This window comes from Homarus americanus, unplaced genomic scaffold (assembly GCF_018991925.1).
Source record: "Homarus americanus isolate GMGI-L3 unplaced genomic scaffold, GMGI_Hamer_2.0 scaffold21021, whole genome shotgun sequence".
NCBI classification, from domain to species: domain Eukaryota; kingdom Metazoa; phylum Arthropoda; class Malacostraca; order Decapoda; family Nephropidae; genus Homarus; species Homarus americanus.
This window is the reverse complement of record NW_024749363.1, coordinates 354-144,532: the sequence shown is the minus strand read 5'-3', so window position 1 is coordinate 144,532 and position 144,179 is coordinate 354. Positions and strand designations below refer to the sequence as shown.

Below are 144,179 nucleotides of genomic sequence, written 5' to 3'. Positions count from 1 at the left end.
CCTTCCTTAAAAGTGCCGCGGCCAAGTAGGAGCAAACCCTCCCCTCCCCCCCCCAACGTCTTGAAGCCACTGAACATTTCACACACACACACACAAACACAAGTGATCACAAAGACGAATAGACCGAAACCGTCTTCGCCCCGAGTTCATGGGAGGTGACTCTTAGGGACCGCAGCAGCTACCACGAGGACTCACAACATCTTATAGCGAGTCAAGGAGGAGATTTCCAGATGATAGAGAGAGAGACAGAGAGAGTAATAATAGTAATAATAATAATTAGCTGTGTGTGTGTGTGTGTGTGTGTGTGTGTGTGTGTGTGGTTATTGTTCAGGTGTTAATAATAATACTTTAAAGATTATCAATAAAGATTTCTCGTAGATGCTATTTAGGGTTTTCTTCGTCTTGTTATTCTTAAACACTTATTTTCTTTCTTTCTTTTTATTTCGTCTTTCGTCTTATTCACAGTCCCCTTTATGTAGCCTCCTTATACAGTCTCCTTATATAGCCCCCCTAAACAACCCCTTATAGCCCATCTAAGCAACCCCTTATACAGCCCCTTTAAATAGCCCCTTAAACAACCTCCCTAAATAGCCCCCTTATATACAGTAGTCCCCTTATATAGGACCCCACTTGAGCCACGACATAGTCTCTCTCTCTCTCTCTCTCTCTCTCTCTCTCTCTCTCTCTCTCTCTCTCTCTCTCTCTCTCTCATTCATCATAGACCTTCGCCGTAGAGGTAATCAGTCCAGGTAGTGGATAGGGGTGGTGCTAATTGTTTACAGGTGAGGCGGGCTGGGTGGTGAATTAATTGTGTGAGGGAGGAGGAGAGGAGGAGGAGGAGGAGGCGGCGGAGGCGGCGGAGGAAGTGAGTTACGAACATAAGAATGGAGGAAACTGCAGCGGGCCTATTGTCCCATAGTGGGCAGTCCCATTTACACCCAACCCCTATTGCTCATATATCCATCCAACCTATGTTTGAAGCTATCTAGCGTATTCGAGTTAGTGATGATATTTGGTAACTTGTTCCATTCATCCACTACTCTATTTCCAAACCAATGTTTATCTATTTCACGCCTAAATCTAAATTTGTCTAATTTAAAACCATTGTTACGAGTTCGCTCCTGGTTGGATAGTTTGAGTACCTTTGTAATGTCCTCTTTGTTTAGCCCTGACTTCCATTTATACACCTCTATCATATCGCCCCTCACTCTACGCCTCTCGTGGGAGTGCAAATTAAGATGCTTTAACTTGTCTCTTTACTCAAGGTTCCTAATGCCCGGGATTAGTCTTGTCATTATCCTCTGAATTCTTTCCAAGGATTCTATATCCATTCTGCAATACGGTGACCATAATTGAACTGCGTAATCCAAGTGAGGTCTCACAAGCGCAAGATATAGTTTTAGGATGACCTCGCTAGTCTTGAAACTAACACTCCTTTGTATGAACCCAAGTACTTTATTAGCCTTGTTTCGAGCAAATGCACATTGTTTACTTGGCTTAAGATTCCTGCTTATCATTACTCCTAAATCTTTTTCGCAGTCGGATTTCTCAATAACATCCTTGTTCATCATTAACTCGAATACGCTGAATAGCTTCAAACATAGGTTGGATGCTTATATGAGCAATACGGGTTGGGTGTAAACGGGACTGCCCAGTATGGGCCAATAGGCCCGCTGCAGTTTCCTCCATTCTTATGTTCTTATGTTTATCTGGTTTCCCTGTTTACATCTCCTATACTGAGTACTTTACATTTGTCCACATTGAATTTCATCTGCCATTTTTCAGACCATTCGATTTTTTGTTTTAGATCTTCCTGTAGTTTTGTGGAGTCCTCGTCAGATTTAATTTCACGCCCTATTTTAGTGTCATCAGCAAATTTACTTATGTTGCTGTCTACGCCGATATCTATGTCGTTTATGTATATAATAAATAATAATATTCCAAGTACTGAGCCTTGGGGAACTCCACTAGTGACGTTGCTCCAATCGTATTTCGTGCCGTTAATACTCAATCGCTGTGTCCTGTCGTGTAACCACGCCCTAATCCATTTTAGAATGACTCCTTTAATGCTATGAGCCTCCACTTTTCTTATTAGTCTTTCGTGGGGGACTGTCGAAGGCTTTGCTAAAGTCGAGATATACCACATCATAATTGTGCCCCTCGTCCACTGATTCGAAAACAGATGAAAAGAATGTTAATAGATTAGTTAGACATGAACGCCCGCTTGTGAAACCATGTTGGGAATCATTGATCAACTTGTGGTTCTCCAGGTGATGTCGAATAGAGTTTGAAATGATTGCTTCCAGTAATTTGCCTACAATTGATGTTAGACTGATTGGACGGTAGTTAGAGGATAGTGATCTATCTCCCTTCTTGAAAATCGGTATTACATTAGCTATCCTCCAGGATTCTGGTACTACACCCGTTTTTAAGGACATGTTAAACAACTTTGCTAAGGGCATACTAAGCTCTTCCTTACATTCCTTTGATACTCTGGCAAATATCTCATCGGGACCTGGTGACTTATTAGGCTTTAGTTTGTCTATTTGCTTACTAACATCGTTACTAGTCACTACTATCTCGCTTAATTTATTTTCTTCACTATCTCTGTATAGAGTCGGTGCCTCGGGTATCATGTTTACATTTTCGGTGGTGAAAACTGTTGAAAAATATTTATTCAGATTATTGCTCATTTCTCAGTTAGCTCGCCGGTATCTGACTGTATTGGTCCAATCTTTTCTCGTGTTTTAGTTTGATACATTTGATAGAATCCCTTGGGGTTTGATTTCGCCTCCATTGGTACCTCCAGTTCATTATTCCTCTTTGCCTTTCTTATGTTGGTCTTAACCCTACCGGCCAATACCTTATAATAATCTCGGAGGTAAACTTGACCACGATTTATTCTCCTACCTATAGCTTTCCTTTGTCCAATAATATTCTTTAAATAATTATTTATCTATTTAGGGTCATTGTAGTTTGATCTGAGTTTTTTGTATGGTATGTTCTGCCTTTGCATTAAGTAACTCATTATTTTGTAATAAACCAGTGTATTCACTCCCAGTAAATACTACTACTTGCACTGTCACTATGTTGAAATGCCCTGTAGTTTGAGCTTTTCCCCATCTAGTTATTATATATCTTATTTGTATCACTTATGTTACTTGTATATTATTTGTAATTCGAAACCCATTCCCCAAATATGTAACTGTATATTTTCAGCCTTCTGGCTGCCAAGCTCTTTCAATAAACCGTTAATTATTATTATTATTATTATTATTATTATTATTATTATTATTAATATTATTTAAATTGTTGTGGAACTTGTCAACCTCAGCTTTCGTTATCAGGTCATCCTCAACCGTCAGGTCTCCAGGTAAGGTGAGGTCGCCCTCTGTGGGTGCATAGTGTGAGATCACCTTATGTGAGGTCATGTAATTCACCCCCAAGCGTGATACCCTTTCTCTCAGCTGCCCTTCTGAAATCTGGGATTTTAGTGGAATTTTCCTTGCGGCTGCCCTGAAATTCTAACTGGAATTTAATTTCTTTGTGATCGCTGTTAGCAAGTTCGTTCCCTACCTCCTCATTACTAATGAAGTTTTCTCTGTTTGACAGAACTAAATCGAGTATATTATTACCCTGGTTGGGTTCTGTTATATGTTGGCTTAAGAAACAGTCCTGGATCGTTTCAAGAAAATCCTCTGATCCTGAGTTACCCGTAAGGTCAATCCAATCTATTTGGCTAAAGTTAAAGTCGCCAACTATACAGACTTTGCTATGTATGGAAGCCCTGCTCATTTCATCCCAAATAAGTCACTTATTAACTCTATCAAGATTAGGAGGTCTATATATTACTCCTGTGATTAATTTTTCCCTACCATCGATTAATTCTATCCAAATTGTTTATGTATTCCGCTCAGTTTTTATTTCCTTATTTATTTCACACTTTAGATTATCCCTGACATAGATTGCTACTCCGCCTCCTTTCCTAATCTGCCTATCGGTATGGAATAATTTGTAACCTGCAATTTGGTAGCGACGGACGTTAAATAACTTCAACCATCACTGCCTTGGGGAACACCTCACCTGAAAGTAAACAGATCTCCTTCTATCCGTTGTAACGTGTGTATGCCACATGGGGTTAGGTTAGGTTAGGTTAGGATTAGTTTGGTTTGGTTAGGATTGATTTGGTTTAGTTTAGGTTAGGTTAATTTAGGATTGGTTTGGTTAGGTAAGGTTAATTTAGGATTGGTTTGGTTAGGTTAGGGAGTTGTTTTGGGCTGTGAGGAGGTGAGGTTAATCAGTCACCCAATCACTGTTGCATTCCTTCAAAGGATTCGCCTTGTAATGATTGAGGATTTACCTCTACCTCATCCTTTCTTTCTTTCCTTCCTTCCTTTCTTTCTTTCCTTCCTTTCTTTCTTTCTTTCTTTCTTTCTTTCTTTCTTTCTTTCTTTCCTTTCATTCATTTTTCCTTTCATTCATTTTTCCTTCCTTCCAGGCACCTTCCAGCTGGTGGTCGCCTCAAGGACTATTCCACCATTAATCATATATAATGTGTTGGGGAGGGGGGGCGTCACCACCTGTAGCAGTGATATAGGAGACCTTACCTCCCTCCCTCACCTCCCTTCCTCCCTTACCTCCCTCCCTCCCTTACCTCTGTCCTCCCTCCAAATTGTCTCCCGTTATCTACTTCTCCTAATTTAATGTTTATTTAATGTGGGTCGGTGGTTTTAGGTGTATGGGCTTGTGCCCGGTTATAGTGAGGTTGTCTGTGGTCCGTTATAGCGAGGTTGGGCTCAGTGAGATTGGACTTGATCTTTTATAGCGAGGTTGGGCCTAGTTATAGCGAGGGTAGGCCGGGTGGGCTTCATAAGTGGCCTATATTTGATGGCCGAGGCCGGACGCTTGCTGCAACACCTCCATTATTTACGGGCGTCACAAACTTGACTCACTCAGACTCAGTCTTTTTGTGGCCTCTCTCTTAAGGGTGTACTGCTCGTTACCGCTCCCGCCCTGTTGCTGCTGCTGTCCGCCCTGTTGCTGCTGCTGCCCCCTGCCTTGTTGCTGCTGCTGTCCGCCCTGTTGCTGCTGCACGCCTTTGTTGTTACTACTGCTGCAGCCTGTTTCTGTTATTGCTGCAGTAACAGGGCCCAACCTGACCGGCGGTGGACTTCCCATTACTGCTGTTACCTTACACCAGTCTACCAGAAGATCCAACACATATCACCTGTACATACCTGAAGATAACGTGGTGTGACGTTATTACCTGTACCTGCCCGAAGATACACGACACATCTCACGTGCACCTTGCTGGAGGAACTGGTGTCTGTTTATTAACAAGAAAAGCTTCATACAACAGGATATATATATATATATATATATATATATATATATATATATATATATATATATATATATATATATATATATATATATATATATATATATATATATATATTACTTTAGTTGCCCCATAAATAAAAACAAACCTGACCTCCACTTTGTGCCACTACCCCTGCAGGTCCATGTATGGCGTGGACGTTAGAAAGAGTCTCACAGGTGTTTGACTGAAGTAGAGGAGGTGTCTTCGTCCTGTTCCTAGCATCTGTTTTCCTAGGTGCAGTGTTCCCATCCTTCCCCTACCGTCTGTTGTTCCAGGAGTAGTGTTTTTGTTCCCTTAGCATCTGTTGTTCCCTGTAGTGGCTGTTGGGGGTGAGGCATGGCGGCCCAGGACCTTCCTCGCCCGCCTTAGGTTAACAAACAGACAAGCTTCCCCTCCCCCTTCTACACCCCTTATCTCCTCCTCCCTCCCTCTTCTTACCCTCTTCCTCTTCCCCCTCCTCCCTCACCCCTCCTCCCTCACCCCTACCTTCTCCCCCTCTCACCTCTCTCTCCCTCTCACCCCTCTCTCCTCTCCTCTCCCTCTCTCTCTCCTCTCTCACCCCTCCCTCTCTCACCCCTCTCCCCCTCCCTCTCTCACCCCTCCCTCTCTCACCCCTCTCTCCTCTCCCTCACTCACTCTTTAAGTTTACCATCTCCCGGAATTTTGTGAGGCTTCTTACGTCCGCTTTCCTGTGTTTTAATAAGAGTTGACTTGCGGTTTGATGCTCTTTTGATGTTAGAGGAAATCAGTTTCAGACTCTGGGCGGATATATTCCTCCAATAGATTTACTTATCCCACTAAAAGGGAGGGGGAAGCTTTCCTTGTCTTTATTGATTATGGAAAGTCGTGAGGAAGCTGATATTCGTTTAAATATTGGGAGAGGTTGAGGTCAGACTGCAGGGTAAGGCAAGCTTGTTCGACTCCACTAGTGCCTGTCTTATGCCCCGTCATCCTGCATTACTGGTGTCAAGGATCGGGTTTCGTTACGTGTCCTGCGGGTACTGTGTTGGTCGTTCAGGAAGGGAGGGTCAGGTCACATCCGCCGCCGTCGTTCAGGAAGGTAAATTGTTTGTTGACCTAAAAATACGAATTGTATGTCAGGATTTGCGGTGTTTATATAATTACTGTCAACAAAAATAGGTCACTGTCTGCTGCCCTCCCTTCCCCTCTGTCCTCCCTCTCCCTCCCCCACCCCCCTCACCCATACCCCCTTCCCCATCCTCCCCTCTCCATCATATTGTTGAAGACACTGATGGATGATGGCGGCAGGTAACAAGATATCGTACTGGTCATTGATGTTTAATTACAAGTTTAAGGTTATAGTCATGGGCTGGAGGTGTGGGCTGGCCTTCATTGCTGTATGGGCTTGTGTGTGTGTGGGGGTTCACCGTAGTCCTCTTAACTAACCCACACTATCAGGGACCCCTTCACCAAGCCGTCGCCCCCCCGCCCACCAGCTTAAGTTCCCAAAATACACAACACGTAGAGATTAGAGTTAGGGATGTCACGTGAGTTTGTCTGTCTGCCTGTCTGTCTGTCTGTCTGTCTGTCTGTCTGTCTGTCTGTCTGTCTTTGTTTGTCTTTGTTCTTGTACCACCACCTGTAAAACACCACCTTTGTTCAACACTGTGATGGACTTGAGAGAAACACAATAGTTTGCCCCCTGATAGTGACCCCTAGAGATAAGGGGGATAGTGATTTATAAATAAGAATAGTGAAAATGTATAATTCCTTTAGTTGGGGAATAAAAGATAGATGGAAGAATTGTGAAGACACTGGTGGGTGGAATAACACGAGGGTGCAGAGAACTTGATAAACTAGACGTAGGAATGAAAGAAATGATTAATGATGATGAGATCGACTAAAGGAACTGTTAGGGTTTTTTTGGGGGGATATTCTGCTCTAGAAATATCATCATCAAATCTCTTCACGGAGTCTTCGTCCCTTTACATGGAGATAGGATCGGTATGCTAAGGAAGGATGTGTATTGCGTCTAAGATTGAAAGGTGTGTGGGGGGGGTTTGTGTGAGGGGGGAGTAATAGGATTGGCATACAGATAATGGAATGGTGATGGAAAAAAGAAATTGAAAAGGTAGATTGTCAGGTAGGAAGTGGATACCTTTAGATTGTATTCTGATCCTGATTGATATTGGTTAACAGGATTGTGTAGAACAACTGAGAGGGAAAGGAGAATAACAATAGGTGGAGATTGTTATTGTTAGAAAGGGTTTAAAGGGGTAGAATTGAGCCCTAGTGTTTTGGGTACATGATTTTTACAGTGATAAAATTGTTAAGCCCCATGAGAGATTAGTTAAAGTAATCCCTCAGATATTGATGTTAGTGTCTAGAGAGAGAGAGAGAGAGAGGAGAGAGAGAGGAGAGAGAGAGAGAGAGAGAGAGAGAGAGAGAGAGAGAGAGAGAGAGAGAGAGAGAGATTATTTATTTGATTTGTGGTCTTAGACATACTGGCCATTGTATGTGATGTTACTTATTGTTCCATTGATGCGTCAGCCTATAAGTGATGTGTTCCAGTGACTCTCCATACCACACAGTACAGTTTATGGTCAGCTAATACCGAAAAATAATCCTGAGTGACCTGATAGTTATATAGGATTTTCATAGGAATTAAAGTTATAGTCAGTGTTGATGATAGTTAAAAAGAAGGTATAATTATTTCAGGGGCTTTTAATAAGTTATAGATGATCAAACTTTATCATAATCAAACTTTATCATAATCAAACTTTATCATAATCAAACTTTATCATGATCAAACTTTATCATAATCAAACTTTATCATAATCAAACTTTATCATAATCAAACTTTATCATAATCAAACTTTATCAACAACAATGAACTCAAGTAGCTTCACTCTTACCCGATATGGTGGTCAGGTTAAGGCTGGGCTACTGATCTTGGACAAATATTTACCTCCCTGTGGTTGGTTGGTTGACTGACTATTGATTCACCCAAGTATTTGAGTTGATAATGGACTGGGCACCGGGGGATGACGGTCGACGGTGTGCTGAGGTGGTGAAGTGTTATCAATGACTTGGTTAGGTTAGGTTAGGTTAGGTTAGGTTAGGTTAGGTTAGGTTAGGTTAGGTAAGGTAAATGTTCACACTGGGGATGATACCGCTTCTGGTTAGCTTATATTCCTCCTCCATCCCCTCTTCTCCTCCTTCTCTTTCTTCTCCATCTCCTCCCTTCCCCCTTCCTCTTCTTCCTTCTCCTCTTCCCCTTCTTTCACCCCTCCTCCTCTTCCCTCCTCTTCCCTTCTTTCTCCTCTTCCTCCTCCTCCCATTCTGCCTTCCCTCCTCCTCCTCCTTATCTCTCCTCCACACGCCTAAAGAAACTCCTCCACGGACTAATCATTTTAGATAAATTAGTTCAAGTAACATGGCGTGTATATTATGTAGTTGTTGTTGAGGGACAAATCTTCGAACAGGTGTGGAAATTAAACGGTTAGTGTGTAAAGAACAGGTATGTCTGGCCTTAATTATCACCTCAAGGTCGCGCGTACTCATTATTATTATTATTATTATTATTATTATTATTATTATTATTATTATTATTATTATTATTATTATTATTATCATTATCATTATCATTATCATTATCATTATTATTATTATTATTATTATTATTATTATTATTGGTAGTAGTAGTAGTAGTAGTAGTAGTAGTAGTAGTAGTATTTTACTCCATCTCCTTCCCTTTATTAATTGATGTTACCTGAATCACCTGTAATTTGCTTATTTTTATTTTCTTGTGTGTAATTATCTTTATTTTTTTACACAGGATTAACTACATTTATATTTAATTTCCCATATAATTTGTGGTGTGTTATTATCTATTACGTTACAAGGCTTAGGGGCCCCTTAACGTTAATTGCCTGATTTAATTAGCAACATTCACCTTTGAGGCGTAAATAATTACATGAAAGTTGCCTTACATGTCAACAGCTATAGGATTACTCGGTGACGTCATGGTAGGAGGGAATTAACCACGGCGGCCTTTGTTGTGTAATTATGTGAGGTATAGTACATGTAATTAACCTCATAGGGGGTTAAAGTTAATCCTGGTATTGAACTGGTAATGGGTTAGCTTGGGTTAGGTTAGCTAGGGTTGGGTTAGGTTGGGTTGGTTTGGGTTAGGTTAGGGCAGGGCAGGTTAGGTTAGGTAAACGTTCTTATATTTTGATTTCTTTTTCTTTTTTCTTATTAATTTTCCTCGGTTATTAGATTCGACTTCTCGCGGCCATCGAGCCATGTAGGAGCTGTAGCCCATATGACCTGAAAGTGTAGTTAGTGAGTGGAAAAGAGAGGTGGTGTGTGGCCAGGTGGTGTGTGGCCAGGTGGTGTGTGGCCAGGTGGAGTGTGGCTAGGTGGTGTGTGGCCAGGTGGAGTGTGGCCAGGTGGGGTGTGGCGAAGTGGAGTGTGGCCAGGTGGTGTGTGGCCAGGTGGTGTGTGGCCAGGTGGGGTGTGGCGAGGCGTCAGGCAGGTGGTGAAGGTGGCCTGTACCAGCTGACTCGCCTTCCTTCGCCACCCACGCTCTTTAATTAATTGTAAATGATGGTTACTGAGAGCATATTATGGCGATCTGGTGTGTGTGTGTGTGTGTGTGTGTGTGCGCGCGCGCGCGCGCTCAACCTCTTGTGTTCTCTTTTATTAATTTGATTTTTTCTTTCTCTTTTCCTTTACCGTTCCATCTTTCCTTTCTCAGTGTGTCCTACCTTCACTCCCTCCTCCCTTCCCTCTTCCCTCCCTTCCCTCTTCCCTCCCTTCCCTCTTCCCTCCCTTCCCTCTTCCCTCCATCCTCTCTCCCTTCCCTCTTCCCTCCATCCTCTCTCCCTTCCCTCTTCCCTCCATCCTCTCTCCCTTCTACTCCCTTACCCCCTTCCCTTGTTCCGTCTTCCCTTCCTCACCACATCCTGTAGGGGAGTTACCGTACAAGGAGGCAACTTAACGTAGATTGGAAACTCATTAATTTTAAACTTTATCTCTGTCGACAATTGGGATGGGGAGGATAAGATGGGGTATGGATGGGTGAGGCGAGAAAGGGAGTGGGGAAGGATTTGATGATGGGGAGGAATATGGTGGGGAAGGATTGGGTTAGGTTAGGTTAGGTTATTCAGGAAAACAGAAAATAAGATTCTTAAAAGTTTGTCGCATCTGTCGGGAAAAAGTTTGTCGTAAAAGTATAATTTTTATAGAATCCGTCTGTATAAAAGTATGGTGAATTTGTTAAGCTAATTAGGTAAAATATTATTAAAAATGGTACCGGTATGGCCGTCAAAATTAATATAATTTTAAAAAGAATATATTTTTTTTCGTGGCAGTCTACGGTAGGAAGTTTCACCCATTTTAGTAACAACATTAAACACTAATAAAAATAATTGTTGGCGAAATGACACAATGAGACAAAAAGTTAAGAAAAAATAAATAAAAAAGCGTAGATTTATCACTTGTTTTCGCCGCCCAGTTTCATTTGACTCGGGACAAAAAATTCTCACGTTTTTTGTCTTTCTGAGTCGTGGCCATATTGTGTTTCACGAAAGTCCGTAAAAAAAAAACACCCAAAAAAATAAAAATCTACGTTGTTTCCGAAAAAGTATTGGAGTAATGGTGTAAAGTTTTCGGATCCACATCTGAGAAAACATGTTTACAGACAGACAGACAAAGGATATCTATTCCTTTTTCCCCCCCAGGATGACAGTGCAAGCCGGAGATAACAATGTGTGTCTCAGCATCTCTTACTATCAACCCTACAGTAATATTGATGACTATAGATAAATGGAACCCAGTCCTAACCCAACCCAACCCAACCCAACCCAACTTTGTGTCCACCATTACTCCTTTACGGTTAAAAAATAATAAACAAAAATAAATCTAACCTTTCTCCAGATCTCCCTCACCATGCTGGTATTTCCGAGTCTTATTATGTTACTCGGGGGCAATTTTCTCTGCTTGTTGCTGTATGATGAAGTCTTATCCGGGTTGGATTAGTTCTGCATGTTTATGATTTTCCACAGGTGTAGCCAAGCCAGGTTGGGATATGTAATAAGCCACATTCAAAGGGGAACATGACACACACACACACACACACATATTAACGTAGCATCAAAAGTATAATTTCATGTCGTTTAGCGGACTTGTGGTGTAACTTTGTCGTTTAGCGGACTTGTGGTGTAACTTTGTCGTGTAGCGGACTTGTGGTATCGCCTCTGTCCTCTTGCAGCCTTGTCGTCTCCTGCTGCAGATTGATTGTCGCTAACGAATGTACTTAATGCTCTCAAAATTCATTCCTCTTACATCAACGTTATATAGTTGTAACAGTCTTTATTATTTTACTGTGATTGTTACGTTCTTATCAAACCATAATTATTGATATTGCCTTCAAATATTTTTCTTGTAATATAAATCTCTGACATTTTTTTTCTCTATGATTCACTTTGGCTTTTGTATTCAGATCAGAATTATTCACGGAACCTCAGGAAGGATTTTTTTTTGACGTCTGACGCGATCAAGAGTTAATAAGCTAATTACCTGATCGAAAGAGAGACAGGTAGAGATTGTTTTCTTGGTATAATTTTTCAATAATACGGTAATGAGGCAGACGGGTGTCACTCACTTTTAATTAACTACCCACCCCACCCCCCAGTTGGGCTCTCTGGCTCACCTCTCTCATTTATCTCTCTGTTTCTCTACCAGGGAAACCTTATGTGCTCAATGGCCTCTTATTTCTTTTTTCTATCTGCTTTTAATATAATCAATGTTGTTCTGAGACTCACTTCATTATATCTGTCATACAGCTTCACATTCACTCACTCGACAACACTGCCTTGTTTTGTTTGGCTCTTACTCTTTCAGTTGTCCAGGACTTTACTCCTCTCACCTGTCCCCAATACACCTCCCCGTAATCCCTCGGCCTCGTTTTGCACTTAGACAACCGAGTCCCTTTCACTCATAAGTTAGTCACTTTTTTATCACTTATTGCTCCCACGTACATGCACACACACTGCTTTTATTTAGAGTTTCTCTGTAGTAATGAAAAGGTGAGATTCTCTTCCCCCCGGACTAGGACTTAGGAATTTTAAGCTCACGCCTCCAGCATATGACCTTCTCCCACGTACAGTTGGAAACCATAATCTCTAGCCCACCTGGGTCGGTGCTGGAGGTTAGTACAGCGTCCTTTCTGGACGGGGGCCCACTCTAACTATCACGAGGCAACACACTCACGAACACACAGTCATAGAACACAGTGTGTTCGTGCATGTGTTGCCTCGTGATAGTTAGAGTGGGCCCCCGTCCAGAAAGGACGCTGTACTAACCTCCAGCACCGACCCAGGTGGGCTAGAGATTATGGTTTCCGAGTGTACGTTATATACAATATATATGTATATTCATATTTACTGATGTCTTTTTTTTCTGAAACTTTTACCCTGAGTGATATTTGTATTAAAAAGAGAAGTGGCGTGGGAAGAATGATGAAGGGTGAGGTAGGAAATGAAAGGTAAAGTATAAAAGGAGAGAGAGAGAGAGAGAGAGAGAGAGAGAGAGAGAGAGAGAGAGAGAGAGAGAGAGAGAGAGAGAGAGAGAGAGAGAATATATTGGAGAGGGGAAAAATGGCGAGGAAGGAGAGAAACTACAGTGCTTTAATATTTATACAATACTGACGATTATATTACAGCAAAGTACAGTAAAGTCGTCTGAGATAACTGTCCACGAATAAAGATTATCTTTAAAGAGTTATTATATAGAGAAACTTATAAAACACACAACTGGTCTCAACATTAATCACTTGTGTTTCTTTTGTTTAATATCTTAATATCTTATTCATAAGTTCTAATAATGTGTTTTCTCTCATTTTTTCAGGTAAACAAACTGGTGGTGGTGTGTGTTGTGTACGGTGAGGGAGACAAAGGTATGCATGACAATTATTCTAATTAAGGAATTGGGTATGTGGGACTAATTGGGTATGTTGGACTATATAAATTGGGTATGTTGGACTATATAAATTGGGTATGTTGGACTATATAAATTGGGTATATATAGGTCTTGATTCTTGCACGTTCTAATTTACTAGTTCGGTCTCCTGAAGCCACTAGAAGCCTCATAACTTACATGAAAGCAGTGGTCTTATAGGTTTAAGTCATTGACGGTTTAGAAACTAACCAGGAAGTCATTGGGAAGTTTGTTTTAGTTATGAAGAAGAAAGTTGAGCAGTGGCGTAAGATCAGAGGTTTGTTGGTGAGAGGCCAGACTGTCGGAGGTTTGTTGTTGGGAGGCCAGACTGTCAGAGGTTTGTTGTGGGGAGGCTACACTGTCAGAGGTTTGTTGTTGAGAGGCCAGACTGTCGGAGGGTTGTTGTTGGGAGGCCAAACTGTTAGGGGTTTGTTTTTGGAAGGCCAGACTGTCGGAGGTTTGTTGTTGGGAGGCCAGACTGTCGGAGGTTTGTTGTTGGGAGGCCAGACTGTCAGAGGTTTGTTGTGGGGAGGCCACACTGTCAGAGGTTTGGTGTGGGGAGGCCAGACTGTTAGGGGTTTGTTGTTGGGAGGCCAGACCGATGCTAAGGAGAACTGTTCCCCACTGAAGACTTTACCGTTTGAGAAAATTGTGAACTCTCCGTATAACGCACTTCTCTTGCCATATAATCCTTTAGATGGAGGTTTCTTATCTAACGGACCATCGATATAACGAATTTTATTTTCCGTATAGTCCCCCCCCCCACTTCCGCTCCCCTTCCACACCTTCCTTCCTTCCGGTCCCCTTCCACACTTTCCCTCCTTCCTCCTCCCACCTCTTCCAAACCTTTCTTCCCTCCCAATCTCCCCCTTCCCACCCCTTCCATTAATTTCTGTCCTTCCCTTCCACACCCTCTCCTACCCCTTCCACACCTCCTCCCCTCCCCCCTTCTCGCCCGCCTACTACACCCTCCTGGAACGCTATCTGTTTTGGCCACTCCTGCTGACGAGTTACCCCCGGGAAAAATGTCTTCTAATCGTATACTAAGAAAAAGATCAAGACGCCAGCCAATCAACAGAACCGCAGAAGGCGATAGAAAAAAAAATCAGGTGAATATTAAAACGTGATGTAATTAGTCCCAGAGAGGCGGCTCCAGTTATCCAGGGGGAGCTCCTCTATCGTGGCCAGGAGGGCGGAGGAGGCTGTGGTGATGCTGCTAGTGAAGGGTGGGTGGGTGGGTGGGTGTGAGGACTGGGGTAGTTTTAGTAGGGCAAAATCAGTGTAGGAGGGGAGGAGCGAGGAGAGGAAATATGCAGGTTTATGAGGAAGGAAGGAAGGAGACAGAGTGAGTGAGGAAGAGGGCGGGGGGACAAAAGGGGGGAAGGGGGGTGGTGTGTAAAAGATGGGATGATGGATGGGAAATAGAGTTACAGGTAGGTGATGAAGATAGGATCGTATAGGGAAGAGGAGAGGGTTGGAGAGAAGAGGAGAGGGTCGGAGGAAATGGTACACAGAGAGTTAAGGAGGATAGAACCATAGGGAAAGGATAGGCAAGGGTGCAAATACGATCCTAGCAAAGAGCTGGAGAGAGAGAGAGAGAGAGAGAGAGAGAGAGAGAGAGAGAGAGAGAGAGAGAGAGGGAGAGGATGCTCCTGGCAGGTGTTTGGTAATTACACGTCTTCCACCTGTCAGCATCGTTGTGTAAGCGAGGCAGGTGTTGACGCTAGTGAGGATGACACCTGTCGGAACTGAAGGAGGAAGGTGAGATGATGATGGTGGTGGGATGTAGGGGACGGGTTAGTGGTGTTGACGGGGCTGACGGAGGGTGAGTTGACGGGGCTGACGGAGGGGTGAAGATTCAGTGGATAGGGGATCGAGGGGCGGTGATGAGGGTGTGATGAACGGCTGGTAACGACTGGAAAATTTCTAAAAGAGATTCTTGGAAAGTAAATAAGGATGTTAAAGTAAGGTTTAGTATTGGGTTAGGATGTGGGTGTGTCGCGTAGGTGAGGAAAAACGAGTAAATCATCACAGCAACAGAGGAGAGTTAGTTGATAGAGGTGTATTGTGTGTTAGAGAATAAAATGGCATTAAGTTATATACAATATGTCATAAGATGCAAGGTGGATATATCAGTGTCAGAGAAAACTGTTTATTTTTCAGGTGAGAGAAATGGGGTTTGTGTCATCACGTATCAAGGAGGTGAATGAGGCAACACCTGGTAATTTTCTTCGCGTGATTGGAGTGTTTCGGGGTACAATTTATGCTGGGTGTAATATATATTTATTTATCTATAACGTCAATAATGATGGCATTCTTGGTTGTTTGGGGCCACGATGTTGTCCTCCCATTTGAGTTACGACATTTCTACTCTGAACATTGTAGGTAGCGACTGAACACTACTGCCGTGATGGTCGAATTGTCTTTTATCATTACATTAGTCTGTGAGGTTCCGAGAAAATCTGAAGAATTTTATCATTATCTAGATTTGTTTTTTCTCCATAGACTAATGTATAATATGTTGTCTCTCTCTTTCTTCCAAGGAAAATTTTGTTTATTTTGAGGAAACACTTGAAGAATTGGGTTCCTGCAGCAGAGTGTTGTCAAGAGTCCTGTGTTGATGGGGAGGTTGTGGTTGTTCTAGCCTGGTGTGGTGTGGTGAGGCTGCAGTTGATCCTCCATTCTTGTATATACTCTACGAGCGCTTTAAATATCCGTAAAGTAAACTCAGTAAGTAAAAAGAAAGCTGTAATTTCCTCTCCAGAACAGTTTTAAAGTTGTTGTGCCAGCGTCTAAGGTTTCTGGAGGGGTCTAAGGTTTCTGGAGGGGGGGGGGGGGTTCCGGGGCATAGACGGTAATATATATTAACAAATATTTCAAGTGAGGTGACAGGATGTACTTGAACTTCGATCCAGAACCGAGTTATTGCGGGAATTGTTGTACGGCCGGAAGAAAAGATTATCTCATTGGTTCAGTTAGTAAAGCCTTGCGTGCATAGAGCTGTATAAATTAATTCTGTTCCCGAAGTAATTTTAATTAATCTAGGAACGCCTCCTTCAGTGTTCATATCGCTCGTATTAATGTAAGTCTTGTGAAGTAGAATTTAGATTGCGTGAAGACTATATTGAACGCGTGAAGTTAGGGAGCGGTGGTAGTACTCGGCAGCTGCCAGATCAGTGACTTCGGGTTAATCACCACCAGCAGTCGAGAAAGTTTCTGTCTTCAACACTATGAATGTTATCACCAGTGGGAACGACCCTCCGGGTGTTCCTGTCGGCGAGGTTATACAGGTTATGGTGAATGGCTTTAAGTTACAACAAGTTTTAGTCACACTTTAAGACTTCTAAAGACTGAAAGATTGGGGCGCCACCGTTCACGTCGCCGCCTCTACGGGTTTTATTGTTATGGCTTTAAGCTGGCCGAGCGAGTTAAGTGTCCTGGAAGAATTGAAATGTGATGGGTACGGTTTTCAGTGTACACCATTATGTTTGTTTGATGGTTGGTTGGTTGGTGCTGTGACTTGTACTGGAGTCATCGTGTGGAGTTGGTTGGTCAGGAGAATCTCTTGATACAACTGTGATTGATGGGTGGCAGCAGGAGGTAGGGAGGAGCGACCACCCCTCGGGGCCTCCAATAATATAGTGGACGCCATAAATTAGGAAATTCCAGAGATGGGCCAGAGATTGCAGTCGGTATATCATTCCCAAATTACTATGTTGACTCCCGGATTGCTTATGGACGTGTGGCAATCTCACTCCTGGCCTGCAACTGGGGATTGGGAATAGGAAGAAGACGTGAAGAAAAAAATTGTCAGATATATATATATATATATATATATATATATATATATATATATATATATATATATATATATATATATATATATATATATATATATATATATATATATATATATATATATATATATATGTGGCGTTGGGGGGGGGGGAGGAAATGGAAAAGGCGTATTGGAGTAAATGAGAAAATTCGACGAACGTGTCTTGTACCTCGATAAATTACATAAGGGATATTCGGGGTGAAGTCTGGAAAATACCTTCAAGAATGACACCTGGACGCATTTTATTAGTGGGAATGAGATATGGACACATGTTACTTCAATGAGATGTTCCTGGTTGAATCGTGACGGGTTGATATTAGAAGATATTTTGAGGACTCTGGGTGGGATTTACAAGTCTTTGAAATTAGCTACAGGCGAAGATATTTGATCCAACATAAATACTGTATGAAGAAGGTTAATAGTTTATGTCTTGGGGGGGGGGATATATATACGATACTAGTTTGGCCGAGGTGTGCCAGAAGTATTCGTGACTAAGACCCCCCAAAGAAAACTCCTTCATGAGATTATTCCGGATAATGTCTGGGAGACCAAGTGAGCTTTAGGGGGTCTAGTGTAATGGAGAGAGAGAGAGAGAGAGAGAGAGAGAGAGAAGAGAGAGAGAGAGAGAGAGAGAGAGAGAGAGAGAGAGAGAGACGCGCAGGCAAGGTGAAGTTAAATCATCCAGGATAAGAAGGCTAAGATATTATTTACTGGATGTCGTTGATGGATCTTGGAGGAGCGCCAAGAGGAACGTTATCTCTCTACGTTATTTAATATATATACCCGTAGTACAGTTATTTTCTACGAAGCCTTTGGCTACCCCTCCTTGCTGCACGGTAGTCCTCCATAGATTGACACATGGGGGGCTTCTGTTGCGGTTGACGTAGGGGGAGAAACCTGTTGTGTGGCAGGTGTGGGTTAGGTGTTGTGTGGCAGGTGTGGTTGTGGGTTAGGTGTTGTGTGGATGTGGGTTAGGTGTTGTGTTGCAGGTGTGGCGGGCGGCGTATTGCACACACACACACACACACACACACACTTACACCAGCCTTCAGAGTGTCATAAGGTGCAGGTAACGTAGAGGAGGTCGTAGAGTAGATGTTGTTGAAGGGAGTTGATCACAGTTGCGTTAATTTTGTCTTTCTGAACCAAACTTAGATGAGTCGTTCAGCAAGTTCAAGAGACGCCTGTACCTTAATGAAGACGTTGGTAGCCATTAAGCCTTAACCCCTTGAAGACGATGACTTAACCCCTTGAAGACGATGACTTATCCCTTGAAGACGATGATTTTAAACCCCTTGAGGACGATGACTTAACCCCTTGAGGACGATGACTTAACCCCTTGAAGACGATGACTTAACCCCTTGAGGACGATGATTTAACCCCTTGAGGACGATGACTTAACCCCTTGAGGACGATGATTTTAAACCCCTTGAGGACGATGATTTAACCCCTTGAGGACGATGACTTAACCCCTTGAAGACGATGACTTAACCCCTTGAAGACGATGACTTAACCCCTTGAAGACGATGACTTAACCCCTTGAGGACGATGACTTAACCCCTTGAGGACGATGACTTAACCCTTTGAGGACGATTACTTAACCCTTTGAGGACGATGACTTAACTCTTTGAAGACGATGACTTAACCCTTTGAGGACGATGACTTAACCCTTTGAGGACGATGACTTACCCCTTTGAAGACGATGACTTAACCCCTTGAAGACGATGACTTAACCCCTTGAAGACGATGACTTAACCCCTTGAGGACGATGACTTAACCCCTTGAAGACGATGACTTAACCCCTTGAGGACGATGACTTAACCCCTTGAAGACGATGACTTAACCCCTTGAAGACGATGATTTAACCCCTTGAGGACGATGTCTTAACCCCTTGAGGACGATGACTTAACCCCTTGAGGACGATGACTTAACCCCTTGAGGACAATGTATATGAGTGAGTGAATGAATGAATGGGTGAGTGAATGTATGAGTGAATAGATGTGAGTGAATGAGTGTATGGGTGAATGGAAGATGAGAGCGCTATATACATACATTAGTTATAGAGAGAGCATATCAGGAGGTGGTTGATGTTATATTAGAGATTATAGAGACGACAGACATAGAAGGTTATAGAGGATAATATATGCACAGATTAAACACAGAATTGCAATTAAACACAGAATTGCAATTGAGTCAGAGTATATGTACCTGTCGAGGATCTTTGTCTTGTGTCTGATGAGTCTACAGGTGTTAACTCGAGGATACTTTTATTACTTTCCAACTTTCTTTTATCGGAAAGTTTGAAGATCAAGGTCATGTCTCATACAATTTAATATCTATTTTTTTTTTATTAACTAGAAAGTTTATTTATTTTCTATTGCGTAATGACAGTCACGTGGGTCTTGGTAGGCAAAAATGTTGTCGTGTTTTTCAATCCAACTTTGGCCAATTCTACTTTATAGGCGCAATAAAAAGACTATTAATTTTGGAGTCATCGAGGTATGAAATGTCTTCCCTATGTGAACTTTTGTCTCCGTTGTCAGAAGTTTGTTTCCAGAGGTTTTGTTTCTCACGGGAAAAAAATTAAGCTCGAAAGTTTTTTATGTAAAGGTTCATGATCACAAACTCCAGCTATTTCCTTTTGTTTGGGGAAAGTTAATAGGAGAAAGTGGCTATTGAGTCTTGTAACAAGATCGCTTTTATTGGGATAATTCAAGCGCGAGGTTATGGCAACGATCTTTTTTTATGGCAACATTTTTTTTATGGCAAAATTTTCTTCGCAACTTCCTTTTTTTAGTAATATATTTTTATGGTAACAATCTATATGGCAACAATCTCTTTATGACAATACCCTCTGACAACAATTTCTATGGCAACACCCTCTGGCAACAGCCTCTTTATGGCAACACCCTCTAACAACAGCCTCTTAATGGCAACTTCCTCTAACAACAGCCTCTTTATGGCAACAACAATATGTATTTCATGACAACCACCCTTTTTTTTATGGCAAAAGGGTCAGGAGACAAAGGTCAAAGTCACTAGCTCTGTGAAAAATTAAAATACCTTCACGGCGTCAAGGTTTGGTCATGTGCCCAGTGTTTAAGCTCACTCTGCCCTTACCTGATGACCAGCCAGACGTGTTTACATTTTCTACAAGGTGTTGGGTGGAGGGGGGGCTCGGGGGTTGTTCAGTGTATCACCTTTAACCCAACCAGAATTTAGACTAATATTTGGTGAGGTGAGGTGAGGTGAGGTTGTAAGTGACTTGAAGCATATGGATGTTACGATACTTTTACCTGTGATGATATTTCTAAAGAAGGAAAATCTTAATCTGGTCAAAAAGAAGCTTCAGTTCTAATAGGCTTCGCTCTAATCTAGTTTAATGGGCCCCTTTGTTAGTGGTTAGGTTAGGTTGAGAGTTTATTGATAAAATTAAAATTACCGTTTGTTTGCGGTTTCAGTCAGTTTTAGAAGTAGTATACTAAAATTTCCAATAAGGGGATGTGTGTGTGTGTGTTCGTGTGTGTGTGTGTGTGTGTGTGTGTGTGTGTGTGTGTGGCGAGCGAGAGGGTGAAAGTAAGAAGATTTGAGAAACGTGTTTTCAAGATGTAAGGCGGAAAATGGTCAAGTTTATTGTAAAAGTTTTAGGTTATATCGGAGAGGAAAGACTCCATTTGAACCATTAATATTTTTGCATTACAATTTCTACAGACAAAAATACATTCAGTTGTGGGTTTTTTTATACGAAAAAAAAAACCACGACGTCAAATTTTGGGAATAAAGACTTTGTTTATATTTGTCTAATCGTGAAATCTATATCATCAACCTTGAATGCTGTTTATATCGTTCACTTACGTTTATTAAGAACCTCAAGAAAAACGCTCAGGATGTAAATGAAATGTGACGTCAGGAGTTAGTATGGTGGCAGCCCTCCTCTCAGTTTTTTCATTTGAAGATTATAAATCGCAGTTTAATCTCCCAAATGGACGGAGGAAGACGCGAGTGAGGGAAACGGCGGAGAAAATTGAAAAGGCGGAGGTCGGAGAAAGGCGGCCCTGGGTAAGTTGGCTGTACGTGTGTGTGTTGATCTTATGTATAACTTAAAAACAGTGTAACGAAGCCCAGCACAGGTGAGGGTAGTCAATTAACTTACCTTTTTCGGCAGGTGTACTGTCCCTCTCAACACCTGCTAACATGTTAATGATTGTTAGCGCTATAACATTAAGTAATAACGATAATACTAAAAGCAATACTACTACTACTACTACTACTACTACTACTAATAATAATAATAATAATAATAATAATAATAATAATGAACCTAATACAGTACGTTAGTTTCTTCTGTAGATGAAGAGTAAAAAATATGAATACTAAAACAGCTTCTTTTAATAGTCTACAGAATGTATTTTTGTGAATTAAACTACAAAAGTCACAAAAGCCATCGAGGTTGTCCACCACTCGTGTATAGATGACAAGGCTACACCCTATTGTCTTGGTGTATCGTGTGTCTTCTGTTGTTTCTTTAGAGAGAGTAACACATAAGAAAGTTGGGTGTAGATTGGAGGTATGGGGTGTGGATTGGAGGTATGGGGTGTAGATTGGACAGGAGCGGGATTGGACGGGAGCGGGTGTAGAGTGGAGGTAGTGAGTGGAGGTAGTGGGTGTGGCGTGGGCAGGGGGGAGTGGGTGTGGAGGAAGGGGTAGGGTGTAGGACGGCGCTTGTTTGAGAGATGAATACTGAGAACAAAGGAGGCTGTAATACCGCTTCCTGTATCAGTGGCGGGACACACAATGTTTTGTTAGGATTTAGAGAAAGGGAGACAGAGAAATACTGACTGACAGAGAAATACTGACTGATAGAGAAATACTGACTGATAGAGAAATACTGACTGATAGAGAAATACTGACTGATAGAGAAATACTGACTGACAGAGAAATACTGACTAACAGAGAGAAATACTGACTGACAGAAATACTGACTGATAGAGAAATACCGACTGACAGAGAGAAATACTGACAGAGAAATACTGACTGACAGAGAGAAATACAGACTGACAGAAATATCGACTGACTGGACTGGGCAGAGAGAGAGAGAGAGAGAGAGAGAGAGAGAGAGAGAGAGAGAGAGAGAGAGAGAGAGAGAGAGAGAGAGAGAGAGAGAGAGAGAGAGAGAGAGAGAGAGAGAGAGAGAGAGAGAGAGAGAGAGAGAGAGAGAGAGAGAGTAGGCAAGAGACGTACGTGTGTGTGTGTGTGTTACAAAGAGGTGATATCTCTCCTCAAATTGGTCATCACAGGAAAACGAACTTCTGGCAGGGTAGTGTACTGGTCTCGGGGGTAACGAGTTCTTGTTCACCGATTACCACAAAGCTTCAATCGGCACATTGGTTTTGGTAGAGGAACGAGTAGGTTTGATTTCACTTCAAAAGGTCAGTCAGTAGTATCGCCGCCGCTGCCAGGTATAGAGAACAGGTTCCTGGGATTGTGTTGAGATATATATTGGCAGTTGTGTCTCCCCAAAGTGTCGTAGGTGGGGGCTTGTGCTTAGGGTGGTCCTGGGGAATGAATTTATTATCACGCCTCCACTTTCTTTCCTTCCCTTCCTTCCTTCCCTTCCTTCCTTCCAGCCCTCTCTCTTTTATATCCTCATCCCCTCTTCTCCCTCCCTCCTCACCTCTTCCTCCTCTTCTTCTTCCCCACCTCCTCCTCCTCCTCCTCCCTCCCTCCTCCATCTCCTCCTCCTCCCTCCCTCCCTCCTCCTCCTCCTTCTTCTCTTCCTCCCTCCTTCTCCTCCCTCCCTCGTCTCCTCCTCCTCCTTCTCCCCTTCCTCCACCGCTAAAGTTGTTAAGTTCTTCTGGGTTCAGTCCCCTATCCGTCTGTCTGTCTTGTCCCACTCCCCGTCCGTCTTCTTCTGCCTGTCTGTCCCTGCCCCCTCCGTCTGTCTGATGTGAGGTGCACGACATATCTAGGATTCTCACTGATGCTTCCTTCTATTCATTACTTCTTCCGAGTTAATCTCAGGTACTCTGAAAGCCTCACCGACAGCGAACCTCGGGGTATAGTCACTCCCTCGGCCTCGGGGTCTTTAAAGAAAAATAAGTGTGTCATATTTTTGGGGGGGTACCTGTAGCTGAGGATGAGTCAATGCACTTAAGCCAAGGTAAAGTTAATGTGTAGTGTGTAATCTCTCTCTCTCTCTCTCTCTCTCTCTCTCTCTCTCTCTCTCTCTCTCTCTTTCTCTTTTATGCGTAACTTAAGTAAGGAAGTTGAATAAAAGTTGTATCATCATTTTGTTGGGAAAGATGAAATTTTAAACACGAACCACTGAGAACCCCGGAAGAACTCTACGGTGTGTGTGTGCCTGATTTGAGTATCTCCTCCCAAGGTCCAGTCCTAATCTGTCATGCCTCCCCTACCTGTCATGCCTCCCCTACCTGTCATGCCTCCCCTACCTGTCATGCTTGCCCTACCTGTCATTCCTCCCCTACCTGTCATGTCTCCCACTACCTGTCATGTCTCCCCCTACCTGTCATGTCTCCCCTACCTGTCATGTCTCCTCTACCTGTCATATCCCCTCTACCTGTCATGCTACCTTTAGCATGCACCCTCACCTGTGACAAACAAAAAATCAATTCGCCTGTAGGGTTGTCCACCCCCCCCCCCTCTGCCACTCCATCTCCGGATATATTATATTTAACGCCCTTCCTCCTCGCTGGGGGACGAGGAAGCGAAACTTTTTACTCCGGGGAAAAAATAATCGCAACTTCGAGACTTGTTGACTCGCCCAGAGAAGATCGTGACTTGGGGTTCGTCGGGGTTCGTAGTCTTACTCGTGTCTTAAGGGGTTCACTATCTCACCTTGTTCTGACCTGACTCATGTCTTTAAGGGGTTCATTGTCTCACTCGTTCTGACCCTAATCGTGTCTTTAAAGGGATTCACTCTCTCACTCACTCAGACCGGACTCGTCTTAAGGGGTTTCACTCTCACTCGTTCTGACAAAACTCTTTATCCCACACTTCATTCTCTCTCTTTATTTATTTCTTCTTTCTTTCTCTCCTCAGGGCTTCTCCCTCAACGACTTTCATTTTATTTCATTTTATTTCATTTTTTTTATTATTCATTACCTCGACTCTCAATATAAATGGAAATCTTTTCACTGAGAGGTTGAGTGAGCTATTTCAAGAGTGATTTTTTTTTTATATGACGAGTGAGGAAGTGAGGAGAAGGAAGAGTAGGAGAAGGAGAAGGAAGAGGAGGAGAAGGAGAAGAAAGAGGAGGAGAAGAAGAGAAGAGAAAATAAGAATAGGAGGAGGGGGAGGAGGAGGAGAAGAAGGAGAAGAAGAAGAAGAAAGAGGAGGAGAAGAAGAGAAGAGGAAAGAAGAATAGGAGGAGGGGGAAGGGAGGAGGAGGGGGAAGGGAGGAGGAGGGGGGAAGGAGGAGGAGGGGAGGGGATGGGAGGAGGAGGAGGAAGAGAAGGTGGAGAGGGAGAAGTAAGTGGAGAGGGAGAAGCAAGAGAAGAAGAAGAAGAAGAAGAAGAGGAGGAGAAGGGAAGAGGAAGAGGAGAAGAAAGGAGGAGAAGAGAAGAAAGAGGAGGAGGAGCGGTAAAAGAAGTCAATTTATGAAAATATGAAACCAATCACTGGAAGACGATATTTTGGAAGAGGTGGTTGATGCTGTGAAGCATGTGACTGATCGAGGGGTGATGGGGGTGATTGAGGGGCGGGGTGACTGAGGGGTGGGGGTGACTAACTGAAGGGGTAGTGATGGGATGACTGATGGAGTGATGGGGTGACTGATGGGGTGACTAACTGTAGGGGGAGTGATTAAGACTGATGAGAGTGATGGGGGTGACTAACTGTAGGGGAGGATAAGTGACTAACTGAAGGGGAGTGATGGGGTGGACTGATGAGTGATGGGGTGACTAACTGAAGGGGGAGGATGGGGGGTGACTAACTGAAAGGGGAGGATGGGGGTGACTGATGAGGAGTGATGGGGTGACTAACTAAAGGGGAGTGATGGAAGGACTGATGGGGGTGATGGGTGATTAGGGTGGGTGATGGGGTGACTGAAGGGGATGTGATGGGGTGGCTGATGGGATGAGAGTCCGGGTGGTTTATTGAGATGCAGGTGAAGGGGCGGTTGACGCTACCTGTCCCTTAACTTGTTCACGCCCTTGTGTGTGTGTGTGTGTGTGTGTGTGTGTGTGTGTGTGTGTGTGTGTGTGTGTGTGTGTCATCACATTCATATAATTGCCCTTCCACGTGAATTAAGGTGAGGGAGAACAGGTCAAGAACAGGTCAAGGTCATGATACGTCCAGCCGCTCCCCCACCTGACGAAGGGACGAACGACGAGTGAGGAGGAGGTGAAGGAGGACCCATTGAATAAGTAATTACCCGGAGAGGAACAGAGGGTGGACGAGATACTTTCAACCCTCGTCAGGAGACAGAAGTTTTAAGTTATGACGGCAATTAAGGCTATTAGTGGGGAGGTCTGCGAGAGTGTAGGTGGGAGTGAGGTGTCCTTTTAAGTAGGGTGTCCTTCTCTGGTAGTGATGGGTGTCCTAATGTGTACTTGGTCTCTATTTCGTATTGATTTTGTACTGTTGATGTCCAGCTGTAAAGGGAAGTGTCCCATTTGTAAGTGGTGTCTGTGTTCTTGTGCTATATAGGATGTCTAAATGTATACTTAGTGGAAAAGGAAGTGTCCTCTTGGAATGTCCATCTCATCGTGGCTTCGTCCTCTAGTCACTAGTGAGTGTCCAGTTATAGGTGTTGGAAAAAGGGGAAAACTTTCTCTTGGTGTCCATTTATTACTGTTTCATTCTGTCAAGGTTGTCCTGATTTACATATTGGCAAAGTAGGTGTCCTATTTGGGTGTGTATATGTGATTGCACCATCATCTCTACAAGGGCTCCACTGTACACGAAGCTCTCCTCCATCGGGACTCGACGGCAGGGAAATTTCCAGCTGAGTGATATGTTATGCAAGGCGAGGGTGGTGGGGGGGGGGGTATCCTCCTCCTGGGGAAAAAAAATCCTTACCCACTAGGGACAAAGGAAGAAACACGTGGTAGGGGAACAGTAGCGAACAAAGGGAACAAGATAGGAATGAGGGTAAATGGTAGAGAAGGGAAAGAAGAAGGAATAATTGATAAGAGGAAGAGAGAAGGGGTGGAGGGGGATGTGCTGGTATTGGTGGGAGGAGACGCCAGTCCTCCCTCCACCGACCAAGAACTACATTTTCATCTTGTGATATTGGAGGGAGGATTCTGGGCATTCCGTGTTCTAAATCTAGCTAAAAAAAGTGGGATTGGTGGCGAGGAGGTGATGGGGCGAGGAGGTGGTGAGGGATGGGGCGAGGAGGTGGTGAGGGACGGGGCGGGGAGGTGATGGGGCGAGTAGGTGGTGAAGGATGGGGCGAGGGATGGGCCGAGGAAGTGGTGAGGGATGTAAGGGGAGGAGGTGGGGAGGGCTGGGCGAGGAGGTGGTGGGTGGGACGGGCGGGGAGGTGATGGGGCGAGTAGGTGGTGAAGGATGGGGCGAGGGATGGGCCGAGGAAGTGGTGAGGGATGGGCCGAGGAAACCACGAGTAACACTACTGACAAACACTTGAAAATATTCTACCAAACAAATCCTGAGTAGATGCACTAAGACGACTGACAACGGACATATCAAGAGCATTATGTACTGGGTTAGGTTAGGTTAATTATGCATCTCATAGTTATATTAGTAATAACTGGTCGAGACTGAGCCAGACTACAACCTTCGTTCCTGTAATAATAAGCGAGATTAATGGATAAAAACTGGTCGAATTTTGCTTTCCATGTTCCAGGATTTATTGCTGCTCGTGGATATTGTGGAGTTTTTATCCTGTGTAGTTTGGCCTGATTGAAATCCTTTAGGCAACACACGTGAAATTTTTCCTCCCAACCATATGTTGAGGTGACCGGACACTGTACTCTATACACACACACACACACACACACACACACACTCACTCACTCACTCACTCACTCTAGGGAGGACCAGAGGGCAGAGTTATCTCAAGTTACTGGGGTTCCTTCCTGCTTCCAATTATACGTTTGAGGGAGACAAAGTTGACCCAACGTTCGCCAGGGTTTTGGTAAAGTCCGGGGTGCTTGGACGTTAAAGCTGGGGCCCCCTAGCGCACTTTGTGTGTGTGTGTGTGTTTTAGTTCTTGGTGCTCCTCCCTCCCTCAGGTAACTTACAATACTCATAGGTTATGGTCTAAACATGTCCAAACACTGCCGGATAAACACTCTTTTCCTGCTACACGGTGTAAAAGGTTCTGCTACTATTACAGACATACACTCACCGCCTCTACTCCATGTTACACTGTCCACATGTCCTTCTCCCTTGATACTCCGTGAGCTAATGGTGGGGAAGGGAAGGGGTGAATAAATGATAATGTTAGATAAAATAGCTTCTTTTCTCACCCCCGCGGTTCACTAGGTTGTAAATATTATTCTTTTAATGTCCGTAAATAGTGAGTGGTTTATATTCTTGGGTCATTTTTTCGTTTTTTTTTTACCTTTTGTTTTTCGTTCGTAGTTTGTGTTTATTGTTTTATGTACGTATTTCGACACACACACACACACACACACACACACACACACACACACACACACACACACACGTAATTACCCTTTCTTTCTCTTTTTAGGTCATCTATCATTTTCTTCTTTTCCTCCTCTTCCTCCCCACCTCTTATCACTTCCTTCCTTCCTCCTTCATGATACCTTCCAGTATTCTCTCCTCCCTCCCCTCTGCTCTCCTCTTACTCCCTTCATACCTCTCCTTACTCCCCTACTCTTCCTTACTCCCCACCAGTCTCACCTTTCTTCTCCACCATTCTCCTCTTTCTTCCCCACCAGTCTCACTCTCCACCATTCTCCTCTTTTTCCCCACCATTCTTCCTCTCTCCTGCTCCCCTCCCCTAATCTCTCCTCACCTCTACCAGACCCCCCTCAACCCTCTTACCCCCTCCCCCCCCTCAACCTCCCTCCCTCCTGTTAGTGTTTACGGTGGGGTTCACTGGCCGTCATAGCGCCTAGCTCAAGTAATGCGAGTTTGATTATGTTCCGGCCATAAAACCTCGGGTGGGGGGTGGGGGCAGGTAACTCCTCCCGCACCATCTCCCTCTCGTAACCTCCGCACTATCACCTTCCCTCATGTCCTCCCGCACCATCTTCCTCCTCGTGTGCTCCAACCTCCTCCTGCCCATCCTCCACCGCGGTTAAGTGAGAGACGACTGGACAAACCATGGACAGACTCAGAAGATGTAAACACCTCCATACCCACCCTCATATCCCCTTACCCTCACACCCCTCACCCCTCCACACCCCTCACCCTCCCACCCCCCTCACCCTCCACACCCCTCACCCTCCACCCCCCTCACCCTCCACCCCCTCACCCTCCACACCCCCTCACCCCTCACCCCCCTCACCCCTCACCCCCCCTCACCCTCACACCCCCCCACCCACCTCACCCACCACCCCCCTCCCCACACCACCCTCACCCCCTCCACCCCCCCTCACCCCCTCACCCCCCTCCCCACCCCACCCCTCCCCACCCCACCCCACCCACCCACAATCTAGTATAAACCCACATACAGTTATATACCATAGGTTTATATACGTGATAGCCAAGTATTATTTTTTTAGTGTAGTTTACAATTATTATTATAACCTATAACCTTTCTGGGTGAGTTTATGAGAGATTATAGAATCGTGCGTGTCATATCCGTGTGTGGCGCCCGTGTCTTCTCCTGTCTAGCGCCGTGTCTTATCCCTGTCCGCCCGTGTCTTCTCCCTGTCTAGCGCCCGTGTCTTCTCCCTGTCTAGCGCCCGTGTCTTCTCCTGTCTAGCGCCCGTGTCTTCTCCCTGTCTAGCGCCCGTGTCTTCTCCCTGTCTAGCGCGTGTCTTCTCTCCTGTCTAGCGCCCGTGTCTTCTCCTGTCTAGCGCCCGTGTCTTCTCCTGTCTAGCGCCCGTGTCTTCTCCCTGTCTAGCGCCCGTGTCTTGTCCTGTCTAGCGCCCGTGTCTTGTCCCTGTCTAGCGCCGTGTCTTGTCCTGTCTAGCGCCGTGTCTTGTCCTGTCCTAGCGCCCGTGTCTTGTCCCTGTCTAGCGCCCGTGTCTTGCCTTCCCTCATGACAGGTGTCCTTGAGGTGACGCCTATATATATATAATCCCCTGCAAGAGCTCCTGAAGGTCTGGTAATGGTGGAGAGCCGAGTAAATTTGTTAGGTTTGTGGTCACTTGTGTCTCAGGGAATTTTCTACAAGACCATTTTAGTTTATCTTCGTGTTTGTCAGTCAACTGTAGCCGTGTTGGGGTGTATCGTGGTGTTGATAATGTAGTGTTATTGTAATGATGATGATGACGCTTATACAACTCCTAAATAAATAATAATGTGTGGTGATAATGGTGGTAGTGAGTGAGGGAGTTTAGTGGTGGTGATGGTGAGAAAGTGTAGTGGTAATAGCGGTGGTGAGGGGATATGGTGGTAGTGTTAGAATCCAAACCGCAGATTAATTATTTTTCCCAACCCAACCCAACCAACCCTCCCCCACAATGTCTTAACCAATTCTCTTAAACAAGATGATAAATGTCCTCTCCTTACAAAAATTCCTGACCCCAAATTCTACCTTCTATGATACCTAAAGCCGTGGTAACTATCATAAACAAACCACTATCACTTACAGTCCCCTTCACTTGTGCGTTTACAGGGGCTCGCCAGGTTTTGTGCGGTCTGTCATCCCTGTGTTTGTTTACAGTCGACAGAAGGAAACTCACAATAGTAAACATACCATGGAATCAAATTAAAACACTATTAAAACATATCTCGGCGATTTGTGGAATGCTTATATGACGAATCCCTGTAAACGCACTAGTGAAGGTGTAATGGGCCCCTGTTTCATCAACAGAACATATTAAATAAATGGGTCAATACATCTGATATTATATTCAGATTCACCACCCTGTAACTTTCCACTGGCTATGAGGTGGCATGTTCAATGCACGTGATAAGGTGTGCCCACGGGAAGCTGCGTCATACTATGCTGAGTAAAGGTATAAGTAGCCGGCTCTCTGGCCACCTGAAGCGAGCAGTAGTTTGATATCCTTGACTAGAGGAAGACGTTATTTGAGAGCCGCAGTGGATGGCTCCGTCTTCCCTCGAGGGGGAACGACGTACCCATACCGTTCTCCCTCGATGGGTCACTACTCATGAGTCGCTCACAGCAACTTGTATCGTAGGGACGTGACCTAACGTTTATATTACATAAACGCCGTCCCTTTCTCATTCACTCAAATACAGTGGAACTTACAGTCGCTCTACACTCAAGAATTATAGATACAATCCTTTTATAATAAAACAAGGAACTACAGTTTGGGTTTCGTTACTTAAACCCAAATAATAAATATATGTGAACGGCCTGGTTAATTGTACAATCCAGCCGATTTAAAGGGGACTGTACCTCTCGAATACTCAATAAGGTTACTCCGTTCCACTGTTTACTTGCTCGTTCTCCCAACCTTGACTCTGCTCCTGGCTGCTTCTCTTGTCTCGGATAATTACCAAACTTTTCATGTGTTGTCACGGTCAGGTTTTCCTTGGTAATTTTTTTTCTTCTTTTTGATATCTTGAATTCTTTTGCTTTTCCTGGATTTTCGCCTTCTTCTTCTTCTACTACTTCTTCTTCTTCTTCTTCTTCTTAAGTGCTTCAAGGTTCAGGTTTTGCTTATTTCCTCTATTTACTCCATCATAATGACCTCTCCTTCCTTCCTTCCTTCCTTCCTTCCTTCCTTCCTTCCTTCCTTCCTTCCTTCCTTCCTTCCTTCCTTCCTTCCTTCCTTTCTTTCTTTCTTTATTTCTTTCTTTCTTTCTTTCTTTCTTTCTTTCTTCCCTACCTCTCACCACTATATTTATGCTTCTACTGACGACAATATTCTAGAATCCTACCACTCCAGCGCCTATGATCAGTCAAAGTCAGCCAACAGATCATTCAAATACTTCAACTACACTGAACTTTAAACCTTGAGTCCACATAACTAACCTAACCTAACCAAATTCTCTCACTCTGTTTCCCTCTCGTAAAAATTATCTCCCACTTAGACAGGTGAGGTCACTGTCTTGAGTAATTAAGTCACACGAGAGGTCAAGTGCCAAGACGGTGAAGGTGGAATGTCACATGAGTCACAATCTTAATAAACCCTAACCTAACCCAACCCAACCCAACCCAACCCAACCCAACCCAACCCAACCCAACCCAACCCAACCTGCCTCATGAATTTGAATATTACCTGTATGTTGGTCAATATAACTCTATCATGATTATTGTCTCTGGTTCTGTAGGTCTAATATTAACATCTCTGCGTGGCCTGGCAGCCCAAATAATGCTCCTCATCTCGGGCCGCCATTACCGTGAAAGGCGTCATCTTGATAAATTTTGTCGGGCGTGTGTCATCAAATTTCAGCTTTACGCCCGACCGGTGTAGCCAGTCGGGGTTTACGAGACATTAAGGGGAGGAGTCTGTGATCATATTGGCTAGTGGCTTCCTGCCCCTCTGCCCTTCCTCCTCTACCTCTGTTCCCTGTTCCTATTCTCCTCCCCTTCTCATAACACAAACTTAATATAAACAGAGTGTGTGTGTGCGCGTGTGACTTACAGTGATAGTCCCAGGTGTTTCATCTAGAAGAGTTATGCTGTAATGTAGCGCCTGGCTGCTTTGTAATGAGAAAGCAGTAAACTGGCCTCAACCTTACCTTACCTTACCTTACCTTACTTAACCAGGTAGCGGGGAGGGTCATTAGCGGACTTCATTGTAAACAAAGGCCAGTGAGTGCACTTACCTCCGTCATTCCCGGGATACGCTTATTACACCGTCCCTGGCAGGCTCCTCATCCCCCGTGTGCCCTCTTGCTATTAGAAAACCTTGGTGGTTGCTGAACCCTCGTCCTACCGCCCTTCCGCTCACCCCTTCGCCCTCCCCTCCGCCTTCCCCTCCTCTCCCCCCCTCCAGCACCTCTCCCGCCCACCTTCTGCCCACCTTCACCTTCACAACCCGCCTCGTAAATGTTACTAGCCTATTCGATTTAGATGCAAATAGTAGTACCGTATAGCCGAAAATTGCCAGCTGTTCCAATGTCGTCTTATGGAACGTTTCAGGAATACTGACCTCTTAAAAACGTCTTCTAGATGTGGTGGGTAGGTAGGTAGGGGGGGTGTTGTGGTGGTAGGGAGGGGGTATTGTGGTGGTAGGGAGGGGGTGTTGTGGTGGTAGTCAATGGTAGGTAGATAGGCAATGGTAAATGGTAAAGTTTTAAGTGGTGTCATGGAGATCAGGAATGTGTTGTAGAGGTTTGTTTATTGGCTCTAAGTAAACACAGACACAACCACTACCTTGGGAAGCACTGTCAAAACACCTGGTATTTATAGTGAGGGTGGGTGGGAGTCCGCGAGTTGGCTGCCTGAGACCCTCTGTGTTTACATCTGCCTCCCGTGATGAGGGAGGCGGGACGCGCCCTTGGGATAAACAGTGTATGTGCAGGGTGAGGAGGACGAGGGGTTGCTTGCTTGAAGTTGCCTCATCCTTCTACCTCATCTGTGCCACACCTGTACCACCTGCAACTTGCCTGTACCACCTGCAACTTGCCTGTACCATCTGTGACTTACCTGTACCATCTGTGACCTACCTGTACCATCTGTGACTTACCTGTACCATCTGTGACCTACCTGTACCATCTGTGACCTACCTGTACCACCTGTGACCTACCTCTACCACCTGTGACCTACCTCTACCACCTGTGACCTACCTCTACCGCCTGTGACCTACCTCTACCGCCTGTGACCTACCTCTACCGCCTGTGACCTACCTCTACCGCCTGTGACCTACCTCTACCGCCTGTGACCTACCTCTACCACCTGTGACCTACCTCTACCACCTGTGATTTACCTCTACCATCTGTGATTTACCTGTACCACCTGTGGCTCTTATTTATCTCGAGGGAGCCATCTGGGGGAGGGAGACCACCGAGTGTTTGACGCACGACACACACACTGTCTGTAAACAAGGCGGGAGTTAAGGTTTCAGCGGGTGTGACCTTACAGTGCAACCGTGAGTGTGGGTCTAATTTCGCGGCACGCACGCCTACACACACACACACACACCTACACACACCTACACACACACACACACACCCTACACACACCTACACACCTACACACACACACACACCTACACACACACACACACACACACACACACACCTCTTAGAAAAAAATATAGTATCGAAGTTACATTTGTCACATAATGCCTCTAGATATCACGTCCTGGGTTGAGTCCTTATTGGATATGAGAAGGGTGGTATAGGGGTGTGCTCCTAATGAAACATGTATCAGGTTTTCTCCGAGTTCCTTCCTATACCGAAACTGTACACGTGGTTGATCAAGGCTCAGTTCATCGGAAACAATAGGGGTTGTATTCTCCCCACTCCTTCTTCACTCCTCATCAGGGCAGTAAACTTCAAGAGGAAAAAAAATGGCCAAATACCATTTCAATTCTAACTTGATTCTTGGGTCCTTAATGTAGGAGTTATGTTGCAGGGGTAAATGCACTATATTGTAGGGTTATGTTGCAGAGGTAAATGCACCATAGGCAAAGATTATGTTGCTGGGGCCAAATGCACTATAATGTAGGGTTATGTTGCGGGGTAAATGCACTATATTGTAGGGTTATGTTGCGGGGTAAATGCACTATATTGTAGGGTTATGTTACGGGGTAAATGCACCATATTGTAGGGTTATGTTGCGGGGTAAATGCACCATATTGTAGGGTTATGTTGCGGGGCAAATGCACTATATTGTAGGGTTATGTTGCGGGGTAAATGCACTATATTGTAGGGTTATGTTACGGGGTAATTACACTATATTGTAGGGCTACGTTACGGGGCAAGTACACTATAATGCACATTACTTGTGTTAATGGTTAGGTTGAGTTACGTTACGTTACGTTGCGTTACGTTGGGATTAGGTTAGGATTGGTTAGGTTAGCTTAGCTTAGGTTAGGTTAGGTTAGGTTAGGTTAGGTTAGGTTAGGTTAGGTTAGGTTAAGTGGTTGTCTTCAATCATAAAGGTCAAGAGATTTTACCTTCAATGGGTTAAGTTTCTTGTATTAGTTGATTATCCTGTTGTTATTTTTGTGGTTATTGTTGTAGTTCTTATAGTTGTATTTCGTGGTTGTTGTGGTCATTGTTATAATTGTTGTAGTTGTAGTTCTTTTTGTTATTGTTATGGTTGTAGTTGTGGTTCTTGTTGTTCTCTTTGGTGTTGTTATTGTTGTTGCAGTTCTTGTTTTTATTGTAGTTGTCGAGGTTGTTGTAGTTGTTTTTGTAGTTGTTCTTGTAGTTGTAGTTCTTGTTTTTATTGTAGTTGTAGAGGTTGTTGTTCTTGTAGTCACTAGTATGATTGGGAGTCTTAGTGAAGTGAATCTATTAAAACGTCAAGACGGTGTTTACAGAAGTTGGAAGAACATACTACAGTACAGGGAGAAAACGGCAGCTGGCTGAGAGAGAGACGTATTAACACTCATCAGCAATCCCTCAACTTCCTTTACCTCTTCTCCTCCTCACTCCTCCTCTCTTCTTCTCCTCTCCTTCTTCCTCCTCTCTTCTTCTTCCTCCCTCCTCCTCCTCCTCCTCCTCCCCTCCTTCTCCTCTCCTCCTCCTCCTCTTCTTCCTCCTCCCTCCTCCTCCTTCTTCTTCCTCCTCTCTTCTTCTTCCTCCTCCTCCCTCCTCCTCCTTCTCCCTCCTCCTCCTCCTCTCCTCCTCCTCTCCTCCTCCTCCTCCTCCTCCTCCTCCTCCCTCCTCCTCCTCCTCCTCCTCCTCTTCCCTCTTCCTCCCCCTCTTCTTCCTCCCTCCTCCTCCCCTCTTTATGTCTCTTCCTCACCCTCTGACTTGTCCTCCTGTTAGCTCTATCAGGAAAGTTGTCCAGCACTAAATACTTTTGTTTTGTCGCTTTTCTTTTTACGCTTCTAGTTTTTGTTCAAGCGATAAAGTTTAATTGCGTAAGGTGGAGAGGCGAGAGAAGAGGGGGAAAGGAGGGGAGGGGAGGGGGGGAAAGGAGGAGAAGAGAGGGGTAAGGAGGGAAGGAGGGGGAATTATATTACTCTGGGATGAAAACTATTTGATGGGGAGGAAGACGAGTGTGAAGGTATGTGGGTAACAATGGAATAGCTTTAATAACACGACTTGGCTTTGGGCTTGGAGTTTGTTTTTTATTTACACGCACACGAATGCACGCAAGCTCTCTCTCTCTCTCTCTCTCTCTCTCTCTCTCTCTCTCTCTCTCTCCAATGTAACAAAACACATATTTTAACTGACTCGGGCACCAAGTACTCTCTCTCTCACTCAGGCTTGACAACACCGGGAACATCAGTGAGTTGCAGTCATATTTGGCATAGTTATGATCCTTTGAACTTGAGATGGGGGAGGGGGGTGGTGACGTGTGTGTGTGTGTGTGTGTTTCCGTCCGTCCGTCCCAAATGAGAGCCCCCAAATATCACCCCAAAATCCAGATTGAAAAAAAAAAATGTGAAAATGATTGGACGTCAAATATTCAACTTTATGGAAGTGAAAATAATAAAACTGTGGGTATTACTGGAGTCTGGGTGTGCTGAGGCGTGAGTCTGATAAGTCCACAGAGAACCGTGACCACGATCCATTGTTTGGGAAATGGATATTGACTGTGTCAGGCAGTAGCCCCCACAGTGCAGGAAACCGACCCAGGGCCCAAGTTTACCAAAGGTGTCTAACTCTTATATTTTTACCATTAACTGGAAATATAAGCAATGTTTCAAGGTATGAGTACATCTGATTGGCTCACTAACTAAAGCAGTGTTTCAAGGTATGAGTACATCTGATTGGCTCACTAACTAAAGCAGTGTTTCAGGGTATGAGTACATCTGATTGGCTCACTAACTAAAGCAGTGTTTCAGGGTATGAGTACATCTGATTGACTCACTAACAAAAGCAGTGTTTCAGGGTATGAGTACATCTGATTGGCTCACTAACTAAAGCAGTGTTTCAGGGTATGAGTACATCTGATTGACTCACTAACTAAAGCAGTGTTTCAAGGTATGAGTACATCTGATTGGCTCACTAACTAAAGCAGTGTTTCAGGGTATGAGTACATCTGATTGGCTCACTAACTAAAGCAGTGTTTCAGGGTATGAGTACATCTGATTGGCTCACTAACTAAAGCAGTGTTTCAAGGTATGAGTACATCTGATTGGCTCACTAACTAAAGCAGTGTTTCAGGGTATGAGTACATCTGATTGGCTCACTAACTAAAGCAGTGTTTCAGGGTATGAGTACATCTGATTGACTCACTAACTAAAGCAGTGTTTCAGCGTATGAGTACATCTGATTGACTCACTAAGAAAGTATTTCGGGGTATATGTGTATAACTGACTGACTCAATGAAATCTGAAGCTCACTGAAGCACTGAATCTGAGAAAAGAACACATCTGACTGACCCACTGAAGCATTAATATGAAGCACAAGAGTTAACATGGGTGACTCACTAAGGCAGGATGACACTGAGACTTCGCACCGGCCAGATACAGTGAAACCTCCATATAACGAACTTCTATCTTCATATAATCCGTTATAAGGAGTTTCACATATAAAGAACCCTTGATATAATGGATTTTCCTCTATATAGCCCGTTAAATAGAGATTGCTCTACGTTCTCTTGCCTCCAGTCAGTGGGAACATTGGACGTGGTGGTGGGGACTAGGAGGTGACTGGAGGAGGGAGTGCCAAGGTGCCAGGAAGTGAGGAATACTGGATGGCACTGAGGCACGACCGAGGCACGGCAGTAGGTTAGAGGGAGTTGACTAGAGCCTTCCCCAGCAGCCAGGTGAAGCCCCTCTGTTCCAGCTCCTCCCCGTACCTGCCTAATGAAGGACCCGTGTGAGAGGGCCACTATGGTCATGTGAGGAGGGTGACATACACACACACACACACACACACACACACACTAGGTTACTTAAGCTAGTCAGTCTCAGGATTAATCTCTCGCTCTCTCTCTCTCTCTCTCTCTCTCTCTCTCTCTCTCTCTCTCTCTCTCAAGCAGCTAATTAGATGAAGCGAGAGTTTTCGTCCCGTCCTGCACATCGGAGACTCTTGTCACAGCGAGCACTATTATCAGGGAAGCTTCACCTGGGCACCAAGACTCCGGGAAACAATTGGACTCCTAATTAGCTCCAAACAATTCTCTCATTGTTTGGCAAAGAGAAGAGACAAGCGTGGAACCTCTCTCACTCTCTCTCTCTCTCTTTTTCACCACCATTTGCAAAAGGTTTACCCAAAAGTATGCAGATTTGAACGAAGTAGTTGGATGAGTTCTCGTTTTTTCATTATTTTTTGTTTATATGTTAGTGACTAGAGGAAAAGTGTGACCCGGGGTGGGGGTAGGTTATTCAAGACGATGAGGAATTACAATCGTTTTCATGTGGTGTGTGCTCTCTCTCTCTCTCTCTCTCTCTCTCTCTCTCTCTCTCTCTCTCTCTCTCTCTCTCTCTCTCCGCTAGTTATGGGTGCACTCTTAATCCCAAGTTTCCTCAGAAGTGGAAACAAAACCTTTTTTTTTTTTGTTATCTTCTCTTTCATCTCTCAAACAAAAGAAATATTTCCTCGCTAAATTTTCCGTTCAAGTTTTCTATGCAGGGGAAAGAGGATATTAAATTTCTGTGAGTGAGATATTTTTAATAGTTTATTGTTAAGGAATTTATACCCTGAGTTTCTTGTCATTTCCTTATTTATTTTTCCAGGAGAGGAACTCTTTATGTATACCAGTAGTCCTATGTATATTATGTATTTATATTGATACTTGCGAAATAGTTGTGATTTTAATTTTTTTGTATTCAAATTGATTTATATGGGGACGATCTTACAGGTAAACATTATATACTTGTAACTATAAATGAATGGCATCACTAACCTCACCTCACCTCACCTAACCTAACCTCACCTCACCTCACCTCACCTCACTTCGAATCCAGGTAAAAAAGTCACAGGAAAAAAGTCACAGGAAAAAAAGTCACAGAAAAAAGTGACCTAACCTAAGCCAACCTAACCTAACTTAGCATAACCTAACTTAGCATAACCTAACTTAGCATAACCTAACTTAACCTAACCTAACTTAACCTAACCTACGTGCATCAATATGTAAAAGTCATGTATTGTCATTTAATAACTGTTTTAAAATAGTTTTAATTTTATTACCTTAAATGTGACTTTTTTCCCCGTGACTTTTTTCCCGTGACTTTTTTCCTGTGACTTTATTACCGTTTACCCTCACTTCACCTCACTACCCCTGACCTCTTGACACGAACGTCACTTTTTTCGTTACTGTATTCTCGAATGTTCTTGGAAATTTCGGAATAAGAACTGGTCAGATATATCGTGTGTTCGACATTACCCGCCGGCAAACATTAAGGGGTGAGGAATGGGAGTTGTATAAATGTGAATGAGAAGGAAAATGATGCCAGTTTAATACGTTTTCTGTATGTATATATGTATGTATGTATGTATGTATGTATGTATGTATGTATGTATGTGTGTATATAATGGGAAATTCCTGTGAACTTTTACATTGCACTAAAGCGGTAAACCAGTGAGGATTATTTCTTGCTTGTGATCAAAGTTGTTTTTGTTGGTTGACGAGTTTTTATTTATTTTTTTTTACACTCCTAAATTACCCGCTGTTATAGGTTGTGTAGTGTAGTGCTGCATTGTGCTGAGCTGTGTAGTGTTGTGTAGTGCTGTATTGTGTTGTGTTGTGCTGTGTTGTGCTGTGCTGTGTTGTGCTGTGATGTGTTGTGTTGTGCTGTGTTGTGTTGTGCTGTGCTGTGTTGTGCTGAGCTGTGTTGTGTTGTGCTGTGCTGTGCTGTGCTGTGTTGTGTTGTGCTGTGTTGTGCTGTGTTGTGTTGTGCTGTGATGTGTTGTGTGTGTGTATACTATTTCTCTCTCTCTACTCAAGGTAAAAGAAATAGTGTATACAAAGAATCAAACTACTAGTGCTTTCGGCCGTGATGAGTACTACTCGGCCGTAATGAACTACTCGGCCGTAATGAGTACTACCCGGCCGTAATGAGTACTACCCGGCCGTAATGAGTACTACCCGGCCGTAATGAGTACTACCCGGCCGCAATGAGTACTACCCGGCCGTAATGAGTACTACCCGGCCGTAGTGAGTACTACCCGGCCGTAATGAGTACTACCCGGCCGTAATGAGTACTACCCGGCCGTAATGAGTACTACCCGGCCGTAATGAGTACTACCCGGCCGTAATGAGTACTACCCGGCCGTAATGAGTACTACCCGGCCGTAATGAGTACTACCCGGCCGTAATGAGTACTACCCGGCCGGAATAAGAACATAAGAAGAACAAAAAAAAATAAGGAGTCTGCAATAGGCCGGTTGGCCTGTGCATGGCAGCTCCTGTCGAGAGTTACTACCACTCTCTATCATCCATGAATCTATCCAGCCTCCTTTTGAAACTTTCCAGAGTTCCCGCACTTACTACAAAGTTGCTAAGCTTGTTCTACTCGTCCACCACCCTATTTGTAAACCAGTTTCTTCCTATCTTCCTCCTAAACCTAAACTTATCCAACATAAATCCGTTGCTCCGAGTCCTATCCTGCTCGTATATTATAAGAACTTTATCTACATCCCCTTTATTGATTCCTTTCACCCACTTGAATACTTCAATCATATCTCCCCGCACTCTTCGTCTTTCTAGGGAATGCAAGTTTAGTTTCTTTAGCCTATCCTGATATGGAAGGTTTCTAAGTCCCGGAATCATTTTCGTCATTCTTCGCTGCACCGACTCTAGTGAATTGATATCCATTCTATAATAGGGGCACCAGAACTGAACCGCACAATCGAGGTGCGGCCTGACTAGCGCAAGATATAGTTGCAATAAGACCTCTGCACTCTTATTACTTACACTTCTAGATATAAAACCCTAATGAGTACTACCCGGCCCTAATGAGTACTTCCCGACCGTACTGAGTACTTCCCGACCGTAATGAGAACTACCCGGCCGTATCGTTATGTGATGAAACAACACAAGAGAAACACACAAGAAACAGTGTATAGTGTTGACAGAGCAGGAGTATAACAGTGGTGTTGTCTTACGTGTTCCTGAGAGTAATTGAGTCGGTTCTCCCTACCATCTTACCGTCTCTCCCTTCCTCCTTCCCTTCTCCCTACCTCTCTCACACTCCTCCCTCCCTCCATCACCCTCGTCTCTCTCCCTATCATCCTCCTCTCTCCCTCCCTCACCCTCAACCCTCCCTCACCCACAACCCTCCCTCACCCATAACGACCTCCTGTAGTCTCCCCGATTTTGCACGTCGTAAACACAGTGTCAGAGGAGAGGGTCAGATTAAATTCCTGCCCGATTTTCCACACCAGATTCTACCTAAGAAGGGGGGGAAAGATAGTGGTGAATATTATAATAAGACTAGATCAGGAGCAAGGATAAGTGAGGTAGTTATGAGGGTGAAAATAATATCTGGGTCACAACACAAATTCTGGGTCATAGCACAAGCACACATATGTCGTTTGAATTTTTACGTCCGATTTATTTAAAGCATCAAATGGAAAGTTTTTTTGGGGGGTGGGGGGGGGGCTAGATAAGTGTTTAGGCACGTGAAATAAATGAGGAGAAATGGTAGTATTGTATGTGGTCTGGTAGAGGCTGCTTGTGGTGGGTGGTGGCGTCTTATTGGTTCCCAGCGCGCCTCTACCTGGCTGGGATGATGACGTTATGCACGTTGATTGGCCGTCGTTTGATGGCCCTGTGATGCCTTTATGCACGCTGATTGGTGGCCGCCTTATGGTCCTGTGATGACACTTTGCACCCTTATTGGTCGTCGTCGTCGATGATGGACCAGAATTGAATTTGGTGATAACGTGGTGATAACACTTTGGTGCAAGAATGGGCGGCGCCTTGCTGGATTTTCCGGTTTTATTTTTCTTGATTGCCAATTTGCTGGTTACTATAACTTGTGGGGATAGTGACTAGACGTGAGGCGCCTCTCCTGGTAATAAACTGACTTCTTTACAAGGCTCCAGCGTGAAAATTTTAAAAAGTTTTGGGGTAGAATATCACGACAGCTTCTAAAAAATGAATTCCAGTTAGTTTGTCCCTTGATGATTCTCTATTGTGAACTATAATTCGGGGTGGGGGAATATATCCCGCTAAAGTTTGCAAAATATGAAGTTGTTGTTCCCAGTGTGTGCGTGTATGTGTGTGTGTGTGTGTGTGTGTGTGTTGGACATGGGGACACGCCTCTCACTCCACCTGGCTGCTACCACTGTTGCCTACTACACACATATCCGTAGTCATCTCCGCCCCCAAAATATTGTTTCTCGTTTCCTCATACAATTGGCAGGTAATGTGCTAAGCTTTTCCTATGCATTTTTCCTTTGATATACTGAATTTTTTTCTTCAATTCGGACAGGTGAAGAGCTTGAGAGAGAGAGGGAGGGAGAGAGAGAGGGAGGGAGAGAGAGAGGGAGAGGGAGAGAGGGAAAGAGAGAGAGAGAGAGAGATACTCATTTTCCGTGCGTCCAATGGCGCATCTGGGAATTATGAATGCAATTACTTCAATCAATGGCCAGAGATTTCATTATTTTCTCTATTTATTGTCCAGATTTTTGTCCGATTTGATCTTGAAATGTAACAGATTTTTACCAAATACAAATAATAATAATAATAATAATAATAATAATAATAATAATAATAATAATAAGAATAACAACAACCACCACCTGTTGGCTCTTACTACTACCACCATCTGTTGGCTCTTACTACCACCATCTGTTGGCTCTTACTACCACCATCTGTTGGCTCTTACTACCACCATCTGTTGGCTCTTACTACCACCATCTGTTGGCTCTTACTACCACCATCTGTTGGCTCCTACCACCATCTGTTGGCCGTATCCTACCACCATCACCCAAAAGGTTCTGGCTTCTGATTGGCTACAGCTCGCCTCAGGTACCAGACTTAGGGTACCATAGTCGGATGTAAACACGGTGTACCTTGATTTACAGTGTGCTACATCCACACCGCCCTAAACGGCCTGCAAGCTTGTAGCACTTTCACTTCCCCCAACACTGAACTACCTTGTTTTGTGACTGTGATCTTGGCTTTATTGTATATATACAGTATATGCAGGTGCTCCAACTACCGCCTGTTGTTCACATCAAGCCGCGATCATCACTAATGTGTTACCTGAGCGGGACAATAGAGGTGTGACAGTCAACCCGTGCAGGTAATTAATGGGGAGGAGTATAACTTGTTGTCTGGGTGGTGCTTGAAGGACAACCTCTCTCTCTCTCTCTCTCTCTCTCTCTCTCTCTCTCTCTCTCTCTCTCTCTCTCTCTCTCTCTCTCTCTCTCTCTCTCTCTCTCTCTGTCTCTCTGTCTCTCTGTCTCTCTCTCTCTCTCTCTCTCTCTCTCTCTCTCTCTCTCTCTCTCTCTCTCTCTCTCTCTCTCTCTCTCTCTCTCTCTCTCTCCACGGCAACGGTCAACACTGAGCGTCAATAGCAGTTGTATAGTGAACTGGGAAGAGTTGAAACATGCGAGTGTTATTCAGCACTTAACAACAGTCGAGTCAAAATAAGTTTTAATGAACTTATTTGTAATCAGACAGGAGTAATGAGGTGATTAAGGTCTTTTGTTTTTATTGAAAGCGCAGAGGTTAAGCCGATTTCAGGTTTATTTTTGATGTGTTGATGGATAGTGACCTTAATGACCTTTGACCCTGTTGATCGATAGTGACCTTAATGACCTTTGACTCTGTTGATGGATAGGGACCTTAATTACCTTTGACCCTGTTGATGGATTGTGACCTTAATGACCTTTGACTGTTTATGGATAAAATCATAGCTCGCCGATAGAACACAGAGTGTCAGCGTAGATGATTTTAAATCTGAGTGAGGCAATGTAACTAGTGGGGTTCCCCAGGGGTCAGTACTGGCGCCACTCTTGTTCATAATCTACATAAACGATCTAGATACTGTGATCAGCAGTGACATAAGCAAGTTTGCGGATGACACCAAAATAGGGCGGCAGATTAATTCAGGGCAGGATGCAAATGCACTACAGGATGATTTAAATAAACTGCAGGAGTGGTCAGAAAAATGGAAAATGAAATTCAACACCAGCAAGTGCAGCGTACTTAATATTGGAAGAACAAATACTGTAAATGTATACAGCCTTAACAACATCAACCTAGAGAAGTCGACTTGTGAAGGAGACTTAGGGGTACTTGTAAGCCCGGACCTACGGCCTAGAAAACAGTGCGTTAATGTTCGAAATAAGGCAAACGGAGTATTGGGTTTTATATCTAGGAGTGTAAGTAATAAGAGTGCGGAGGTCATATTGCAACTATATCTTGCGCTAGTCAGGCCGCACCTCGAATATGCGGTTCAGTTCTGGTGCCCCTATTATAGAATGGATATAAATTCACTGGAGTCGATGCAGCGAAGAATGACGAAAATGATTCCGGGACTTAGAAACCTTCCATATCAAGATAGATTAAAGAAACTAAACTTGCATTCCCTATAAAGACGAAGAATGCGGGGAAATATGATAGAAGTATTTAAGTGGGTGAAAGGAATCAATAACGGAGATATAGATAAAATTCTTAAAATATCCGAGCAGGATAGGACTCGTAGCAACGGATTTAAGTTGGATAAGTTTAGGTTTAGGAGGGAGATAGGAAGGAACTGATTCACAAATAGGGTGGTGGACGAGTGGAACAAGCTTAGCAACTTTGTAGTAAGTGCTGGGACGCTGGAAAGTTTTAAAAGGAGGCTAGATAGATTCATGGACGATAGAGAATAGTTGTAATTCTCGACAGGAGCTGCCATGCACAGACCAACCGGCCTATTCAGACTCCTTATTGTCTTATGGTTAGTGACCTTAATGAGCTTTGACCCTGTTTATTAATGGAACAGTTGGCCTGTTAATTAAAACCTCCACCTGTAAACACTGGTATAGTTATAAGCTTTTGAATTTGTTTTGTTTTTGGAAAAGAGAGAGGTTAATGAGAATACAGTTATGTAATATAGTTTATTTAGCCACGGGATGGTAAGGATGGTGATCAATCTAGGTCAAGGAAAAGTGGATATTGTAATGACCCGCTTAGTAGTTCCAATTACCCGCTAAGTAGTTGTAATTACCCACACCTCCACTACCCCCTCCCACCTCCATTCCCCCCTCACATTTCCATCACCCCTTCCCATATCCATCCACCCCCCTCCTCCCACCACCCCCCTCCTGCCACCCCCCTCCTCCACCTCCATCACCCCCACGTAGTAAGTGCTGGGACGCTGGAAAGTTTTAAAAGGAGGCTAGCTAGATTCATGGACGATAGAGAATAGTTGTAATTCTCGACAGGAGCTGCCATGCACAGACCAACCGGCCTATTCAGACTCCTTATTTTCTTATGGATAGTGACCTTAATGAGCTTTGACCCTGTTTATTAATGGAACAGTTGGCCTGTTAATTAAAACCTCCACCTGTAAACACTGGTATAGCTATAAGCTTTTGAATCTGTTTTGTTGTTGGAAAAGAGAGAGGTTAATGAGACTACAGTTATGTAATATAGTTTATTTAGCCACGGGATGGTAAGGATGGTGATCAATCTAGGTCAAGGAAAAGTGGATATTGTAATGACCCGCTTAGTAGTTCTAATTATCCGCTAAGTAGTTGTAATTACCCACACCTCCACTACCCCCTCCCACCTCCATTCCCCCTCACATTTCCATCACCCCTTCCCATATCCATCCACCCCCCTCCTCCCACCACCCCCCTCCTCCCACCACCTCCATCGCCCCCACACCCTACCACCCATCACCCCCACACCTCTACCACCCATCACCCCCCACACCCTTACCACCCATCACCCCACACTTACCACCCATCACCCCCACACTTACCACCCATCACCCCCACACCCCCACACCACCCATCACCTCCACACCCACATCCCTCACACCCCACCCTTCTACACCCCAACCACACCCCCAACCACACCCCCAACCACACCCCCCAACCACACCCCCCGAACCACACCCCTGACCACACCCCCCCGACCACACCCCCCCAACCACACCCCCCAACCACACCCCCAACCACACCCCCAACCACACCCCCAACCACACCCCCCAACCACACCCCCAACCACACCCCCCCACACCCCCCAACCACACTTCAACACCCCCAACCACACCCCCCCCAACCACACCCCCAACCACACCCCCCAACCACACCCCCCAACCACACCCCCCAACCACACCCCCCCAACCACACCCCCCCAACCACACCCCCCGAACCACACCCCTGAACCACACCCCCACCACACTCTGCACCATACCCCAACCATACCCCAACCATATTCCCCAACCATACCCCCCAACCATACCTCCCCCAACCATACCTCTAACCAGCCCCCAACCACACACCCAACCAAACCCCCAACCAAAAAAAAAAAGATTCGTCAAAATGGAAATATAAAAAAGTGAAGAAAAATCATATTGGGATGCACTTTGGTTGCCGTCATAAAGTTACCACAGACAAATAACACTGTCTGGCCCAAGGCTCTCACTGTTGTTCGCCTTTGTTACGTGTTATGGTCATGTTCTGTTTTGCCTTCACACACACACACGCACACACGCGCACACACACACACACACATGCACGCACTTGCACACGCACACTGAAGGAGGAGGGTTTGACCCGTGAAGATGGTAGGTAAATGGACTGAATACACTCCACTGGGGGATAGGTATTGATCCAGGGAGTAGAGGGGATACCCACTCCATCTTGAGGCCCTGGCAGACAAGCTCAAGTCTTCATCAATCATGCCCTTCCTCCCCCCCCCCTCTCTCCCGTCCTCCCTCACTCACTCACTCACTCACACTCACTCACTCACTCACTTCTTTGCAACAGCAGATTTGCACCTCCACCGACACACACGACACGTCAACACTATCACAACAGGTTAGGTTTAGGTTAGGTTAGGTTAGGTTAGGTTAGGTTAAAACACCAGTGGAGAAAACCTATACATCACTATAACATTTGCACCTGTTATGTTTTCGTCTGTGATTAGCGTTCATATCTTTGGATTTACCTGGATTGACAAACACAGGCAGGTGAGCCGGTGCCGTTATGATCACCTGGGAACACTGTGGGTGATGTTGCTCTATACCTGCCTCGCCCTCTCGTGTTAACTTATGCTCGTGTATGACTTTATTGATTCATTTTTCTGTCATTCGTATTGGAGTCCCGGATGCCACACGTGACTCTGATATTAGTCATGTTGATATTTGATTGTTGACGCCAGAAAGGAACTCCAAAAGTTGTCACGTGTGTTGAATTATGTGGTGGATCCTGTTGTGCGGTGCTGAGTGTGAGAGGAGAAGGAGGAGGAAGGAGGAGGAAGGGGTAGAAAGAGGAGAAGAAATAGGAAGATTAAGAAATAGAAACAGAAACTCATGTAGAGTATAGTGCCGCCTCGTTACCATAGCATAGGGCTTTCTATCCTTACACACACACACACACACACACACACACACACACACACACACACACACACACACACTAAACCCCATATGGATTGATCACCAGACAAATTATTTTAATCCTTGACAAACTTATGCATATCAATAGAACCAATTAATATTACTATACATTAACCACCTATAGAGCCAGGTAGTCAAGGTGAGCAAAAACATAATGACTAATTAATTTCTGACGTCAGGTGAACGATAGGAGCTTCACTAAAAAAAAAAATCGTAAATCAGGACATTCAGGAAATATAAGTTTAGCGTGTGATTATACATTTCGCCTGACTTTACATACTGACCAGCTTGACAAGTGAAGTTAATAGTGTTTATTTACTATACTTGAAAGCCCCCCAAAAAATAATCTATTGGTGAAGTAATCGTAAAAAAAAATCAACCAGGTGGATATTGAAACTGGGGTCAACGGGGGTCAAATAAGAGTTGTAAAGCCAGCCTCAACTAGTGGTACCATACACCCAGCCTCAACTAGTGGTACCGTGTTAGGTTCACCAGGCGTAACGTACCTCATGTTGTGTACACAGTTATTTCATTTCCATATTGTTCGTTGGCTAGTGAGTGATGGGCCGTTGTTCCATTTTGGCAGCTGTTTTTATTGTTCATTGTGCGGTGATCTGTGTAAATGATGGGGACCACTTACTGTAAATGATGACTTCCACTTGATTGCTGTTAATGATGGGGTCCACTTGATTACTGTAAATGGGGTCCACTTGATTACTGTAAATGATGGGGCCCACTTGCTGTAAATGATGGGGCCCACTTACTGTAAATGATGGGGCCCCACTTACTGTAAATGATGGGCCCCACTTGCTGTAAATGATGGGCCCACTTACTGTAAATGATGGGCTCCACTTCCTGTAAATGATGGGGCCGTACATGTCGTAGAGGTCACAAGTGTTCCAGTGTACGTCGTTCTGTGTAAGTGATGGGGCGACGTTCACGACTGTGTAGGTATTCCGATAGTTTATTGTCCGCGGGTTACTGTGAGTGATGGGAACCTGACGAGGCCCTTCATTTACCTCAATTACCTCCTCCTCGCTAACGAACCTCTGTGTCGCCTCCTGTTGTTTACTTCGTCAGGAGACAATATTTCATGTGTGGAGGTGTTTTTGTTATTGATTTATTTGGTGTGTGTGTGTGTGTGTGTGTGTGTGTGTGTGTGTGTGTGTGTGTGTGTGTGTGTGTGTGTGTGTGTGTGTGTGTGTGTGTGTGTGTGTGTGTGTGTGTGTGTGTGTGTGTGTGTGTGTGTGTGTGTGTGTGTGTGTGTGTGTGTGTGTGTGTGTGTGTGTGTGTGTGTGTGTGTGTGTGTGTGTGTGTGTGTGTGTGTGTGTGTGTGTGTGTGTGTGTGTGTGTGTGTGTGTGTGTGTGTGTGTGTGTGTGTGTGTGTGTGTGTGTGTGTGTGTGTGTGTGTGTGTGTGTGTGTGTGTGTGTGTGTGTGTGTGTGTGTGACAATGAATAGATGTCAGTAAAGGAAGGGGGGGTAGGGTATAGGTTACTTCCTGTGTGTTGCTGAAGTGGTGTTACGTAAGGGGGGCTCCTGAAGTGTTCTTGATGAGGTGTTGGAGGGCTCTCCTGAAGATACTGGCGGTGGGGTAAGGGTGTAGAGGCTTGCAGGACGGTCCATCACATAATTGGTGGCGCGGGGCTTAAAAAGGAATATTTCGCATTTTTAATAATTTTTAGCAATGATACAACAACCACTTACTGTAATACTGAGAGAGAGAGAGAGAGAGAGAGAGAGAGAGAGAGAGAGAGAGAGAGAGAGAGAGAGAGAGAGAGAGAGAGAGAGAGAGAGAGAGAGAGAGAGAGTAAAAAAAAATCACCAGTAATTTAACATGAATTGTAACTTGTTATTTTCTCCCCATAAGAATAGTTAAATATCAAATGGCATGAAGCAGAATTTCATAGAAGTTTAATGTGTATTTTTTTCCTACAGGTTTAGAGAGAACTATGTATAGGCCGTATATTGCGTCGAAAGAATATTTATCTTTATTTTTGTATGTAATAATAATTGTGGCGAGTCATTGATGGTATTGTCTTCAGTGTTGATTGGTCAGGTAAAGCCCCCATTCTCCTGTCAGGTAGGTGTGTGTGTGTGTGTGAACTTTGACTAGTTTCCGTGGGCAAACGCCCCCCCAAAAAAAAAAATATCCCTGCTTTCGAATTCTGATCGATGAAGAGCATACATGTTTAGCCTCTTGTCATTTGTATACGTGTGTGGTTTTCTCTGTCCTTGTATCCCATATTGTCCCGTGTTTTGGTGTAACTAAGCATCACTACAGCGTCTAGGTGATTTGATGTTGAGAATAATGGCATTTATTTTCTTCATTATATCATTCTTACATTTGTGTGGGGGAGGTGTAGGGGGGGATATGTAACATCTGTTTTTGTGTTGTGGTCATGTGTACTGTTGTGTTATGTACTGTTTCACTAACCTGGCACTCTTGTCCCCGGCAGAGTGGTCGCGGCCTCAGCCGACTGAGTTCGTCGTGTCCGTCTCTCAACGTGGACGGGGAGGAAGTAGAAGACGACGACTCTCCTTCATGTAAGTCCCCGACTGGGCCTAGTCCCGTCCTCCCAGGAGCCAGCACCAGCAGCCACCACGCCCACGCCCCCGCATACCAGGCCAGACGGGGGTCCGGCCGACTGTCCTCGCGCTCCGACGACGGGGAGACCACCAGCCCTAACACCCCCAACACCCCCAACACGCCCATCACCTCCAGCTCCCTCGACGAGCACCACCTCTGTCCCGACACACCCAAAATACGGGTCAACGACTCCACGCCCACAGGTATACATGTCGTCTGCTAGAGCACGATATGTCTCGTTCGCCCGTCGCACGACGCACACATACACACACACACATACACCCATCCCAGGACATATGTACTTCCGTCCTAGGATATGTGTACCCAATCCTGCGTCACGTTTCCCATCGTCCTTGGACACGCCTACACCAGTCCTTGGACACGCCTACACCAGTCCTTGGACACGCCTACCCCAGTCCTTGGACACGCCTACACTAGTCCTTGGACACGCCTATCCCAGTCCTTGGACACGCCTACCCCAGTCCTTGGACACGCCTACCCCAGTCCTTGGACACGCCTACCCCAGTCCTTGGACACGCCTACCCCAGTCCTTGGACACGCCTACCCTCGTCTTTGGATATACCTAATCCTGCCGTAGGTGATGGCTAACCCTGCAGTAGGATACGTCTAATCCCCCCACCCCCTACCCTAGGACGCGTTAACCCATATACTAAGTGTCGTCTACCCAGGTCCAGCCATCTCCCCCAACACCTCTCCTGTTTGAGCGTCTTATGTCACGTTGTTTAGTGTTGTTGTTGTTGTTGCACCTGCATGACCGTCACGGTACTGTACACCACTAACCTCCTCCCGGTGGCGCTGCTGCTGACTCTGGTACTGCTTCACTGCATTACCTCAATAACACATCACTGCCTCGTCACCTGTGCTCGGTACTAATCAGAGCTCAGGTGCCAGTGTAAAGTTATTCGACTGACTAATAATTATATATATATATATTGTAATGTAATGGTAAAATAGTGAGTGATAGTTTTATTCCACTATTTACATATAAAACTATGGAATGCGTTATCAAGAGTCATTAATACCGGGTTGTTTATCAGTGTTATGCGTGTGTGCTGGAGGAGGAGGAGGTTAGTTCATGAGTAGCGTCAGCCTGTTCCTCTGCCTGCAGGTATGACGGTGTTAGGTTGTATCCCCTGGTTATCGGTGCTACAGTATACAGAGATGTTTTTATTTTTCTGGTGATTAGTGTGACCCGAGGAGAGAGAGAGAGAGAGAGACTCACTTTTATCGCCGTGTGATTACTTCCTTGTTCTCTAGACTGTAAATAGAATAACTGAACTTTGACCTATGACCCCTGATCTATTATCCCTCTGACCCCTTGACCTTTGACCCTATGACCTTCAGTTGTTTTTTTCCACCAAGGTGTCTCTCTCTCTCTCTCTCTCTCTCTCTGTCTCTCTCTGTGGTCAGGCAAGGGTAGTCGGTGTAGGTCGGAGATGGCGATACCTACACTTATACCCCTACCTCATAAGCAGCACAGTTTACCTGGCCTCTAACACCCAAAAGTGGTCTAGTAGGTTAGTCATCATTCATTAGAGTTAGATTCAGCCTCCATGTTCCCACCTCCACCATTCACCTCTCCACCATCCATCTCTCCACCACTCCATTTCTCCATCACCAATCTCTCCACCACCCACCTCCTCCCCATCCACCACTCCATCACATGTGACTTCTGCAGATGGTTGAGGCTCGGGTGGGACTTAAATAGGCCCCAAACTAATGGCTAGGTTGGAATCTCTTAAGACAGGGGCCCCATCTTACAAGTCTCCAATTGACATCTTCAACAAATCTCCAAAAATCCCTCCACGCTGCTTCACCTTTTTAAAAGTCTTATTCAACCTGCACGATATTTTACTGTCGTTTTTTTTAATAATTTTCTTGTGATTTTTATTTTTATACATTTAATGATACTCTCTTTTAGTTTGCTATTTACGAACGATGGATTTTGTCCCACGTTAGTATAGTCGCAGTTGCACGTTTTGTGAGACTAGCATGTGTGAGGTCGTCTTTTGCTGCTGCCCTCTTGCGGTTATTTTAATGTTAACAAACCCACTAATTTCTTCCACCCAGAGTAGATGTTGTTTCAGGTCGTAAAAATGATGATTGTACATTATATTATGATGACTTTTATTATTGTGTTTGGGTTATATTGAGGTGAGTTTGTTTCTCTCTTTCGCATGGTGTTGTACGGAGGGATTCCCACTCCTTGTGTCACCTGTGTCTCGGTGCTACTCGCATTGTGTAGACAGTCGATGAACAATGTCCCATATATTAATTACAGAAGATTGATTATTTGTTCCATTATTTTTCGTTAATGTGAAAATATACTTGTGCTTACCTCCCTTACGTGTGTGTGTGTGGTAATTAACAATGTAGGTATAACGTTACAGATTAGTGAAAGATAGAGTACTGTCAGTTGTCGCGAGAGATCATTTGCCAAGGAGAAATAGCTGGATGGACTTGGATTACGCAGACATGTTTTTTTTTTTTTAGGATTTTTGTAGGCAGAAATAAATGAGGTCTGAAAAGATGTCCCCCTCCTCTTCCTTTCCTCCTTCTCCTCCTCCTCCTCCTCCCTTCCCCTCTCATCTCCTCCCCCTCCTCTCTTTCTTCCCCCTTCCCTCTTTCTTCCCCCTTCCCCCTCCTCTCTTCCTTGCCTCCTTCTCCCCACCTCTCCTCCCCCTTCCCCCTCATCTCCTCCCTCCTCTATTCTTCCCTCCCTCTCTTCCTTTCCCCTCTCTTCCCCCTCCCCTCTCCTGTTCCTCTCCCCTTCTCCTCCCCACCCTCTCCCCATCCTCTTCCTTTCCTGCCATCAATCGCTCAAGAACATTTACAATTATTCGATTATCACATCAACATTTGTCCACCGAAAGGATTATAACCCTTCTAAATAATCGACAGTCCTCACTCGTTAAGACTTCGCTAATCATCTTGTTACCTCAAATTTAATATATTGTTTCCCTGTATAGTGAGTGGCGTATCGTCGGTCGTATACAAGGGTCAAGTTCCCAATGGATATATAGATATGTAGTTTTATGTGTAAGCAGCTCTATACTACATAAGGATACAAGTTTTATCTACAGTTGCATATACCTCATTACCATACAGCTGTGGTTTGATTTAAATGTCATTTTTTCCACGCTTTGAGTCCTGAATCTATTGCAAGCTTTGCCATTGAATCTATTGCAAGCTTCACCATGGTCTCATATTGCTAAAGCTGACTCGATCATAAGCTTATCTGTGGCACTGTATAATAAAGATAGTAGAGAAGGTGGTAAAGCTGGTGATGTACGCACCTTTATCTCATGATGTTAAATCCGGATTAACCTTTCACGAAGGTCAACAGAGTCAGTCTAGGGAAGCTGAGGTTTTTGGTTTAAGTTGTTGTTTACTTTTGAATTAGGATGTTTCGAGGTCTTTTTTACACCACACACGTCATCAACTATGTCTAAAAAATCCCACACGTCATCAACTATGTCTAAAATATCCCACACGTCATCAGCTATGTCTAAAATATCCCACACGTCATCAACTATGTCTAAAATATCCCACACGTCATCAACTATGTCTATAATATCCCACACGTCATCAACTATGTCTAAAATATCCCACACGTCATCAACTATGTCTAAAATATCCCACACGTCATCAGCTATGTCTAAAACACCACACGTCATCAACTATGTCTAAAAATCCCCACGTCATCAACTATGTCTAAAAAATCCCACACGTCATCAACTATGTCTAAAAAATCCCACACGTCATCAACTATGTCTAAAAAATCCCACACGTCATCAACTATGTCTAAAAAATCCGACACGTCATCAACTATGTCTAAAAAATCCCACAAGTCATCAACTATGTCTAAAAAATCCCACACGTCATCAACTATGTCTAAAACACCACACGTCATCAATTATGTCATTTGGTTTAAGTCATTTCGTTTACCAATTGGTCGTTTAACTGTCTTTATAACTTAATTAGATCATTACACTTATTACCTGTGCCCAGAGTCTAATATTACCTTTGTTAATTAGACTTCAAGCTTAATTACATTAGTTGAAGTAAAAAAAAAAGAAGTATATCGAGAAAAAAAAATAATTCTTTGTAAATTAGTTCAAATCCTCATTTGTAATTATTGTAATCTAGTCACCGGGAATTTTTAAACCCTCGTTTGTGATGATGAATATTGAGAGAGAGACATTTTTCTGAGAGACTTATAACTGCCGAGTGATGAGAATAGTGGCCTGTTTGGAGAAGTTAGTCTCTCTCTCTCTCTCACAGCCACCAGAGGGAATCACCCAGGTTATGACCAGCGGCAGTAAGATATAATACTGTAGTCTATATCCAGGTGTGATCTAAATTGGCCCTCGGCTTGAATTAATGTTCGGGCAATAGTTTAATAACGCTGCGCTGAATAAACACGGAGAGTATTTTCAACTTTTAGTGTTTTAATATCTAATTTTATTAGATTTGTTTTTTACTTAACTGTGGTGATGGGAAGAATTTAATATTAATAGTAAAAAAAAAGTTGGTTCCGTATAGCAGCTGTTTATTTTGTGTTGCATCTCATAAAAAATAAAATCCTCGAGTTCTTTACTAAAGTGTGACAAAAGAACGACTAAAATCATCCAGAAAAACAACTTTACGATGTGAAAGTAACTCGGATGTTAGTGTGTAGGATGCTGCTGCAATAGTCCTTACAGACCATCACCCGGGTGGGCCCTTGAAGCGAGTTTAGGACGTATGGGCCATGGACCACGACCCCTGGGGGTTTGGGCCAGGGTGGTTAGGACATTTGGGTCGTGGCACATGTCCCAAACGCCCTAATACCCCTGGCTGCTGACACACACACACACACACACACGATCGCAAAATTTTTAAAATATTTCCCTTCTTCTCTCACAACTTGCTGCCGCCTCCAACCTTTAGAAAGAAGTTAATAAAATAAATCAGCTTTAAAGTTTTAATGAAGATGACCAAAGAATCAAAATCATTTCTGAGTCTTATTTATTTGTGTTGGTCACGAGATTCTATGCTACCAGGAGATCCTACACTAAACTCAGTCCGCTTGAGCAGGTCTCCATGATGAGGCGCCTCGGCTTCAAGATGATATAAGTCGTCTCGCTTTTATGAGGCAGAAAGCAATTGTCGCTCTTCCTTGATGTGGTTTATTACGAGAGGCGTCAGGCAACTCGGCCCAACATTACGAGGCGTCGGTGAGGTGTGTGAGTGATTTAGTTGTGGTGGATTTACCTGTTAATTTGTGCCCACCACTTACCATTCACCATATAACAAAGGCATAATTACAGCTCATTTGTCCTAAGTCTTAATAGACCTAACCTAACCTAACTAGACCTAACCTAACCTGACTTAGCCATACCATTGGAATTGGGACCCATAATGACTTGGGCCTCCCTTTTAATATTTTAGGTTAGGTTATCGGCCTATTAAAACACACACACACACACACACACACACACACACACACACACACAGGAGCAGCAGGAGATATGTGGGAAGGGAGACAGAGTGAGGGGAGAATGGTGGAGGAAATCGGTAGAGGATGTAGGGGGGGCTGGGAAGAGGGGGAGGGGTAGACGAGTTAGGAACTGGGGAATGGGGGGGGGGAGAGTGAGGGAGAGAATGGGTGTAAGGAAGTGGGTGAGGGAGAGAGGGTGTAAGGGAGGTAAAGAAGAGGGGAGAGGATGGTAAGGGGATGGGAGTATTAGAATAGAGAGTAGAGAGGTAGGGATGAGGAGGAGAGTAAGAGAGTAGGGAGGAATGGATGGACTATGTTGGAATCATCTACACGGGTAATATATCGTCTCCTGTTCCTGTGTGTATGACAAGTTACAACCACGTACTAGGAATATATAATTTCACCTTAAGCCCCGAGGGAAGGCAGAGTACGTCTTAGAATCTACACTATATTGTATAACTTGCAGACTTGATACAATAGAGTCTTGTATAACTTTTGTATGAGAGAGTATGTTCTTGTATTCTTATTTTCCTTTATTTTTTCATCAGAGGTTAGGTTGTAGGTGTAGGTTAGGTTAGGTTAGGTTAGGTTAGGTTAGGGGAAGGGGCGGCTTTCAGGGTTGGTGGCTTACCTCGGTGATTTCGTCTACTTTGTATACAGTCTTGAAGCGTGTAACACTTAAACCCCTCCCTACCCCTTTCTCTTTCCCCTTTACCCGCTTCCTCTTACCCCTTACCTCTTACCCCCTACCTCTAACCTCTTACCTCCTTCCTCTTACCCCCTACCTCTTACCCCTTCCTCTTACCCCCTTCCTCTTAACTTCCTCTTAACCCCCCCTCTTTACCCCCTTCCTCTTACCCCTTCCTCTTACCCCCTTCCTCTTACCTTCCTCTTACCCTTCATCTTACCCCTTCCTCCTCTTACCCCCTTCCTCTTACCCCCTTCCTCTTACCCCTTCCTCTTACCCCCTTCCTCTTACCCCCTTCCTCTTACCCCCTTCCTCTTACCCCTTCCTCTTACCCCCTTCCTCTTACCCCTTCCTCTTACCCCTTCCTCTTACCCCTTCCTCTTACCCCTTCCTCTACCCCTTCCTCTTACCCCTTCCCTTACCCCTTCCCATACCACCTTCCTCTTAACCCCCTTTCCCCCACCCCCTACCCCTCTCCTAACCACGCTCCTCCATCTCTTGGTATTTTGTACCCGGCGTCATTATTCCTGTTTATGTTGTGCCATTGTCCCATTTTTGTTTTCTTGGTGCCATTGTTTGTTTACATGGTACCATTATCCCCTCTTGTGCCATAATGATGTTCATATTCTACCTGGTGCAATTACCTTGTTATCTCACCTTTTACTTAGTTCCGTTACCTTAAGTTATGGCCCACAACACAATCACCGTCTCTTCACCCCAGCACCATAAAGTTAACATTGTAGATTTTGCGGTACATTGATAATAATGGTGCAGTGGTGGGCAGACAGTGGTGGTGGCAGTGTGTTGTGTGGCTGTATGAAGATGGTGCATGACAAAAAATAAATACAATTCCTGGTTCTGTTTGAAATATTAAAGTTCTTGGCAACGTCCACAACCCGGAAATACATAAAAGGGGATTTCATTACTTTTGTGTAGTATGCTTTTGTGGGTGTGAAGCTTTTTAAATAATGAAAGGGTGTGGTACAGCCAGGGAAAAAAAGTGTCAGTCACCTCCCATCTATGAACCCTGAGATTCATGAATCTGTGAATCCGAGACATGAGACAGTGTTGGGTTCATAGTCTCGGATTCACAAGTTCATGAATCTCAGGGTTCATGGACTGCACATTTGACGCCTTACCAAAATTAAGGACAAGTTTCCCCAGTTATCATCCACGGTGACGCCTTTTCCCGTCTCAGTGCCACCGGGAAGTGCACTTTATATTCTCCTTCCTTAGAGGGGCAAGTAGCTTCTCAGGGACACACGTAGAGGAACCTAACCCGCGTCAGGCTCGAGGAGGTATGCGTCCTTCCAGAGGTCTTCAAGAGAACTTTTTGGAGGTTTTGCTTTCACGCCGACGATCCTAAGAATGCGCAGGGGGGGGGGGGTGGTGAAGGCTCCATCTCTGGTGATAATTGTCCCAACCTTCACGTCCGGCGGGGGGATTTTTCCGTAAAGCCATGAGTCCTCTTTTACAATTTCAATAATGAACTCTGGTGTAAATTTGCGCGGGAAATTTTTACTCACCGAGGGTATGAGAGGCGAGATATTAACGAGAGAGATAAAGATGGCAACGAGGAGCTCTCGATCTCTCGCTAAACTGTCTCTCTTCATACACTGTCTTGGGTGATATAGCTGTTCCCTGCTGATACACGGAGAGACTTACTTCACTATAGGAATTAATTGATAGTGTATGATATCTCCCTGCCCGTGTTGCCCGAGTGAAGGAGGAGTAATGAAGAGCTGCTAAAGGAAACAAGACTATAGCCTAAAGGTGACGTGAAATATTTAACCAACTCCTGAAAGAGAGTGTAGAGGGAGAGTTGGAAGGGGAGGTATCCAAGATGATGATGAAAGTGATCTAGAAATTGATAGAAGAACTTATCAAGAAAGTGTCGGGGGGTGGAGAGAGTGACGGAGGAGGAGACGTGGTAAGTGTACAGTATGTTTGATGCGGGAAGACCTGAAGGAGGAGAGGGTGTTGACCGCTCCTGCTGGTGGTGTGGGCTTGTGGGTCATGTAAGTACGCTGGTGACTATCTCCTGTTTTGTTTACTGTATTTTATTTTTAAGTTGTATTATTGCATTACATTATTTTATTGTGCTAATTTATTTTGTTGTATTGAGTTAATTTATTTTATTACATTAGATTATTTCATTGTATTAGTTTATTCTATTTATAATTTAGTTTATTGTTGATTTATTTTATTGTATTACTAATTTATTTGTCATGTGTTATAATAATTTGTTTTATCAATCTAATCTATTATATTATTTTCAGTAGAATTATTTATGCATTTTATGTTTTATTTATTTTATTATATCTTTCTTCTCTTACTTTTTATAATATTTATCCCATATTATTATTATTATTATTATTATTATTATTATTATTATTATTATTATTATTATTATTATTATTATTATTATTATTATTATTATTATTATTATTACCTACAACCGGTTTTCAAAAGAACGTATTATCCAAAGGTCAGTTAATAAAGAGAAACACCTGTAATATTATAATTAATTGTTATCATTACCATTATCATTATTACCTTTGTTTAATTCGTCATAACACCCCATCAAGGTTTATGTGCTGAGCCTGCAAAGTCAGTTTTCTCGTATTATTATGTATATATGTATTTAGGCCATAATTAATTGGTTAGCTCAGCAGGTAAATGTCAGGTGTTAGGAGCCGTCATCACCTGGGTAAATATTCCAGTAGCTCTTGTTACCTTGACTTAGCATTATCCTCGCCTCGCCTGGGCTATAATCTGCTCAATAATTCTTCTGAATTGACCTAATTATCGTTCTCTTTAACTCTCTCTCTCTCTCTCTCTCTCTCTCTCTCTCTCTCTAGTATTATTTGAGTCTTTTGCTATTTCCTTTATTTATTTTTTTTTAATTTTTCCTTTTCTGTGCTCCTCCCTCCTTCCTCCTCCCTCCCTCTTCCTCCTCCCTCTTCCTCCCTCCCTCTCCTCTCCTCCCTTTCCTCTTCCTCCCTCTCCCTCCCTCCCTCCCTCCCTCTTCCTCCTCTCCCTCCTCTCCCTCCCCTCCCTCCCCTGACGCTTAGTTCAGGTAAATAGATTGAAGAGGGGAAAAATTATAAGGAACTTTGTGATCTTGATTCCAAACTGATCTTAAGATAAAATATTGTTCAAGATACGACTTTTAAAACAACAATTTAAACAAGGGAGATTAATGAGCACATAAGCATAGTGTCTTAGATTACAAGCATACATACATTGTAGATATATTGAAGATAATACATAGAGTAATTATTATAATAATAATAATAATAAACGGTTTATTAATAGAGTTGCAGCCGGTGGCAGAAAATATAGACTTACATGTGAATTAGACATAATGATATAATATGCGTTGAATACATTTACAGGGCTGTACAGTACATAAATCAGGAGTTGTTTATTATTTTAACAATACATGGGATGGTGCTGTTCTTATATCTGTCGGTGCGGGCTCTTATGGGCTGAATTTTGTTGTAGTGGCGGAATGCGTGAGGTGGGTGGGGGACTGCCGGTGGCAGGAGGTGGCGATGATGAGGGTGGTGCATTAGTTGGCTGCCAAACCTTTCCAGTGCTTGGTGGTGGAGGTCACTGAGGGATGGCATTTCCAGGGTGGAGAGAGCGTTGGTGTAGCCGGAGTAGTCAGCGCCGAGCATGATTCTGCAGGCCCTCTTCTGTACCTTCTCTAGCTGACGTTATTGGGTAGAGTTGAGAGAAGACGACCAGGCTGGTGATGCTGGGCTGGGCTGGGCGAGGCGGGTTTCTTAAGCTTAAAAAGGAGAAACTAATTAACTCGGGGTGTTAAAACTGCCTACACTGTGTGGGGGTTTGTGACGCCCCCCCCCCCCTACACCCCTTCCCATCTCATTCCTAAAACCCCCTTCTTTTTACCTACCCCTTTACCCCCTCTCTCCCCTTCATTCACCCTCCCCCCCCATTACCCTCCTACTCCTCCTCTTTCCCCCTCACCCTCCTCTTCCTCTTTTTCCTCCCCCCTCTTCCCCCTCACCCTCCTTCTCCTCTCTTTCCCCGATCTTTCCCCCCTGACCTCTACCACCGTCTTCCCCCTGTCTTCCCCTTACCCCTTGTCTTCCCCCTTATTTTCGTCTTTTCCATAGTCTCCCCCCCTCCTTTATTTTCAGCCTCCTCCCCTTGATCCTCTTCTTTTCCCTCCCCCTTGTTCTCTCCTCCCCCTTGTCCTCTCCTCCTCTCCCTCCCCCTAAAAACGTATACAGCCAGCGATACAAGTTAATAATATGGTGGTGGTGTGTAAGGGTAGGGGTGGTGTCGGTCTATACAGGTACACAGGTAACAAGGTGTATTCTCAGGTACCGATAACTAACTGGTGTATAGTGTACTTCCCCTCACCGTTAACTAACTGGTGTATAGTGTACTTCCCCTCACCGGTAACTAACTGGTGTATAGTGTACTTCCCCTCACCGGAAACTAACTGGTGTATAGTGTACTTCCCCTCACCGGAAACTAACTGGTGTATAGTGTACTTCCCCTCGCCGGTAACTAACAACACAAAGTGATGTTCTCTTTATTGAACCATTTGATGTTCTCTTTATTGAACCATTTTATTTCCAGTTCGCTTAATCGTCTCGGGAGAATTCAGTCAAATTTTTTTTTTAATAATTCAAGACCTTTAGTTGACTCACGACATCAATAACAAACCTTGGAGTTGGCGTTTGTGATTAATATGTAAAATAGATTCACTCGAGGCGCAAGTTTCCCGACGACGCTACTGCTGCTGCTCTCTCTCTCTCTCTCTCTCTCTCTCTCTCTCTCTCTCTCTCTCTCTCTCTCTCTCTCCACACCTCGTAACAATTTATATATAAACCTGCTAAACTTGGTTCATGCATATGTTAATTACTAAACAGGATAACCATCTTTAATTAAAATCATACTCGTTTAGCTGTCGTCCCGGGGAAAAGAAAACGTTCGTGGGGGAAATACCTGGGGGAAATTTAGGGTAATATGCAGGTAATATATGTTATTTATCCCTCTCCGGCAATTGGTAAGGGAGATCTAAAAAAAATCCGTAAGTATGTTTGTTTAAGAGGTAATGAAAACCGTCTTAATTAGTTTTGCAATTTTCCCCCAAAAGGTTATCACAAACTCTGTACACATGATAGCCAAACTAACTTAAGGTATCTCATTAATCCCAGCCGATTACTAAGTCTTTTCACAAGATATCAGATTTTCCCCACCAATTCTTTCCCCGTCAATTTTTAAGGAGTTTTCACTAGATTAGGTTGAGGATGACACTGGGCTGTGACTTCTGAGGTGTTTGGGTCCCTTCCCCCCTCCCCTCCCCCCTTCCTCCCCTTCCTTCCTCCCCCCCCCTACTCCCTACTCCAAGCTCTCCTCCTAGGGCCTAGGAGGAGAGCTTGGAGGAAGACGAAACACTTGGAAAGTTTACAGAACGTGGGAGGGGTAGGAGGTGGTGATGGAGGGGGAAGGTAGAGGTGGAAGGAAAGGGGAAGGGGGGTGAGGAGGAGGGAAGGAAAGGGGAAGGGGGTGAGGAGGTGAAGGACAACGAAACACTTTGAAGATTTACTGAACGTGGGAGATAGGAACGAGGAGATCTTATCATCCCCGGACTTGAAAAATGAGAGTTGGGAAAGTGGAGAGGACGGTGTAGAGCGAGCATGATAAGACGGTTTTGGTTTCTGGTGATTGTAGAGAGTAGGTGTGGGTGTGTAATGGAGTGTGGGTGGAGTGGAGTGGAGTGGTGTGTGTGGGTGTCTGGGTGTGGGTGGGTGTCTGGGTGTGTGGGTGGGGTGGGTGGAGGTGTGTGTGGGTGGGGTGGGTGGTCTCATCGGTGGTGTGTGTGTGGGTGTCTGGGTGTGTGGGTGGGTGTGTGTGTGGGGTGGTGTGTGTGGGTGGGGTGGGTGGGTGTGTGGGTCCGGTGTGTGTGGGTGTCTGGGTGTGTGGGGTGGGTGTGTGTGTGTGTGTGTGTGTGTGTGTGTGTGTGTGTGTGTGTGTGTGTGTGTGTGTGTGTGTGTGGGTGTGGAGATTAAAGAGAACCAGGAACTAAAGAAGGAAAGTGAATGAGAAGAGAAAGAAGACAGGAAGAAGAGGAGAAAGAAGATGGAACGGGAAAGAAGAAAACGACAGGGAGAAAGTATGAGATTGAGAAAGTTAAATGGATATAAAAGTTTAAGATGAGAATTGAGAAATAAAGAAAGACAAAGATGGAAAATGGAATTAAGTAATGAAAGGATTGGACATGGCTAAAAGATGAATTGGCTTTAGAAAGTGATGAAAGCAACATGAAAGAAGTAAATTGCATTGGGTGGTTTGGTTTCAGTCGAGAGAGAGAGATTTAGTAATGACCTCATAGTCTTTTGTGCCTAAACATAACTTCTCCCAAGACATCAGGTCCAGGTTAGGTTAGGTTTGACTCCATTGGAACTTGGATAACGGGATAACAATGTTGTGTATTATTTAATGTATTGTACATGATAATGGATGTTGTGTTGTGGTACTGTTTTCTTCTCCCCGGTTCCTGCCTTTGTCTTCTTGTTCCTACTTCTTCTCCTCCAGTTCCTGTCTTTGTCTTCCTGTTCTTACTTCTTCTCGTCCAATTCCTGTCTTTGTATTCTCCTGTTCCTACTTCTTCTCCTCCAGTTCCTGCCTTTGTCTTCTCTTGTTCCTACTTCTTCTCCTCCAGTTCCTGCCTTTGTCTTCTCTTGTTCCTACTTCTCTCCTCCAGTTCCTGCCTTTGTCTTCTCTTGTTCCTACTTCTCTCCTCCAGTTCCTGCCTTTGTCTTCTCTTGTTCCTACTTCTCCTCCTCCAGTTCTGCCGTTGTCTTCTTGTTCCTACTTCTTCTCCTCCAATTCCTGCCTTTGTCTTCTCTTGTTCCTACTTCTCTCCTCCAGTTCCTGCCTTTGTCTTCTCTTGTTCCTACTTCTTCTCCTCCAGCTCCTGCCTTTGTCTTCTCTTGTTCCTCCTTTTTCTCATCCAGTTCCCACTTCTCTTCTCCAGTTCTTGCACCTCCCAATCCTCTTATTTTTCCCCATAATTCCTTGTCCATCTTTGTAACATCCGTTTTCTCCCCAGCACCTGATGATAGCCCCCCACACCCCCCCACCTCACACCTCTCAATTTTATTCCCCACCGATTCCTTCAACTCCCTGAAATTTCCCTTCATTTTTCCCTCATTTTCCCCCTCCTGCATCTCTCCCGATCCTCATCATCCCCAGAACTCCAGTATTTCCTCCTCCTCCTCCTCTCTCAACACTCAATTTTCCCTTCACACACACACACACACACGAAATAATTTTGCCAGCCGATAACTTTCACCCCGGCTCCCTCCTCGTCCTCGCCGGCTTCTTCCTCGTCCTCGTCTGCTCCTTCCTCGTCGTCAACACCTTTTAGGGAATTATTTTTTCCCTCTCAACCGCTCTCTCTGCTCTTCTGAAACTCCCAACTTTATTTTTTTCTATAATTCCTTCTCACCCTTCTCTTAATTCCTGCTTCTCTTCTTGGGTTCCTGATTCTTTCTTATTTTTGTTTTTCTGTTCTAATTCCCTGTTCCTGTCTTTAATACTCGTCAAGCGAAGCGCATAACGGTAAGGTGCTCATTGTCTCTCTCTTATCGTATTGTTTCACGAGCCATAACTGGAGCTTTGAGACACCGAGAAGCGTCCCTGAGGAGAGGGAAGTCTTATAGATCTTGGGTTTGGTCTCAAGATTAACGTCATTGTTACCAAGTAGAATTTTGATGTCTAGATCAGAATTCTTTTCAAGTTTCTATATATAAAAAAAAAATCTTTATGGATGGATGCGATAAATTCCAAAATGAACGCTGCAAATCCCCTTGTCTCGGTAGGATTTTCAGAATGCTTCGTCCGTTGTTTCACATTGTCTCGCACAAAATCGTAAATATACTTTTTTGGAGCTTCTGTGCCTTGTCTTTATGGAAATGAAGTTTATCAATAATGGACTCACTAGATCAAACGTCATATGGCTGTTGTATAGCTGATCAAGGGATCCTTTTGTGAGCTTTGCGGCCATTGTTTGCCTCTTGGTCATGTTTACATCTATATAAACATATCTCTGCTGGCTTTGGCTTGAGGGAATATTGATGTTACCTGTCAGTTAATATTTTAGTTTCATCATGAGAACTTTTGTTTTGCTGTGACATATTTCCCAAACTATACTGAGAAGGTGTCAGTGTCATAAGGTCAAGCTCACTGTGACCCGGAAGAAAAAGAGAAGTGTTTCTTTGGTGTCTGTATGTAATTTTTTTTTTACTTTAATCTAGTTTCATTCTGTTTTAATATAGTTTGTCATCCATATTTTGTCATCCATACTTTTTCATCCATATTTTGTCATCCATACTTTGCCATCCAGACTTTCCATTACAGTTTCACATCGTTATATTATTCCTGCCGAGATATTTGGAAGGTTTTTCTTAACTAAATCATCCTTGAACTTTCTCTTGATGTCAGAGATGAAATATTTTTTTCCTTGGGATAAATTTGCATAATTATAATAATTGTTCGGTCTTACAAAGCTCTCCTTCCTTCCTTCCTTCCTTCCTTCATGGCTACGGTGTTTAGGCTTCCAATTTGTCCGTCCATCCCTCCACGCCCCAGTTCACCCGTCCGCCATTCCGCCCATCTGTCCGTTCTTCTACCCGTCTTCTTTTTCTCTATCATTTTATTTATACATTAATCTATTTTTTCTAATTCTTCTTCCTCTTCTGTCTCCATCTCTCCTCCGAAACTTTTTCACCTACATTTAATCTTTTTTTTCCTTCTCCGTTTTTCCTCCTCCTCTCCCCCTTCCCCTCCTCCCTCTCCCCCTCCTTCCCCCTCCTCCTCTTCCCCTTCCCCTCCACCGACGTCCTCTCCCCACCCCTGGTTTTCCATCTTGTTATAAAATGGTCAGAATTCTTGCTGGGTCGGACGGCTGGCTGGCTGGGGTCATGCCTTTCAAGATTTATTTGTTAGCCAAGCAAGATGAAAGCTGCTCCCGCCTCTACACGTTATTATTTACCTGCGCCTTTCCCCCCTAACACCCCCACCCCCCCTGACCCTCCCCTCGCCCCTGCATGGTTAGGTTAGGTCAGGTCAGGTCAGGTCAGGTCAGGTCAGGCCAGGCCAGGCCAGGCCAGGCATGTTGGGGGGCCTGGTCTCCTGTAATGTGATGTTTACAATACAATGATCGTAAGTGAGATTCCGTTTTTAAAGGGAGTGAAGGTAAGGATTCATTCTTAAAGGGAGTGTAGTTGAAATAGATTGGTGGAGTGGATATAGCGCTCGTCTCTTGTTTCTAGGGTCACTGGTTCGATCCTAGGACACTCCCAAGTAACCCAGCTGTAAATGGGTACCTAACTTTACACAAGTTGGGGGAGTGAAGGCGATCGAGTGGTGTCGGTGAGTCTACGGTATTTCCCTGTATACCGAAGGCTTTGTATACACTGTGTTCACTCTGTCCCATATCGACCGTCATGCTTATTCAGGGAAAGTTGTTGGAGCTTCCAATAACTTGCTTAGACATAAACCATTGACTCTTCAGGCTTCTACGCCCTTAACTCATGAGACATAAAGACAAGCATGAACTTAGCATACTTCCCTGTTGGGCTCTAAACGCTTCTGTGCTTCACCTTACACAGGATGTAGGGGGGTGGGGTGCCCAATAAAAAATAAATAAATAAATTACACCAAGACAGGGTCCTAACATAAACATCTAAACAATAATATTATCATTTATATTGCTTTTAGAAATCCGGTTTGTATTTCGTGTTTATTTCACGTGTGTGTGTGTGTGTGTGTGTGTGTGTGTGTGTGTGTGTGTGTGTGTGTGTGTGTGTGTGTGTGTGTGTGTGTGTGTGTGTGTGTGTGTGTGTGTGTGTGTGTGTGTGTGTGTGTGTGTGTGTGTGTGTGTGTGTTATTTTACGGTATGTGGGGGCATAGTGTCACTGTCTATCCCGTCCGCCCGTCCGTCACCTCGCCCGTCCATCCCGCCTCCGACACTGACGTCATCACTCTAGTAAAATCATTCCCGACATTTTTCCAGGATTTTTTTTCAAACTTGACGTAAATAATTCAGAGTTTGAGTATGACTTTTGTTATGTGGATAATTTTGATGGATTATTATTATTATTACTATTATTATTATTATTACAATTATTATTATTATTATTATTATTATTATTATTATTATTATTATTATTATTTGAACCGTTTTGGAACTTACGGGAGCAGATTTTATTTTTTTAATAATATTAAAAAAAATCCGAGTTTAGGGATTACGTTCATGTCTTTTGTCTGTTAATAACATTTCTTCTTCTAATAATATCTTTCCGTATTTCTCAATCCTGGTTTTTTCTTCTCGACATTTTCCACCTCTCCCACCTCTCACATTTGGTTCCTTCCCAATTCATGGAAAAAATTGCATTACCCACCAGCGCCGCCTCCGTCAGTATTTTCCACTTCGATGAGTTCACCTTCTGTTCCATTATCGTGATCTCCTAACTTGGGCGATAGTCGGGGGATGTCACTTTTTTTTCCTCATGTACAATGTGTGAAGTTTATTCTTTCCAACAGTGACATTAAAGTAGAACGATTTAAAATAATATTGAGGAAGGTTTACAGGTTAACTATTAGAGATAGGGCCTACTGGTACAAGGGGGGCTCCATTTGACTAGTTATTACAATGTTTGGCGTGTCATTATGGTGTGGAAATATTCTCCTGAAAGTATTCGGTGTATTTATATACACTGCAGACGGGCAAGACAACCCCAAACAAGCCCTTGAGGGAACACGAGAAGTCAACACCCACCGTATTTGATCTGTTACTAAAAATGTTAAATGTTAGGTTATTGGATGTTGTGGTGCGTCAAGGCGGGGAACGAAATGTGGAACTTAAATTAAAATTGAACCTGCTGTTGCCTCCGTCCATACATGCTGTTGATGTTGACGATTAATACAGAGTTGGACGAAAAAATGATTTGTGAATGTAACCCAACATGAGTCTGTATTTACCTGTTATGTTTTAGGGGAGTTTTGGTCCCGTTTTGCTCTCACCTTTTGTGTATGTCAACAGGTGGGTGTGGGGGGCGCAGGGAAGGGGTGATGGGTGCAGGGGAAGGAATAGGTGGGAGTGGTGATGGGTGCAGGGGGGGTGCAAGGGAGAAGGAATGGGTGCAAATGGGGGGTGCAGGAAGAGGGGTAATGGGTGCAGGGGGGGTGATGGGTGCAGGAAGAGGGGTGATGGGTGCAGGGGAGGGAATGGGTGCAAGTGGGAGGAAACGTCTTGGAACCTTCTGGTCAACCATATATGCCTTAGTCAGGACATCTTTTAACAATCTGGGTGGTGACTCAGTGTACGTTATGTTTTCATTGTTTTTTCGTTCGTCAACACTAACATGCTGAGACCTTAAGCATATGGACCTTGAAAGACAAAAATTAAACGATGGGAACAAAGGCTCTGATACTCCTGCTCTTAGTTTTAATAGGCCCTGACCTAACCTAACCTAACCCTCTCTGTTGGGGCCTATTTGGACTGAGAGCATTTCAACACTCGTCAGGATATATTTTAATTTTCAAACGTCGTCAAGGATGAGCGAAGATCAACCTTTCGCTCTCTCACCACTCCTCCAGGGCAGCACGTAACACCCGAGTCATGTAGTGGAGGTTCTCTCGGGTAGGAACCACAGATCACAGGAACAGTGTCGTTGCTGAGAGAACTAAAGTGAATAAAATATAATTAAAAAAAAAAAGATGAAAGTTATCCCTGCTTTCTTAGGTTGATTTTGGAGTTGGTGATGTGTAAGTATTTAACCATTGTTGTGTATAAACTTCGTATGTGACTATGTATGTATGTATGTAGTTTATACACGTATGGTAAATTACATAGTTTTCATTTTTTATACACAGGTGAGTTAGGTGTGTCAGGTGTACTAATTGGTATTGACGTGTCTGGTGGCAGGTTCTGAGGAGTTCTTGGACGCACGGAAGGGTCGAGGCAGCACCAGCGAGTGTCACCGTCGACGTTCCTGGTCCGGCCTCATTCTGATGAGAAAAGAAGAGAGCGAGACATAGAAGGTGAGGCACATCCCCATCCCCACACTCTCCATCCCCCCACACCTGCTCCATCCCCACACACACCCATCCCCCCACACACACCCATCCCCCACACTCTGCCCCATCCCCCCACACCCCCCCACACACCTTCCATCTTCCCCCACACACCCTCCCTCCATATCTTATTCCTACTCTTAGTTTCAGTTCATAATACAGGTGTGTACTTTACCTGTCATTACCCTAATTATTTTTCAGGTTATTTTTGTTGTTGTTATTCAGTCATTTGCCTCGTGTCTGTGTTCCATAGTTTCAAAAAATTCTTCCTGTTTCATCATTTCGTATTTTTCCATGTTTACGTCTCGTGTTTTTTTCAGTAATTTGTATTTTTTTTTATTCTTGGTTTAATAATATAATTCATTGTTATTTGTTTTGTTTTTATTCCGTATTTTATCGTGTTTGTGTTAAGGTTTACGGATTTATTTTTTTATTATCTCTCTCTCTCTCGTGTCCTAGATCTTTTTGCCTTGCTGGGATGTCCATTTTTGTGAAAGGACACCAGATATATTTATACCATAGTTTTTGTGTTTTTGTGTGTGTGTTTTTGCAGGTGGATAAGAAAATGTTTTAAAAGCGTAGAAATAACTTAATGGGGGATTGTCACTAAACTGGTCCCCTGATGACGTATCCATAAACAACAGGTGTGTACTGGAGAAACGGCAGCGTCTGATTGGTTGATTCGTTTCACCAATGAGAAGAGATGGTAAGCTATCAAAACAAACATGGCGGACGGGAATACGAATCACGTCTCATTGGTTCACGAATCAACCAATCACACGGACCTTCGTTTCAGCTCCGTTAATGGTTACCTGTTGTCTGTGTATATAAACAAGGAACCAATTTAGAGGCATCAGCTGTTTTTTTTGTCGTTTTTCTCGTGTTTTATGCCCTTTAATACAAGTGTTTTTTTGTTTTTTTTTATTATAATCACTGGGTTTTTTTTCAATGATCTTTTTAACCATGGCGTGTTTTTTTATGAGGGTTATATACGTAAAAACTTGACATATTACCCTTTCCTTCATTCTCGTTGTGTTATGTTTAGCTTTTCAGTTTTATAATTAGTGTATTTGATTCACTTCCTTTCTGGGTTATATTAAGGTAAGTGGTGTGGTCACATTCTGGTCTGTACTTGAACATCTTTGTCACTGTGGATGAATGATCAGTTTCCAAGCTAAGGTTTTTGTTTTTCTTTGCTTGTTTTATAAGATTATATTTCTGTCCCTTGTCTGTCTCTCTCTCCTACCTGGTGAGTGTGATGAGTTGTGGTGAGGGTATGAGGGATACACTTACTTAGCGAGAGTGCGTGTGTGTTTGTGTGAGAGAGAGAGAGAGAGAGCCGGTGGTGACATGTTAACACTCACCTGTCCTCCTCACCTGTCCTCCTTATCTGTCCTTCTCACCTATTCTCCTCACCTGTCCTCCTTACCTGTCCTTTTCACCTGTCCTCCTTACCTGTCCTTCTCACCTGTCCTCCTCACCTGTGCTCCTCACCTGTCCTCGCATACAACAAAATAATTTCACACCTGTACCGAGGAACTTTAAAACTAGTTTTCCCGAACCTATAATAATGTACTTACTGGCTAATGAAGTATAATTAATGAGGTATAATTTACAATATGTGGTCACTACTAGTAATTACCTGTAAATTGCACATTTATACAAGGTAACATGAGAGAAGAATGTCAGCAGAGTTATAATGTAAGGTGTAAAGATATAATGATTGAGATGACTCGAGTAGATGCCACACCTGTATGAAGGAACCTAACCTAACCTAAATTATACATATTCCAGGTGTGTAGATATATGGTATTAATGACCCAACCTCTTACCTGTATTACCTGTAATTAAAGAAATATTACCTTTGAATATTTACACCTCTAGTTTTAAGGTATAATTAGTACTTGTATATATTATAGAATTATCATTAGTATAATTGTATAATATATTACATAAGTATAAGGTATATTAGAATTTATATAATAACCCACAGGGGAAATAATGAACCACTGGTGTGAGATAGAACGTCTAGCGGTAAGGTGTGGTAAGGAGCGGTAAGGTGCGGTAAGGTGTGGTATGGAGTGGTAAGGTGTGGTATGGAGTGGTAAGAAGCGGTAAGGTGCGGTAAGGTGCGGTAAGGTGTGGTATGGAGTGGTAAGAAGCGGTAAGGTGCGGTAAGAAGCGGAAAGGAGCGGTAGCCAATTTGGGAAATACTCACTCGGGGACCACAAGAGGATGAGGTAACTTCTTAATAGCGTTAAAACACACTTTAATAGTAGTTGGGGAAAGAGATCTGGTGTCGTGTATAAGAGAAGAGTGTGTTGGATGATGATAGTGATGAAGATGAAGGGGCGGTTGTGTTCTATAATTGTGGGTGTTGTAGTGTTAGTGTTGTAGTGTGAGTGTTGTAGTGTGTGTGCTAGGTGTGTGTGTGTGTGTGTGTGTGTGTTAATTGTAACCTGCACACGAACCACCTGTAATACCCCTCCCCCCCCTCCCCCTCCTCCAAACACCTGTTAAGGACACTAAACCGCACCAGCTGTACACTCTGAACCACCTGCTGACCTAGAACAAACCATCTAATCAAACCAACTGTATCAGGGAGGGGTTAAATCGTCGACCTGGTATCCGAACAGAGCTAATATTCCCAAATTTAATTAAGAGATGACCAGGTATATATATATTTTTTTTTTACATTGTTTTTTTTTTAGAGGTAATTATATTTTAATGATACTCACTTTGAACAGGGAGTGTATCGGTCCATCACACGAGATTACTGGGTTGTGGGTCTGTGGAGTGAGTTACGTGGTGGGGGGAGGGGGTAAGGGGAGGTGTTGGTAGGTAAGGGAAGGGGAGGTGTTGGTTGGTAGGTAAGGGGAGGTGTTGGTAGGTAGGTAAGGGGAGGTGATGGTAGGTAGGTAAGGGGAGGTGATGGTAGGTAGGTAAGGGGAGGTGATGGTAGGTAAGGGAAGGTGTTGATTGGTAGGTAAGGGAAGGTGTTGGTAGGCAGGTAAGGGGAGGTGATGGTAGGTAAGGGGAGGAAGAGGCTGAGACACTTTAGGGAGGCAAGAGGTGAGGCTCTGGGGGTAAATACCTGTACGTATTATTATTATTATTATTATTATTATTATTATTATTATTATTATTATTATTATTAACTGGACAATAACCACAATGAAGATATAAATAATGATTGCTAATAATGACAGCAATAATTATAATAACAATTAAGAACAGGACCAATAGCAGAAGTTTTCTTAATAATCCTAATGATAATTGTTTCTCGGTTTTGAGTTTCTGGGAATATTAATTTGTGGAAAGTTGTTTTTATGTGTTGTAACAAATGATGGGTGGGGGGGGGATGGGGGGGTTCCTTCCCCCTGAGAGTTCAGTCTTAAAAGTTAGTGGCTGGCGTGTTGGATATATGGTTCTCTCATTCATATTTTTTCCTGTATCATGCGTAAAAGCAAATGATGTGTGTGTGTGTCAATATTTATAAGAACAAGGGAGACCGGTCAGACTGTCGCAACTACCGCGGGATCTCGCTGCTGTCTGTAGCTGGCAAGATTATCGCCCGAGTCCTCCTAAACAGACTTCTTCCTGAGGCGGAAAACTTCCTCCCAGAATCTCAAAGTGCATTTAAACCATCACGTGGCACCACTGACATGATCCCTGCTGCCTGCCAGCTACAGGAAAAGTGCAGAGAACAGCGTCGTGACCTGTACATGGCTTTCATTGACCTAACCAAGGCCTTCGACTCGATCAACAGGGAAGCCCTCTGGTGGACCCTCAGCCGTTTTGGCTGCCCACCAAAATTCATCGCCATTGTGAGGCAACTTCACGATGGCCTGAACTGCGGTGTCTTGCACAACGGCACCCAGTCTGAGTTCTTCCCCATCCAAACGGGGGTTAAACAAGGGTGTGTACTGGCGCCAACTCCCTTTTCCATTTTCTTGCCTGCCTTCCTTACTCGTGCCAATTTAGCCGGCGGGGTGGACATCGAGTACCGGATGAAGGGTCTTTTCAACATAAGACGAATCCAGTATGTAGACGACCTTACCCTTGTTGCTCACACTGAACACGACCTACAGGAGATCCTGAACACCTACGCAGATGCGTATGCACACTTCGGCCTTTAGGTTAATGTACGTAAGACTCTGATTCTCTTTCAACCTGCCCCTGGTTCAGACACACCTCCACCATCCATCCAGCTTAACGGTACTACCCTCTCTAATGTTACCCACTTTCGATATCTCGGCTCCCACCTGTCCACCACCGCCACATCGATGAAGAGATTCGGCATCGGATCAGATGTGCATCTCAAGCCTTTGACAGACTGAGACACCGTGTCTTCAGCGTAGGGAGCTGAAATTATCTACAAAGTTGCACGTATATCGAGCACTGGTCCTCCCCACCCTGCTATATGGCAGTGAGACATGGGTCACATACAGGAGGCACCTCAAGGCACTTAAAAACTTTCACCAACGTAGTCTACGTTCCATCCGTGTTCGTTGGGAAGACAAGAGAAAAAAATAACCAGTTTTCTTGCTGACGCCAACTGTAGGAGCATCGAGGCTACCATTATCCATGAACAGCTACGCTGGACTGGCCATGTTACCCTCATGGACGACAGTAGACTGCCAAAGCAGCTACTTTACAGTCACCTAACGAATAGTAAACGTAACGCCGGCGGGCAACTGAAAAGGTATAAGGATAGTCTTAAGACAAACCTGAAAGTGCCAAATCGACCCCCTCACCTGGGAGTCGATTACTCCACATCATAACGCTTAGAGGAGCACCACACGAGAAGGTGTCAATACTTTCGAGTTAGCCCGAGTGCAAACCGAGGCAGACAAGCGCCAACGCCGGAAAGACGCTGCCACCGCCCCTCCCGCACTAGATGTAGCCCTCCACATGTGCAACGAATGTGAACGACTCTGCGTGTCCCGTATCGGTCTCTTTAGTCACCTCAAAACTCGCCAATGAAGATGACATCTCGAATAACTCCTATCATTGTATCATAGCTGGATGATCGTCATACTCGATTCCGAGTGACAGCAAAGTAGTAGTAGTGTGTGTTGAGGGTGAGGGAGGGTAGTGTGGCGTGTTGAAGGGTGAGGGAAGGAAGTGTAGGGGTAATGGGGAGGGTGGAGGGTGGAAAGTGTGGGGTGGGAGATGGTGAGAATGGAGGAGGAGATATACGTATGTAGACGAAATCCTTAATTTCAGTTTTCTCTTAAGTTCGGTTTAGGGTAGGTTAAGATAGGGTAGGTTAAGGTAAGGTAGGGTAGGGTAGGGTAGGTTAAGGTAGGGTAGGTTAAGGTAGGGTAGGTTAAGGTAGGGTAAGGTAGGGTAGGGTAAGGTAGGGTAGGGTAGGTTAAGGTAGGGTAGGTTAAGGTAAGGTAGGGTAGGCTAAGGTAGGGTATGTTAAGGTAGGGTAGGTTAAGTTAGGTTAGATAAACAGCTCTTTACTCTGAATATGTACGACCCATGTGAGAAGACGCCACCACCAGACTACCAGTGGAAAGCTCATCTCCTATTGGCTGCCGCTTAGCACCACATGTTCAGCTGGTGGAAGAGGAGAAAGGGAGGGAGAGGAAGTGGTTGAGGAGGAGGAGGAGAGAGGGGGGAGGGAGGGGGGACCAGGCAGCAAAGGGATCCAATATTGATCTTTCCTCCATCGCATTGACAACACATACAGTACCTTTTCATACTCATATATTCTTACATTTACTTTTTATGGTTATATTTGATTTTTTTATTATTTTGGGTCGTAATGAGGGAAGTTTAAGAAGAAGAGGTGGTAGCCGAGGAAAGGGCCAGAGGAAGAGAAGGTCGCGAAGAGGAGGAAGAAGAGAGAGATGTGATTCAGGTTGTATTGACAGATACTACCGGAGTCGACTTTTTTTTATCTGGTTATTTTAGTTCTTATCTGTGACGCCGCCTGTGTGTGTGTGTGTGTGTGTGTGTGTGTGTGTGTGTGTGTGTGTGTGTGTGTGTGTGTGTGTGTGTGTGTGTGTGTGTGTGTGTGTGTGTGTGTGTGTGTGTGTGTGTGTGTGTGTGTGTGTGTGTGTGTGTGTGTGTGTGTGTGTGTGTGTGTGTGTGTGTGTGTGTGTGTGTGTGTGTGTGTGTGTGTGTGTGTGTGTGTGTGTGTGTGTGTGTGTGTGTGTGTGTGTGTGTGTGTGTGTGTGTGTGTGTGTGTGTGTGTGTGTGTGGAGCTTGTTTCACAGGACACACGCTTAAGGGCTGCTGGGAGGAGGGAACCGAGATAAACAGGTAATTTCCGATGTGTTTCTCGTGAAGGCCACACACCTGTCTACCTCACTGTCTCTTTTACTTTCTCCTGAGATATGAGGGTGTACTTCACTACCTCCTCCTTTTCCTCCCATCTTCCGCCTCCTCCTTATTTTCCTCCCTACCCTTGTCCTCCTCGCCCCCACCCTCCTCCTTATTTTCCTCCCTCTTTCAGGTGTCGTTACAGGCGGATGTGGAAGTATACCCTATCTAGGATGCCAGACAGTGAAGATATCCTACTAAGAATCCCTATCATAGTTTGAATGATTATGCGGTGTACTGCCTTATTACCCACCAGTTCACCTAAGAATGGTCTTCTCAATGGTACCTCATCACTAGAACTTGTCTTGTACTTATTAAAAAAAAATATATATTTCCTCGATGTTAATCACTAGACTACACGAACACTAGACTACACGAGCGCTAGACTACACGAGCGCTAGACTACACGAGCGCTAGACTACACGAACGCTAGACTACACGAACGCTAGACTACACGAACGCTAGACTACACGAACACTAGACTACACAAACACTAGACTACACGAACGCTAGACTACACGAACGCTAGACTACACGAACGCTAGACTACACGAACACTAGACTACACGAACAACAGACTACACGAACACTAGACTACACGAACACTAGACTACACGAACACTAGACTACACGATGTTGTATATCAGTTTATGCCGTGATAGTTAGTTACACTTTCTTTCTCTCGATATAACGGACGTTTCTCTATATATAATCCGTTAGATGTGGTTTTGACATTTAACGGACCCTTGATATAACGAACTTTCATTTTTATAGTTCGTTAAATCGAGGTTCTTACCATATTGCTAAAATTTGTGTGGCAACAATCAGTCCAGATCCACGGTCTTAATATTTTACAAATCCTACCTGGCCTGACCTGACCTGACCTGACCTGACCTGACCTGACCACAAAATTGTGATCATAAGAAGATCGGTCTAATTAGGGCTGGGGGTAGATTCCTGATAAATTGTTCACATCGGAGCTTGTTAGGGTCCATCTTAATAGGCTGTTAGGGTTTGCTCGGGGCCTATTAGGACTTTGCTCTAATAGGCCCGTGGTCCGTGTAACCGGAGGCCCAATACACTCACTCAGACGTTGTCTTCAGGTAAGGCAAAACTTTATATAGCGAAACTTTCTTATAACGGAGTTCTCCTCTCAATATATAATCCGTTAAATGGAGGTTTCACATCTAACGAACCCTCGATATAACGTACTTTCTTCTCTATATAGTTCGTTAGTTTTTTTTTTACTGTATGGGTCAGACCTTGATATGGTTTCCTCCTACGTTCGCCCTTAAGAGACTTTCCTGGTGAGGTGGCTTAAGCCGGTCTCGCTCACCGTGTTATTATGTGGAGTTATTTATCAATGTTCTTGTTATCTTTACGTTATCGTCTTACGGAACATTTGTGGCCAACTTTTAGAACATAACTTTGGGGGTTATTTTAGTGAAGGGATTTTGCTTGTTTATTTTTTTTGGGGGGGGGAAAGAGATTTTTATTTTTATTTTTTGGTCGGGATTTTTTTTTTACTGGGAAGGGATTTTATTTATTTTTTATGGAAAGAAATTTTATTTTGTTGTGGGAAGGGATTTTTTTTTTTTATAGAATTTTTATTGTGTGGCCCCTTCACTCGCCCCTCCACTCGTCCTTCCACTCATAGCTCCTCTTACACACCTTGACCTGCTCCCCCTTTCAGTGGTTGCCCTCCTCCCCTTTGTCCTGGGTTCAGTCTTTAATGGTCGGGACAACACGTGACATAAAAGGCGGTCGGGTCCTTGACAGTGACCGATATTATTCATCATATTGGATCTACCTGCTGAGGCTGATGGACAGGTAGCTGGTGACGGAGGCAGGTAGATAGACAGGGAGGTAAGTAGGTAGAGTGTGAGAGAAGTGAGGAGGTTAGAGGATTAGAGAGATAAGACAGGTAAGCCAGTAGACAGTCGAGCAAGGTAGACACTTTAGACAGGGAGAGAAGACAGGTAAGTGGGCAGACAGGAACAGCAGACGGGGATGGAGAACAGACACAGATTCTGTATCAAGATTAATACCTGTTCCCTTTGCGCCAGAGATGACAGTAGTTAAGAGATACCTTCCACGCTTTTAGATTAAACCCCCCCGTGTGTGTGTGTGTGTGTGTGTGAGTGAACGTTTTAACACACTCGCCCGGGATTTTGTTCGTGCTGTAGGGATTTTACTTGGGTTTGAAGGGGGGGGGGGTGATAGGGACTAGTCATATTGGCCCCCACAGTCCTAACGGGCCCCAAATGAGCCCCAGTCATAAGGGTTTGAGTAGGACTGAGCAGAGACCTCGCCTGACTTGACCGAGGTGTAATGCTGTGACATATATAGGGTTATAAGAGGCAGTCCGTCCGTCCACATCCTGCTGGGGGTGACATTAAGACACATTGGAACCACACCACCGTGCCAGGCTTGTCATCATAACAAGGCCATCCATTGTGAGGTTAAAGTTGAAGGTCACCAGTTGTTTGGAAATGTCTCGTTTCCTTAACTATTTCGCTGTTGAAGGTCAAGACTCATTATATGGTAATTAGGTCAAAAGGTCACAAGGTCACTCTAAAACAACAACGATCTATACAGTAATTTCCTCCCATTGTGAATTACGTTCTGGGTTGTATATAATTACTAGGTGATGTACCGGTGACCTAAATTGGCTCATTAACTGGAAGGTCAAGGTTATTTTCTTGTCCGATACGTGATTTCTCTCTCGTGTATGTATGATGCCTTGGTGTAGCGTGGCAGGTAGTGTGGGGGTGATGATAAGTATTGTTAATTAAATTAGGTCAGGAGGTCAAAGGTTAAAAGTCTTCTCGTCCAATCCATGAGTTGTATTTTGGTGTTGCCGCGACCACTGCCACCAACTATACTATTACTGTCCCTACTACTACCACACCACTACCACACACCAATTTACCACTACTACTACCACCACTACCACCACCACCAATCACCACTACCACTCACTACCACCACCAACCACCACCACCACCACCAACCACCACCACCACCACCAACTCACCACCACCACACTAACACCACCACACTACCACCACCACCAACCAATCAACCACCACCACCACCACTAACACTACCACCACCAATCACCAATCAATCAATCAATCAATTCCACCAACCACCACCACCATCAATCACCAATAATCAATCAACCACCAACCAATCAATCACTACCACCACCACCACCACCACCACCACCACCACCACCACCACCACCACCACCATTCATCACCAATCAATCACCAAACCACCACTATTGACACACTCACTCATTGTCACTCACACCACCACTACCACCACCACTACTACTACCACCACCACCACTACCACTACCACTACTACCACCACTACCACTACTAACACCACCACTACTTCAATTACACCAATCATAACCATCACTACAGCCACCACCACCCGGCATTACCCACCACCACGTAATTCAATCATTCTACCTCACCGCTCTTGTGTCCATTGTGAGATCAGTGTTCGCTCACAAAAGCATTAATCGACTCGATGCTTCATTAATAGGAGCTCTTCAGTGTTAGGGTACATGATGATATTGAACCTTTCACTGGAGGTGGTGGCTGGGGTGGGGGGTGTGACCTGGGGGGATGGTGGCTGGGGAGGGTGGGATGGTGGTGTGGGGTGGGGGTGACCTGGGGGGTTGGTGGCGGTGACTGGTTGATGTTCACTGGGGATTGATACTTTGATATTGGTTTGTGGTTATGAGGACGTGGTGAGGACGGAGGAGGACGTGGGGAGGAGGACGTGGGGAGGAGGACGTAGGGGAGGACGTGGGGAGGAGGACGTGAGGAGGAGGACGTGGGGGGAGGACGTGAGGGGAGGTGAGGAGGAGGAGGAATTAACGTGATTCTTCTTAGATAAGATTATTTAATGTGATAATGTTCTTTAATCATGTATAATGTTGTGGGTGTCTGAAGGGTTGGTATCTCTGTCGTGTGGATATTGTTGTATGTTGTAAAGTCAGGTATTATTATTATTATTATTATTATTATTATTATTATTATTATTATTATTATTATTATTATTATTATTATTATTATTATTATTATTATTATTATTATTATTATTGTTTTTATTATTATTGTTTTTGTTGTTGTTACTCTCTGGATATAGCTTCAGCCATTAGTGTACAGGTATAGGCATAAATAAGTGTACATCTCTCTTTTAGCCTGTATGAATGACACTCCACATAACATTACTTCAAGGTATACCTGGCCGTCACACCTGTATCCATAATAACGTATAAACGACTCTTCAATAAACACTAAACTTTAACCAATATTCCGGATCTTTAACTGAGCTCTTTATCATAATTACTTTTAGTGAATAGCTCAATAACTTAGCCCAGAGACTTTACCTGTGTAATAGAATATGCCACGGTGGGGTGTAAGCTGGGGTGAGCGTGATGGTGTTGTGGTAGTGGTGTGATGGTGTTGTGGTAGTGGTGTGATGGTGTTGTGGTAGTGGTGTGATGGTGTTGTGGTAGTGGTGTGATGGTGTTGTGGTAGTGGTGTTATGGTAGCGGTGTGATGAAGAGGAGGTGGTGGTGTGATTGTATGTGTAGTGAGGAGGGGTATGTTGTCATGTGAGCGGGATGTGTTTATGACGCACTAACGCACTCACCCTCACTCACTCACTCACTCACTCAGCACAGTGTCTCCGCCTAACGGATCCGTGTCTTCCCCACACGAGCGCCTAATAAGTTCATAATAGGCTTAACTGCCTTTAATATGTCTGCACCCGGTAATTAACCCGTCGGCGAACTAACACGGTGCCGCCTCCCAAGTCCGTTCATGGTTCATTGTCCACTATAACCAGGCTCTCCATGGTAGTGCCCACCATAGCGTAGTCCCCCGGGGCATTATACACCTTAACTTGGCAGACCATGGTAGAGTGCCCACTATAACTTGGCACTTCATGGTTAGTGTCCGTCATGACCGGGGACTACCATGACCAGGGACCCACCATGACCAGGGACCCACCATGACCAGGAGACCCACCATGACCAGGGACCCACCATGACCAGGAGACCCACCATGACCAGGGACCCACCATGACCAGGGACCCACCATGACCAGGGACCCACCACTGACCAGGGACCCACCATGACCAGGGACCCACCATGACCAGGAGACCCACCATAACCAGGAGACCCACCATAACCAGGGACCTACCATGACCAGGGACCCACCATAACCAGGGACCCACCATGACCAGGGACCCACCTTGACCAGGGACCCACCATGACCAGGAGACCCACCATGACCAGAAGACCAAACCATGACCAGAAGACCAAACCATGACCAGAAGACCAAACCTTAACCAGAAGACCAAACCTTAACCAGAAGACCAAACCTTAACCAGAAGACCAAACCATGACCAGAAGACCCACCATAATCTTAGTCTCTCATCATCATGGTAGTGAGAAACGCGTCCCATTAAGACCTATCCTATTAATCAACCACACAGAGACATCACGTGAATGAGGATAGTGAATGACGTCAGTGACTTTCCTGTATAGTGTATTGGCCGTATAACCCGAGAGAAGGGGAATACAATGTTGTGTGTTTTGTTTATATAGCATTTATTTGTTTGTTTGTTGTGTGTATATTCTTGACATCAAACTCGAAAGCTGAATAATTAACGACTTTCATACATAAGGACCTTGGTGTGTTTACTTGTGTATACATTTATAATTTTTACGTCCACCTATGTATACATCTATCCACGCATACATCCACCCACGCATACATCCACCCACGCATACATCCACCCACGCATACATCCACCCACGCATACATCCATCCACGCGTACATCCACCCACGCATACATCCACCCACGCATACATCCACCCATGCATACATCCACCCACGTATACATTTATACATCCACTCCTGGGAACGTTCTATTTGTCTAGTGAATAGAACGATGATACACTCTGAGCAGCAGTGCAACCAGTTAATGATGGTATTACCGTGAATTGTGTAGCGTAAGGCTGCTCTCTCTGTGTGTGTAGGGTAGGGTAGGGTAGGGTAGGGTAGGGTAGGGTAGGGTAGGGGGCTGGCCACACAGGAAAAGCGAAGGGTAGGAGGCTGGCCACACACGGAAGATCAGTATTTCACGTAGACTTGAACTATTGAAGGATGGGGTGGTGGAGGGAACGGTCGGTGTGAGTGTGATTTATCCCTGTCGAGAGAGAGAGAGAGAGAGAGAGAGAGAGAGAGAGAGAGAGGAGAGAGAGAGTGAGAGGTGAAGAGAGGGTAAGAGTGCAGGAATGTGGGGAGAGTTTAGTTTATCAAAGGGGATTTTTGACAGTTTTATTATAAGGCTTGTCTGAGAAGGGGAGAGAAGAGAGTGGTGTGTGTGTGTGTGTGTGTTAGTGTTTTATTTGATAAGCCACCGCGCCTCGTAATAGAGCGTAATGGTGATGACAAATAGATTAGAGAATTTACATTTGGATTACCTACCAATTAACGCTTATTTTTTGACACCAAATTAAAGAATAGCCGAGCTGGTCCGCTATGGTGAAATTACTATTTTTTGTTCGCTTCTATAAAGTTTCTCTTGTCTGGCGAATTGGTGAGCTTTAATGATGATGTTGTAATGTACACGTCCAGAATATAAACTGATTGAGTCTCCTGGTACCCGCGTGCAAAGTACTCCCCCCTGTGTATCACCCAAGACGTAGGTACAGTAACTATCGTCTGGTCACTGGAAGCTTGCAACCGAGGCTTAGGGTCAGTTTGTAGCATGGCAGCTGATTGGTTGGCAGGTGGACTAAGGCCTCGAGTCGGTTTGTAGCATGGCAGCTGATTGGTTGGCAGGTGGACTAAGGCCTCGAGTCGGTTTGTAGCATGGCAGCTGATTGGTTGACAGGTGGACTAAGGCCTCGAGTTGGTTTGTAGCATGGCAGCTGATTGGTTGGCAGGTGGACTAAGGCCTCAAGTCGGTTTGTAGCATGGCAGCTGATTGGTTGGCAGGTGGACACGGGAAAGGTCACTACAACTCTTTGTAAAATGTCGCTGAAAATTTTAATGTTTTTCTTGTTATTTTCAAGATATTTATGTTACCAGAGTGTTTCACAAGTTAATTTTTGCTTCGCCTAACAGTAGCCACGCCCACCGAACACAATCGCCACGCCCACCGAACACAGTAGCCACGCCCACCGAACACAGTAGCCACGCCCAGAACATCCACGTTCACCCACGCCCACCAAAACACCCACGTAGCCACGCCCACAATTAAGAACATCCACGCCCACCAAACACAACAGCCACGCCCACCAAACACAACACCCACGCCCACCAAACACAACACCCACGCCCACCAAACACAACACCCACCAAAAACAACAGCCACGCCCACCGAACACAGTAGCCACGCCCACTCAGTACAGCAGCCGTGTATCGCCATGGGAAATAACGAGAGTGTTTACCTCCAACAAATACATGATATCCACACTGCGGCTGTATACATGTGGCGTGTTTGGCCAAAACAATACTGTATCGACCAGGTTTAATTTCACCCGTTTGATGTAGGGAAAAAAATATACATGCCTCTCCGAATCTCAGTGGTGGCGGGGGAAAATGTGGCGTTGTGGTGGTTGTTAATTTGGGTCAATGGTCGTGAGTGTTCCGCCTGACTAAATGTGTTGACCTGTAATCAGTTAACCTATATAACTGAAGGGTTAATATGTTCACCTGTAAGCAGTTATATGATGTAATTATTATATTGTGTATTAGGATCACCTGATGAATCTTCACTACAACTGCTTTGTTAGGTTAGGTTAGGTTAGGTTATTATCCTTTTCATAGTTTTTATCTTCGTAATTATTATCCATGTCACCGTTGCCGTGTTGGTGATTGTCTTGCTGTTGGGAGTTGTGGTGGTTGCTGAGGTGGTTGTAGTGATTGTTGTGGTTGCCATGGTGATTGTGGTGGTTGCTGTGGTGGTTGTGGTGGTTGCTGTGGTGGTTGTTCAGTTGGTAATGGTGGTGCCCCCTCACTCGAGCCAGCTGGGAGGGAGGGGGGGGGGGATAGGTGGCTCCAGGTGTGATGAAGAGCGTCATTACGGGCGGCGCACTGCATCACCGACCGTGTTACTGTGATAATGTGCCTTTGACAACCAGCTGGCCAGGAGGGGGGAGGGGAGGCTGGCGTTCTCATCTAACACACACACACACACACACACACAGCTTATTCCTAAGAGTATTGAACCTGTTATTAGTGTCCAGGATAGTGTAAGATACAGTATAAAAGGAATTGTACATATAAACATTTATCCTCACTTGAGACACTACTTAAAGACACTACTTAACACACTTATAAAAAACAGGTACAAGGTGCAATGTTGTCTGTCCGTAAGTATGAATGTGTCAGATAAGTGTTGTAAGGTGTCATCTGGTCTTGTGTGCCTGTTAGTGTCACCTGTCGTAAGTGTGTGTGTGTGTGTGTGCGCCAGTGTGACCTTGCCTGGGTGCCTGATAGTGCCAAACGTTGTCTCAGTTATTGATTATGTTGAGGCTCAGCTGCTGGCTCCTGGTGATCGATGCCTCGCTCGTTTGGTTTGGTTTAGGTTTCGTTACGTTACGTTACGTTAGGTTACGTTGATCTGCCTTCCTTTGCTTAACGTAAAGAAACACTCCCCAGATGATGGAGAGCAAGTAAAGGTATACTGCAGGTGTAGCGTGTGTACCTGTGTCCACCCTCCCTCGTTACTCTCTCCAATCATTCTTCCTCCTCCTCATCCTTATTGTTCTTCTTCCTACCTTGTGTCTCTCTTCTCAATCGTCACTCTTGCTCTCCTTGTCACTCTCCCTCCATCCATCCATCCCTCCTCTCCCTCCTCCTTCCTTCCTTCTCTCTCTCCCTTCCTCCCATCCCCTCCTCTCCCTCCCTCCCCCTCAGTTCAGCTCAAGGAAAGTTATATATATTAGATACAATATATATTACCTCTATCAATATCATCTCCCGGAAGCTATACGGTGATAACGAATCCTCCGTTGGTTGAGATATATATATATTTATAACTAAACAAGACTTAGCTCACTGAAGACCGTTTAATCTTACAACCAAAATTATATGTTTATGTGAAGAAATTTTCTCGTATTGGTAAATATTATAGAGAAATAGAAGACAAGGCGGTGAATAATAATTCTTTTCTTGGTGTAAAATTTGTTAATTCTCTACAATAATATATCAAACGTTTCAGGAGACGTTATTAGGTTATTTATGATACCTGTAGTGTGTGGCTATGAACTGTAAATAATAAAAATGCCTTGTGGACACACACACACACACACACACACACACACACACACACCTATAGAAAATGTTATGTCGCTTGAAATATTTAATGATGTCACGTTGATGGTGTGAGAGGCCGCCATCAATACCTCCTGTAGCAGTGGTGAGGCTGGAGGAACAATGACCTGACTCCCTCTACACCTCCACCTGGCCTCTCTGTATCTCAACTTCTTCTTGTGTTCCTCTTGATTCCTCTTACATTCTTCCCCCCCTCTCTCCTTTTCTCCTCCTCATCTTCGTTTTCTTTTTGTACCTACTTTTCCTCTTGGTCTTTCTCCTCTTCCTCGCTCAAAGCTGCAGTGGTCATCAAGGGCTGGTTGAGTGAAGTGTGTCTGGTAATATGAATGGTATCTAGTTCTCCCCCCTCTACCCGCTCTGAGTGTGATGCTCCTCGACAGCCCCCCTTCTGGTAGTAATTGCTCCTCGATAGCCCCCTCTGGTATCAGGTGGCTCCTCGATAGCCCCCTCCTCCTCTTGGTATGAGTAGCTCCTCGATAGCCCCCTCCCCTCCCTCTGAGTACGAGTACTCCTCGATAGCCCCCTCCCCTCCCTCTGAGTACGAGTAGCTCCTCGATAGCTTCCAATCCCTCCACCTTGAGTATGAGTAGCCCCTCGATATGGTTCACCCTCTATATATCTCTACTGAATATATCATTTCCATACTGCAGAGATAGTAGTTATAGGTAGGTGATGTAATTAAAGGCATGAGAGTAACATTTGAAGGCCAAGTCAACGATTTAACAGAAAAAGCAAGTCATGATGATGTTATTACCTGAAGTTTATTGATTGGATTCAGTTGTTTGTTGACATGTTTTGTGTTTGTTGATTATTAGCGTAGGTGTAGTGTTAAGGTGAGGATGGTGTGGTAGGATTGCCCCGAGTGGTTGAGGTTGACATGAGTGAACTAACACCACCTTCTATATCACTACCGCCAGAGTTTACCAGGAACTTCAGCAACACATCCAGGCGACGCTTCCACCACTATCACCACAAGATGAACCACCACCATCACCTCCAACATCACCACCATCAGTCCTGCCACACCCACACCACCTCCCCTCACGGTTCCCCCCCGTACACCTCCCGCCCAAACCAATGGTGCCTCATCATCCTCCCCGACCACCACGGCTGCCGCCACTACCCCCGCACCTCCACCACCCCCCGCTGCCTACCTCACCGCCTCATCTCCCGTCATCTCCGCCTTGGCTCCCCCCACAACCACCTCGAACAGCACCCTTACTCCCACTGACCACTTCATTACCAAAGCCAATGCTACCACTACGATCAAAGCCACCACTTCCTCCACGGTCATGGTATAAATCACCAGTGCCACCTCAACCGCCATCAACAACTAGAACTCACACCGCCATCAGCAGGTGATGATGCCCCGGTCCTCCCGCCCTCATCCACTACCCCGCCCTCACCCTAGCTGACTTTCTTGTGCATCTTCCCTTCTCCTGCTACTTATCCTCACCCAAACTGGCCAGTAGCTGCTGCCCGCCCCAGTACCACCTGGGTGCTGCCCGCCCCAGTACCACCTGGGTGTTGCCCGCCCCAGTACCACCTGGGCACTGCTTGTCTCACTACCATATGGGGACGAACCGCTTCTAGCATCAGTTGATGTTGGCCATTCCCGATACCAGCTGGGTACGAACTGTCCCAGTGCCACCAGTGTTGACCATCCTCAGTCAGCTGGGTGCTGGCAGCCCTCAGTATGGTATACGTCAAGTGGTGGCAACTTTCACTCTGACAACAGCAGACCTTCTAAACAGTCTGTCCCCCCCTGACCCCTTGACCCCTGACCCCGCCGTCCGTGCAGTAGTGGCAGCTTGGTGTGGTAGCATACATCACATCCCTCCCTCCCCCCTCCCGGCTGTGTACCACACCCAACACTGTACCTGCACCACCGCACCACATAGTTAGTTGGCTAGTCGAGACTGCATGCGTGTGGGCGTGACAGGTGCCGCCGCGCCGCTCTGTCCCCCTCACTCCCACCCGCCAATGATCTCTAGTTCCTTGTAAATTGTCACAAACTTGGCCTCAAGGATGACGTCCACCTCTCACCTTGAGTTAGGCTTCCGGGATACTTGTGAATAACCGGCTGGTGTGTATGTGTACGTGTGTGTAAACAGACGGTTGATGACCCGGCAATGTCCGGCAATGTCTTGTGTTTTTGGTGTAGGGCCGCCTCTCACTCAACGGCAGACCAGAAAGCCCTCTTTTGGTCTATTGGCCCCCTCCCCCCGCCCCCTTACCACCGCTATAAACACCACCTCCTTCAGGAAATGTCTCTGACTGTGACCACTGCTCGAGTAGTAGTATTATCTCCTCTCTTGTGGGTGTTGGTCCTCTTGCATGTCCTTAACTGTACTCACTGGCTCAGTCTCCTATCATCTTTGTCTTAGGACTGTATCGTAGGATGACAAAGCTTATTTTGACTAAGCGTAATTACTGTGTGAGTAGTTAGTAAGATGTATATATTTATGTGTGTTTTAATGACGCTCTTGTTGTTGTTTTTATTTATTGTCTGAGTTTATCTGTAAATATATGTATCTCAAGGTGTCAGCTGTGAACTGGTCAGGTGAGGTTAATTGCTCTCCAATCTCACCTGTGGTCTGGGACTTCTGTTGACTTAAGTCTATATAAAGTGTTTATTTTATTTTTACATTTAGAACTGTTATTTATTACAGGTGAGCCAACATAACTCGTACAGTCCTCAAGAAGCTAATATGTTGGTCTTATTTGTTATTTATACAAGATGTATTTTATTTACAGATATATCATAGCTCAGTGTTAAGTCATTCGGCCACATTAAAGGTTAGACTGTTATGAGGGATCAACGGGTGACGTGGGGAGATGGGTGTTACTCAAGAGACAGATGATCGCCCATAACTCACTGGAGAACAAGACTAGGGAGCTTAAAGTACTGCCTGTAGTCTCCCCCTCCACACTCACATTGAGCTAACATCACACCGAATTTAAATCAACGAGTCGGAATCAGATCATTGCTCACTAAACTATCCAAATGATTAATGAAGAGCTGCTGCATAATTAGCTAACACCACACAACACACTGCCCTCACCACAAATACACACACCCCCATCACAACACACTGCTCCCCTACCACAACACACACACCCCCTATCACACACAACACACGCCCCATCACAAACATTAATGCCCTCACCACAACACACACCCTCACCACAACACACACACTTCACCACAACACACACCTCACCACAACACTGACACGTCTCACTGATAACAACATTATTCTCACCATAACACACACCATTATAAACACACACGCCCCCTCATCTGAACGTAAAAGGTGGGCGTGTGATCTTAACTCTATAATGCTCGCCTCACTGAATAATTAAACGGAGACTTATAAAAAAATCAGTCTTTAGGAGAAGTTTTTTCTCTCGCCTCATCTTGAAAAGTTTAATCGTACGAAAAGTTCATTTGTATTTTTTAAAAGAAGTTTATATTTTTCTGGAAGGGAATCACATAGAGTTTGAATATTATTGTTATTCTTAATACTCGTGAAGAATCTTAGTTTCCATGGTGATTCTTAATTCATGGGGTGATTCTTGATAATTGGTGATTTTGGAGGTTTGTTATGAGTCTTATTAGTCTTAAAGAGGTTTCTTAATATACTCCTGAAGAGGCTTAATACAATCCCCCTCACCTCAGATGCTGCCAAATGTCCAGAGAATTTTGGTGGCAGGTATACAAAGTTACATTACACCTCTGAAAAGTTTATAAATTTTTTCATCCAATATGGTGAAGTAAATAAGTTATTGAGTAGTAAATGGGTCTTATATAAATTATTACTATCCCGTATATGATCTTATGTAGGGAAATGTTAACTAGATCAACCGAAAGACGAGTTATATATATATTTTATTTCTCATTACAAAAATAAAAATCAGCATAGAAAAAAAAATAATTTGTTGAGTTAATGTATTCACGAATGCACTCAGTAAATTATTTCAATTGTATTTTTAAAAACTCTGTGTAATATTTATTTTTATTTAATATAGGGGTAAAAAAAAAAAAAATATTCTCTGAAAATGTTTTATTTGACAAGGGACAAAATTCAACAGAACCAGTACTACAATTTGTGTTGAGCATGGGATTACCTGGGATTACCTGTATCGTTGTCGGGGGATTACTGCTCCCAAACATTCACACGGACCGGGTTACGAGGGATGGCTATTTAACACCTTCAAATATAAAAAAACTCGTCCCGTCAGTTTTTTTTTGTTTTTTTAGGTATATTGTTGTATCTCGTTCTCTGATTATTGCGGAGAGAGAGAGAGAGAGGAGAGAGAGAGAGAGATAGGAGGAACGGTGAGGGCAGCAGATAAGGCCATGGCGAAATAATAGGTCAAATCTACCAGGAACATCAAAAGGTTAGGAAGGGATTAAGAGCTATTGGCGATGCTGCTACAGTTATTGATGTTGGGCGTGACCAGCAGAGGGTCAGGTCCGAGTCACCAGGCTAGAGTACCTGACCATTGCCCGACAGGTGACAGGAGGTTGGATTAGAGCCTAGATGACCACACCTTCATTAGTTAATCACCTTACCTGGATACAATTAACCAGGTGATTACGTCATAAGGATCCTTGCTGATATGACGCCAGGAATCACGTGGTGTTGACGTCTTCAGATAAGCAGTATCTCGTCAGTGGTTATACTGCGTCTGGGGGTAATGACGTCAGTAGATAAGCAGGCCAGGTGTGATGACGTCAGGGGGTCAGTGACGTAAACAGACCGATTGAAATGACGTCAGTAGGTAGTTAGTCTATTGTTACCCACTGATTATTATTATTTTTTGGCCACGAGTGTTATTGTGCTGGTGCTTGCTGACCTGACCCTTCCACCTCACACTTCGATCTGACACTTCAACCTCATACTTCAACCTCACACTTGGACCTGACCCTTAAATCTAACACTTCGACCTGACACTTCCACCTCACACTTCGGCCTCACACACACACACACACACACGCACACACACACACACACACACACACACACACACACACACACACACACACACACACACACAGATGGTTTTTATCATTACATTTTCATATTAGTTTGGTATAACTTCTCTGTGAATGTGTTCGTAAAAAAAAATAGCCCTGGAATGTTATCTTAATGTATCAGTAATGGGTGAAGTAAATACCATGATATAGTGGGTGTGTGATGTATGGTGTGGTTAGTGATAGTGTGTGATGTATGGTGTGGTTAGTGATAGTGTGTGTGATGTATGGTGTGGTTAGTGATATAGTGTGTGTGATGTATGGTGTGGTTAGTGATAGTGTGTGTGATGTATGGTGTGGTTAGTGATATAGTGTGTGTGATGTATGGTGTGAAGTTAATGATAGTGTGTGTGTGTGTGAGATGTATGGTGTCTTGTTAGTGATTCCGAGTTGTGAGTTCCGTGACATCAGTTATTGCAGCGCTGTGATTGATGTATATTATTACATCCAGCTCGAGGTCGTGGGGAGGTGGACGAGCTAGGTCAATCACCCAGAGCCAGCACCCCTTCCCACCCCCCTCCCCCGACAGCTTAATACCTGCCTGGTCCGTCGGGTCATATCTAGGTCAGTCATTAGTCTGATATTATTGCCATCATAAGCTGTCGTAATTGCCACTATGTCCGGGTTGATTCTGTAATGTGTGTTTATGCCATTTATTTAACTAGATCCATCGTTACGAACGCTATGTCTAAAGTTATTTCTCTCGTTATTTCTCACACAGGTATAGTAACGATCCTTTGTTCGTTATTGATTCGTTTTTCGTTTTAGTCTTTAGTTTATATAGGAATTACCCTGTTGTGGGTGTATGTCGAATGGGCCCCAGTTCAATTAGGCCCCAGTTCTAATAGGCCCCATACGTAACCTAACTTAACCTGACCATTCGAACTTTGTCTAGTCTTAATGAAATGGGCCCCAGTTCAATTAGGCCCCATAGACTACTAAAAACTTGGGGCCCATCTGACCTATCACATGTCTTACCTGTCTTCGTTGATACCTGTAATTAGATTTCTTCAGGTATTTTCCCTAGGTAATGTTTGATTAGGTATATGTTTTAAGAGAGAAGAAGTTACCTATATATCACTGACGACTGTAATTTGATGTTTATTATTATTATTATTATTATTATTATTATTATTATTATTATTATTATTATTATTGTTTGGCAGAGTAGCGTCTCAGTTGTCAGTGTTCACAATCCTCGTCATCATAACATTGGGTGAAACTGACAGGAGAACAAATTAGCATCTAAGAGCTGATAGGAATATGGTATGCAAATGACTTCTAAATAAAGCCTCCACTCCTGCTTGTGCAAATAGGAGGGGAAGGGGATGTGTTGACTCCTGTGTGTAGGGTATATATGTCATGTTAGGAGAAGTTAAACTCTCTCTCTCTAGAGCGTGTGCACAGTCAGTTGGCATCATGGGGTCAGCCATCATGGCCCAGCGTGGCTAGTCTCTTGTGACTTTCCCTCAAGCCTAAGTTAGTTGAAGGTGTGTGTGTGTGTGTGTGTGTGTGTGTGTGTGTGTGTGTGTGTGTGTGTGTGTGTGTGTGTAGCAGACAGCGTGTTTACATTGACTAGTAAACCTGAGTCAACTGCGAACCTTTTACAGACCCCAGGCAAAAACTTCGCCTGTAGGGGAGCTTACGTGTCAACCCATAACCTAGTGAATATTTTGTGTGGTGTGGGTTTTTTAGGGAAGGTAAGGGGAGGGGCGAGGGGGAGGTGTGGAGGGAAGAGGAGGGGAGGTGTGGAGGAAGAGGAGGGGGGTGCTTTAAATGTCGCTGTTGACTTGATGTGGATATTTTTAGTGTTTAGTGTACTGTTAACGTCTGACACACACACACACACACACACACACACACACACACACATGCATATATATATATACACGAACACGCACACACTCTCCTTTGAGCCCCTGTAAAGACTCTCTTAAAGCAGGGTGGTTCATGGCAAAAGGTTAGACTCAGGCGTGTTTATGTCTCCGCACGTTCCAGCCAGACGTGTTAAGAATCACCAGTGAAATGACAACGTTAAGAATCACCTCTGAAATGACAACGTTAAGAATCACCACATAAGTTAAGGCACGTTTAGAATCACCTAAGAATCACATGTCCAAATTCAGAGCGTCCGTTAACCACACTCTGATTGGCTGAAACTCACGACGTCATGTTTAAGTGACGTCACACTTCCTAACCAATCAGAATAATGATAAAGTTGAATATACTGAGGCGCTGTAGTGACGTGTGTTGATGAAGGTTCATGTTGGGTGACCTGTGTGTGTGTGTGTGTGTGTGTAGCGCCATAAGCCAGTGATTAGTGAGGGTCAGAGTTTAATCACCTCTGGTTTATCTAACACCGCTATAGCACTCCTAATTAAAGGTTACATTGTGTGTGGGTGGGTGTGGGGGGGGTAGGTGTGGGGATGTGCCTGTATGTGGGGGGAGGGGGATAGTTAAGACAAAGTAGTGAATGTGTGGAACAAGTTACCAATAATCATCATTAACTCGAATACACTGGATAGCTTCAAACATACTGTAGGTTGGACGGATATGTGAGCGATAGGTGGTGGGTTTAAACGGGATTGCCTAGTATGGGCCAATAGGTTCCTGCAGTTTCCTCCATTCTTATGTTCTTATATCGAGGGCCCATTAGATGTGAAACCCTCATATAACGGTTTATATGGAGAGAGAAGTCCGTTATATGGAGGTTTCATTGTAGTGTATATATAGTGTTTTCGGGCCAATGTGACCCTTAACGAGTAATGTGGTTCTCTATTGGTCTCTAGAGGCGCCTTAATGGTCCACTGGGCTCTTTCTGAAGGAATTTTTGAGCAGCTGTGGAATGATTTTCGACGATGGGTGATGACGTCAGCTGTATCACCTACTGCAGTTATTATAAGATGTTGATTATTACAGGTTGTTTAATACTTACCTGGTGTGTGTGTGTGTGTGTGTGTGTGTGTGTGTGTGTGTGTGTGTGTGTGTGTGTGTGTGTGTTAGGGCTGTCATTGATTAATCTCTAAGACGCACTTGTCATTGCCCGCAGCATCAGCTTAAGCAGTCTGGACTCTGACGCTGAGGAAGCCTTCTATGATGCCGAGGACAGCACCAACACTCAGGGTGAGTACACGAGTCCTATTTATCTCTCGAGTACAAATATTAATAACAACTCAGGTGGACGGTAACGAAGTCAAATACACCTCGTTACTGAAACTACAAGAAGTTCCTTAAAATTTGCCTTTTTCTTCTTCTCGGTTCTTCATTCATGGTGTCTCGGTAAGTTAGAATGTGATATTTTCTAGGCTGTCAGACCTCCAGTGAGCGTGACATGTTTCCAGCCAATCATAACTCGGCTTTATACCACATTTAACCTCCACGTTTGTTTCATTTGTCGGTCTTCAGCTCCAGTGTAAAAAAAAAATACATTTATTTCATGGTCTATATCTTCAGTACCATGACCGTAAGTACTCCCCTTGACCATCTAGCTCCAATTAGTAACAAAATCTTCGAAAATTTCCACTGTGTCATATCCCCGTGGTGTCATATCCCCGCGGTGTCATATCCCCGCGGTGTCATATCCCCGTGGTGTCATATCCCCGCAGTCATATCCTCGTGGTGTCATATCCCGTGGTGTCATATCCCCTGTAGTCATATAAATTATATAATGTTATACTGTAGGTGATTTTTCTTTTTTTACGGGGGATTAGCCCACTCAAGCACATGTCACTGACCCACATCAGGGCCTGGGGAGCGAAAATATAATACAAATAATAATAATAATTAATAAAAAAATAATAATAACAATAATAGTAATATTAATAATATAAAAAATAAAATAAATAAAAATTATAAAAATAATAATAATAATATATACTAAAGGTAAAAAAAATAAGTCCAGAGTGAAAACGACAGTGTGCATGGTGTGTAGTAAGAGAAACAACTGAAACCCTGAAATTTTGTGTAAATGAGGAAGAAAGTCAGATCAGCAACCTGGGGACTTGGTCACAGTTTTGGTGATGCCATATGGCAGCAGGGTCTACCATTAGACAACACATTATGCTTCCAACATTTTCCCAGGCGGTAGTATAGTATAATGTGAGGATAAGACACGCCACATCACGTATTGACAGTAGAGCTTGATTCTCCTGAAAATATGTAAAGTATAACTTGTCTTAGCTGTCAACTGTGCCAGCTCTTGTGTAAATCTTTTAGGTAAGTCGGGAGTTTATCGTGTAGTGTCTGGCATCGAGCCTTGTCTCCATTACTGTGTTCCCGTGTTCTTGTGTTCCCGCGCTCTCGTTTCTCCGTGCTTCCGTGTTCTCGTGTCCTCGTGTTCTCCTGTCTTCGTGTTTTCCGGTCATCGTGTTCTTCTGTCTTCGTGTTCCGTTGTCCTCGTGTTCCCCGCATCCTCGAGTTCCCTTGCCCTTGTGTTCCCTGTCCCTGTGTCCCCGGTATGTCCGTGTTCTCGTGTGTGTGTGTGTGTGTGTGTGTGTGTGTGTGTGTGTTCCTTACCCTCAAACGTTGTATTAGAAGGAGTGTTTACTCAGTTTGTGACGTGAGCAGAGCTGACAGAGACGCGACCTGTGTGATGTTAAGAAGGAAGCTTTCATGTTACCTTGTGATAATGTTGCTGACACACACACACACAGACTTAACTACGGCTGCTACGTTTACATAGCTTTGATAGCGCCCTCTGCCTTAACCAATGTCACTATTACTAACACCATTGCCACCACTTTAACCATTGCCATTGACGCCTTTACCAACGTCACCACCAACACTACCATCACCACTACCACTCACTAGTCACTACTACCATTCACCACTCACCACTATTCACCACTCACCACTATTCACCACTCACCACCGTTACCTCAGAACGTGTCAAACAATCGTTGCCCATCATCTTTAACCCCTTGCACCTGACCCACTTCCAGATATTTGTGTACTGATTTAACATTATTTTAGCACATCACTTACAGCTCCCTCACACACACTACTACACACTCTTAACACACTCTTAACACATCCCTTACAGACCGACACACTCTACTACACGCTCTTAACACATCTCTTACAGACCTACACACTCTACTACACCTTCTTAACACATCCCTTACAGCTCCCTCACGCACCCTTACCACACCTTTCACATCCCTTCCTGCATCCTCTACCACAAAATCACACATACTTTTACCACACCCCTCACATCACCACCCCACCCTTCACACACTCTACCACACCCCTCACACACTCTACCACACCCCTCACACACTCTACCACACCCCTCACACACTCTACCACACCCCTCACACACTCTACCACACCCCTCACACCTCCTCCACACCCCTCACACACTCTACCACACCCCTCACACACTCTACCACACACCCATCACACACTCTACCACCCCTCACACACACCTCTACCACCTCACACACTCTACCCCACCCCTCCACACTCTACCACCTCTCTACCACACCCCTCCCACACACCTCTACCCCACCCCTCCCCCTCCCACCCCCTCCACACACTCTACCCCCACCTCACACACTCTACCCCACCCCTCCCACACTCTACCCGCCCTCTTTCCCCACCCCACACCCCTCCCACACACTCACCCCACACCCCTCACATACTCCTTACCACACAACTCTCCTTCCCTCTCTCTACTTCTCCCTTAATTACTGTCCTCTCCTTTCCTCCCTCCTCTCCCGCCCTTCCCGAGGTTATCAGAAGCCTCCAGGACCCTCATACTACATGTCACGGACGGACGGACGGACGGACGGACGGACGGACTTATTGATGAACTTCCTTAATTTCAAAACAACAAAATAATCCGTGTTAGAAAATTACCACGATCAGGACGGGGAAGCCTAATTGATTTTTTTGGGTGGAGCCTCGCTGACTTGCCTAACTAACCTGTCGTAATTAAACCCGCTTAAACTAACTTCACCTGACTTAAATCAAGCTGAAAAAGCGGCAAAAGACAGACAAACATATAGACAGTCTTATATATACACATTATAGTTAGAGAGGTATTAATTAAAACAGCAGTATTGATATGAACGTTTCTCACCTGTGCACCCCCCCCTTTCACGACCACCAGGTGAGCTTAATTATCCTCGCCACCTACCATCATATTTATATTATTTTACTGAAACTTGATATAAGAAACTTTATAAAATACACAGTAATGAGGTAATATATATTTTTATTTTTTTTTCCTCTGGTGTTTGTTCATTGTTCTCTTTCGTTATCTGTATACGATATATGAGTAATTATTTTTATTGGTGTATCGTCTGAAATTGGTGGGAGAGCTGCAGCGAAGAGACGGGTGTGATGCAGGTATTTGTTGATGATGTTGTTTTTGGTATTATTTATTGTTGTTATTATTGTTTCCGATTGGTATTATATTATTATTATGATCGGTAGTAGTAGTTATTGCAGTGGTAGTCGTAGTTGTTGTAAAAGTAGTAGTAGTAGAGTACGGTAGTTAGTAATGAAATGTGGTGTGTAGTATCCGTAGAGTTAAACATATACAGGGGGGTGTGAATTAATGAGCCATTTTGCTAATCGCGTAAGCAATTAGCAAATCAACTAATTAGGCAATTAGTTGGTCAACCCAGCAACTCGTTAACCTGCCAGCCATCCTGACAGCCAGATGCCACCCCCAACCAGTTAACTATTTAGTCAACCACCGAACCAGTCAACCAATCAGTGAATCAATCAACCAGCCAGTTAGTCAACCAATCAGTGAGTCAACCAGCTGACCAATCAACCAGTCAGTCAGTCAATCAGTCAACCATCAGTCAACCCAACTTAATTACACTCGGTCACAACGTTCTGACTGTCGCCAGAAAACTTTGGCTACAACTTGACAAAATTTCAAGACTTAAGTGGTTAGGTTAGGTTAGGTTAGGTTAGGTGCTGCTGCTGTTGTTCAGGTCAGTTTTATTAAGTAAAATCACCATACAGGTTTTCAGCGAGTCATACAATGCAGGTTTACATTCCAGCATGTGTATAGACAACGCAGGCAAACAATATACTTATACCATATAGATATACATAAAATATACCTAGACAGTGCTTGTATACATACAATGGTAAACTAATGATTGATAAGTTCAATTGAATACAGCGTCAGTAACTCACTATCTGTCACTCACTCACTCGCACCCTGACGGAGGAGAGTATTCAGTACAGCAGGAGAACATTCAGTACTTCTGTATTAACTGTAATATCCCGTGCTGTAACCTGTCAGATCTTATAAATATGAAATCTCAGACTCAATTAAACAAAATGCAATTAAACCTGTCCAAATTTAGCAGTGCCACCCAGCCATCCAGCCAGTGGGTCTCTTGTGTCTTGGTGGAAAATTGAGTTTCTGCCTCTAGACGGCTTTCATAGTTACACCTGCTAATTTGGCTTGCGTGTTACCTGTATTTGTGTAGATATTTTATGATCCGTCATCCAGTAGCCATCATCGGGTCAACCGTCAGTTATCATCCGTCAACTGTCGCCTTTTATCCGTAAACCGTTATGCATCATCTGTTAGTCGTCACTCATCATCCGTCAGTGTCATCCAGTATCCGTCTCGCAATATCTGTCACCCGTTATCCGTCAACCGTTTCTCATTATCCATCAACCGTCTTCCATTATCTATCATTTGTTATCCGTCAACCGTTAACCGTTACTCATCCAGCTATCATTTATCATCCGTCACCGATCACCCAACAGGTCATCCATCCACCTAACATCCCCGTACTGAAAAGTCATCCATTCATCCAACCATCAATTAACCTGGAACAGAAATCATCCACTTGACCAATGTGAATAGACCAGTTTACCAGTCATCCATCATCCAGCCCCGGCCACCCGTCAGCTGATGAATCAATAAACCCCGTGTTAATCAAAGTGGCCAATCAACTCGATAATCAACCCGCGTACTAACAACCCAATTAAATATCAAACAACCAACATATTTTTTTTATTTGAATTACTTTATCGAGCGATGGGGGGGGGGTGTTGTCGGCCAGCCTCCACCATTACTACTACTGTACTACTTTCATCACTACAAGTACCATCATCACTACAAGTACCATCATCACTACAAATACCATCATCACTACAAGTACCATCATCACTACAACTACCATCATCACTGCTACTACCATCATCAATACTACTACTATCATCACTACAACTACTACCATCATCACTACAACTTCCATCATCTCTGCTACTACCATCATCACTACAATTACCATCATCACTGCTACTACCATCATCAATACTACTACTATCATCATCACTACTACAACTACCATCATCACTACTACAACTACCATCATCACTACTACAACTACCATCATCACTACTACAACTACCATCATCACTACAACTACCGTCATCACTACTACAACTACCATCATCACCAACTACCATCATCACTACCAACTACCATCACTACACCGTCATCTGCACTACTACCATCATCACTACTACCATCATCACTACAACTACCATCATCACTACTACAACTACCATCATCACTACTACAACTACCATCATCACTACTACAACTACCATCATCACTACTGCACTACCATCATCACTACAACTGTATCATCACTACAACAACTTCCATCATCCTGCAACAACTACCATCATCACTACTACAACTACCATCATCACTACTACCTACATCACTACTTCATCATCACTACAACTACCATCATCACTACAACTACCATCATCACTACAACCATCATCACTACAACTATCATCACTACTACCTACCATCATCTACTACAACTTCCATCATCACTACAACTACCATCATCACTTACTACTACTACTACCATCATCACTAACAACTACCATCATCACTACTACAACTACCATCATCACTACAACTACCATCATCACTACTACAACTTCTACCATCATCATACTACCACTACCACCATCCTCGGTCACCCCCACCATGTCCTTCACCCATATCTTACTTCCTCGACTATAGTTTCCCTTTTTTTCCCAGTGCATTATTTATATATCACTGATCATCCTGCATTGAAAAATATATCATCAAATATATAGATATATTTTTTTTCATTAAAATTCCAACCTTAATACTTTTTTTTTTACCCTAGACCCCCATTTTCAAAGTTGAGGTCCTTGGATGGCTTGTATATCTGTTATTAAATCTCAGCAAAATGACTGAGCAGGAGGTGGTATATCATCCTTCTTTGATAGACGTGCGGTGCCTCACTGGGGACGACGTGAGGCGTCTCTTCCTCAACACTGCTCGTCCTTTCGGTCGCCGATGCCGGATCGTCGTTGGCAATGAGATCTACAATGAGCACTACCTGGGGCTGGGCCAAGGCATGCTGTTAACCCTCGTCCTTGAAGATGGCTGCCACTCGGTATCAGTTTTCCGGTGCCAAGATGGCCGTTTTCTCTACTTCGACCCTACGACCCGACCCATCCACCACTCCTTCAGGAGTTACGCGATCCGACACCACATTAGTCCGCAGAAGTTGACAGAAGTGAAGGCTCACGTCCAGCACCGTGGTTACAAGACCTGCGCCTACCACGCCATCACCTTCCTCGATTATGCAACCTCTTGTGGTCAGCGTGACTCCTGGCTGTTGATAAAAGAATACAAGGCCCACCTCGGCACCTTCACCGACCTCGCCGTAGTCCGTCGTGTACAATTCTTTCTGACGGAGATCGCCTACCGTGTCAACCTGTCCGTGAGGGAGACGCCGATGAGCGTCCGCGTCATGAACATGCCTTTCACATCCCTGCAACTATCCGTCCAGCAGGTTTGAGTGTTGACCAGCTCTGCCAAGTACAAGATGTCCCAACCAGAACAACGACCAGCTCCGCCAAGTACAAGATGTCCCAACCAGAACAACGACCAGCTCCGCCAAGTACAAGATGTCCCAACCAGAACAACGACCAGCTCCGCCAAGTACAAGATGTCCCAACCAGAACAACGACCAGCTCCGCCAAGTACAAGATGTCCCAACCAGAACAACGACCAGCTCCGCCAAGTACAAGATGTCCCAACCAGAACAACGACCAGCTCCGCCAAGTACAAGATGTCCCAACCAGAACAACGACCAGCTCCACCAAGTACAAGATGTCCCCAGCAGAACAACGACCATCTCCGCCCCCTCCAACACACACACACACACACACACACACGTACGTACGTGTTTATACATATGCATAAAGAATACTATAAGGGGTAAATTTCGTTTAGTCTACCATTGTTCGTAAGCAAGTAACAAAACAAACATATTAAAGGGGGGCAGAGAGAGTACTTAACGGACCATTACTGGACGTGAACAGTTCTAACCTAATATACAAGTGACGGACGTGACAAATTACAACAAACTTCCATGATTTAATAAGATATCGTTAACGAGGTGTGAGTTGTGGTTGGAGGTAGAATATGTATGAGAGATGTTTAACGAGTAACGAACACGTGAGAGGTTAACGAGAGGGCCAACGAGGCACTTAAGCGGGTGAGGAGCCGTGACAGGCATTAGAGGTAAATTAAAGAGGAAAGTAACGGGGGAATTTAACTCGTCCAAACCTGTGATGGGTGTACAGGTGTCTCTTGAGTGTTACGTCTGGCACCTGTGTCTCTTGAGTGTTACATCTGGCACCTGTGTCTCTTGAGTGTTACATCTGGCACCCGTGTCTCTTGAGTGTTACATCTGGTACCCGTGTCTCGAGTGTTACATATGGCACCCGTGTCTCGAGTGTTACATCTGGCACCCGTGTTTCTTGAGTGTTACGTCTGGCACCTGTCTGTCATAATAGGATTGAAAGACAAAATCCCCAAATCCCAAATGTACCAAATGGAAAGAGGATTTAATATATGTTGAGCTGGAGGGATTTTGTGACCAATTGAGGGATTTATTCTCTTGTCTGGTTCTGTCCAGTGGGGAAAAAAATCGGTTTATTGAGTTTTTTACCTTTTTTGTTTGGTGGTCAATTTTGTCCGATGTGGATTAATGTCCGGTAGTCACGATGCGATTCTTTTTTATCGATCTTTTTCCTGGGTACGATGTTGTCCTTGTTATCACGGTCATGTCCTTTGTTATCACGGCCATGTCCTTGTTATCACGGTCATGTCCCTGTTATTACGGTCATATCCTTGTTATCACGGTCATATCCTTGTTATCACGGTCATGTCCCTGTTATCACGGTCATATCCTTGTTATCACGGTCATGTCCCTGTTATCACGGTCATATCCTTGTTATCACGGTCATGTCCTTGATCACTGGAGCCGCCGTGAGTAATGCTTCATATCTTCACTGTTTATCTGTCCTTGATGCGCTGTGACGGCTAGGTTAACTCCTTGTCAATAGAAGAGAGAGAGAGAGAGAGAGAGATTATCCCCCCAGTCTCTCTCTCTTTCTCCTACCTTCCTCTCTCTCTCCTGCCTTTGCTCTCTCACCTGACGTCATCAAAGACCAGGTTAATTTGCTTATTTTTTCTATCTTTTTTTTTCTTTTTTCATTTGATTGTAACGAACGAAATTTTTACATGTCACGTAATATTTTTCTTCCGTGAAATGTTATTAACGTCAGACTTGAAATATGTGGATATTACTTAAATTTTTTTAACCTCGTAAAACTAAAGAATATATCATGCTGTAGGTTAATGCCAGGTGTGAGTTCATTAACCCTGCACCAGGTGTTATCTTTATTAGACTTGATATTTGTGACGATACGTAACTTAGTACTGTGGCAATGTCTTTAACCCCTTGAATACGAGGTCTTAACCCCTTGAGAACGATGACTTAACCCTTTAAGAACGATGACTTAACCCTTTAAGAACTATGACTTATCCCCTTGAGAACTATGACTTAACCCTTTGAGAACGATGCTTAACCCTTTGATAACGAGGACGTAACTCCCTTTGTTATGATGATCCAAGACTAAATCTATCTATTGGAATTGGTGCCCGGCAAACCTGGGGCCTAATCTGGGGAGTTAGATTAGGTCATAAATTAGGTTAAGTTAGATTACATCAGGTTAGGTAAGATCAAGTTAGCTTAGGTCATAGGTTTGGTTAAGGAAGGTTAGATAAATTTACGTTCGGTCATAGATTAGGTTAGGTTAGATCAGATCAGGTTAGGTTAGATCATGGCTTAGGTTAGGTTAGGTCAAGTCACATATGGCCAGTTAATTGAGTCAGTGTCACACCTGGATTACCTGGGTGGCTGGGGGGAGACAGCCGAAATATCGTGGACTGAAGAATCGTATGTGGTCTTCCTGCCATGCTGACGCCTGAATGTTCCAATTTATCAATGTCCTAATGTGGGGAGGGGGTGTTACGGGAGGAGGATGGGAAGTGGAGGAGGAGAGGGAGGAGTGGTGAAGGATGAAGGTGGGGGACTGCTAGGATATTTGAAGGCGGGGATAAATGTGGAGGATTGAACTGAGAGAGATACTGGTATACGTCATCCTTATACAAGTTTTATCCGACTTTGCTGTAAGTTTTTCTTCAATTTGTCACTTCACACACACACACACACACACACACACACAGAGGGAGGGAGGCCAAAAACTTCAACAAACTTAGTGCCACATTTTCCGGCCTGAGACACCGCCTGATTGGTTCTTATCGCCCGCTCGGGACCTGACAACTATTTTGCATTATACAATTTCACATACTGGTAAACGTGTTGACTGGCAAGTTCACGGAAGAGTCGGTCATCTTCCTCCGCTGCCGAAATATTACCACTGTCACTTGTGTCTTTATTAACTTTGTATTTTTTTTTCCTTCTTCAACTACGCTACATAATTTTCCTGCGTCAGTTACTCTATACATAACTGTCTTACTCACTTCCTCACTCACCTAACCTAACTTAACCACTCTAGCCACTTAACATGACGCTGTGGGACCGAAGTTAAACTAAATTCAGCTAAACCAAATTTATGCTGTGTGAGCGGGTCCTTATGCGACTTTCTTACTCACTCGAGGAGAAAAGTTAATATCTGATTCGGTTTAGCGAGCGTGTTACTCTACTGGGGGGTGGGTTCTTTGCCAGGCTCAAAGCAGCATGAGTAGGGTAGGATTGATTTAAGTAGGGTTGGGTAGGGTATGGGTAGGTTGTAGGTAGGGTAGGAAGTGGGCAGAGATCTACCTCACTAAGTATTACAACCTAAAGAGGATCCTGGAATAGTTGCGTTCTGTCCATTCAATCAGGAACAAACTTCGCTCAGATGGTTGAAGGGATTGCTGGAAACTTGGTACCGAGATTAACTCCTGGGAAGGTTCTATAAAATTGACCAAGAAATTACAAAACTATACCAACGGCAGATATAAAAAAAAGAAATGTAACTTTCATTTATCAAGTCTCGTTTGGGGTGAAATACGTAATATTTAATTGATTTTAAGTCTGGGAGGAGGAACATAGAGGCAGGGGAATCACTAGACTGTCCCAGGATCACCAAGACACAGAGATGGATGAGTAAATTATTGCCATTTTGTTTGTTTACGAATCATAAACTCCACAGGGATGCTTAGTGTAATAACTTGAGCCCATCTGTTTACAAATGGTTGATTGTTGTTGTTTAAAATAAGACTTCCTAATTTATTGTTAAACCTCTACTAATAACATAAGTCCACATAACAAAAATAAACCTCTGTAAAAAAAAAAAATCTAAATTTAGTTTTATGGGAGAGTAGCGACGTAGAGAAGCCCGTGTAGGTATGGTGAGGAGGAAGGAAGGCAAAGTCGATACCAAACTAATGATTCCAATTTCAGATATCTACTGTGTGTGTGTGTGTGTGTGTGTGTGTGTGTGTGTGTGTGTGTGTGTGTGTCAAGTTAATATGTGGAGCACCTTCTCCTCCAATATTTGAAGACGTGTGTATTAAAGTGGCCGTGGTGTTGAACAAGGCGGCCTCCTTCCACCAAAGGTTTATTTTATTTTATTTTATTTTAGTATTATTACGTTTACTGTTATGAGGATGTCGTCTCCTGGTGCCCTATAGTTAAAATATATTAGGGGGAGTTTACCTGCACGTGTTGTTAAAGAGTGTTCACTATTTTTAAGTCTTTGAAAACGTTTGGATACTTGAAACGTGTCCATTGAAAATTTCTGAGTTGATGTTTATTTTTGATAATGGATGTTTTTTCTTGTGTTTTTTTATTTATTATTGTTTTTTATTGAACCCACAGTTTCGTTGACAGTATACTTTAGTCACACGTTCACTTCTTGTTCAATAAGCGAGTCAGACGTTCACTTCCTGTTCATTGAGAGTCAGACGTTCACTTCCTGTTCATTGAGAGTCAGACGTTCACTTCCTGTTCATTGAGAGTCAGACGTTCACTTCCTGTTCATTAAGAGCAACACTTTCACCTTTCATTCAGTGGGTGAATCTCACGTTCCCCAGCCCGTCCACACGTTTCCCAGCCCGTCCACACGTTCCACAGCCCTTCCACACGTTCCACAGCCCTTCCACACGTTCCACAGCCGTCCACGTTCCACAGCCCTTCCACACGTTCCCAGCCTTTCCACGTTCCCCAGCCCTTCCCACGTTCCCCAGCCCGTCCACGTTCCCCAACCCGTCCACGTTCCCCAGCCGTCCACGTTCCCAGCCCTTCCCACGTTCCCCAGCCCGTCCACACGTTTCCCAGCCCGTCCACACGTTCCACAGCCCTTCCACACGTTCCACAGCCCTTCCACACGTTCCACAGCCCTTCCACGTTTCCCAACCGTCCACGTTCCCCAGCCCGTCCACACGTTCCACAGCCCTTCCACACGTTTCCCCAGCCCGTCCACACGTTTCCCCAGCCCGTCCACACGTTCCCCAGCCCGTCCACGTTCCCCAACCCGTCACGTTCCCCAGCCCGTCCACACGTTTCCCAGCCCGTCCACACGTTCCACAGCCCTTCCACACGTTCCACAGCCCTTCCACACGTTCCACAGCCCTTCCACACGTTCACTGGGCCGTGACAAAAGGGAGTGAACCCGGTGCATACAATGATGGTCTACACTGAGGGTTTACAGCGCCTCTATAATTGGTAGTCGCCAATTATACCGGCAGGGCCCGAGGCAGTTTTCCAATTGTTAAGTTAAAATTAGTTTCATGAGTTCTTTATTGAATCTGTTAATTGGTTGACAGGTTGACAGGTGATGGGTTACGGCACTGTTTTTACCTGTCCTTAACAGTTAGTATTTGGCTCTAAACGTCTTTAATAACTGGAATACCCCTGAAGATGTGAATTACACGAAAGCGCTTGGGAACTTCGTGTTTTCTTGTTTCCTTGTGGTTATAAATATATATATATATATATATATATATATATATATATATATATATATATATATATATATATATATATATATATATATATATATATATATATATATATAAAATAAGAAAACAAATAATCAAATACATTCAGTCATCATATGTGATTTTAATAAAAAGGCCTATCATTAATTAATTCCCGTATTTTATTTTACCAAGTAAATACACTGAAACCTTTTTCATGATGCTTGATCGGAAAAATTTAAATTTCCATCAGTGTTTGTAATATACAGACCTGGAGGAGGTGACGTACCGTACCTCGACAACTGTACTGTGTACGTCGTGTTAGTGTCTCGCCTCAGGTAGACCTAACACTGCCTCGGTCCTGTGAATATGAGAGTCAGAGACCATACCTTGTGGCCTCTACCTTGACCCTTAGAGATGTATGGGTGTGGATGACGTCTCCGAGGTGCTGTGTGTGTCAGGTGACCCAACTCCGAGGCTTTTGTCTTAAACTAAATGATAATTAGGAAGATCTATATGAGCTTGACAGTATCTGGGAGTTTCCATATATACGTCTGTGAAACTGTTTGGGGGATTTCCTTGTTTTCGTGGATATTAGGGATGGTTGGGAACCATTTAGTACCGCTTAATGAGGGAGCCATGAGTGACGATGTGAGCAACTTAGGAACACAAAGATGAGCGCCACTTAGCTCACAATAGGGAGCCACTGAGCTCAAGATTCACTGTATCATAGAGTCGACCCCTGGAGTGAGTACTCAGCAGTACCTCCCCCTCAACCCTTACCCCTTCACACACGCCTACCCAATTCCACCACACGCCCTCCCATTACACCACCCTCCCACTTCCACCACACGCCCTCCCACTCCCACCACACGCCCTCCCACTCCCACCACACGCCCTCCCACTCCCACCACACGCCCTCTCAGTCCCACCACACGCCCCCACTCCCACCGCACGCCCTCCCACTTCCACCGCACGCCCTCCCACTCCACCACACGCCCCTCCCACTTCCACCACACGCCCTCCCACTTCCACCACAGGCCATCTATTCCCCCACACGCCCTCCCTTCCCCGAAACGCCCTCCCCCACACACACGTCCACTCCCTCATTCAGCTCACTAAAGACACGACCCGCAGCGCTCACCTCGTCCCAGATTCTGTATTTTTAACGAGATTCTTGACTGAGTGAACCTCCTGTAGCGGTGAACGTCATCTCTTATGTAACACCACCGCGGGACGCTACTTCACGCCGCCTAGACACCTCCGCCTAGCACACCTCCTCCGCCTAGCACACCCTCCGCCTACCACACCCCTCCGCCTAGTGTGTATATCACCTGGCGTGCCTCGACCAATCATAAGCTTCCTTTAATTTGGCCCAATGGGAAGTTAGGAATAAAAATATAGTACAGGTAAATGTATCTCGATAATTGTATATATATATTATTTTATGAATTATGTAAGATATGAGCAGCCAGAACCAAGCACCAGGTGAATTATTAATATTATACTAAGAGAGAGAGAGAGAGAGAGAGAGAGAGAGAGAGAGAGATTTAATTCCGTGTATGCCTGAATCTTTCGTACGTTCCCCCTTCCTTCCATCATTACTACCCTATTATCCTTCCTCCAACCATCACCCATCCCACTACAGTGCCACCAACACCACTCATTTTCCTCCCATACCTTATCCCAACCACACACACCACCCCTCCCCACTCAGCACCATCCCTCCCACCACCCCCCCACTCAGCACCATCCTCCCACCACCCCCCCCACTAGCACCATCCCTCCCACCCCCTCCCACTAGCACCATCCCTCCCACCCCTCCCACTAGCACCATCCCTCCCACCACCCCCCCACTAGCACCATCCCTCCCACCCCCACTAGCACCATCCCTCCCACCACCCCCCACTAGCCCCATCCCTCCCACCACCCTCCCCCATCCTCTCTCTCCCCATAACTCAACCCTTTCATATATCTATTCCACTCTTTTATTTTATTTTATTTTCCGTGTTTTGACTTTATCGTTGTGAGTTTATTTTTATAGACTTTTATTTGGGGAGAAATATTCTTCCTGTGTCTATGTTTTAAAGCGTTTTATTTTAGGGGAGAGGTTTGTTTTAGCAACGATTTATTTTGGTTTATTTTGTTTCGTGGTTTTTTGTTTTTGTTTTCGTTGTTTTTGTTCCTGTTCTTGTTTTGTTTTCGTTGTTTTGTGTTTGTTTGTTTGATGTGTTTGGTGTGGATGTGTTTTATGTAATGTATGGGTGGTTTCTAAAGAATGTTGTGTGTATGTTTTTAAAGGAAAGTTGTGTGGATGTTTTAAAAGAATGCCATACGGATGTTTTTTTTATAATGAAAAAAAAGATTAAAATAATTATCCTCGAGAAAGTTCACTGTTCAGCCGTTAGTATTGACCAGTACACACTCTTGTTCACACGTAATTACTTGTTAAATAATTGTTAACTATTTACTCCACATTAACTTTACATCATCAAACAGTAATTGTTTTAATTATTTAAATATGTATTAATAACGATGCATAGAGTTGGATTAAAACACACTATACTGGAAAGCGTTTTAAAATCACACACGTTAAATTTAGCGTTTATTAATTAATTTATTTTACGCACAACATTGCCATTTTACACACACACACACACACACACACACACACACACACACACACACACATTTTATGCAATTTTCACTTTTTTTTTTAGATATTTTATTTCTTTTGACCGATATAAACATTGTAGTGACTATTTTTTATTAATATTAATCGTAAGACAGCTACAGTAAAACCTCCATTTAGCGGACACCAATCAACTGGGTATAGTCCGTTATATGGAGGTTTCATATATAATGGACCTAAATATAACGAACTATACTCTGCCATATAATGTTGTATTGAGGTTTCACATCTAATGGACCTCGATATAACGTACTAAACTCTCTTATATGGTCCGTTAAATAAAGGTCTCACTGTAAGGGGAAAAAATTCACCAATGTACCTGACCCGACCCGACCCCACCCCACCCCGACCCGATCCCACCCCACCCCGACCCGATCCCACCCCACCCCGACCTGATCCCACCCCGACCCGATCCCACCCCTGACCCGATCCCACCCCGACCCGACCCTGACCCGCCACCCGACCCGACCCGACCCCCACCCCGACCTGACCCCACCCCGACCCGACCTCCCCACCCCGACCTGACCCCACCCCGACCCCACTCCCACCCCGACCTGACCCCACCCCGACCCGGCCCCACCCCCGACCCCACCCCGACCCGACCCCACCCCCGACCCGACCCCACCCCGACCCCACCCGACCCGACCCCACCCCGACCTGACCCCCACCCGACCCACCCCGACCCGACCCCACCCCGACCCAACCCCACCCGACCCAACCCAACAACGCAACCCAACCAGGCATACCGGGAAGGCAGTGAGTATGGACATGGGAATAGAGCTTAAACATACCGGGTACCAGTAAACTATATCTGCCTGTGACTCCCCCTGACGTGCGGGATGAGTTAGTGAGCCCGGCCCTTCATGTCTGTGTGTTGATGGGGCCGCACACAACCTCCCCAGAGCTCACTTGTCCACTACGATGCCTCCAGCTTTACACGGGCGCTGGGTTAGACTTTTCCTTTTACCTGTTTGAGAGAGAGAGAGAGCTACATTCAGCTGAACACATGAGACATTTTGACAACATTTTGGCAGAAATTTATTTTGTTGTACATATTGTTGGCCGCATTTGTTCAGGGATTGTCAGATGCAAGGCTTTATTCTTTGTGATTGCGAAGAGGCTGAGTGACATACCTTAAAATTGTGATGTGGAGTGTCTAGGTACAGTACTCAGTTACCTGTCTGCATTCTTTGGTATCTTCTTCCGCTGTATTTTGAAATTCGTGACCAGGATATTCTCATTGTAAGGTGAAAGTTATATTGTAAGGAGGATAAGGATACAAGATCTAGCTGGTTGATGGATATGTGTGTGTGTGACGATAGGATACTTAATTTCATCATGTAGCTTACTGTCTGTACTAAAATACCATGTGTGGAAAGTTGTCTTATTGCGTGTTCAGCTGGGAGAGGCGAGGACGGCCATACTACAGTTGTTATTTCTAGGAACCTTCTCGTACTTCAGGGGGGACCTGATAAAGTACCAGGCGAGACAGAACAAAGAGACTACTGACAGTGTGTACCAGGACCCAGGTAATGATCTGATTCCCAGGTGTGTTGTGACGCTGGTATGGAATAATTCACTCGTCCAGCGATTTATTAACCTCAACATACTGTACACAACGAGTGACCCTTTGAGTTAGTTGTTTACTCTTACAGGAATAGAACTGGAGGGAAAGAGACACAGACAGACAGACAGACAGACAGACAGACAGACAGACAGACAGACAGACAGCCTTATTTGTGTTCACGTGCATGGTATTATGCCCTAATCCTTTCACTAAAAAATAAATAGTTTATCTTAATCTAATACTAACAAATGATTTTTTTTCTTGTTTAGTATGACTGTAGAGGGACCAGTTATTGTGATAGCTTATGAATATTATTTTTTGTTATTGTTGGATTAATTTGTTGACATTAGTCTTATAGAATTACTCTTGAACGCGACGTGAATATATTTTAAGCCACTTGGGAACAGTTCTCCTGGGTTAGGTTAGGTTTTGTTAGGTTAGATATCGTTAGGTCACCTTTTCAACAAACCACGCATGCCCAAAACACTATCAACGCTGCAACAATCACAGCAATTTGACCCACCAGAATACGTATGTCTTCCCGCTGCAGTTATTTACCGCCTTATCGGGAGCCCAGTAATGTAGCCCCGGTGATTTACGAGCCAATACGACAGAAGGAATGAACAGTTATTGAAAAGATGTAGTTGGTATGACACATTACTCGATTATTAGGAATGTTGGGGTAATATATTGGTAATTAATCTGTCAATCTAGAACTCTGTATAGATATATAGATAGATAGATAGATAGTTTAAAGACAGACAGACAGAGACAACGTGGTCACTGGAACAGACAGACACAGGTAGACATGGACACAGACACAGGTGGACATGCACACAGACAGACAAGGTGGATTGAGTGCACACAGACAGACACAGGCAAATAAATTTCGGAAATTCATGTGTCCTCCTGTCTGTCTCTCTGTCCGATGTTCTGCTGTGTTATGACAAGTACTGGACGTGTATACTGTTAACCTAACCTAACCTAACCTAACCTAACCTAACCTAACCTAACCTAACCTTACCTATACCTTACCTTACCTTTACCTAACCTACCTTCCTTACCTTGATGGTATTTGTAGCCGCAATATGAAGTCTGATTATACCCTCTCTGCCTGCTGAATTGTTTGGGGTAGAATTGTGTTCTTACTGTGTGTGTGTGTGTGTGTTTGTGTGTGATTGTGCGTGCGTGATAAGCTATTTTATTTGTTTTATTTTTTTTTTTTGTTATTTATTGTTTGTTTGTTTGTTTTGGTATTTTTTTTCGTTATCTCGACTATTTCTGACAAGTAAATTTTTGTCTGGAATAAATTCGTCTTCTCGTTTGTTAATTTCATTTGGGAGATATTATTAAACCTTTAGATAGTTATTGATATATTTTAGGTTGAAATGAAGTGTTTTAATACGGTGTTTGAGGAGTCGAGGTTGGAGAGGGGTGGTCTGTCTGGTGTTCGTTCGTCTGTCTGTCTGTCTTACTACCCTTACCCCTTCTCCTCCCTTCCTTCATCCTCATCCTCCCTCATTCCATCTCCTTCCCAACCGTCCTCCTTCCATCCCCCTTTCACTACACCCCTCCCTCTCCTGCTTACTTCCCTTCCACCATCAGCTAATCCTTCCTCCCCTCACCACCTAACCCTGCCCACTACCACCACCAACCCACCACTGCCACCTAACCCAACCTATGCTACCACCAAACTCCTCCCCACCACCAAACCACCCCACCACCACTTAAACCACCCCCACCACCACCTAAACCACCCCCACACACCTAAACCATCCCCACCACCACCTAAACCATCCCACCACCACCTAAACCACCACCACTAAACCACCTAACCCTCACCCCTCTATCACCACCTCTGCCACACCTACCCCCACCCCCACATAACGGATTATAATTAGGGTTAGAGGTCAAATGAGGGGGGCAATAGCTAATAATGGTCGTTATTGGGCGTGGAGCAACAAGAACTATGTGTACATCGGGTCATTACCCTAGATAGATGTAATATTATGTACTGGAGGTAGAGCAGAAGATCACCTCACCTTTATTTCATTACACCTTCCTCGTTCCGTTTTCTGATGTTTGGGGCGATCTATTCATTCAGTTTCGCTAATCCCAATTCTGTCATTACTATCATTGTTGGCATGGTGGTAGGTGGTGGATTGTGTGTGGTAGTAAGGGAGGCTTGGGGAGTTGGGGTGTTGGGTGGGTGTTGGGACAGGTATGAGACTGGAGGTGACAGGTGTGTATCGATTCCGGGGGGTGTGTGGACACTGTTGGTGGCGACAGGTAATGAATGTAACGATAATTAGCCACACCCAGGTACGTTACCCCCCCCACCTGCTACACCATCCCTCTTTCACCACCTGCTACACCAGCCCTTCCTCCACCACCTGCTAACGCTTTGCTCATTTCTTTTGTTTTTCGTTCTGTTTTCTTTTACACTTTTTCTCCTCTCGTTCTTTTCCTTTTTTATGTCACTCTTGCTCTCTCTTCCTCTTTATTTTCCTTCTTTATCTTAAACGATTACTTTACCCTCTCCGTCGTGTAATTATTCGTCTATCATTGGTCGTGCAATATATAGAACTACCATGGAGGATAGACGCGTGATTATGTGTAATAATTCTCGGGATGAGGGGAAAGGGTGTGAGGGCAAGATAGAAGGGTAAAGAGAGCAAGATAAGGGCAAGTATAAAGAGGATAAGGGCAAGGGGTGAGAGACACATCTCACTTGTTCACCACAGTCTCGGTGGATGGAATGGGATTTCACATACACAAACCAACGTACGATATGTTTTCCTTAACCCGATTATAAGAGAACGGTCTTTCATCTTATTCTTTTAGTTACTTATTATTTTCAACACCATTTTGAATATTTACTTTTATTTATACTCTATTATGACAAGACTTACGTATATTTTTAATCTTGAGAAAGAATTTATCTTACGAATATCATTGGGAAATTGGGGAGCGTGGCAGATAATGGGTGAACGTTCTTGACCAGTGGCTATACTGAGTGACACGTTGTTGTTGGCGCGTTCATGTGTTTCCCTGAGGCTAGAAACTATTTGGTTGGCACAGACGTCGTGTATTTGGTTTTAGGGAGAGCTGGAAGATTTTGGGCTGTTTAGGTTTCACTGTTTTCAGGGTGTGATTTACTGTGTACGGTTGTTCTCTACTTGGGTGTTAGGTTACTTGGTTTCTAAGTGGGTTTTTGATATCCCAGCTTAATTATAGGTTTCAGATAAGCTTCATTATAGGTTCATATCCAGCTTAATCATACGTTTCAGATATCCGGCTTCAACATAAGTTGCTGATATGTCAGCTTAATTTTAGGTTTAGATAAGCTTAATTATAGGTTTCTAATGCCCCAGTTTCATTACAGGTTTCAGATAAGCTTAATTATAAGTTTCAAATCCCAGCTTCAGTGTGTGGTCCATGTCCAGTTTCATTATAGGTTTCAGATAAGCTTAATTACAAGTTTCAGATAAATTGTGTTCAGTGTTTCGTTATACACCTTAAAACGACCGAACCCGTGAGCTATTTGCATATTGCGCTAAATGACCTGTGTGTATATTTTTTTACCCGAGTTAATTGAGCACTTTAGAGCAATTTACGGGAATCTACGGTACTTGGGTTAACATTAGTTTGATTTATGAGCGGTCAAAAGCCCCCCCCCCCCCTGTACGGATGGTTAGGTTACGTTGGTTTGGTTACGTTTGGTTTGGTTACGTTTGGTTTTGGGTTAGGTGAGGTTAGGTTAGGCTAAATTAGGTTAAGTTCGGGATACTTGATCTGAAGCCATTATGCGTTACAGTGGTGTGAGGTTGACTTGTATCGACTGCCTGGTAGTGAAGAAATACCACGTAATTCAGTGTTGTTGTATTAACTGTCAGGTATTTTTATATTGTATTTTGTATTAATGCAGTAGTAGCTGTATTGATACCATGTAGTGTTGTAGGAATACCAGTCAGTGTTGTATAAGTGGAGTATTACAGGTGGGTGTTACGGACTGATGAGATACACCTTACCTGCCTTCTTGGATGACAGGGCAGGTAAGGGGGGTAGAGGAGGGGGTGTGATGGCAGGGAGGGTGAGGGTAGGGAGGTGGGGGTGATGGTAGGGGAGAGGGATGGAAATATGTTTGTCTATCCTCCTGTGTAGTGTGTGTGTGTGTGTGTGTGTGGTGGCTGAGGTTCTGTGCCGTCTGTAAATTATTGAGACGGGGGTATTGGCGCGTCGTGTAAGTCATTGCTGCCAGCCGTATGTCGTGATAATAATGTTCGTAAACTTCAAAAAAAATATCTTGGCGAATAGTCTCATGTATAATATCCTTTTATTTTTATTTCATATTTTATTTTGTTTTATTTTGTATGTCAACGGAATAACTAAAACATAAATTATATAAAATATACTGAAAATACTTAAAAATTTTATTCATCACTAAGGTACTGTTAGGGCGAATATCACATACTGGATAATGCTTTATTTTTTCTTCGTTTTTTATCTTTTTGTCCGGATTAAACAATGATATTTGACCGGCGTTGCCGTGCAGGACATCGCTGCCAGCCGTATGTTATAAAATGTTGTAAATAATCGGTATTTCTTTTGTCACCGTGTTGTTAAAACTGTTGTGATATATAAAGTACTTTTGACTGTTTTTTTATTTTAATCCACGAATAAATAAAAACTTACTTTTATTATAAAGTACACGTCATAATTGCCAGCTGTACTGTATGTCGGGAGACGTGTGTGTGTGTGTGTGTGTGTGTGTGTGTGTGTGTGTGTGTGTGTGTGTGTGTGTGTGTGTGTGAGCTTTGAATAAGATATCCTTACGAGGGCATTAAACTAGATATTCTTCGTGAGAATATTGTTGCCTTCCACCACTCGCTGCCAGCTGACGGGGTGAAGCCTTGTGTGGTGTTACAGGTGTGTTGTGGTGTTACAGGTGTGTTTTGTGGTGTTACTGTTACAGGTGTGTGAACGTGTGTATGGTGTTACAAGTGTGTGTGTTGTTGTAGGTGTGTGTGAGTGTGAAAATAAAGCAAAATTATCGATATGAGATTAAAAAATATATTATTATCCTTAACAAGTGATAAACATCCTATGAAGATAGAATTATTAATCCTGGAGCCAGATTATCAAAGATCATCGGATTATCCCATCTTAACGGAGATAAGAGAACACATCGAGTTACCTAGAGTCTTAGTGCAGTTCCGACGCCATATTGCTCTCCCATCTTTCAATCATACCTGGAGGGAAATAATTACCTGTCCTCACGCAACCATACAAGAGGAAACGTCATCTAAAACCTCCTCCTTAATTTAGGCTTTTGATGCGTCCCTCTGGCGGCAGGTTTGCGCACTCAATCTGGACCAGGTTGGAGGGAATATCCGGTATTCGTGATGTACTGTTAGACGCAAGCTCCTTCCCGGATGCTGGAATAACTTTGTAAATATCGGATTTATTCGTAAATTGAGGAATATAGGGCCATTACGTCACGACCACAGCCCAACGCGTCACATAAGCATCAGGACCACAGCCCAACGCGTCACATAAGCGTCACGACCACAGCACAACGCGTTATTTAAGCGTCACGACCACAGCCCAACGCGTCACATAAGCGTCACGACCACAGCCCAACGCGTTATTTAAGCGTCACGACCACAGCCCAACGCGTCACATAAGCGTCACGACCACAGCACAACGCGTTATTTAAGCATCACGACCACAGCCCAACGCGTCACATAAGCGTCACGACCATTGCGTCACTGGTAAAGCGTGGGCAGTGTGTGTGTGTGTGTGTGTGTGTGTGTGCGCGCGTTAATATTGACACAGCTCGACCGTCCCATTTAGCCAGGATTTGTTTTTCTTTCCGACACGGGAGGATGTTGACGGAACCAGCCGCCTCCCGCTCCCCCTAGTGTGTGCCTTTCTGCTTCTGTCTCCCTCCTTTTTCTTCCCTCTTTTATGCTTTAGGAATCCTCTGTTGGTTTTACTGAAGGGAGCGTCTAGAATTGCTGCTGTCAGCCTGTCTTTCTGTCTGTGTGCTTGTCTTTCTGTCTGTTGTTTGTATATGTCTTGGGTGTTTTGTTACCGTTCATTACACAGACTTAGAGAGTATTAATACACGTCCTGGTGTTTGGTTCGTGGACAAAATTTTTGACCTTTTTTTGCTGTTATTGTCATGCATTATGTTGTGATCACCGGAGGTTTTATTGGTCATAGTTCAATACTCACCTATTCTAAGGGACTACGTAGTGAGGATATTTATATATATATATTTTTTTTTTACCTTGCCTGTTGTGCCATAACCGGTTAAAAGCTGCGGCTAAAAGTTCATTGTTTTCCTCGTTTGAGACATTTAGGTACCATTCCACATACAGAACGGCTGAATTTTATGTAGATTAAATATTTGCACTCGTTACAAGGTCACCCTGTGTATTTAAGCCTCTCTCTGTCCATGTAATCCAGTTGCCTCTGAAGATGTCTTGAATAAAGACGAAAGCTAAGGTGATCCATTGTTTCCCTTTTCCCGTGTGATTTTATCAAGATTTATCTTATCCACGTTTTCATTGTGGATCTACATGAAATATATATATATATATATATATATATATATATATATATATATATATATATATATATATATATATATATATATATATATATATATATATATATTTGGCTACTAGTTTGGTCATTTACTTTTGGACACTTATAGTAACAAATGACCATAACGAACTATTAATTTCGTTGATAAACGACACTATCACCAAGTGTACAGCAGTTTCCGTTCTCTCATTCATATGTGCCCCGACGAACAAGGAAGCAGTTTGAATTTTTTTTACACTATTTATCTATTAAATTATTAGTACAGTATAAACATTTAGTATTAAAAGTGACGGAAAATAAACGACTAAACTCAACCATTTTCATAATCAATAAATCTTTTTATTATTCTATGGGGCAGGATTTGGGGGAACACACACACTCAAGTTTATTTTAAAATATATCAAGATTTTTTTACTTTAAGCTGAGTAAAAATTAGATCACAATATAGATAAAAAAAATAGGTTACCTCTGTGTTTGTTTTTCCTGTCCAGAATTTCACAGACAGTAGCAGTGAGTGGAAACAGCCGCTGGGGAAATAAGCGTGACAGCCATTTTGGAACTCGCTTGTCAATATTATGTAAACCCGGGCCAGCCACCGGTGTAATATGTTCCTCTCGCGTCACTCCTCGAAGTTTAGGTTAAGTTAGGTTTTTTTTTAGGTTAGGTTAGGCTTTTTGGGTTAGGTTAGTACAGTATATTTATTTATTTATTTGAGAGACAAGGACGGTGGACTTTATCCTCAGACCTGAAGGTTTAAATATTATCAGTGTTAGCGTCTCGCAGGTGAATGGTGTGTGTGGTGATGATTAGGTTGGCCTCATACCTTAACGATAAGGGAGGAATGTTAACCACGCCATAAGGAGGAATGCTAACCACGCCGTAAGGGAGGAATGCTAACCACGCCGTAAGGGAGGAATGCTAACCACGCCGTAAGGGAGGAATGCTAACCACGCCGTAAGGGAGGAATGCTAACCACGCCGTAAGGGAAGAATGCTAACCACGCCGCCACTTGTTGATTATACAACTCGTGATGTAAACGGAACGATGACAGAGAGATAAGACAAAGGTAAGAGGTTGATATAGTAGGCTATTAACACCTGTCATCTGTATTAACACCTGTCATTTGTATTAACACCTGTCAGTTGTATTATGCGCAATGGGGTGTATTAACACCTGTCATTTGCTTATTAATACCTGTCAGTTGTATTAACACCTGTCGTAACACCTGTCATTTGTATTAACACCTGTCAGTTGTATTAACACCTGTCATTATCACCTGTCAGTTATTAACACCTGTGGTACAACACCTGTCATCTGTATTAACACCTGTCAGTTGTATTAACACCTGTCATTAACACCTGTCACTTGTATTAACACCTAACCTAACACCAGGTACACTGTATACGGACCAAAGTTCAGGTATAGCGTCAGGTAGGTGAGGTCGACATGGTAATTACGTAAAGCGTCTTGATAAAGTACATGGTCAGGTGTGTTCATGGACGCTGTGGGGTCTCTTAATGAGGTGTGACGTTCTTGTAATTAGCAGAGGTAATAGTGTCAACCTGTCATAAATCGCTCAGTTAAACATTAAGCTTAATGTGTGTGTTAATTAGCTGATGCATAATTAATTCCATTTACGTTATGTTAATTAGGAATGTTTAAAATATCGCTAATGGTTTAATGTGTCGCTAATTTGGTTTAATCTTTCAACATGACGAAGAGCTTGCAGTATCACTCATGGCATCACCCGAAGAATCATCACCCCAGTTTTTATCCCCTATAGATTAATCTCCTTAACACTATTTGGATGGATGAGGTTAGGTTAGGTTTTTCACCACCATGTTTAGTGACCCGTTTATATGACGTTTACACCACCTGGAATGTGATGTTTAGTGACCCGTTTATATGACGTTTACACCACCTGGAATGTGATGTTTAGTGACCCGTTTATATGACGTTTACACCACCTGGAATGTGATGTTTAGTGACCCGTTTATATGACGTTTACACCACCTGGAATGTGATGTTTAGTGACCCGTTTATATGACGTTTACACCTGGAATGTTTAGTGATTGTTTATATGACGTTACACCACCTGGAGATGTGATGTTGTTACGTTTATATGACGTTTACACCACCTGGAATGTGATGTTTAGTGACCCGTTTATATGACGTTTACACCACCTGGAATGTGATGTTTAGTGACCCGTTTATATGACGTTTACACCACCTGGAAGTGTGATGTTTAGTGACCCGTTTATATGACGTTTACACCACCTGGAATGTGATGTTTAGTGACCCGTTTATATGACGTTTACACCAGAAAGGGAAAAACCAGTGATCCGGCAGCAGGAGCGTGGGGGGTGATGATGCTTTACACCTTTTCTCAGGTAACATAATTTTCCCGTTGTTGAAGCAGGTGAGAAGGAAGACAGGTGGAAGGGATTTATCTTACAGCATCAGGGAGAGGATTATAACTTTTTTTTTGTTTTTATTGTTTTGACAGGAATATTTTTTTGTTTCGTTTCCTGATTTTTTTGGGGGGAGGGGGAGGGTCCTTGTTCGTGTTTATTTTATTTTTTTTTACGTTTCGTTTATATCTTGGAAGTAGAAATTTTTTTTCTCAGTAGATACAACTTGAAGAGGAGAAAGATTCATGTTTGTATTTATGTGTGTGTGTGGGGAACTAACGTTAGATCTTTTATGTAGAGAGAAAAAAAAAAACGCTTCCCACCACCACCGCCACACTCATTTCTGCAACTCTGCTTCCTCACTTCGTCTCTCTCTCTTTCTCTCTCTCTCTCTCTCTCTCTCTCTCTCTCTCCCTCTCATTTTCATAAATGTTAGGCTCAGTGTGGCTCAACTTCTTGTCTGTCTCTTGCTCTGGCGTCAGTGACTGTGTTTATCTTTGTTCCAGGTAGCTTAGAGAGAGAGAGAGAGAGAATAGTGGTGGTGGTGGTTATTGTTTTTCAACTCTTCCTCTACCTTTTCCCCTTCTTCTTCTTTCCTTTTCCTCACTCTCCCACCTTCTCTTCCTCCCTCTTCCTTTCCCTCCCTCCCGTCCGTTTTTCCTCCCTATCCTTCTTCCTCTCCCTCCTCTTCCTCTTTACGCTGCTATCACCAGTGTTTCTTTTCTATGTCCTGGTCTGCCTTCTCCTTTTCTATTTATTCTTCACGTTCTCCTTCCCCCTCTCGTTCCCCCTCTCCTTCCATCCTCGTCTCTGTCACACACCGTGGAATGAGTGTCAGGGAATGATAGGTTCATCATCTCCAGGTAGTCATGCACATTTCGTAGACGCATATTGGAATGTCAGTTAGTTGGAGCGTCAAGGGAAGATTAGTGAGCCTGGTCTTGTGTATAATGCTCTTCTTGTATATCTCTCGTGATGCTGTGTATACTGTCGTCTTCCTGTGGGGTGTATACTGTCACCTTCCTGTGGGGTGTATACTGTCGTCTTCCTGTGGGGTGTATACTGTCACCTTCCTGTGGGGTGTATACTGTCACCTTCATGTGGGGTGTATACTGTCACCTTCCTGTGGGGTGTATACTGTCGTCTTCCTGTGGGGTGTATACTGTCGTCTTCCTGTGGGGTGTATACTGTCACCTTCCTGTGGGGTGTATACTGTCACCTTCCTGTGGGGTGTATACTGTCACCTTCATGTGGGTGCTCCTGTCACCTTCTGTGTGGGGTGTATACTGTCACCTTCCTGTGGGGTGTATACTGTCACCTTCATGTGGGGTGTATACTGTCGCCTTCCTGTAGAGATTGTATAATGTCGTCTTCCTGTGGGGTGTATACTGTCGTCTTCCTGTGTGGGTCTGTCACCTTCCTGTGGGGGTGTATACTGTCACCTTCATGTAGAAGTGTATACTGTCTGCGCCTTTCTGTTGGGTGTATACTGTCACCTTCCTGTGGGGTGTATACTGTCGCCTTTCTGTGGGGTGTATACTGTTCTGGGGGTATATATACTGTTTTCCTTGTATATATTTAAGATAAAAGTTTACAAACAACAGCTCTGATGTGTATAGAGTGGGTATAATGTATAGCCCAGGTGATGATAGTGGAGTTCTCGGTGAGGTGAGGTGAGGTGAGGTGAGGGAAGGTGAGGGAGCAGTGTGAAGAAGGTATGACGCTCAGGATTATCTCGTCAGCAGTTCACTCGTGCCTCACCGTTTCCAGATTGTTTTCCAGTGTTCATTATTATTCTACCTGTCTTCCTCCACTTTTCCAGCACTCTCCACACCACCTCCTCAGCCTCCCTCCTCCCACCACCTCCTCCTCGCCCTCCTCACCACCACCACCTCGCCCTCCCTCACCTCCTCTCCTCCTCCTCCCTCCACACTCTCCTCGCCACTCCCTCCTGCACCTCCTCGCCCTCCCTCCTCCACCACCACCACCTCGCCCTCCTTACCTCCCTCCTCGCTCTCCCTCACCATCTTTCCTCCTCGCTCTCCCTCCGCCCCACCACCTCCTCCTCGCTCTCTCCCTGCCCACACCTCTCCTGCTCTTCCTCCCTCCACCCACCTTCTCCTCGCCTCCTCACCACCTCCTCCTCGCCCTCCCTCACCACCTCCTCCTCCGCCCTCCCTCCTCCACCACCTCCTCCTCGCCCTCCCCTCACCACCTCCTCCTCTCCCTCCTCACCACCTCCTCCCTCGCCCTCCCTCCCACCACCTCCCTCGCCCTCCCCTCACCCTCCTCCTCGCCTCCTCCCTCTCCACCCACCTCCTCACCTCCCTCCCTCACCTACTCCGCCCTCCCTCCCCTCCCACCACCACCCCTCGCCTCCCTTACCACCTCCTCCTCCCCGCTCTCCCTCCCCACCACCTCCTCCTCCTCCCTCCTTACCTCTCCTCCTTTCTCCCTCCCTTACCACCTCCTCCTCCTTTCTGCCTCCCTCCCACCCACCTCCTCCTCCCGCCCTCCCTCCCACCACACCTCCTCACTCGCCCTCCCTGCCCCTCCTCCTCACCCTCCTCACACACCCACCTCGCCCTCCCTCACTCACCCCTCCATCTAACCTAACCTAACCTTATTTTTGTCAGCACTTTTGGCGACTTGTTCTGAGGGTTCCAGGTCATGAGTGTAGATTAGACCGATCATCATGGTGGCCAGTTAATTTTAGAGCGACACCTGTATAAACTCTCTCTCTCTCTCTCTCTCTCTCTCTCTCTCTCTCATCTCATCCTCCTGCCAGCAGCTCCCTACTTCCTGATTCATACTACGTAACTCACTCTACTTAATCCTTCCTCCCTCCTTCCCATTGTCTTCCTCCTCTCTTTCCTGTACCAGCTTTCCTCCTCCTCCTCCTCCTCCTCCTCCTTATTTATACCCACGCCATCATCTTCTCTTCCTTATTCTCTTTCCTTTTCCTTACTCCTCTGTGTCATCGTGTATCATCATCCTCTCCTACTTCCTTCTTTACCTCTGCCTCCCTGCTTCTATTTCATCCTATTTTCCTTCTTTTGTTTGTCTTATCCTTTCCTTTCGTCCTTTCTTCCACTTCCATCGTCCCTCTCCTCTCTGCTCACTCCTTCTTATCGAAATTCTCCTCTTCCTTCCTTCCTTCCTTCCTTCCTTCCTTCCTCGGCTGTATTATAAAAGGTAAAAAAATAACTGCAGTGGTAAATTTACAGGAGTTGGCAGTAATTATCCGTGTTATTTACCCAGCTGCACATTACACGCCAAAAGTCTCTCGTACACACACAGACAGACAGACAGACGGTACCTACTCTCCTAGATTATAACCCGGAATTGTACCTAGAAAGAAAAATTATTCCGTCGGTGTCTACAATCCCCCACTTTTTTTTCTTCTCCCGAGCTGTGCAAAACGTCTCGGGTGTTATTGGAGGCGGGAGTGTGGAGCGAAGTTGGGTTTTAGAGACACGGGTGGTGGTGGTGGTGTTCTTGGAGGGTGGGAACACACACACACACACACACACACACACACACACACACACACACACACACACACACACCAGCTAGTTTGATATTCTGAGACCGATTCAATCATTCCCAGAGGCACTTTTTCTAAACACATAATGGAGGAACCGAATCAGCGTATATGTAGATGTATCTGTTTACTGGTGATTGTTTCAGTCATATATATGTCTTGTTTTGGTGGACATAGTTGGTATAGGTTGTGAGAACTGGATAGAGAGTTGGCTACTGAGCTCCTCCTACAAGAGAGAACCTTTTGCTGGCTGAAGGTGGTGCGATATTTCGTCTGGAGGAGAATTCATGATGATTTGATGATGGCGAATACTGGAGGAAATTGTCTGACGAACACGAAGTAGTTGACTCAAAGATAATGCCGGGATCCCTTACGATTTTTGGGGCAATTCTATCGAGATCCTTCTAGTACCCTCAACAGAACCACGTTACCCACAACAGAGCCACATTACCCACAACAGAGCCACATTACCCACAACAGTCGCAACATTTCCCACAACGGAGCGACATTACCCACAACAGAACCACATTACCCACAACAGTCACATTACCCACAACAGAGCCACAACATTACCCACAACAGAGCCACAACATTACCCACAACAGTCACATTATCCACAACAGAACCACATTACCCACAACAGAGCCACATTACCCACAACAGTCGCAACATTTCCCACAACGGAGCGACATTACCCACAACAGAACCACATTACCCACAACAGTCACATTACCCACAACAGAGCCACAACATTACCCACAACAGAGCCACAACATTACCCACAACAGTCACATTATCCACAACAGAACCCACAACATTCCCACAACAGAGCCACATTACCCACAACAGAGCCACAGTCACATTACCCACAACAGAGCCACAACATTACCCACAACAGTGCCACATATCACTACTACACTTACCCATTACAGTACCTAAATACAGCGGCTCCCGGACAGACAGACAGACAGACACACAGACCGACTCAGTGTAGCAAAAGGAATTTCCAATCCAACAGTCGGCAACCGATGGAACGTGAGCAAAACTGTTTTAGGTGAATTTTGTTTCAAGTGAGAGTAAAATGGTTTATCTCGAGACGTGCATGGATGACTGCCCCCCTCGGAGTCTCCTCGCTCGAGTTTTTTTTTCCCCTTTTCAGTTTTAGGCGAAATGACTTTTACTCCTTGGCTTTTTTACTTTTTGTTTAGAAAGATTTTTTTTTTCTTTTTTTCAATACTTGGGTGAAAAACTTGAAGGAATTTTGATTGATGTTTTATGAAATATTTTCCTATTATATTTTTACGTTGGATTTTTACTTTTTGGGGTGGGGTGGGGTGGGGGGGGGGATTGAAAGACCCAACCCCTCCCCACCCCTACTACCATTTTTTGTGAGAGAGAGAGAGAGAGAGAGATGCTTAACACACACACACACACACACACACACACACACACACTGTTATCTTCGACACGTTTAAGAATAATCTTCCTTCCTACCTTATATATTTAATTCCTTCCACCACTATGCCGTAATCTATCAGCAGCGACACTCCAAAATAAATCCCGGTTATCCATTTTTAATTACCTCGTCTCTGAATAAATTATCTCCCGAGTTTTTCCCATACAGATTAAATATGTGTGACCGGCGTTTTTGTCTAGAGCAAATAGCGTTCGATGTGCTATTCATTATTTGATAGCTTAATAAATCATTCCCCGTTGTGGAATTACGGCAAATGTTATCTTATATCAAAATTTGACACGGAAAAACAAAAGCCTTATTATAACAAAATATTCTGAAATAATAGAAAAAATAATTTAAATACTAATGAATGGAGTTGTGTATTATGGCATTGAAGCGAGAATAAAGAATTGTGTTTTCGTAACAGAACTAATGCATTTGTGTAGTAACGGGGCCCCCGCCAGATCACCCACACTTTTATATAGTCACCTGAACCAAGATATTTACTGTATATTGGACAGCGATGGTGTTTAATTTGTGTTGTTTTTCTCTGTTGTGAAATTGTATAAACCTGCGTGAATTATTTATCAGGGATACTCTTTTTAATATTGGTTTTGGTCTTATATGTAGCCTGGTTTTAAACTTTTCCCTTGACCTTAAATTGCCACCTGAACTAAAAATTGTTCCCTGACCTTAAACTGCCCCCCCGACCTAAAATTGCCCCCCCACCTAAAACTGCCCTCGACCTAAGACTGCCCTGACCTAAGACTGCCCCCTCGATCTCCAACTGTCCTCCGACCTAAAACTGCCTCGATCTCCAACTGTCCCCTGACCTAAAACTGCCCCTTCCCACCTGAAACTGCCCCCCACCTGAAACTGCCCCCCCGACCTAAAACTGCCCCCCCCGACCTAAAACCGCCCGACCTAAAACTGCCCCCCCGACCTAAAACTGCCCCCTCGACCTAAAACTGCCCTCGACCTAAAACTGCCCCCCGACCTAAAACGCTAATGACCCTCTTCTGGCCTTACAAACAGCCACGCATTAAAAACTTTAAATTGGAACATTACAGGCGAAGATCGTCCATTCACAGCACAGAGAATGGGTTACATATTGAGGTATAGTGCAAGGTGACCTCTTTCGTGGCCTTTTGAAATGGAAAAATTGTCTCTTTTGAGTTATGTTGATTAAAATTTACATAATAAAGAATTAAACCAGCGGGAGAGAGTTGAAATAAATCAGAAACCGAAATACCACTCTCTCTCTCTCTCTCTCTCTCTCTTTCTTTTGTTCTCTCTATCTCTCTTTGTCTGTCTCTTTTACCATGGGGATAAAACTGGTGCCAAGGGAAAGAGCTCTGTCCCTCACCATCAAAATGTGAAGGGAAAAAAATTCACTTTTTGTTGGGGATACTAATTTAACTTTGGTAAATGGCTGTATGATGATGTTGATGACGGTGCTGCAGCTCTCTCTCTCTCTCTCTCTCTCTCTCTCTCTCTCTCTCTCTCTCTCTCTCTCTCACGGTATTTCTGATGTGACAAGAACGTAAATACTTAATATATACTATGTTAAGTGATCTTTATTATGCTACACCCACTCTCTGTGTATCATGACGTCTGCTACACCCACTCCCTGTGTATCATGACGTCTGCTACACCCACTCCCTGTGTATCATGACGTCTGCTACACCCACTCCCTGTGTATCATGACGTCTGTTACACCCACTCCCTGTGTATCATGACGTCTGCTACACCCACTCCCTGTGTATCATGACGTCACCGCGCCTGTACATCATGACGTCTGCTACCCACTTCCTGTCTTGCTGCCCTGTATCCTTGACGTCTGCCACACTTCCTGTATCGCGGCGTCTGCTGCACCCCACTCCTGTGGCTATCATGACGTCTGCTACACCCCTCCCTGTAACATCATGACGTCTGCTACACCACCCTCCCTGTATCATGACGTCTGCTACACCCACTCCCTGTGTATCATGACGTCTGCTACACCCACTCCCTGTGTATCATAACGCCTACTACACCCACTCCCTGTGTATCATAACGCCTACTACACCCACTCCCTGTTTCAACCTCCGCCGCCTCAACACATTATTTTCCCACACAAATCAGTAGTAAAAATTCTATCAGTAATCGGCTTTAATTCTTGCTATAAATCAGAGAGGAGAATAACACGGTAATGCCCTTGATGTAACAAAAGCAAACTGAAACCTGTTTACTCTTTCTATTTAATTTATCGTTCAATACCTGTCCGCCCCCAGAGTAAAATGAGGTCACGTGTAGATTAGGCACCCCACACCCCCCTTGCTTATTTCACCTGATGATTTAACACCCTAAAACTACATTGGGGGGAGGGGGGTGGGTAGGTTTGGTTAGGTTAAGTTTGTTTGGTTAATATTAGGTTAAGTTTGTTGGGTTAGGTTAATGTTAGGTTACGTTGGGTTAAGTTTGTGTTTGGTTAAGTTTATGTAAGATTAGGTTTAGTTAATTTGGTTAGATTAGGTTAAGTTTGTTAGGTTAGGTTAAGTTTGTTAGGTTAGGTTAAGTTTGTTAGGTTTATGTTAGATTAAGTTAAGCTAGTTTACATTGGGTTAAGTTAGTTTAGGTTAGGTTAAACCATAAGAGTATTTAATCCCCAGGTGAAATAAGCCGGGTCACCTAATCTCCAAGCATTCTATAAAACATATTGATGAACTCCACACCAATTCCCCTAAATATTTGTTCAACGTGATAAATTATGGATCTGGGAAAAAAATTTAGTTATTTTTCCCATCATTTTAGTTGTGTGTCATGTAAACTTGATTTGGTCGAGAGATTGACAAATATGTTAGAGGTAAACATGTTAAAAGTGCAAGTTAAATATTGAGCGACTCGTACTACCTATGCTGTTAAGTGTTAGCGTTTGTTTACACTCGTAGGTTCGTGTCTACCTGTAAACAACTCTACCTATGGGTGATTTACGTTATTTTTAGGATGGCTGGATTTGATTTTGAGCAGATTATGTGATTGTTTTTTAATTGTTGTTATTGTGAGGTTTGTATGTTAATTGTGTGTCTGCTTCTTCTCTTCTCTTCTCTTCACACACACACACACACACACTAGATTAGTAAATTGATAAACGCAGTATATACCTGGTATTACCTTCGTACTTTTAGTTTTTCTTGAGCTCTGGTGACCCACAGTACCGGACGATCACCACAAGAGGTTCACTACAAACATACCGGACGATCACCACAAGAGGTCACCACAAGAGGTCATTACAAACACACCAAACTGGAATCTCACCAAGACTCACATACAGCTGAAGAATTTTCTCATAATTACTCTAATTTATGGTAATGGGGTTTATTGGATTGATATATAATGACAGTAGGATTATTGATGGCTTATTACCCCTGTGCGGGTCAGAGGCGAGCAACGGGGGAAAGAGAATTTTGTTTTGTCTCTGTCTGTCTGTCTTTCTGTCCATCTCTCTGTCTTTCTGTCCATCTGTCTGTCCGGCCCTCTCCGTCTATGGCACTTTACTACTGCGGAGATGTTACCCTCGATATAATCCATATGTTCCCTTTGTCTCTGTAGCGCCGTAGGACTCGGGGCTATTGCGGCCATTACGTCTGTGTAGAAGCCAATTCCTTTTGTTGTGGTTGGCGATATTTCTCATTACATTAGGGTCATATATGTGTGATTATTTAATATATAGAAAATCTCATTTATTAGATCATTAAATCCCAGTCCTTCTCACTCTCATGGCATTCAAGCAGGTGTTAGATATCGTCAAAAAGAGATGTTGTGGGGAATTTTGAACAGTACATTAAAACTACTATTGGTGTATGGGACTATGTTAAGACTCCAGTTGGGTGTTCAATAGTCTCAGCGACATTGTTCAGGCCATCATACCTTACTTGTTGGAGAAAAAGGTGGCATTATGCTTTACAAGGCAGAGAAAGAAGGATAATAGCTTGTTTCTCGGTGTAAGTCTTCACCTTGTACAACACCAGAAGCTCCTCGTCTGTTTACTGTCTGTGGTTCGTCATTATTCCTTTAAAAAATAGAAGGATCGAGTGTTTTCATATTTTTTTGGTTTACTTTTTTAATCTTTTTTTTTACTTTTTATATTTTTGTTTTACTTTGTTTTTTACTTTTTTTAACATCTTTTTTACTTTATATTTTTTTTTTACTTTTTTTTTTTACTAAACCGATCGTCAGTAATGTAACATCAAGCCAGTGACCTCATTACCATAAATTATACTCCCGTTAAGTGAGAGTGTTTTCTGTTTGTGCGTGATTTTTTTTATGACCGATTTTAGACTCTTCCAAACTAACAGTACAGTTAGGGGACAAAAGTTCATTCTCGTTGGTGAAACTGAAACACGGGAATGAGTCTCCGAACTGACTTACCCTGAGTGTTGCATCTCGTTTGGGGTTCGACGCTGCTTCATTTTCAACCCCGAGTGAACCTTTTGAATCCCGAGTGAACCTTTGAACCCCGAGTGAACCTTTGAAGCCCGAGTGAACCTTTGAAGCCCGAGTGAACCTTTGAAACCCGAGTGAACCTTTGAACCCCGAGTGAACCTTTGAACCCCTACTGTACGTGGTGGTTGAAAATGGTGCTTTATGGCTTTATTTATGTTAATTCCTTTAAATAATCACTTAGATAACTACACTCGGACAGCCATTTCAATTAAACAGTAACTTTCGTGCTATCATCGGGAGGGCGCGTGAATTAGTGCCAATAAAAAGACGCATCTTTTATTAGCGTTGAGTCATCTTCCTCTTCTCGCCTCCTCTTCCTCCCCTCTTCCTCTTCGTCCCCCACCAGCGCCTCCTTCCCCACCCTCCTTCCTCCCCACCTCCTCCCCATTTCCCAATTCTCCCCTACTCCTCCTCCTCCCTTCCTCCTACCTCCTCCCTCCTCCCCCACCTCCTCCCTCCTCCCCACCTCCCTCCTCCCTACCCTCCTCCCTCCCTCCTCACTTCATCTTCCCTACCCCCTCCTCCCTCTCCCCTTTCCCTCACCTCCTCCTCCCTCCTTCCTCCTTCCCTGTCCACCCCTCCCTCCTCCTCTCCATCCTCTCCTCCCTTCATCCCTCTCCTCCTCCTTTCTATCCCTCTAGACACCTTGCTGATTGATCATGATTAAATTACTTCCGATTAGTTGGTCGAGAAGGAAGGATAGGATGGAAGGAAGACAGTGGCTGTTGAGGAGATAAAATCAGACATATATTTTTTTTGGGGGGAACGGGTCGACTTTTTTTTGGGGGGGTGAGCGCCATTTTGTGTGGTGTACCGTGTGTGTGTGTGTGGATATATTGTTGTGTATGTGGATATATTGTTGTGTGTGGATGTACTGTTTGTGTGTGGATGTACTGTTTGTGTGGATGTACGGTGTTCCAGCCTATCTCACCAGGGCTACCAACCACTCCAGCCTACATCACCAGGGCTACCAACCGCTCTAGCCTACATCACCAGGGCTACCAACCGCTCTAGCCTACATCACCAGGGCTACCAACCGCTCTAGCCTACATCACCAGGCTACCAACTACTCCAGCCTACACCACCGGGGCTACCAACCACTCCAGCCTACATCACCAGGGCTACCAACCGCTCCAACCTACATTACCAGGGCTACCAACCGCTTCAAACCTCTAATGGGACCGTAACTCCACACCGGGAATGACAATGCTGGTCTTCACATGGACAGAAGCCATTACGTTTTAGTGTGTGTGTGTGTGTGTGTGTGTGTTTGTATTGTGTGTGTATATGTACCGTGTTGATGGATTTATTTTATGTGTATGCCCTGTGTATGTGAATTTATTTTGTGTATGCCCTGTGTATGTGAATTTATTTTGTGTATGCCCTGTGTATGTGGATTTATTTTATGCGGATGCCATGATTATGAAAATGCCATAAATGCTGATTCACTGTGTAGGTTCACTGTTATCGTTGCGTCAAGAGTTCTGATGTTGTTTATGGGAAAGTGTACGACCAAAACAATGTAGTCTGACGTAACTAACAGCATATCTTTCCTTAGGACGTTCGTATGTTAAATTATTAAGACATTACCTGGAGTATGACCGTGTTAATGAGATGATGACATACCTGTGTTAGTTAATGACACACACACAAACATTACCCACACACACACACACACACACACACACACACACACACACACACACACACACGATTAAATATGTTTTATAGAGTGAAATAATTTTTTTTTTATGTGGGAATATACACCATGGTCCGATAAAATGGCCCCGTGTCAAGTAAATGGTCCTGGGAATGAGAATTAAATTTTTTTTTCTCGTAAATGAATGTTGGTGGCAGGGAAAACTTAATATATAGTTCAATTACTGGCAGGCACAAACTGTCACCAAATAAATTAACGAAGGGAAATTACCACCACAGTGCGTATCGTGTTAGGCAGAGGCGCTGGAACACAGACACTACACTGCTTGGTTAGTCGGATGGATACCAGTTAGGTTAGGTTAGGAGGCCAATAAGACTGGTGCCTGTGTGACCTGCAGTGCCACAACATACAGTCATCCCACCCATCTCGCCCCCAAGTACCCTCGTTATGGTCGCTGTTTGAAGCTGGTTGATCATTATTGAAGGGGGGTAGTTGTTAGACATTTTGCAGGAGGTTTTGGAACGTTACGTATGGGAGAGGTGTTAGGTGGACGATGGGACTTCACCTTACCTGTGCCTCTGCTGTTATCCGTGCTGCAAGGTGGGGGGACTACAGGCAGGTGTATGTGAGGGGGATTTCGTGTTGTCTCTCACCTGTCATTCTTCACCTCTCGCCTGTCATTCTTCACCTCTCACCTGTCATTCTTCACTTCTCACCTGTCATTCTTCACGTCTCACCTGTCATTCTTCACGTCTCACCTGTCATTCTTCACGTCTCACCTGTCATTCTTCACCTCTCACCTGTCATTCTTCACCTTTCACCTGTCATTCTTCACCTCACCTGTCATTCTTCACCTTTCACCTGTCATTCTTCACCTCACCTGTCATTCTTCACCTTTCACCTGTCATTCTTCACCTCTCACCTGTCATTCTTCACGTCTCACCTGTCATTCTTCACCTGTCACCTGTCATTCTTCACCTGCTGTCTCGTATCGCTGAATGACAACTCATAATTATCAGACAGGTTTATCGGTATTCAGTATGGGGTCCAAGAACACCCCTTTTATCACCAGGGTCTAACTCCCCCCCCCCTCCCGGTGACCCACGTGCTCAAAAATGAGAGCACCACCTGTTGACTTTACCTGGCTGTTTCTTATACGTGTAGCCAGAACGGAAATAGTTGAGGTGAGTGTGTTAGATAACGATATGATAATGGTCTCTCACTCTTGTCCACACTCACTCACTCACTCACTCAAAGACACTGTTATTTAGTTGTTGTCTTTTTTTCTCTAGTACGTAAGACTCGGGAGAAAAGGCTACATATACCGTCCTTGTCTCTACATGACTCCGTAAACACACACACACACACACACACACACACACACACATACCTACCTGTAGATAAACACTGCTATTAGAATTTTATTTAGTCATTACTGTATTTGTAGTTTATGTAGTTAGTCTACTATTTATTTAAGTTTAGTTCACCTGGCCATCGTAGTTCACCTGGCCATCGTAATTCACCGGGCCATCGTAGCTCACCTGACCATCGTTGCTTACCTGGCCTTCGCTCAAGGCCAGGTGATAGATTAGCTCTCATAACTCGTCTGTCAGCGTCGATCATTGTACGTCTGGCAACACCCAACTTCCGAACTGTCCAACCTATCCTAACCTAACCTAACCTAACCTAACCTAACCTAACCTAACCTAACCTAACCTATTTCGGCTTCCATTATGACATCGTGTAGTTAAACTGTTACTTGTCTAGCCTTCATAACACTCGTTAGTTTCTGATCCGGAGGGGAGGGGTCAACCTCGAGGGAATAAATCGAGTTTATTGTTTTATTTATGAATCGTTTATCTGTTGAACATCCTATGAACTCCGATATATATACTGAACATTTTCTCAGATACGGTGAACATTCTTAGTGTCTGGACTAGTTTCTCTACCTGATCTATAAACAAACGTATCATTAAAAAGTAGAATATGGAGATAGGAATTTCCTCTTAAGTATTCCTTTGTGTCTGAATTGGTCTCTGTTACGTCTGAAATGGTTTCTGTTACGTCTGAATTGGTCTTTTACGTCTGAATTGGTCGGTTACGTCTGAATTGGTCTCTGTTACGTCTGAATTTGTCTCTGTTGATCTGAGAGCCATCCATCGTTGTCAGCCAAGTTCTTGATCCAATAGTTTCTCCAAGTTTTGATGCCTCGATCTCTGCCTCTCCATCGACGCTATTAAACGATGGCATTATATCACCGCCAGCCTTGATCACTGTTCTTGTCTGCTGCGAGGGGAAACACTGTACCGATGTGCCTGGAACTTATTTTCAGGGGTACAAGGCTCAAGTAATAAGAGTTCAATGTCTTTATGACCACACTAAACCATTCTCTCCCGTGTTGCTATTGGTAAATCCCCTACACAGTGTACTGTACTTCTAGTGGGCTATGTCTCATGTTTGAGCTGTTTATTGACATCAGATTGGTGCAGTGTCATCGTGTTCATAGTTATTATCAGTACCAAATAGTAAAGTCTAGTATCCATATGCTATCAGGTGGTTAGCTACAACGCGTAGAATTTACAAAATGTATATACGATTTTTTATCCAATTCAACGCGTGCCAACAGTATCAATGACGTCTAGTAACCATTTTCAGAGCGGAGTTAAGGCCTTCCTATAACTGAGAGAGCCTTGGCCTTCTAAAACCACTAACATCCATATTTTACACTGGATCTATAACCTACGTTGACTTGGGGATAGTGGTTGGCGTGGTTAGGTTAGGTTAGGTTAGGTTAGGTTAGGTAACTTTTGTGGGTCTTATGTGTTAATGTGTTTGTGTCTCCCTCCTTCAGGTTCCGATAGTGTTGATGGCGGGTGTCGTCGAGCTGCGGAGAAACAGAGGTCAATGTCGGGGTCGTCCTCACCAGTCACTTATGGTGGCGGCGGCGGCGGCTCCTCCACTCACTCTCTCAACGACGTCCACCTCCAGGTTAGTGTGTTTCTTTGTCGTCCTTCTCACCCTCCTCCTCTCCCATCACCCACTACCTCAACCACCCCCCACCTCAATGCTTCATCTCATCCCCCTCCTCATTCACCCACTCCGTCAGCCACCTCCACTCATCCTCCACCCCCTGAGTTTAATATATCACCATTAATTAATAAGTTACAGGTTACCTCACGTTGATTTAAGAGCTTTAACGTGTTCTGGCACATTAACTTACACACATCTGATAGTAACCTCTAGTCCAGACACAAGCTAAGAGCATTACCTGAAGAGCATTACCTGAAGAGCATAACCTGAAGAGCATTACCTGAAGAGCATTACCTGAAGAGCATTACCTGTATTAAGGGAACTATGATTGCTAAGGAACTAAGATTATTTTTTGCCATATAATAAAGGTATAAAGTTAGTTTGTTATAAAAGAACTGAAGTAATTTTCTTTTTTAAGCGAAGGTAGAAATTGTAGGTAGTTTAGCGTCTTGGGAGAATTGAGGAGTGGATGAGGAGGGTGAGGAGTGAGGTGAGGAGATGGTGGGTGAGGAGGAGTGAGGACATGGTGGATGAGGAGAAGTGAGGAGATGGTGGATGAGGAGAAGTGAGGAGGTGGTGGATGAGGAGTGAGAAGATGGTGGGTAAGGAGGAGTGAGGACATGGTGGGTGAGGAGGAGTGAGGACATGGTGGATGAGGAAGAGTGAGGACATGGTGGGTGAGGAGAAGTGAGGAGATGGTGGGTGAGGAGGAGTGAGGACATGGTGGATGAGGAGGAATGAGGAGATTGTGGATGAGGATTGAGGAGACGGTGGGTGACAAGAGAATGACGTTATGGCCGTAAGCATCTTAACGTCAGTGATTTTGTGAACGGGTACTTATGACAGATTATCGAAGGGAAAGAAAGAGAGAGAGAGAGAGAGAGAGAGAGAGAGAGAGAGAGAGAGAGAGAGAGTATGTATTGATGTATACTCCATGAGAGTTAAAAATTCCTCATGGCTTCCACTACAGTATTTACATTACATTATTTCCTCAGTTGTGCTTACAGGAGAAGAGGAGTTCAGGCCCCATAGAGAAGCCGAGATTGTTGGCGCCTCGTCTGACGTTGCAGAAGTCTGTGTCGACGCCATCCATCCTTGCCGGTGTGGCCACCCAGCCGGCTCAACAGCAGCCACAGTGAGTACCTTGGGCCATGTCATCTGGTTTTTTTTTGTTTTTTTTCTTCAGAATATTTTATGACGTCTGGGGTCTGGTTGGAGGCCTTGCTTGGTGGAATTATTTTCTTCGGTGTTTGGAGAGATTCTTCAAGGTATTTGTAGGTACTTCTTTGGGTATTTAGAGGGTCTTCTGTGTATATTTGGAGGGTCTTCTGTCTGGGTATTTGGAGGGCCTTCTGTCTGTCATGGTATTTGGAGGGCCTTCTGTCTGTCATGGTATTTGGAGGGCCTTCTGTCTGTCTGGGTTTTTGGAGGGTCTTCTGTCTGGGTATTTGGAGGGCCTTCTGTCTGTCTGGGTATTTGGAGGGCCTTCTGTCTGTCTGGGTATTTGGAGGGCCTTCTGTCTGTCTGGGTATTTTGAGGGCTTCTGCCTGTCTGGGTATTTGGAGGGTCTTCTGTCTGTCTGTCTGTCTGTCTGGGTGTATGTATGTATGTATGTATGTATGTATGTATGTATGTATACATACATACATAATTTTTGGTTCCTTACTTCACAGAGATAAATTTGGAGTACTGTTCTCAGTATTTTTTGTATACTTTTTCTCGGAGTTTGAAAGTATTTACTGTACTTTTCCTCGTGTATGAAATTACTTATTGTATTTTTCCCTCGGTTTATGGAAATACCTTTTTTTATGTATATTTCTAAACTTTTTAAAGACAAATTTCCTCTGCATATTAATATTTTTTTTTTTCGGGACTGGCGAAAGTTTTTGGGATTTTGGAGGGACTTGGTAGTATTTTGAGGGACTTGGGAGTATTTAGTGCATGTTATTGGGGGGAGGAATTTAGAGTTTTAGACAGACTTGTAGATTATTGAAGGGACTTTACCGGGTGTTGGGGAAGCTTAGGTACGTCTTGACAACTCGATATTTTTTTTTTCATCAATTTTAATGATGTTACGATTTTTATTTATTTTTTGGATTCACTTATTAAAGTTTAAACAGTCCTTCCTAGCGTGTCCTAACAAGGTCTGGTGATTAGGTTGGGGCCTGTTAGAACTGTGGCCCATGTGACCTAACAGCATATGTTCAACCGATGGTGACAGTATGGTGGTGTAGTGGTGGCAGTATGGTGATATCGGTGGCGATATGGTGATATTGGTGAGTGTGGTGAGTGGTGACAGTGTGGTGATAGTGGAGACAGTGTGGTGATATTGGTGACAGTATGGTGACAGTACGGTGATAGTGGTGACAGTGTGGTGACAGTGTGGTGATAGTGGTGACAGTGTGGTGATATTGGTGGCAGTATGGTGATAGTGGTAACAGTGTGGTGATAGTGGTGACAGTGTGGTGATATTGGTGGCAGTATGGTGATAGTGGTGACAGTATGGTGATTGTGGTGACAGTGTGGTGATAGTGGTGACAGGATGGTGATGTGGTGGTAAGGCCAGGGCACTTTGGAGCGTTGTGTACCTCCCCCTCCTCTCCTCCCCCCCTCCCCCCACATCCCCCCTCTCCCCCCTTCCTACTTGGTCCCCCTAAAGGCAGATAACCACACAGGCCTCCGAGATAGCCCCCCCACTCCCTTCCCTTTCCTCCTTTTTTACCCAGTTTCTTTCCCTCATCCTGTCTTCCTTCTACCCCTCCCTCTCCCCCTCCCCCCTCACCTCAGTATTGTGGTGTCCTCTCCTTACTCTCTTTTTTTTCTTTCTGCATCTCCCTTCACACGCTTCTATCTTCTCCTCCTTTCTTCCTCTCCTCCTCATCATCTTCTTCCCTTCCCTTCTATCCTCTTCCCTTCTATCTTCCCCCCCTCCTCCTCTCTTTCTCCTTTTCTCATCCCTCTCACTCTCCCTCTCCTTTTCCCCCTGTCTTTCTGCACCCCGTTTCTTCTAATTCCTCCCACTTCTTCATCTTCTCCCCTTCATCTCCCTTTCTCCCTTCCTCTCCCCTCCAACCATTTCTACCATCTCTCTCCATCTCCCCTTCCTCCTCCCATTCTCCCTCCCCCATTCTCCCCACCTTCCCCCTATCATCCTCCCCCCCTTTCTTCTCTCTCTCTTCCTCCTCCTCTTCTTTTTCTATCCTCTTTCCTTCTCCCTCCTCTCCTTCTCCTCCTTCTTCTATCCTCTTTCCTTCTCCTCCTATCCTCCCCCTTCTTCCCCCCTCTTTCCTCCCCCACCGTCTCCTCCCCTAATATTTCGGGAAGGACTTCAAATTTCCCCGTCAGGAGCCACCGCGACTCGAGGAAGGAACATGGGAGCAAGTGGTCGTTGGCTACCCCTCGTTTTCATGTCAAACGAGAGGAGGAGGCGGCAATTTTGTCCCATTTTCTTCCATATGTGTTCTGGCTCTGTGTGTGTATGATAATGTAGTGGGGGCTAACGTTGTGTGGTACTCTCTGTCTACTCCCTCCTTCTTCGTCTCCTCCTTCCCCCTGTCTCCCTCACCCCCACATCAGAGCAAAAGAACCAGACGTGACCAGCAGGCTCGGCGCGGTAGGCCATGTAATGAAGACCTGATGACTACTTTGAGCCATTTCACGGATGACTTATTACGGTCATCATCACGGGAAAGGCCACGTGCTCTTATAAAGTGGGAGAGGGGGAAGGGAGGGAGGTGGTTACTGAACGGGCGGTGACCTTATACTGAGACAAGTGAGGCAGGGTATAGCATGTGTCCTTATCAAGAAGCGATAGACATAGGTGAGAGCTGCTTCATCGTGTGTGTGTGTGCGCGTGCGTGTGCGTGCGTGCGTGTGCGTGCGTGTGGGGGGGTTATCAGTTATGTTTGTTCGGTGTCAGTTAATTGACCCCGATACAATGGCCTTGGTGTCAGTTTTGTGTCCCAGATGCCAGGAATCGTCTCAGGTGCCAGGAATTAGTCCCAGGTGCCAGGAATCGTCTCAGGTGCCAGGAATTAGTCCCAGGTGTGCCAGGAATCAGTCTGTGTGAGTTAGTCCCTAGGTGCCAGGAAATTGTCCAAGCTGCAGCTCATCCCAGCAGTTGTGAATCAGTCCCAGGTGCCAGGAATCAGTCCCAGGTGCCAGGAATCAGTCTCAGGTGCCAGGAATCAGTCTCAGGTGCCAGGAATTAGTCCCGGGTGCCAGGAATTAGTCCCAGGTGCCAGGAATCGATCTTAAGTGCCAGAAATTGGCTCACATCCACATGTCTGCATTTATGCCACAGCTGAGCGCCACAACGGGCAGAAGGCTGGCGCACGTTCGTCGGGTGAAGGTTCCAATAGCGTTGCATTGCGAGGTGGAGACGAACGCCAGGCGGTGTTACTTGCCCGTGGTGGCGCTGGGTTCATGGTATTTCCAGCCTTTATTATAAGCACACTAGCCATATGTCTCCAACGGGGCGGGGCAGGTGGTGTAGGGGGGCGGGGCGGGGCGGGGCAGGGGATGATAGGGAGGTGCAGGACGAGGCAGGTGGTGATGGGGAGGTGCGGTGAGCAGCCACCACCACGGGAGCTGTTAAGTTGTCACCTCCGTCCTCCACCTTATTGACGCGTCCTTTACAGCATTAGGCCGCGAGAGGGAGAAGCGGGAAGGGGAGGAGGACTGAGAGAGTGAGAGGGAAGAAGGATGAAAGGGAAAAGGCGGTGAGAGTATTAGTAGAGAGGGCGATGGAAGAAGAGAACGTTGTGAGGGGGAGAGAGAGTAAGGAGTAGAGTGGTGGGAGATGAGAGAGGGAGTGGTGAGGGAGAAATAGATGAGGTGTAGTACTAGGTCAGTACAGTATATTGCCCAGGTGAGTTCTGCGGAATCCCCCGTTCATTAACACACCTGCTGATGCCACAAATTTGATCGTAATGCGAGTTATTGCTGCTGTGTTAGTCTGTGTTGTTGGGAAGGCTGCTGTGTTGCCGTTTTGTGTTGCTGGGAAGGCTCTTGTGATGCTGTGGGGCTCTTTGTGTTACTGTTCTATGCTGTGTTGCTGTTCTATGCTGTGTTGCTGTTCTATGCTGTGTTGCTCTTGTGTTGCTGTGGTCGTCTGATGAGGTGATAATGCCATTCTTCTGGGCTGTACATTAAAACTGTTCTGTTCTTGAGGTTGTTGTGATGCCAGACTGCTGCGTTGTACATCTAGAAGCTGCTGTGTTCCTTGGCTGTTGAGCAGTAGTTTCAGAAGCTGTGATATTGCTAGTTTGCTGTTTAGTCCATTTAGATGTTGTAATCCTCTCGTGCTGTAATACATCTGTAGCCTGGGAACTGTATGCTGTTACAAGTGAAAACGATGTTGTATCAAGAATGACTATCAGAGCTGCGGTGCTGTGGCGTTATTATGTTACAATGATTGTGTGTGTGTGTGTGTGTGTGTGTGTGTGTGCGTGTCCGTCAACATCTGCTACCATCAAACACACACACACACACATACCACCCACACACACACACCACCCACACACACACACACCACCCACACACACACAGGTGCATCAGACCTCGGGGAAGTCCCTCTGGTCCACGTGAAAATATTCCACCTAACTTTTTATTTTCATAAGTCCAATATGCAAATTAACTGTAGACCAATGCCCTTATGATTACCTGAGGGCCGCGCGTGTCACTTTACCTGAGTTTGTGTCATTCAACCTTTCGTATTGGTCGTGAATATGTATGGTATATGTGTGGCTTGTCCCCCCCTGCTAATCCTTCCCTGGTATAAATCCCTACTAATCCTTCCCTGGTATAAATCCCTACTAATCCTTCCCCTGGTATAAATCCCTACTAATCCTTCCCTGGTATAAATCCCTACTAATCCTTCCCTGGTATAAATCCCTACTAATCCTTCCCCTGGTATAGATCCCTACTTATCCATCCCCTGGTATAAATCTGCTAATCCTTCCACTGGTATAAATCCCTACTAATCCTTCCCCTGGTATAGATCCCTACTTATCCTTCCCCTGACAAAAACCAACCACAACCCCAAACTAAACTTCCCGTATAAACCCAATCCTTCCGTATAACCTACGTATAAACATAATCCTCCCCCAGTATAAATCTGCTAACCCTTCCCCTGGTATAAATCCTTACTAATCCTTCCTCTGGTATAAATCCTTGCTAATACTTCCTCTGGTATAAATCCTTACTAATCCTTCCCTTGGTATAAATCTGCTAACCCTTCCTCTGGTCCTGTTCTGGGTAAGGCTTCAACCTTTACGGTGCTCCTCGGGTTAAAGATTCACTCAATACTGTTCTCCCGCTGTATGGGAAAATAATTTACTTTCGCGTTGAGCTGTTGGCCCTGGCAGACTTAGCGAGGCAGTTTTTCAAGGAAGAGTTTGGACGGAGGAGAGGAGGAGGATGAGGTGAGGTGTGGTAGAAGGAGGAGGGGAAGGAAGAGGTGGAGTTGGTGGGGGTGAAGGAGGACGAGGTGGGAGTGCAGGAGGAGCTAGGGGTGAAGTAGAAGGAAGAGGTGAAGGAGTCGAATAGTCCTTTAGGATAGGATTGTATCTCCGCCGTCACCAAGTCTCCAGAGAGCTCTACATCCTGAAGGAGCTCCGTCAGTGATGTGTGTGTGCAGGGGGGGGTTACTCATTCAGGGAGAGGGACAGAGTAATAATGTTCCATCCTGCCTTTAGGATTGAGGTCCTTTCCATCATGCATTTAGGATTGAGGGAATTTCCATCATGTCCTTTTATTTGGGGGGGGGGGATTAGGACCGTCCCTTTAATCCTGGAGGAGGGGGACGAGTTCTATCTGGATTTGGGGTCCTCTCTTTGATCCACGGGTTGAGAAAGGTTGGCTGGTTCTTCTTTCGTGTCTGATGTGAGTCCTCATTCCTCTTGTAATTGGCATGGGAGTGTTGCCTTCCTCGTGATGTGTGTGTGTAGGCGGCGTCAGGACAAGAGGAGGAGGAAGGGTGGGGGGAGGAGGAGGCAGCCAGCAAGGTACAAAGATCTATCAGTATGTATAGTCGTAAAAGCACACCCTGATTCCTTAAGAAATACATAACACATTACCAGCGTCGTCAACCCCCCACTGCTTCCCTCCCTCCCCCCCCACCCCACCCACCGACCTATCTACCCCAGGACACCCCACCCACCTACCCACCTACTCCAGGACACCCCACCCACCTACCCACCTACTCCAGGACACCCCACCTTTACTTACCCACCCTCAGAATCTCCCCCACTAACCTTAAATTTCTTGCCCCAAATGTCTATATACACTCGATTGTCCGCTGTTGACGGCTCTCCGCCTTACAGAGACACGATACCTTGCTGGTGGCTTCCCTTCAGAGGATGTTGAACCTCGCCAGGAACCCTCTAAGTCTAATGTACTGTGTGTGTGTTGTGTTGTGTGTGTTATTTACATTCTTAAGTATTTGTGGTGTGTTCTGTTAAATGTTAATACAATGGTATGTTCTATTACGTGTGTGTGTTGTGTTGTGTGCGTGTTGTGTTGTGTTCTGAGCGTGTTGTGTTGTGTGCGTGTTGTGTTGTGTTCTGTGCGTGTTGTGTTGTGTTCTGTGCGTGTTGTGTTGCGTTCTGTGCGTGTTGTGTTGTGTTGTAAGTTATACCAACAGTCGGTGACCGCTGCCCCTCTCCCACCCCCAAATTTTAACACATCTTCTCTGGCCCAGTCTTATCCGATTTCCGTTCTTCCTTTCTTTATTATTTTTCTTCTTCCTCCTCCTCCTCTTCGTCCTCCTCTTCCTCTTTTTCCTCCTCATCTTCGTCCTCCCCTTCCTCTTTTTCCTCTTCCTCCTCCTCATCCTCTCCTCCTCCCCCAAACCTTCTCCCTCTCCTTATTCTCCTACGTCTTTCCCTTCTCCTTATATATCTATTCTTTTCTTTTGTTTTCTTCGTTTTTTTTTTCGGGTTTTGAGAGTAAAATGTCTTGAGGAAAACCTATTATTATTGAGACCCGAATAAGATGGTGTACAAGTGTATGAACCTACGATTGGAATGCCTCTCTGTGTGTGTGTGTGTGTGTGTCCCCTTCTAACCTCCTCCCCCTCCTCACAGGTGTCACTTACCCACCAGGTGTTACGACAATACACACACCTCACGACACATACACCAGGCCAAGACACACCGATGACTCATGAGAGGTAACATTAATACACACACTTTACCCGTTATACAGGACACATAACAGACTGATACTCGGGGATACATCACACATATCCCTTGATACTTGAAGAAACATACATATATAACACATGTTTTACGATGCACATAAGAGGTCAAAGGACAAAGTGCGGCATGGACAACATATGTATCACCCAGGACACATACCCGTCACCCCTGGAGTGTAGTGATGACGTAATGGTTGCCACTGTGTCTTCATTACCCTGGCGGCGTCACCTTCAGGTTTTCTCTCGGCTCGTATATTCCGCCTTCTGCTGTATAAATCTTACCTCGCTCTTATATGATGGATCTGGTGTTATGTTACCTGGCTGGATCTGGTGTTATGTTACCTGGCTGGATCTGGTGTTATGTTACCTGGCTGGATCTGGTGTTATGTTACCTGGCTGGATCTGGTGTTATGTTACCTGGCTGGATCTGGTGTTTATGTTACCACCGGCTGGATCTGGTATTATATTTGCCTGGCTGGATCTGGTGTTGTTACCTGGCTGGATCTGGTGTTATGTTACCTGGCTGGATCTGGTGTTATGTTACCTGGCTGGATCTGGTGTTGTATGTTACCTGTGGATCTGGTGTTATGTTACCTGGCTGGATCTGGTGTTATGTTACCTGGCTGGATCTGGTGTTATGTTACCTGGCTGGATCTGGTGTTATGTTACCTGGCTGGATCTGGTGTTATGTTACCTGGCTGGATCTGGTGTTATGTTACCTGGCTGGATCTGGTGTTATGTTACCTGGCTGGACATAGAGTTGTAGTACTTTACGTGCATCAGGCCTCGATTCTCGGGAGGGAGGGAGGGAATGAAGGAGAGGAGGGAAAGGAAGTAAGGAAGGAAGGAAGGAAAGAGGGAGGATGAGAGAAAAAGAAAGAGGGGGAGGGTAGGAAGGAAGAAAAGAGAGAGAGAGAGGGAGGTAAGGAAGGGAGAATGGAGGGATTGGGGGTGGGAAGGCGAAAGGGAGGAAAACCAATTTGCATGGCCGTATCAAGACAAGCATGTTTCTGCTCGCATCAGTGTACACCTACTGGAGTAAACTCTCACTGGTGTAAACAAAGGCAGTCTGTCGAACGTTAGCACATGAACGATATCGCATGAACTGCTCGGCATCAATGTACTGTATCTGTATGAACTTAGGAACACACAGCATGGCGGTGTTTACTGCTGGGAATGTTTGTTATTGTTTATTAGCTTGCAAATACCTTTTTTGTATTTAGTTATATATTTTTGTTTAACGTAGTACTATTGTTTGCTTTAACACAGCTTGTTTAATTAACTACTTAATATTAGAGTTTTTATTAACTGAAAAGTAAAATAAGTTAACCATAAATTGCTGTAGTTGTAGTTGTTATTTAATCCAATCACCCATGTTATGTACAGTCGCCTGCACTTATACCTGGTACAGTGGCTGGTGCGTTTTGTGAGATGTGGCACCTCTGTGTTTGGTTACATTGTATTAAAACTCCCGGAATGGCCTTAAAGAACCTCACTATAGTAGCCAGGCTAAGGATGCTAGATAAGTATTCCACAGAGTTGCCACATCTCAAAATGCGGCAGCCACTGTACCAGGTGTAACTGCAGGCGACTGTATGTGGTTACTAACTGCACTTAACCCACATGTGCTTTTGCCCGCCCGCCCGTCTCTTGCCCCGTCTCGCCCCGTCTCCCCCCCTCCCCTCTCCCTCCCTCTACCGCCCCGCCGAGTAGTTTGGTGCTGAATGAGACAGACACAGACCTGAGCCTGGAGTACCAGCCCCAGCCCACGCCCGCGAGGAAGGTGGCGGTGTGGGCGTCTCGAAGTATCTCCGTCATCGCCACGCCCACCACCCCCTCCCCAACCACTCCACCATTCCCTGACCACCACAATCCCCTCCTCCACCAGTACCCTCAACACCACCACCTCGCCACACAAAACATTTTACCTAAGAAATTGTAAGTTTTGTATTATTTTTTGGTGGTTGTTTAGGCACTAACTGATGCATGTCTTAGAAAGTTTAATCAAAGTTCTGCATGAGAGTTATAAGTAGACTAGGCTACACAATGTTACTCTTTGCCTCGTGTTATAAATGTTTTCTTAGCTGTAGGTTAGTGTGAGTGTTGATTTACCTCAGTCTAAGTTGTCTTTCTTCGTCAGTCGATATTTAGTTGTATTTAAATTTGGTTCATTATGTACAGTATTGGCTTCAAAAAATATCTTTACGATTTTGTGTGAGACAATGAGACACAGTTGACGAAGGATTTTGACAACCCTACCGAGACAACAGGAGTCGCAGTGTTCATTTTGAAATTGATCGGACCTCCTCCGTATAGATACACTTTGGGGCTAGTGTACCTGTTTTGAATTATAGCCTCGGGAAACCCTGATTATCATGTCTGTTTCTCTGTTTAGTCTTTAGTAAATTCCTTAAGTATTTGATAACGTCTCCATCTGTTTAAAATAATACACAAAGACATTTTTCTTCCTTTTCTTCTTGTTGTGTCATCCCCTGAGGTTGTGTTGCGTTATGACTGTCTTGTTGAAGGTCATGTTCTCCCGTGTTTACTTAACGTAGTTGGATCTTGGGGCATTAACATCATCTTGTTTTTTTTACTTAATTTCCTATATTGTGTTTTAAATTTATTCCTATATAAATGTAATCAGAGTTTATACATTTTTTTATATTATTATTTCTTATTAGTTACTTTTGTCCTCTGAGGTATTTATATATATATTTAAGGAACAAGAAACACATGATTTTATTCCCTCTGCTCAGCTTGAACCGGCGGTTAATGACGGTCTGGACACTCAAAAGTAACCGTAATGGGAATAAAAATACGGTTAATGAAATCCTGACGCAGAAGCGGTGTTTGACCCTTGTATCGTTGTCTGAAAAGGTTAGAAGAATTTTTTATAGTATGTCTGCTGCCTCGAGGCGAATCGGCTGAGTTTACATGAAGAAAAAAATGTAGACAAGAAATAGTGTTATTGATATAGTATGGAGAGACTGACTGATATATCCTTTGAGGTTGATAGTAAACTTGGTCCCAGCAGGTCTTGTCCCAACTGATCCCAGCCAGAATCAGCAAGTGCGGGAGGTGTATCGTGGAGGGGAGAGCTAGAGGAGTCAGCTTGGCGGACCTGAATTTCCATACTGTGTCTGTTGGTCTGGCCAGTGTTGTGTGCCGCTGCCTCGATATCACTGCGATTTCTCTCTCTCGTGTTTTTTTTTGTTTTTTGTTTTTTTGCCTTGGTGGAGGGTGGGTTAGGGAGGAGGGCTGTGGAGGGTGGGGGTTAGGGAGGGCTGTGGAGGGTGGGGTTGGGGAGGAGGAGGGCTGTGGAGGTGGGGTTAGGGAGGAGGAAAGGACTGTGGAGGGTGGGATTTAGGGAGGAGGAGCTGTGGAGGGTGGGGTTAGGGAGGAGGACTGTGGAGGGTGGGGTTAGGGAGGAGGACTGTGGAGGGTGGGGTTAGGGAGGAGGACTGTGGAGGGTGGGATTGTGTGTACACCGGGGAAGTAAAAAAGCAACAGACACATTGTTTTCCTCACATTTTTCTGTTGATAACTTAAGTTTGTTGTAGGTTGGTGTATAGGTTTTACTGTAGAGAATATATGAAATTTTCTATTTGTTTTTTTTTTTACAATTGTGAACAGGGAGAAAAATTATATATATATAAACAGTATTATGATGAAGGGAGAATTACTTGTTTTATTGTTGAATGTTCGAGTTTCATGTTGTGTATCAATCCGTGTTTGACGTCATTGGTGGTCGGCCAATCAGAGTGTGTTTATGAACCATCGGCGTGGAAGCACACCTACTGTAGCTCACCGTTGTATGTAGTTTTTTTTCATATTTGTTGGGGCGTTACAGTTTTTCCTGAATTTCCACATTTCTAGTATCGTAGTAAATTTACTTAATAATTATGAGTATTTCGGTATTTAGTAGATTTATACGTGCCATCTGTGACAATACTCAGATTATATCAAAGTCCAGCTGTTGCCGTGACCCAGTTGTGTGAAGCCTCGCCCTCAGCTACTGTTAATTTAGTTCCCTGTATTATACTCTGGTGTGTGTGTGTGTGTGTGTGTGTGTGTGCGCGCGCGCGCTCTAGACCTGACAGTTGTGAGTGGTCTTTTGATTTGACCTGTAACGTGACCTCTGAACGTGACCTGTAGTACGTGACCGATGGACCTGACCTGAAGTGCGTGACCCAGTGTGTGGTGTGCGTGACGTCAAGCAGAGGACCAAGCTGTCACTGATATATACACAGGTACAAGAGGAGGCGGGTGACGTGCTGGAGACATAAGTGAGTGAGACGTGTGGAGTGATGAGTGAGCCGAGCATGGGACGAGCCCAGTCTCACTCCTGGCGTCACCAGGTAAAACAAGTCAAACTGTTGCGTCATCCCTCCTGCTGGGGGGAGTCGTACTCGAGCTCACTTTAACACTGAATGATTTAGTTTTTCGTTCTTCAGTTTTACGCTACGCCAGCTGCTGTAACCGTGACGTCACCCACACGAGAACAAATTATTTCCTCTCCTTAATAATAGTTCTAAGAGTTATTGATTTATTCATAGTTGTACATATTATTCAAGTATCTAGATGACGAATTCAATTAATACCTAAACAAACACACACACACACACACACACACACACACAGACAGACAGACAGACAGACTT

General features: G+C 44.4%; 1 protein-coding gene across 3 annotated transcripts; it reads left to right on the top strand.

Annotated features, from left to right (window-relative positions):
• The first annotated feature begins 49,322 nt into the window (after nucleotides 1–49,322).
• LOC121853354 (proline-rich receptor-like protein kinase PERK2) lies at nucleotides 49,323–141,472 on the top strand. 3 transcript variants are annotated; one of them, XM_042347423.1, is made up of 7 exons: nucleotides 49,323–49,418; nucleotides 67,630–67,745; nucleotides 84,413–84,853; nucleotides 91,586–91,659; nucleotides 131,137–131,273; nucleotides 132,311–132,450; nucleotides 141,229–141,472. In XM_042347423.1, exons 3-7 carry the CDS (start codon nucleotides 84,573–84,575, stop codon nucleotides 141,455–141,457), a joined length of 861 nt encoding a protein of 286 aa, XP_042203357.1. In that variant the 5' UTR covers nucleotides 49,323–49,418; nucleotides 67,630–67,745; nucleotides 84,413–84,572; the 3' UTR covers nucleotides 141,458–141,472. The 3 variants fall into 3 exon arrangements, with proteins under 3 accessions (XP_042203357.1, XP_042203356.1, XP_042203358.1); XM_042347422.1 differs by having other exon boundaries at nucleotides 49,326–49,664; XM_042347424.1 differs by having other exon boundaries at nucleotides 49,330–49,664; nucleotides 91,592–91,659.
• The last annotated feature ends 2,707 nt before the right edge of the window (nucleotides 141,473–144,179 follow it).

Excerpts from the sequence above, each read along its gene's own strand:
- LOC121853354 (XM_042347423.1), top strand. The coding sequence starts at position 84,573 with ATGGTGCCTCATCATCCTCCCCGACCACCACGGCTGCCGCCACTACCC. Across the intron at positions 84,854-91,585 it reads ACTCACACCGCCATCAGCAG|CATCAGCTTAAGCAGTCTGG; the intron begins GTGATGATGCCC and ends CATTGCCCGCAG. Across the intron at positions 131,274-132,310 it reads TCAACGACGTCCACCTCCAG|TTGTGCTTACAGGAGAAGAG; the intron begins GTTAGTGTGTTT and ends TTATTTCCTCAG.